Source organism: Triticum urartu, chromosome 4, assembly GCF_003073215.2.
Source record: "Triticum urartu cultivar G1812 chromosome 4, Tu2.1, whole genome shotgun sequence".
Taxonomy (NCBI): Eukaryota; Viridiplantae; Streptophyta; class Magnoliopsida; order Poales; family Poaceae; genus Triticum; species Triticum urartu.
In genome coordinates this window covers 430,201,223-430,345,401 of record NC_053025.1, presented here as the reverse complement: position 1 = coordinate 430,345,401, position 144,179 = coordinate 430,201,223, and positions in this window count along the sequence as shown.

Below are 144,179 nucleotides of genomic sequence, written 5' to 3'. Positions count from 1 at the left end.
CATTTGTATGAGTAGTTTATATCTTGTAGGAGAAAAGGATGAACGAGGGAAGGCCTTATTTGCATATCTGGAGTGGGGTGTGGGTATCTTTCTGCAAAATTGCCATAGTTTCCATCCTATCCATCGGATATAAATCGGACGGCCTATATTGCAGGATGGCAGGCACACCATCATGAACAACTCTGTTTTTTAAAAGAAAAAAGAAAGGAGAAAAAAGAGTAGAGAGTAGAGAAGTAGAGATAAATATTATAAATATAAAATAAATATAATAGTAGAGAAGAGAGTAGAGATAAATACTAAATATAAAATAAATATAACAGTAGAGAAGAGAGTAGAGATAGCAGGGACGTTGGGAAAGGATTGCGCGCATGCGGGAAAAAGCGGTCGGGCGCGTGCTAGTTTTGGCGCGCGGCATCCGGCGCGCTTTATAAAATCCAACGCCCTCCCACCGCTCTATGCCTTGCCACCGCTCTCTCCCCGCTCTGTGCCTCGCCACAGTTCTCACCCCGCTCTGCGCCTTGCCACCACTCTCTCCCCGCTCTTTCTTGCCTGACCGCCGCCGCGCCACCATGTCGTCGCGTCGCCAGGAAACATGGGGACACCGCGGCGTCCGCGCGCGCCCCTCCGGCAGCTTCTCTGCCGTTATCCGGTTCTGTGGGATGCGCCTCGGCCTCGGCAATTTCGACACCGCCAACGAGGCCGCCCATGCATAAGACGCGGCGGCGCGGCGCCTCCGATGGCCTCATAGAACATTGAACTTGCCCAATGTGCCGACGCGAGAGCGGGCGCAGGAGCTCGCGCCTCTACCGTGGCTTATTACGGATGAGGATCATCGCGACAAATGGAGGCGGGAGCACTGTCTCAGCATCACCGAGATGGACGATGCAGCCATGGCTCTGTGGCTCCAATGCTTCCCGCAGGACATCATCAATGAGGCGAGTTCTACGCGCAAAGGAGGGCGGAGAGGGAGAAGAGAAGGGCGGAGCGAGCCGCCTATCGCGAGGACAAGCGTACGCGAAAAGCGGACGCTCAATTCAACATGAGGCTAGGAGCAACGTCGCCTTCGGAATCCGACGACGATCGGTACCTTCACGCCTACATTGAGACGTCGGAGGAGGACATCACCGAGGAGGAGTCGGACGACGAGGAGTAGTTGAACTTGTTGACGTATAATGTCCCGCCTAGTCTCTTCCATCAGATCGGTGTTTTGGTTGCATTGGCTAGAGCATGCACTTCTACATGGTATCAGAGCCAAGAGGTCTTGAGTTCAAGACCCGACTGGCGTAATTAAATTATAGCCTACTTTCGGTCCATGTTTAGGAATGAGGGAGCCACACGTGAGGGGGGGTGTTGACGTATAATGTGCTGCCTAGTCTCTTTCCATCAGAATGGTCTCTTAGTTGCATTGGCTAGAGCACGCACTTCTACAGAACTATCTATTCTTTTATCTATCTATACTATATCTATGCTGAGAACTATCTATGTCTCTACTCTCTAGTCTCTACTCTCTATCTCTACTTTCTCGATCTTAGCACTGTAAATGCTTTTTTAAAGCGCCGCACGTTGCGCTTCTATAGGAGATGCTCTAACATGGCAGACGAGTGCTTCAATGTTGCCCACAAGATGCGTGAGTATTACTAGTATATTTTTCTTGCCATGTTGATATTCTAAAACCACGAGTGCGAACATGCAGAGGAGCAATAAAGACCAAACACGGGATATTGGGGACATCTTCAAGGGGCGTGGAAAGTTAAAGAGGAGCTGCACCGAACCTGTAAACGAGCTTTGGTAAGTAACACACTTTCAATTACTTTCGCTTAGCCTCATGTTCTTCGATGTGTATATGTTGTAGTTTCTGTTTCTCTTAGCCTCGTGTTCTCCATGTGTAATAAGAAGAGTCATAATATTCCTAGTGCTTTCGCTTTTAGCTTGATGTAGGAATTGGGTGTTCTCACCTTGTAGTCTGTTTTTATATTTTTCCTTTTGAATTCACTCCTCCAAGTCATGTTTATCTGGCTTCTACTAAATGGATCTGGGTTGCTCTGAGCATTGATCTAAAAAAGAAGTAACTTCATGTCAGGATGCAGTTCCTGCGAGGAGGGAAGTATGGTCATCCTCGAGATCATGTTTCCAAAATGAGGCTGGATTACACACTAGGTGCCAGTTCCCTAATGATGCTAGATTAGACACAAGGTGCAAATTCCCAGATGATGCCGAATTACACACAAGCCAGTTGGAGTCGTCAACTTTTCGTGTCCTCGTGGCTCTAGTAAAGGCTGAAAGAAAGCGTGCAGCAGCGAATGTACTTGAGTTCCTGAAGAAGCGAAAAGAGTAATCAGATGCTCTCTTCACCCAAGCCAAAGAAGAGATGGAAGAAGCCAAAAAGCAGGTAGCAGAGGCAGAGCAGGCTAGGCGTCTCCTTCTATCTAAAACTGTTGTCAATACAAATTTTCCTTCATAATAGCTAGGTTCAAATGTTTGTCCAGTCAGCATGCCTGTTGTGATGTCCGTGCATCTACTGATGTGGCACAAAATATATTTTTTAGCCTCATGTAATAACAGCAATTACTTTCGAAACAATAATAGACGAAGCATTGGACATGGTATAGTTCACGCGCAAGCCCAACATTCCAAGTTCAACTTCCACATCAAACTCATGTTCACAGACATATGCACATTCATAGATAATGTCCACAACCATGATTCACTTCAAAGCCAAAAAAATGTGAGGATAGTTATAAATAAAGAAAAACCTCTAGTTCCTACTACCAGTGCGAGCACAACAAGTTAAAACCATGCGTAGTTAATTATAGTTTGATCATTTTTGTGTTCTAAAATGCCGGTTGGCTCGCGGAAGGACGTGTTGTCGGCACACGCACGGATTCAATGGAGGCAGGTGGGGCAGTTAGAAGCCGGTTGCATGCGGCGAGGAGGCGTGTTCAGCCAGGCCTGTTGCGAGTGGGGCCCTCTTGGCCGGTGCACCGGTTCAATGTCTGCGCTATGAGAGGCCGTGTCCGTCTTAGAGAAATCACTCCCTCCAGTCCTTTTTCGTTTGGGAATAACAAAATCTTGTTTTCCATTCACATTTTACAAGTAAAATTCGTGGACAAACTTTGACCCAAAATACGATGGGGACTAGTAAACCAGGACGGTGGTAGTAGTTCTTTTTTTTATCAAATAAGGGTTTCCCCCTTCCGATTTTCATTACTGGAAACCAACATCTAAACCATAGTATTTGCCCTAGAACTACCAGGTTCAACATCTCGCAATATAAACCCATACGACCATATGCCAAGGAGGTAGTAGTTATGAATTCAATTTTCGCTCCATACCAATCGTTCTAAAAACTACTTAAGTACTTATAGCGCGCCCTTGAAAATCGAAACTCTTACCTCGCTAAAAATGATATTTTAAACGTGGCTACTCGATTTGTGGCAACTGGCGAGCCACCGCCTCCAGGTCGTTCACCTGTGGTCCCGACCATCAACTCCTACGGATCAAATTATCACGCGAGCTGACTATTCCTACGAAGGTGCGCTCCACCACGTTCCTGCGCATGCAGCAATCGTGCACCTAGGGTTTTAGGGTTTATTTGTTAGCGGCACCTTTACGTAACTCTCATGTGTGCGAGACAGCGAGAGACCGACTGCGTGTCTGCGCCTCTTCTCTTCGTGTATGTACTCCACCGTTCGTCTGGTATCCAAAAAATTATACAGTAGTAATAACTACTAGCAATGTGCCAATGCATTGCCACACGATCAAAGTAGATTAATACATATTCACCGATTTTATAGAAAAAGAGTCTAGTTTTGAAATACGTGTATCACTAAAAATATCTTATGTTTCACTCAAAATATATTCCTTTGGCGGTTTTGATGAGGTAAGGGAGGAATGTTGTTTGTTTCAAGATTCGAGAAGTGGTATATCTCTAGTTTCTTTTCTTACTAGCAAGATGCCCATGCGTTGCAGGGAACATCAAGATCTTGTGGGAGAAAAGGATGAACGAGGGAAGGCCTTATCTACAAATGTGGAGAGGAGTGCGGGTAAATTCCCATAGTTTCCTTCCTATCCGTTAGATATAGATCGGACGGCCTATATTGCAAGATGGCAGGCACACCATCATCACCGACTATGCTTTTTATTAGAGTAGAGATAAAAAAACAGAGTTGGTGATGATGGTGCGCCTGCCATCCTGCAATATAGGCCATCCGATTTATATCTGACGGATAGGAAGGAAACTATGGCAATTTTGCAAAAAGATACCCACACCCCTCTCCACATTTGCAAGTAAGGCCTTCCCTCATTCATCCTTTTCTCCCACAAGATAAACTACTCATACAAATGGATCTTAATGTTCCGTGCAACGCATGGGCATCTTGCTAGTTGTTGCAAAAAGCCCATGTGTGTGTGTTGTGTGTGAGAGAGAGGGAGAGAGGAGGAGGATGGACTGCATGTATGACAAAGACACAAAGAGTGTGTGTGCGAGAGGTATCAGCTTAAAATGAGGCGATAGTGTGTGTGTGCACGATCGAGAGGGCGTGTCTCAAGAAGGGACAAAAAATCTACATAGATACAAGGAGCGCGAGAGAGACATGTACGCGATAGTGGAAGCACGAGTGTGTGGGTGTATAAACCTATCAGGAGGCTAGTCTATCAATGATGTGAGAGAAATACGAGTCGGGGGTGCGAAAGCGAGAGTTTTGTGGGTGTGAGAGAGAGACGATAGTCCGGGAAGGGGAGTGGAAGCAAGAGTTGTGAGAGAGAGAGCGCGCGGGGGGGGGGGGGGGGTTGTATGATTGGTAAACAAATGAATAATGTCAGTTTTATAACTGGGGTGTAGACAGAAAGGAGACCGGAAGAAATGTTGTGTCCGCAGGAAAGAGTAATTTTAGTGGTATGAGTCATATCTAGAGACATGTAGGGTGTGTGAGAGAACCCCATAGAGAGAAAGAAAAGTGAAAGACGAGTGAGACTGTGTGTGTGGCGGTGAAAAAGAAAGCTTAGGTACCTAGTGATACCAGAGAACGGTAGAGACGTGAGAGACAATGAAAACCATGTAATGTATAATGATAGGGAGAATGTGACACTTCTCAAGGGAGACGTTGAGAGACCATGTTTTGCGAACATAGGAGAAACATGAAGTGAGCGTGCGGGTGAGCTGGAGAAAAGAGAATGATAGCTACATGAAGGAGCATGCGAGAGAGATGGGCGTGAAAGGATTCAACATAAAAGGGATTCAAATATTTAAATTAGAGATGATGATACATGTAATTCATACTCGAACCAAAATTTATCTATCAAACATGCATACTCATATGAATTCACGCGCATCTATGTTATTTAATATGTCGATATTACTGATCCATACATTTTTAGTAGAACATAATTTGGTTTAAATTTTTTGAATTCAACCTTATGATTTTGAGATCATTGTATTTGTAAATCATATTATATACATAAAAGGAGCAGAATTCTTTGTTGTGCTTTTGAAAGTATATATAAAAAATTATGTATATAGAATTTTATTCCAATCGTAAATGGATCCTGCCTGAATAAAAATAGAATACAAACTGGATTCGAATTGAGTTGTCATGGTAAACGTGCACTCTTGCTCTGCAAAAATTTGAACAAAGCGGGGAAAGTCGCAGTAACCGCCCGAAACCAAAATCTGCGAGATGGAAATTACTGCCTATCCCTGACATGCAAAGCCTAATGGCTCGATTTCTATAGGTTTCGATAGGGGTAGGTTTGTAATTTCACTCAAACGTGACATAACCGCCTCTCACCCGGATTCAAACACGGTGGGCGCCAAAACACAATGTCTCCTCAGCCGAAATCGACTCCCTCCCCGATTCATACACGGTGGCGCCAAAAACAAACTCTCGTCGGCAAATATTCGGTGTATGCGAGATTACCATCATATCCCCAACCGATTAATATTGCTGAGATGTAGGAAATTTTAAACGGGGGCTAAGTTTGTAAATTTCCTGGCATTTGAGACAAGCGTGCCCTAAAGACATGGTTCCCCCTTCCTCTCTCCCTCCATTTCCCCATTCGTACTCCGTGGGCGCCAAAACACCCTCTCCACCCCAGCCTCCTCTATCCGCCACCCCATCCACCACCATCCTCCTCCACCATGCCGGAGCTGATACCCCGACGCCGTCGTACATTTGCAAGAGATCGACCTCTCTCATCCACGGCTTCGGACCGGGATCCTTGCATCCCGTCCTCTCGCTTCATCCTCGCCGTCGTCCAGCTTGCCGGCGCCGCTCCTACGACCGTCTCATCCACCGTGCCCTGCCGCCACTGTCTACCCTCCTAGATCTGCTTCCACGCCGCCGATAGCCATTGCTACCGCAGCACCGTCAAATTCTCGGTAGATGCATACACAGCGCCGCACCAGAGGCGGTACTCTTTCGTATCACCTCAACTTATTTATCGTAGCAAGAAAATAGATCGCCAGTGCTTTACTCTGATTTCTTGTCCATCACTTACTTGCTAGTTGAAAGCAAACATTGGTTGCGAAGTTGCCTTTGTCCGGTTTGCACCTTCAGATCCGCCATGGCATGCTCAACACTATACTCGCAATGCTTATGGTTTTCCCCTTTTATATTCCACACTAGTTAAATGAAAGTAAACTAAATTTAAAAATTGGGTCATTCAATTTTTTAGAGCTCGTCGTAGTTTGCCAGTGCAAAGGAAGGGGATCGGGTGGGGACAGTGGTTGTGGGGGGAGGTGGTGGGGCCTCGTCGAATGAAGAAAACTCGACACGGGTGGGGGTGGGGGTGGCGGAGGAACACATGCGGTGGGGGACGGCGGCCCGTGTGGTGTTCTGTATGGGAAGAATCAAAGACGAGGAAGAAGAAGGGTTAGGAGACGTAGGATCTTCATCCAACCGCCTGAAATGGTCGACTGACCCAAATGAAAAAAGTAACGTGACTTGCATGCAGACAACATGCCACTGAATGCATCAAGCCTGCTTAGCATTGCTCCTGAATGCATCAAGCTAAACAACGTGCCACTCATAATTCCAAACTTGTTGCTCAAATACGAATCTGATATGATGTCGATGTTACTAAAACAAATAACGTTTAATTGGTCAGCTGATGTTCCTACTTTACTTTCGAAAGGCACGTGCACCACATATAGAGAGACAGCAGGGAGTTGCATTCTTAATGTGCTCTGGTTCATCATGTGTGGGCACTACGCAACGACCATTTTATTATCCAAAATCTGCTTGCTCTTCTTTAGCATGTTCCTCTTCCATTCTTCTTTAATAAGTTCTCTCTCCGTTCCTAAATACAAGTCTTTGTATAGATTCCACCATGGACTACATATGGAGCAAAATGAGTGAATCTACACTCTAAAATGTATCCGTGTACATCTATATGCGATCCATAATGGGAATATCTACAAAGACTTATTTTGGAACGAAGGGAGTATGATAGTCGTACAGTATGTTCCTTGTAATGAAGATGAGCAGGGGCATTTGTAGTGTAGAGGTCTATACGGTCGGTTGTGATGGACACTTTGAACTCTTCGGGCCTCTTTGATTCGTAAGATTTTGTAAACATAGGAATAGGATTTGTAGTGGCTTGCCCACTTGAATCCTATAAGATTAGCAAGGAAATGCGGGGAGCTGTGTCGCCTTTGAGAGTTACACTGATATTAACAGTACCGCACCTTCAGTTGAAGAGAGATGGTATCCGAAGCCTTTCTAGCCATACCGGCAGTACTAGCACATATATATTCCAGCAAGTTCCACTTTGCTGATTTTACCCCTTATGCTTACAATTTTCCCGTTATATCTACACTATGATCTGTCTAGCTGCTATGTGTCAGCACTAGCAGCAGTCCACTCTTGAAGCTAAACAACACACCAATCATAAGTCCAAAGCTTACTTCTTCAAATACGAATTGTGATATGGTACTGATATTTGTTAACAGACACACATTTAGTTGGTCATGTAATGCTCCCACTTGATTTTCCAAATGCATGTGGCCACATATAGAGAGACAGCATGGAATTGCATTTCTTTGGGCGCTGTGATTCAGCATGAGTGGGCAACCAACATTGTATGCAATGAAGCGGAACCTCAAGAATATGCTTGCTCTTCTATTCTTTAACATGTTCCTCTTTTGTTATTCTGTATTTAGTATGTACAGTATGTTCCGTGTCCGGAAGGGGCGCAGGGACATATGCAGTCAATAGTTGATAGAGCTGGCCTGTACGTGATCGATAGGCTTTCAATTAGTAGCGGCAATACAACACCTTATTTTCCAGCCAATTCCACTTTCCCGATTTATATATCGTGGTTATGGTGTACCCCTTTTATGTACACTATGATCTGCCTAGTTGTTGTGTGCTCTTGTTATTATGGTTTGGCAATAAACTCTCTACACCGTATATTATGAACCTATCATCTGCCAACTATCCTTACTTCTGGAACCTATTTTTTGCGTACTTGTGCCAGATTATATTAATGCACGCACCATATTACAGCACACATGAGCTCTCTCATCAGAATCCAGTGATAGCACACAAGGGTTTACAGGGGCGCCCCTTGTCGGTGTCAAAACCGGCGGATCTCGGGTAGGGGGTCCCGAACTGTGCGTCTAAGGTTGATGGTAACAGGAGACAGGGGACACGAAGTTTTATGCAGGTTCAGGCCCTCTTGATGAAGGTAATACCCTATGTCCTGCTTGATTGATGTTGATAAGTATGAGGGTTACAAGAGTTGATCTACCATGAGATCGTAATGGCTAAACCCTAGAAGTCTAGCCTGTCAGATTATGATTGCCTCTACGGACTAAACCCTCTGGTTTATATAGATACTGGAGGGGCCTAGGATTGTGCAAAGTCGGTTACATAAAAGGAAATAATACATCCAGCCGCCTAGCTTGCCTTCCATGCAAAGGAGAGTCCTATTTGGACACGGGGGAAGTCTTCTATCTTGTATCTTTATGGCCCAATAGTCCGGCCCATGTCACACAGGCCGGACGCCCGAGGACCCCTTAATCCAGGACTCCTCAGTAGCCCCCGAACCAGGCTTCAATGACGAGGTGTCCGGCGCACAGATTGTCTTCGGCATTGCAAGGTGGGTTCCCCTCTGATCACTTCAAAGTACCCAACTTAAAGAGTTGTATTTGGCCTTCCATTTAATGTCGCACCCATCAGCTTCTGTGCCTTCACACCTTCTGCTTCCATGTGTCGAGCGAATACGAGAGGTCGGGGTATTTTTGCACAACCCCCCCCCCCCAGCCACATAATAGAGGCCTCTATTTAACACGATTGGATCTCAGATCCATCCCACACCTAGCGGAAAATCCTCAGAGTCTTGCCAGGGGAAACCATTCGACATGGCTAGCGTCCCTAGTTCCTCCTCCCGCCCTCACGGCTCCGAAAAAGGCGATTGGGAGAGATGTTATGTATCCCATGAGCAGTTGGTTAAGCTCCAAACACAATGATTCCTTCTGTCGGATTTCGGGTTCCGGCAAACCCTTAAGGTTCGAACTCTGGGGTGCACACGGAGATCTTTCCCCTACCGACTCGCGCTTCTATGGCTCGCAAGAAATCTAGGCCGGAAAGAAGAACACTCAAGGGACACGAGGTTTATACTGGTTCGGGCCACCGATGTGATGTAATACCCTACTCTAGTGTGTGGTGTGGTGGATTGCCTCGGGGGCTGATGATGAACAATACAGGGGGAAGAACGGCCTCGCGAGAGGTGTTCTTGAGTTAGTGCGGTGTGTTCTACTCGGTCTGGATCCCTCTCCCTCTTTCTCTTCTCTCTCCCTTTTTTCCTCCTCCCATCCCTATGGTGGTTAGTCCTATTTATAGAGGCCCTGGTCCTCTTCCCAAATAATGAGCGGGAAAGGCGCCAACAATTGACCATTTGGAAGGGGAAAATCTAGTACAAGTTATCCTGACCAAAGGTGGTCTTCGGCTACCAAAAGCACTAGTGATGACGCCATCTTGGGCTCCACGGTGACCTCTGTCCTGCCGCTCTGCTGGTCTTGGTCTCGTTGCAGCGGAATGGTAACCTTTGCCTGATGCCTTGGACTGTGCGTGTTCCCTTTGCACTGAAGGGGAAACAAGGACACTGCACAGGCCGGCGCCTGCCTGGCGCCCGCCTAATCTCAATCGTCATGGCTTGCGTCACGGGCTCCTCGTGAGGTGCCCCTGCCTTGATCTCTCCGCCTCCTCGCGAGCCTGCCTAATGAGGTTGTTCCTGAGGAAGCTTCCTGTCGTCCGCCCCGCAGGGCTTGGCCCCTCGCGAGGGTCTTGAGTTTGAGATGATGAAGCTGGGCCGCACTGGGCCCCCACTCGAGCCACGCCGTAGGCCGCAGGCAGGCAAGTCTGGGGACCCCCATTCCCAGAACGCCGACAGTAGACCCCGGGCCCGAGGTGCGCCCGGGCTGGGCCTAGCAGAGTAGCGAAGGGGCAAGCGCGAAGCGCCGCGGGCCCCAATAGCCTGCAGCCTTGGGCGCCGTGCGGCGACAGATTGGACATGGGCGTATGCGCTTCCCCATGATGCCTCGGCAACCGCACGACTTGACAAGTCCCTGCATGCAGAGAAATGGGTCATGATTACCTGCGATCGTGGTGGTCGGCGGTTGGCCTTCTCTAGCTATAAGTACGGGACTGTGCGAGCCTCGTTAGCTTATCCCTTCCTGCTACTCCTTTTCTTCTTCTTGGCTACTCGCCATTCCCATGGCTCGGCCGAAGAGATTCTCGGCCGCGGAGAAAGGAAAAGCTCGTTCGGCAAGGCCAGACTCCCCACCGACCAAGCGCGGCCGAGGCCGCCCTCGCAAGCACCCCGCGGTCCCCGTAGTGGCTTCCCGTGGCCATGGAGGCGGTTCCCAGCGCGGTGGTGAGCGCCCGATTGTCGATGGGAGGCACGTCGTGGCCGCAAGGCCCCCCTAGGCCGCGCTTTCGCTCGGCGGAGGTGCTGCCGGAGTTCGTTGTGTGGTCGGCGGACCCGACCAGCACCTGGCTCTAGCTCCCCCGTTTCTTCGTAGGTGAACTGTCGGCCGGCGCTCGGGGCGGCCTCTGGCTTTAGGCAGATGGTTGCTGCAGCAGGGCCTCCTGGGCTTCACTGGAGGTCTCTGCTTCTGGGAATGCGGTCCTGACCCACGGCTGGGAAACGTTTGCCCATGCACGCGGCCTGAGCCGGCGGTGCACCCTGCACTTCAAATTCGCCGGCGACGCCACCCTCTACGTGAGGGTGTTCGGGGAAGACGGTCGCCGCGCTGGGTGCTGCCCCGAAGACGATGACCGTGGCCGCCTGCCCAGCCCCGGTACTGACCAGGATGAAGACAGCGGCAGGCGTGTAGGCGGCGGCGCTCGGGGCTCGCCAAGCTTCGGTGACTCTCTCTCAGGCAACACCTCCTCCAGCGATGGCCACGACCAGCCCCCGCGCCGTCGGGCCCGCCTGGGTGAAGGTAGCGGGTCAGCCCACCGTCGCACCCCGGTGAAGCGAGAGGAGGGATCCGCCTGAGCCCCTAGAGCCAGCTCGAGCTTTCGCCGCAAGTTGGAGCCGAGCAAGTCGTGCCCATTTTGTTTTTCTTCTTTCCCTGCGCAGAAAATGAAGGTAGTATAGGGCCCCGTGGGGGCGTGTTAGAACTGTTGCTGTTAATCATCGTGCTGCTTCCGCTATTTCTGCGCTATGTTTCCCGCCGCGTACCCATGTGCGGGAATTATTTAGCTCAGTGGGGCTTGACGCGGTCCTCGGCTCCCGAGGCTAAGGCCTCGCCACACGCTTCATGTCCTGCAAGGATTAGTAGGAGGAGTAGCCTTCGGTCTGGTTGTGGGGGCAATCGGCCCAGGTCCTGCGCTGGTGTCGCGACGCCTGTGGGGCACGGACTGGGAGGGGTGCTCCCGCAGCGGACCTGGATAGGAAAGCTTCAAACGATCGGGGCAGAAAACACTCGCGAGGGCGCCCGTGAACCTCCCTCGCGAGATTTGCGAGAGAAAACGAGGCAAGTGAGTGAAAAAGATAAAGAGTCACAAGCCTGGGACGACAACAACTCCAGTAAAACTTCAAACAGGAACGAACAAGCCAACTGCAGAAAGCAAATGAAAAAGCCGCGTCCGGCACCTATTCTAGTCTTCGACGTCTTCTCACCAGCACAGAGCTAAGTGCTGCCATTGGGCGTGGGCGGGAGTCCCCGAGGCCCGAGGGCGGCACTCCGGAGACTCCGGGGCGTGTACATCCCCACTCATTATTACATGAGAGTGTCACGGGCGGGGAGCTTCACAGGCATTGGCCTTCTTCACAGGCACCGGGCCTTTCCCAAAACGCGGCAGCTTCACTGGCATTGGCCTTCTTCACAGGCACCGGGCCTTTCCCAAAATGCGGCACCTTCACAGGCATTGGCCTTCTTCACAGGCACCGGGCCTTTCCCAAATGCGGCACCTTCACAGGCATTAGCCTTCTTCACAGGCACCGGGCCTTTCCCAAAATGTGGCAGCTTCACAGGCATTAGCCTTCTTCACAGGCACCGGGCCTTTCCATAGGCGCTAGGCCTCGCTCAGTGATAGAACCTCCGGAGATGTTGAATGTTCACGCGTTCTGGACGGGTACCCCCTCCGGGGTCTCCAAGCGCGTGGAGCCAGGCCTGGAAACATGAACAACCTTGAATGGGCCCTCCCACATGGGAGAGAGCTTGTGCAACCCCTCCCTGGAGAGAACCCGTGTGAGCACAAGGTCCCCTACCTCAAGAGTTCTGGGGCGGATGTTGCGGCAGTGGTATCGCCGTAGCGCCTGTTGATACCTTGCCGCTCGTAGCGCGGCTTCTCGACGGCGTTCCTTCCCCAGCACGAGATCCGTCCCCCGCATGGCATCCTGCTGCGTCTCATCGAACACCAGGACCCGTGCGGAGCGATGCCTGACCTCGTGAGGGAGGACAGCCTTTGCTCTGTAGACAAGGAAGAACGGGGTCTCGCCAGTCGGCTTGGCTGCGGTTGTGCGGATAGACCACATCACGGACTGGAGCTCGTCGTACCAGCCCCTGCCGCAAGCCTCCAGCTTCTTCTTGAAGGTCCTGGCTTTGTGGCCCCTCAAGACCTCCGTGTTGGCTCGCTCGGCCTGGCCGTTGCTCCGGGGGTGTGCGTTTTGAAGAGATTACTGGTGAATTGCGAACCGTTGTTGGTGATGATACAGTTAGGCACCCCAAACCAGCTCACGAGACCCTTGATGAACTTGATTGCAGAGCCTGCTGGGATGGTGCAGACAGCTTCAACCTTAGCCCACTTGGTGAACTTGTCCACAACGACGTAGAGGTAGCGATAGCCCCCTGGCGCCCGAGGTAACGGGCCCAGAATGTCTAGCCCCCAAACTGTGAACGGCCATGAGAGGGGTATAGTCTGTAGACCCCCCCGCCGGCTGATGGATCTGCCTAGCATGGAACTGGCAGGCCTCGCAAGCCATCACCAGCTCAATGGCATCGCTGAGTGCTGTGGGCTAGTAGAATCCACTGCGGGACGCCTTGCTGACGAGGGTTCGTGACGATGAGTGGTGCCCACAGTCTCCACCGTGTATGTCCGCTAGCAGCTCCTTCCCTTGCTCTCTGGAGATGCAATGTAGGGACACATCATTCGGTCGCTTCCGGTAGAGCTCCCCATCCTTGATGCAGTAAGCCGTGGCCTGCCGCGCTACACGCTCTGCCTCCTCCTCGCTCTGCGGCAGGGTCCCTTGCATCAAGTAGTTCTTGAGCTCTGGGATCCAACACCCTTCCTGAGGCTCTAACACCAGGAGCAGGCGTGCCCCTGAGGCCGGGCCACAGGCTGGAGCTCCCGAGGTAGGCGGCTGAGGGAGCTCCCTCCTTGGTTGCGCCGTGCTCGATAGTGACAGTGCCGCCGAGGGTTTGAAGAGCCGCTCCTCGAAGACGCCAGGCTCCTAAGGTAGCCGCCTAGATGCCCTCTTGGAAATGTCATCAGCCTCTTTATTGGTGCCGCGAGGCACATGCTACAACTCCAGCCCCCAGAACTGTTTCTCCATCTTGCGAACCTCAGTGAGGTAGGCTTCCATGTGCTCATCCTTTGGCTCGTATATCTTGTTGGAGAAGTTGACGAGGAGCTGCAAATCTCCCTTGATGATGAGGCGCTTTACCCCTAAGGCGATTGCGCCTTTCAAGCCTGCTATCAGGCCTTCGTACTCTGCTATGTTGTTGGAGACCTTTTCTCTGTGCTGGAAACCGAGTTGCACGGCGTAGTAGAGTTTGTCCTGGGTAGGGGATACGAGCACTGCACCAGCTCCCGCGCCGTGTCGGGAGAATGCCCCATCGAAATACATGACCCAGCCGTCTGGTGCCTCACTTCCCGGGGAAAGTGATCGGTCCTCGCCTGCCTCAAGACCCGGTGCTTCTGCCCATTCTGCCACGAAATCCGCAAGTGCGGCTCCCTTGATGACTCTGGTCGTACTGAATTCTACCTGAAATGCATGTAGTTCGATGTTCCATTCAGCGACTCTTCCAGCTGAGTTGGGGCTCCTGAGTACCCTTTCCAAGGGGTATGGTGAGAGAACTTTGATGGGATGGCCTTGGAAATAGTGTCGCAGCTTGCGTCAGGCCACTAATAGCATGAGGAGGAGTTTTTGAGGCGTGGGGTACCGCGCCCTTGTGTCCCGTAGCACCGTGCTGACGAAGTACACGGGATGCTCGACGAGGTTGAGGGTGCTGGCACAGCTTGCATCCTCCAGAGGTCGAGGCGTCTCCTGCGATGGTGGAGCCCCCAGTGCTTGGTCGCTTGGAGAGGCCTCTCCTGCCCCGGGTGCGTTCTCCTACTGCGGCTGTTCCCCTCCGGCTGCAGTTGTGGTCCTTGCGAGGCCCTCTTCGCTTTGCTTTGCTTCAGCCCGGACGGTCGCTGCGGCCTTGGTCCGGCGCTCCTCCCTGACCGCCACCAGGGCTGCGCTAGCGGAGTAGGGGGTGGCCGCAAGGTAGAGCACCAGGGGCTCCCGTGGACGCGGAGCTACTATCCCTGGTGGGCTGCTAAGGTACCTCTTGAGATCTTGGAATGCCTTGTCGGCCTCTTCAGTCAATTCGAAGGGGCCCTTCTTCTTCATCGGCTTGAAGAAGGGCAGTGCTCGTTCCCCCAGCTTGGAGATGAAGCGCCCTAGCGCGGTTAAACGCCCGGTGAGCTTCTGCATCTCTCTGAGGGTCCTTGGCGGGCTCATGTCTTCGAATGCTTTGACCTTCTCCGGGTTGGCCTCGATGCCCCTGTGGGACACGAGGAAACCTAGGAGCTTGCCGAGGGGACCCCAAACACGCACTTCTCCGGGTTGAGCCGTAGGTCCACTTCATCAAGGCTCGCAAAGGTTTCTTCCAGGTCTTGTATCAGGGTTTTTGCCTCCCGGGACTTCACCACAATGTCGTCGGCGTAAGCTTCAGCGTTCCTCCCGAGCTGCCGGCCTAAGGCGATGTGCATCAGCCGCTGAAAGGTTGCGCCTGCGTTGCGCAACCCAAATGGCATGCACGTATAGCAGTACACTCCACATGGGGTCAGGAAAGCCGTTTTTTCCATGTCTTCTACCGCCATCTTGATCTGGTGATAGCCCGAGAAGGCATCCAGGAAGCACAATAGGTCACACTCTGCAGTAGAGTCGACTATCTGGTCAATGTGGGGGAGCGGAAATGGATCCTGTGGGCAGGCTTGGTTGAGGATGGTGAATTCGACACACATGCGTTCCTTTCCTCCCTTTTTCGGCACAACGATCGGATTAGCCAGCCAATCAGGGTAGCGGACCTCGCGGATAACTCCTGCCGCTTCTAGCTTCCGGGTCTCTTGAACGATGAAAGCTTGTTTCTCAGTGGACTGTCGCCTCGCCTTCTGCTTCACGGGGCGCACGTTGGGGCACACGTTGAGGTGATGCTCAATCACACCCCTCGGGACCCCTGCTAACTGATCAAGTTCCCATGCGAACACCTTCTTGTTCGCACGCAGGAACCTCACTAGGGCCTTCTCCTACTCGGGCTCGAGGTTGGCTCCTATGGTGAAGGTGGCGTCGGTGGACCCGTCCTCGTCGACCGGTACCTGCTTGGTTTCCGCCTTGTCTTGGGTGAACAGTTGCTTCTTTTTAGCCGGCGTAGCCCCCTTGGGCTCAAGGGCATCGGTGCCGGTGGGCTGCGCCACCGCGGCCGCCCTGAAAGCAAGCTTGAGCGCCTGCAGCGCATCCCTTGTGTCTCCTGACACGGTAAGGACGCCGCTGCTCCCAGGCATCTTCATGAGGTTGTACGCCGGCTGAGATGCTGCCATGAAACGCGCCAAGGCCGGATAGCCGAGGATGGCGTCGTAGGGGAGGCCGATGGGGGGATGTCGAAGTCGATTAGCTCTGTGCGGAAGTTGTCGTGGGTGACGAAGGTAACTGGGAGGCGGATCTGTCCCAAGGAGGCGGTGGAACCGACTCCGACACCCGAGAAAGGCCTACTAGGCAGAAGCCGGTCTAGCGGCACGTGGAGGAGGCTGAAGGCCTCCGCCGAGAGCACGTTGAGGCCGGCTCCGCCATCAATGAGGGTCCTGGTGACGGCCACCTGGCAGATGGTGGGGGTGCATAGCATCGGAAGCGTGCCCAAACCGATGGGGTTGAAGGGGTGATCATCCGAGTCGAAGGTTAGATCGGCCTCGGACGCCACCCAGCCCGGGGTGGGCTTGGAGGCGGTGCTGATCCGGCGGGTGAACGGCTTGACATGGTGGCTCAAGGGTGGTGCCTGTGAGCCACCGAGGAGAGCTGCGACGACGGGCGGCACTGGTGTGGCATAACGGGCGAGGAAGAGGTCGCGCAGCTCCTCCCAGGAGGTCATAGAAGCCGCCGGCAGGTGGAGTAGCCGCGCGCGCGGGTCACCGGCGAGGGCCATGGGAAACCAGTTGGCCATCACCCGGTCATCGCCCCCGGCTTTGAGGACGGCCTCCTCATACGCCGGCAGGAAAACCAGCGGATCCGTCGCGCCGTTGTAGCCCGGAGGCATCTCAGGCTTGAACTTGTGCGGCCACTGCACCTGTCGCAAGGTGGGGGCCAAGCCTCGGAGCCCCCCGGCCCCAGTGCCGACATCGGTTGCCGGAGCGGGCGGCGCGTTGTCTGCCATGAGGGCAAAACGCGATATTGGTGGAGAGCAGGTCATCGGGAGGGAGAACTCCGGCACACCCCTACCTGGCGCGCCAAATGTCGGATTTCGGGTTCCGACAGACCCTCAAGGTTCGAACTCTGGGGTGTGCACGGAGATCTTTCCCCTACCGACTCGCGCTTCTATGGCTCGCAAGAAATCTAGGCCGGAAAGAAGAACACTCAAGGGACACGAGGTTTATAATGGTTCGGGCCACCGATGTGGTGTAATACCCTACTCCAGTGTGTGGTGTGGTGGATTACCTCAGGGGCTCATGATGAACAATACAGGGGGAAGAACGGCCTCGCGAGAGGTGTTCTTGAGTTAGTGCGGTGTGTTCTACTCCATCTGGATCCCTCTCCCTCTTTCTCTTCTCTCTCCCTTTTTTTCTCCTCCCATCCCTATGGTGGTTAGTACTATTTATAGAGGCCCTGGTCCTCTTCCCAAATAATGAGCGGGAAGGGCGCCAATAATTGGCCATTTTGAAGGGGAACATCTAGTACAAGTTATCCTGACCAAAGGTGGTCTTCGGCTGCCAAAAGCACTGGTGATGACGCTGTCTTGGGCTCCACGGTGACCTCTGTCCTACCGCTCTGCTGGTCTTGGTCTCGTTGCACCAGAATGGCAACCTTTGCCCGATGCCTTGGACTGTGCTTGTTCCCTTTGCACCGAAGGGGAAACAAGGACACTGCACAGGCCGGCGCCCGCCTGGCGCCCGCCTGATCTCGATCATCATGGCTTGCGTCACGGGCTCCTCGCGAGGTGCCCCTGCCTTGATCTCTCCGCCTCCTCGCGAGCCTTCCTGATGAGGCTGTTCCTGAGGAAGCTTCATGTCGTCCGCCCCGCAGGGCTTGGCCCCTCGCGAGGGTCTTGAGTTTGAGATGATGAAGCTGGGCCGCACTGGGCCCCCACTCGAGCCACGCCGTAGGCCGCAGGCAGGCAAGTCTAGGGACCCCCGTTCCCAGAACGCCGACACCTTCCCCCTGCAGATCCGGTCCCTGTTCAATAAGGATTGACCTCCTTCACAGGCGAAATTCTGGCGGAAAATTTCCCCAATCAAACCAGGGGGAACGGGTGTGCTTCCTATCTTACTTGTTGAGAGGCGCCGGGTTTCCAATCCACCCTTTCCTCCGTGGACTCCCGGAGTATTACGGTCTCCAACTGCACAACCTCACGCCGGCCTCTATCCGGCACATTGCGGGTTTTGTTGCCCTGTGCGAGCTTTTCCTGGGCTGTGAAGCCCACTTTGATCTGTGGAGGAAGCTATTCTGCCTCGTCCCTTGCAACCGAGAAGGGTCGATATTCGAGGTGGGTGGCGCCGAAGTATGGCGCATAGCCGGGACCGGATACCTAACCGGCACGCCGAAGAAAGGGCCTGAAGAATGGCCCTCAGAATGGTTCTATATTGAGGATGTTGCTCTCCCCGACCCAGTTCAAATGGGTTTTCCCGAATTTTCAGGTGCTCCATTGAAGAAACGCCACAGTTGGCGCCCCCGGAGCCTCGAGGAGGAAGATAGCATGAAAGTCTGTCAATTGATGGGCAAGATAGGGACACTTCCCAGTCCAGATTATCAATAATCAAGGTGATTGTGACTTCCATAGTGCGGGGGGTCCAGCCACTCCAATACAGAGGGCTCCCCATGTGGCACTATAGTGGGGAGGATGACGCCTCACGCTGCGGTCGGAAGGGTTCGGACACCTCCGTCGCTTTGGTCAAAATATTGGTCGAACTGTACAAAGGGGAGAAAGAGGAGTTCACTCGTCTTAAACGTCGAGATGGATTTTCCATGTAGAATCCTCCAAGCTGGGTATGCTCTAATCCCACCACTTTACTTAATCCTCTCCCTGAATCACTTTTAATGGACATTAACCCATCTATTTGTAACAAGAATGGCAGAAGGTTACCGAAGGGATCCATAACCCCGCCCCACAGCCAGAGGATCACAACTGGGACCTTGTCCCCAGATTCAAAGAGGATCCGGACATATTTGATGAGCTCGAGGAGGGAGTATTCTACCAGGCGATCTATGATGGCACAGTAGTGCCAATTGTGGCCGACTATCCCGGCCTCCTTCCTGCCTCACATGTAAGTAATCAAGAGAGACCTTCTTCAAAAGATCCTCCTCATTACGCCTCACCCACCGCACTATTTCATGCTCCAAAGGGGAGGCGCTCGACGCCACGACGTGCACCAGAGGCATCTACTAGGAGAGCGGTGCTCGTGCCAAGCAAATCTTCGAAGATAAAGGTGAACGACGATACAGCAAAACCTTCATCAAAGAGGTATGGATTTCTTTTTAAATATGCCTCTTGGTCGTCACATCAAACTGTGACATTATCTGCTGCATTTTATCAGGAAGAGCGTCCACCGGACTATGTCCGGGGATCCTGCCTGTCGGTGACATAACCGACGGATCTCGGGTAGGGGGTCCCGAACTGTGCGTCTAGGCCGGATGGTAACAGGAGGCAAGGGACAGAAAGTTTTACCCAGGTTCGGGCCCTCTCGATGGAGGTAAAACCCTACGTCCTGCTTGATTAATATTGATGATATGGGTAGTACAAGAGTAGATCTACCACGAGATCGAAGAGGCTAAACCCTAGAAGGTAGCCTATGGTATGATTGTTGATGTGTACGTTGTCCTACAGACTAAAACCCTCCAGTTTATATAGACACCGGAGAGGGTTAGGGTTACACAAAGTCGGTTACAATGGTAGGAGATCTTCATATCCGTATCGCCAAGCTTGCCTTCCACGCCAAGGAAAGTCCCTCCCGGACACGGGACGGAGTCTTCAATCTTGTATCTTCATAGTCCAGGAGTCCGGCTGAAGGTATAGTCCGGCTATCCGAACACCCCCTAATCCAGGACTCCCTCAGTAGCCCCTGAACCAGGCTTCAATGACGACGAGTCCGGCGCGCAGATTGTCTTCGGCATTGCAAGGCGGGTTCCTCCTCCAAGTACTTCATAGAAGATTTTGAACACAAAGATAGTGTCCGGCTTTGCAAAATAAGTTTCCTCATATTGCCATAGAGAGAATAATATTTACACAAATCTAATCTGCTGACGTATTCTGTAGCGTGACACACCACGGCCAAGTCTTTATCCGAGTCATTTCATTATCCCACCTCAGCGCATCATGCGAGGCGGTTTCCTTGGCACGTCTTGTTAAAGCAAAGATCGTGTCCCCTTATCCCGGGATTCTCATCAATACGGGCGTGGGTAACCCAACCGCGCCATTGATTACGGTGCTTGGAGATAAGCGAGTTTTACCAGGCTGGTGGGGACATGTAGTTGCGTCCACCCATATAAGGGGATAAGGATCCACCTTTTCACCTACGCCTTCTTCCTCCTTTGCCTAGCCATTCTTGCGCACTCGAGCTCCAGCGCCCAAGTCCGCACTCCCCACCTCAACCTTCTCCGGCCATGTCCGGAGCGGGAGGCAAGTGAATGGTCTCCTCTGTCATGGAGGGACACATAAAAAAGCTGAGGAAGGCCGGATACCTGTCTAACGACATCGCGTACCGGCTTCCTGAAAAGGAGCAGCTCATCCCCACCCCTAGGCCCCATGAGAGGGTGGTGTTCCTCCCCCATTTCCTCCGCGGACTGGGATTCCCTCTCCACCCATTTGTCCGGGGGATCATGTTCTACTACGGCCTGGATTTCCACGATCTGGCCCCGAACTTCGTCCTCAACATCTCGGCGTTTATCTCGTGTGCGAGGCCTTCCTCCGCATCCGCCCCCATTTCAGCCTATGGCTCAAGACTTTCAACGTCAAGCCGAAGGTGGTGCGCGGCAACCAGGCGGAGTGCGGAGGCGCCATGGTGGGCATGATGGCCAACGTCCTATGGCTCGAGGGCTCCTTTGTGGAGACCCTGAAGGGGTGCAATCGGGGTGGTTTTACATCACCGAGCCGCGTGACGCTGAATGGGTCGCACCCCCTGAGTTTCGATCCGGACCCCCTACACGGCTCACCTCCCGAAAGGAGACGGGCCTGTCGTGGGGTAAGAAGGGAGAGCTGACTGGACTCCAAACATGCGTCCAAACCCCGGTGGACAAGAAGCTCAAACTTGTCAACGTAGTCCAGGTTATGCTCATCCGCTTGATCCTCCCGTGTCAGCAACGGGCTTTCAAACTGTGGGAGTTCGACCCGGCGCAGCACCAAACTCTAAGCAGGCTCTTCGACATGACGTACGAAGATGCCTGGAAGGTGCTTTTCAAGGGCGCCGAGGCTCCCGCATCCGGTACCGAGAATCGCGGATTCAGTGCGCAGCGTCACGCTCTCGCGGTAAGTTATTTTTTCCTTTCACAGGGTATCCGTTTTTCATAGTTTGACTCCATGCAGGATCTAAGCTCCCTTATCTTTGACAGGATTGGCAGGTGACATCCGGACAGATCAACTGTCCGGCTCCTCTGCCCGAAGGCCTAGCGGACGCTCGCTTGGCGAAGCTGCTGGTTCCGGCACCCTATGTGGTGCCGGAGAAGAAGGCCGCGAAAAAGGCCGCGGGGACTCGAAAGAGTGCACGGCACCAGGAGGTGTCGGATCCATCATCCGATGGTTCCGAGGCGCATTCCTCCCGTGAAGACGAGAAGGAAGAAGAAGAGACCTCTCCCCCTCCAGCGGGAGGAGAGAAGAAAAGGAAGGCCGCCCTCTCTGGGGAGGCTGGAGGGTCCAAGAAGGGGAAAACCCTTCCTCCGGACTACTCCACCGACGCCGACGACGGCGGAGAGCAGTGGCAGCCCAGGGCCAAGCCCCTGGCAAAATTGTAAGTATCCGGATACCAGAGTAATTCATAGTATTCGTTTATTGCACAACTTTCCCTTACGTCGAATATGTTTATGCAGCCCACCCAAAGACTGGCTCGACGCGTCGTTGAGCAGCTCACTGGACTCGTCGGATGTGAACTCGCTTCCGACGGCTTCCTCCCCCCGCCCTATGGACGACACCGAAATGTTGTCCCAACAGGTTCCAAGCCGGGAGGAGGTGGTCCTGGAGGCGCCGCAAGACGACCTCCCGGACTCCAGGAGTAAAGGGGATGAAACCCCCAGGGCTCCAAGTCCAGCTCTAGGCCGGACACCGCTCCGGAACCTTCAAAGGTTCTAGACTCCGGTGGGGGACCTCCTTCCAAGAGGAGCAAGTCCACCGTGCCGGTGGCCCCCGTCCAACCGGAGGCGCCGGACAATATTGTGGAGGAGCTCCAAGGCGCCTCCGTCGACGAGGAGCACCGCACTATTATGAGTGCGGTGGTCCAGAAGGTTCAGTCCGCCAAGAGCGACTGACTGAAGCTTGTACTAGCCTTTTAACAGGCTTTGAGGTAAGTAAAGAATGTGTAAATAATATTACCGCATAGACAGTAGCCCCTGATGCTCTGTTTGGCGTTCGGGAAGAAAAGCCGAATAGAGGATCAAATAAAATTCGCAGGAGTCTAACAAAAAATGAGTCAACAAGCATATGCAGGCTTCTCTGCTTGCATCCGCCGCACTGACTGTGGAAGTGGACACGCTAAAGCAGAACCTCGAGCGGTCCGAGCAAGAGCTCGGGCATGCCAAGAAGCAGCTCAAGGACAATGAAGGTAAGAAATGCCTTGTTTTTAAATATGTATAAAAAGGTGCAATTGCAAAGAATGACAGGATTATCGTGGCTATTTTAGGGGCCACGTCTGAAGTGGCGACTCTTAAGCAAGCGCTGGTCGAGGCCGAGAAGAGGGCGGCCTCGGAGCGCACCGAGCGGGAGAAGTATGAGGCCGAGGTTGGCAAGGTGCGGCAAGAGCTCCAGGCTCTCATGGAAAAACATGAGAGTTTGGAGCTTGACTCAAAGACGCGAGCGTCCGAGCTCGCGGTGGCTATTGAAAATGCCATGTCTGCCAAGGCCGGATCCCAGAAGACCCTCCAGGAGTTGGATGAGGTGAAGAAGATAGCGGTGGGTAAGGCATTCTTTATGCAAAGCAAACACATAAACGTGAGTTACTTGTTACTTACCCGAATCCGGAGCTCTCCAGGAGCGTTCGCAGATCTTCCCCGGAGTGTGTCTGATGCCGCCGCATTCTATCGAGCCGAGGAGGGTAGCTCGACAGAGAAGGTGTTCTGGTCTCAGTATGCTGAGGCCGGACACCCCGTGGCCCTGAGCGACCAGCTGAAGCAACTGGTCGAGCTCCACAAGGCGGCCGAACAGGCCATGAAGGGCCTCATTGTTCGGCAGTGGCCTGGAGGGGCTCTGCCTGGGAGCTATTTCGGGCTGGTGCGGTTGCTGGTGGAGGCCTATCCAAGGCTCAAAGTCATCAAGCGCTCCGTCTGCATTGAAGGTGCCCGTAGGGCCCTTTCCCGTGCTAAGGTGCACTAGGGGAAGCTGGATCTGAGAAGCTTGTGAAGGACGGGCCGCCGCCGGGGAAAGAGCATCGCAAGCCCGAGAATTACTATAAGGATGTTCTGAAGGGTGCCTGCCTTGTTGCGGATGAATGTTCTAGGGATGTAATTTTTGAGTGAAACTTGCTTGTTTTGTCCTGTGCGCTGAAAACTTGTTTATATGCGCTAAGCAATGCTGTTGGAATTTAAAATATTACCTTATGTGTGGCTGTTTATCAATTCTGAGAGATGGCGAGTCGTCGGCTTCTGCCCCCGTGCCGCTAGTGCTGGGGTGTTCGGGGATAAACCTGAGCACTCTTTTCCCATGTTTGGGTCCTTCGAGGGAGGCGCTTAGCCCAACGAACAAGGCAATTGGACTATAATGCGTGAACACTCTCACTTGGCCATAGAATTCTATAATTTTAAATTTTGGCGAAGCCCCTGGTATTCGGAAGACCGAGTTCGGGGCGCTATCCACGCCTTGACCGGACAGAGCCAGCTCCTCGCCCTAAGCGGCATAAGTCTTTAGGGACTCGAAAAACCTCTCGAACAGCGACCACCTCTCGCTTCATCATGACAGTCAGTTTTAGCTTTCTCCACTGAGGTGCTCGACCCAGCTCAACTGGGGCACAATCGCAGTGGTTCTCCTAGTGCTACCTTAGCCGATATAGCGGAACGTAAGGCACCAAAACATAGGAGCCGGGCAAACCCAACTATTGACCCAAGACATGATTCGGAGCCAATGCATATAATGCTATAAGTTCGGGTGCCGCACTTGTTAAAGTGTTCGGACTTCTCACACCATATTGAGGGGTACTAAAGCCCCTGGCGTATTTTGGCCGTACCAACGTCTACGGGTGCAACATGTCGTTAAGGAACATATATAAAGAAAAAAGGTAATGCAAAAATAGACAAAAGCTATGCATTGTTTATTAAAAAGGGATGCGATCAAAGCAGAATGATACAAATAATGCGATAAGTGGAAGGTTGGACTAGTTAACATGTCCGGTCCAGGGGCAAGCTGCGGAACAGGTATACTGCTCGTGATAGAGACCACCTGGGAGTTCCGTAATGTGGCGTGGCTTGTATGCTTCCCTGGTTCTTGAATCGTTTGTGTGGCAATTGAACTGCCGAACAGGCCATCCGAAGGATGGAGTCCTGAAAGTAAGAGAAAATTAAAAAATTGGCAGCCCCTGGTACGGTTTAAGCCGTGTTTTGGGCGTGCCATGATGGTGCCCCTCCCCCTGTACCCATGGTATCTCTAGAGCGTAGTTATGTACGCGAAGTACTGGTGTCGCCTTTTTGCGAGGGTTGGGGTTGGGGCTGCATTGCTACGCCTGCTCGGATCGTGCCAGGCGGTCTTGTTGTAGGTTACTCCGGGCATGCTTGACGGTGTCCGGTCGGTTAGTGGCCGGACTGGAGAACTGCCTGGAGAGGCTGCTTTGTACTTCCGCTGCAAGGGCCGCCTTGTGCTCCTCCGTTCGGAGGGAGCGTTTGGTGTTTCCATTGACCGTAATTACTCCTCGAGGGCCTGGCATCTTGAGCTTAAGGTATACGTAGTGCGGTACCGCATTGAACTTAGCGAATGTGGTTCGCCCGAGCAGTGCGTGATAACCACTACGAAACGGGACTATGTCGAAGATTAACTCCTCGCTTCGGAAATTATCCGGAGATCCGAAGACCACTTCAAGTGTGACTGAGCCTGTATAGTTGGCCTCTACACTTGGTATTACGCCTTTAAAGGTCATTTTGGTGGGCTTAATCCTTGAGGGATCTATGCCCATTTTCCGCACTGTATCCTGGTAAAGCAGGTTCAGGATGCTGCTGCCGTCCATAAGGACTCTAGTGAGATGAAATCCGTCAATAATTGGGTCTAGAACCAATGCGGCGAATCCGCCATGACGGATGCTAGTGGGATGGTCCCTTCGATCAAAGGTGATCGGGCAGGAGGACCATGGGTTGAACTTTGGGGCGACTGGCTCCACCGCGTATATGTCCCTTAACGCGCGCTTCCGCTCCCTTTTGGGGACGTGGGTTGCGTATATCATGTTCACCATCCGCACTTGTGGGGGAAATCCCTTCTGTCCACTCTTGTTCGGCGGCCGGGGCTCCTCGTCGTCATCGCTATGCAGCCCCTTGTCTTCATTTTTGGCGATTAACTTGCGTGCCTGCTTGAACACCCAACAATCCCTGTTGGTGTGATTGGCTGGCTTTTCGGGGGTGCCATGTATCTGGCACAAGTGGTCGAGTATTTGGTCCAAACTGGACGGGCCCCTAGGATTCCTCTTGAATGGCTTTTTCCGCTGACCGGATTTAGAGCCTCAGAATCCGGCATTAACTGCCGTATCCTCAGCATTGTCGCCGTTAATGCGGCGCTTCTGCTTGTTGCGACGCGACCTGCCACTACTGTCCCTGGTGTCCGAATTACCAGGGTTCTTAGTCATATTGTTGCTACGAGCAAGCCAGTTGTCTTCTCCCGCGCAAAAGCGGGTCATGAGTGTCGTGAGTGCTGCCATAGATTTCGGCTTTTCCTGTCCAAGGTGCCGGGCCAGCCACTCGTCACGATATTGTGCTTGAAGGCTGCTAGGGCCTCAGCGTCCGGACAGTCGACTATTTGATTTTTCTTTGTTAGTAACCGTGTCCAGAATTGCCTGGCTGATTCCTCTGGCTGCTGAATTACGTGACTTAGGTCATCCGCGTCTGGGGGTCGCACATAAGTGCCCTGCAAATTGTCGAGGAATGCGGCTTCCAGGTCCTCCCAACAACTGATTGATTCTATTGGCAAGCTGTTAAGCCAATGCCAAGCTAGTCCTTTAAGCTTGAGTGGGAGGTATTTGATGGCGTGGAAATCATCGCCGCGGGCCATGTGGATATGAAGGAGATAATCCTCGATCCATACCGCAGGATCTGTTGTGCCATCATATGATTCGATGTTTACGGATTTGAAACCCTCGGGGATTTGATGATCCATTATTTCGTCTGTAAAGCGTAGTGGGTGTGCGGCGCCTCTGTACTGGGCTATATCATGATGTAGCTCCAATGAGCCTTGTCTACTATGTTCGGCCCTGCCGAATTTGTGGCCGGCGTGACGGTTACCGTCTCGAGCCATGGGGCGCCCATGCGATCCGTAGATCGATCTTGTTTGCCTTGCCTTGTCCTCCAACATGTCTTGTAAGTCCAGCGCATATTCCCGTGCCTTGGTACGGGGTGCGGCTTGAGTGGAGGGCCGAGAGGCCTCTCTGTCGCGGCCACGAGGTGGTTGGTCGGCCGCATCAAGTGCTTCCTCCTCTAATCGGGGTAGCAACCTACGCTTTGGGTAGCTCTTGGAGGGGCGTTCGAATTTATGCTCTTCGGCCGCAAGGACTTCAGTCCATCTGTTGACTAGCAAATCCTGATCATCTCTAAGTTGTTGCTGTTTTTTCTTGAGGCTTCTTTCCGTGGCCATAAGTCTGCGTTGAAAATGCTCTTGCTCGACGGGATCCTCTGGCACGATGAATTCGTCGTCGTCGAGGCTTGCCTCATCTTCGGAGGGAGGCATATAATTATCGTCCTCGACCTCTCTGTCTGCCGCTCTCTCATGAGGGCTGGTTTCTCCATCCTCCTGTGCTAAATATTGCTGGAGGGAGTTTTCTTCGGCGCTTTCCAGAGTATCATTATCTCCCGTGCTGGAATCACCGTATTTGTTTTGGCGGGATTTTGAGCGGCGCCGCTGACGCCGGCACTTAGGCTGTTTCTTGGAGGGGTCATCCTCCGCTGTTCCATCGCCATCTCCCTCTTTTGGGGTGTCCACCATGTATATGTCATATGACGAGGTGGCTTTCCAGGGCCTAGTAGGCGCTGGTTCTTCATCATCTCCTTCATCGGCGTCCATACCGTCGATGTCTTCGGAGTCGAAGTCGAGCATGTCGGTTAAGTCGTCGACAGTGGCTACAAAGTGGGTGGTGGGTGGGCTTTGAATTTCTTCATCGTCCGTACCCCAACCTTGCTGACCGTCGTCCGGCCAGGGCTCTCCTGATAAAGAGAGAGACTTCAGTGACTTCAGGATATCGCCGAAAGGCGAGTGCTGAAAGATGTCTGCGGCAGTGAACTCCATGATCGGCGCCCAATCGGATTTGATCGGCAGGGGCGCGGAGGGTTCGGAGTCTGAAGAGGAGTCCGGCTCCTGGGAGTCACGAGTCTCGCAGAGTACGGGGCTAGTGTTCGGCTCAATCGCCGTTGGGGTCGCAGCCCCCGAGGTGGCGTCCAACCGCCCATCCTCGATCGGCGCAGTTGGCTCCGAATTAAGGGTCGGAGCCGATGCGGGTGCGGCCTCCAGGGCACTATTCGGCGGCAGAGCTAGATCATGCTCGCCGTGATAGTGCGGCGCGCTCGGCAGTGGCTCGAATCCGTCGAAGATCAAGTCCCCGCGGATGTTAGCCGTGTAGTTTAAACTTCCAAATCTGACCTGATGGCCAGGGGCGTAGCTTTCGATCTACTCCAGACGGCCAAGCAAATTGGCCCGCAGTGCGAAGCCGCCGAAGACGAAGATTTGTCCGGGGAGGAAGGTCTCACCCTGGACTGCATCGCTATTGATGATCGTAGGAGCCATCGAGCCTGACGGCGACGACACAGAGGAACCCTCAATGAAAGCACCAGGAGGCAAGGACCGGATGGTAACAGGATCTCGGGTAGGGGGTCCCGAACTGTGCGTCTAGGCCGGATGGTAACAGGAGGCAAGGGACACGAAGTTTTACCCAGGTTCGGGCCCTCTCGATGGAGGTAAAACCCTATGTCATGCTTGATTAATATTGATGATATGGGTAGTACAAGAGTAGATCTACCACGAGATCGAAGAGGCTAAACCCTAGAAGCTAGCCTATGGTATGATTGTTGATGTGTACGTTGTCCTACGGACTAAAACCCTCCGGTTTATATAGACACCGGAGAGGGTTAGGGTTACACAAAGTCGGTTACAATGGTAGGAGATCTTCATATCCGTATCGCCAAGCTTGCCTTCCACGCCAAGGAAAGTCCCTTCCGGACACGGGACGGAGTCTTCAATCTTGTATCTTCATAGTCCAGGAGTCCGGCTGAAGGTATAGTCCAGCTATCCGAACACCCCCTAATCCAGGACTCCCTCACTGCCAGTCGCGCCTCCACTAGTCAGATTCCAGACCCTGCCCTAAGGACGGGGGCTGACACGGGAGTGGCGCTGGACTGTCCTTCCGCAGAGGATTCGGATGATATGTCCGTCACAAACTCTGAAGTGTAGAGCGCCATTAATCATCAATGTCGGAGGGCCGCTCTCCGCGACCCCAGCTTTTCAAAAGAGGCATTCAATGCCTTCAGCTCGGTCGATGCCTATATCCGAGCTGCTCAGGATGGATTTGCCAGAGCCATGGACCAGCTTTTAAAAGATATGCGGGTAAGTGTAGATTTGATACTCATATACCAGTAGCCCCCGAGACTTGAAGTAGTTGATACAACTGATTTAAGGATCATTGTATAATCAGGTACTCACGGAGAAGAATAGCCTGCTGTCTCAAGAGCTGGAAAAGTGTCAGACCCGGCTAGTTGCGGCTACCGCTTAATTGGAGAAATCCAAGGGGGACCGCCTGGTAATGTTTCCCCTCATCAGAAAAAAGTATAATCATATACCAGTAATATTAATACTATTGTGTTTCCGCTGACAGGCTGAGTAGATCAACTGGGGGAAAATTGAAAATCGCCCAGGCTGGTGAACAGGAGGCCAAAAGGCAACATGAAGTAGGCGAACGTGTGCTGACACGAGTCAGGGATGAAAAGAACAAGCTGCAGGATTCCAACACTCTGTTGGGCGAAGAACTAGAAGATGTGCGAGCCTAGCTAGCCGACGCCGTCAAAGAGAATAGGAGGCTAAAAAAGGCGGCATATTCAGCATGTTTTTGACGTCATCTTTATGCATTTCAGCGAAGAAATGATCCGATAGATTTATGTCTGCAGGTATGCTGACTGGCAGTCCCGAAGAGGAAATGTCCGGCTCTCAAGGCGACCTTTGGCAAGAGTTGTCCCGATTGCACGAGCGAGCTCGGCAAGAAATGCAGAGCATTGCCAAAGCTTTGTGGTCGTCCGCCTCTCCTCCAGGAAGTATGGAGGAGCTTGTGAAGCTATTCCAGGGAGCTCAGCGGCGCTTCTGATTATGGAAGATATCGACCTGCCGAGAAGGTGCGCGAGAGGCCTGGGCCATGGTAAAAACACGGTACACCAAGCTCGATCCGAATCATATGGCCCAGGTTGGACCTAAGGGGTCAGATAGAAAAGAAATTCCAGTTAGTTTGGTATACAACCAAGTAAAGGTAGCCGCCAAATATTCCCAACAGGATTGTAAGCTAGACAGCCTATTAGACGACATACAGGAAGAAGTTTTTGAGTCCAAATGACTATGTACATCAATTGACAAATTTGTCCCTAACTGGATTGTAAAACGATTGTCATGGCAGACCTTTTCGCTTCGACCTCTAGACCTGAAGGCTCAGAGTGTTTCCGAATACCAGCTCAATAATATAAATCGGGGCATGCGTGGAAACCAGGCGTAGTGGTCATAGTTGCTTGAACAGACAAGTTGTATCTGGCTAGCTATGTTATATTACATTGTAATTGTAAGAAACATCTTCCAAGAAGAATGGTTCCGTTAAGGGTTCCTTTCCCTGGGCGGATATGCGTTAGTATGCATGTCTGAACTCTGATTGAAAAAATCGAAGTGTGAGTGACATCTGGTGGTTCATAGTGTAATGAGTGTAACACGTCTTTAGTCTGCCTTCCGAATATTCCCTTAAGAATGCTAGCTTTCGGCTTCACCCAGTCTAAGGTACACGTCCGGATGACCCGGCAGTAACAATCATAGAGGTGCTCCCTTTATGCCCTAGGCGAACAAACGGGGATTTAGGGCATAAGCACAGGAGCCAGGAAACCCAGCTTGGCCAAAACTTAAGTCATAATGATGCATATAATGGCAAAGAAATGGTACATATGCGGAAGAGGACACATATGTGTTGAGCTTGATGCTCGGAAAATAATAATAAGCTTCTGTAAAAGAAGCCCCCAGGTATTATGAGTGTATACATTTAAGTATGTGCACATCATAGGTGTGCGGTGTGGCCGCACAAGAGCTAAAGAGCTAAATGAAAAGTTAAAGAGAGGAAAAGAAAATAACGGAAACAAAGGGAGAAGAAGACGAACAAAGAGTTTGGCTCTAGGCGTAGAATCTTCGGAGTCTGACGGCATTCCACGGGTTCGGCTTTAAGCGGTTGTCCGATGCATAACGCAGGCGGTACGCTCCTCCAGTGAGAACTTCATCTATGATGAAGGGACCCTCCCACTTGGGTTGATTTTGTCCTTTTTCTTCTCTGGTAAACGTAGAACGAGTTCGCAAATGTTATAAGTCTTGGCCCGCACTTCTCTGCTTTGATATCTGCGAGCCTGCTATTGATAAAATGCAGAACGGGCTTTTGCGACGCCGCGCTCCTCCTCCAGGGCATCTAAGCCATCGTGCCGATCCAGCTCGGCCTCTCTCTCTTCATACATGCGCACTCGAGGTGAGTCACGAATAATGTCGCAGGGCAACATAGCCTCTGTGTCGTACACCATGAAGAAGGCTGTATATCCGATAGTGCGATTGGGCATGGTCTGTAGCCCCCAGAGTACAGAGTCGAGCTCCTCAATCCAGTGCTTGTCTGATTCTTTCAAAGACCGCACTAGTCTAGGCTTAATGCCACTCATAATAAGACCATTAGCTCGTTTGACTTGACCGTTTGTTTGTGGATGATAGACCAAGGCGTAATCGAGTTTAATGCCCAATTTAGCACACCGGGATTTCACTTCATCAGCTGTGAAATTGGAGACGTTATCAGTGATGATGTTGTGTGGGACACCATAACGGTGCACGACACTGGATATAAAGTCTATCACTAGTCCAGCTTCGGCCGTTTTCACTGGTTTGGCCTCTATCCACTTGGTGAATTTATCTACCATGACTAGCAGATAATTTTTCTTATGGCTTCCTCCTTTAAGGGGTCCCACCATATCAAGCCCCCATACCGCAAAAGGCCAAGTAATGGGGATTGTTTATAGTGCAGTAGGCGGCATATGGCTTTGATTGGCGAAGAGCTAGCATCCGACACAACGTTGGACCAAGTCTTGTGCGTCTACTCGGGCCGTCGGCTAGAAGAAACCTGTATGGAAGGCCTTACATACAAGGGCCCGAGCCGCGGCATGGTGATCGCCGAGGCCAGCATGAATTTCAGCCAGGAGTTATCGTCCTTCTTCTTTAGAGATACATCTTTGAAGGACTCCGGTAGCACTTTTCTTATAGAGCTCTTCGTCATGGACCTTGTACTCTTTCGTGCGCCGAACAATGCAGTGAGCCTCATTCTGGTCCTCAGGGAGCTCTCGCCTATTAAGGTAGGCCAAGAACGGTTCGATCCATGGGGAAATTAATGCCATTATTAGATGGGCCGATGGTGTTATTTCGGTGCTGAACCCCTGATGATATCGGTATTTTGTTCGAAATCTATGGGTATAGTCGGATCCGGGCTAGTGTTGCCATTCTCATCCTGGCACACCATGGATGGCTTGAAGAGCCTTTCCAAAAAGATGGTAGGCGGGACAGGGTCGCGCTTGGCACCCATGCGAGCAAGGACGTCCGCCGCTTGATTACTTTCTTGAGCCACATGATGAAACTCGAGTCCCTCGAACCGAGCTGATATATTGAGTATGGCATTACGCTAGGCCACCATCTTCGGATCCTTGGCATCGAAGTCTCCATTTATTTGGGATATTGCGAGATTTGAATCCCCGCGCACCTCCAGGTGTTGTATGCCCATGGAGTTGGCCATCTGAAGACCGTGTAATAAGGCCTCGTATTCGGCTACATTGTTGGAGTCTGTGTATAATATTTGGAGTACATACTGGACTGTGTCTCCAGTGGGGGACGTTAAAACGACGCATGCTCCTAAACCAGCCAGCATTTTAGAACCATCAAAGTACATGACCCAGTTGGAATAGTGTCGTACTCTCTAGGGAGTTCGGCCTCTCTCCATTTGGTGACGAAGTCGGCCAATACCTGGGATTTAATGGCCCGGCGTGGTTTCTATGTTATGTCAAATGGTAGGAGCAAAATAGCCCACTTGGCAATCCGACCCATAGCGTCGCGATTAATTATTATATCATTGAGTGGTACTTCGGAAGCTATCATAATCGAACACTCTTGGAAGTAGTATCATAGCTTCTGGGATGCCATGAATACCGCATATGCTATCTTTTGGTAATGAGGGTACCGGGATATGCATGGTGTGAGGATAGTGGATACGTAGTATACCAGTTTCTGGAGTGGGAACTTGTTTTTGTCCTCCTCTCACTCAACGACGAGCACTGCGCTCACCACGTGGTGTGTTGCAGAGATGTATAATAACATCGGTTCGCCGATGTTTTGTGCGGCCAGGATTGGGTTGCTCACTAAAAGAGCCTTTATTTCCTCCAGTCCGGCTGTTGCTGCTTTCGTCCACTCAAAGTGGTTGGATGTCGAACAAGGCGATAAAGTGGCAATGCTTTTTTTCCTAGTCTGGAGATAAAACGGTTTAAAGCTGCAACGCATCCTGCTAGTTTTTGGAACTGTTTAAGGTCGGTTGGCGTAGCCAATTGTGACAACGCTCGGATTTTGGCTGTCTTTGCCTCAATTCCTCTATTGGAAACGATGAAGCCCAGCAGCTTTCCCGCGGGAATGCCGAAAACACACTTTTCCGGATTGAGCTTAATGTCATATGTACGGAGTTTGTCAAATGTCAGACGCAAGTCATCTATTAATGAGTCGACGTGTTTAGTCTTGATGACGACATCATCCACATATGCTTCCACTGTCTTGCCGATTTGCTTCTCCAGGCATGTTTGAATCATGCATTGGTAGGTGGCGCCGGTGTTTCTAAGCCCAAAGAGCATAGTGTTGAAGCAGAAAGGCCCGTATGGGGTGATGAATGCCGTTGCGGCTTGATCGGATTCCTTCATTTTAATTTGATGGTATCCGGAGTATGCGTCGAGGAAACACAGTGAGTCATGTCCTGCAGTAGCATCAATGATCTGGTCGATGCGGGGGAGGGGGAAGGGATCCTTAGGGCAAGCCTTATTGAGGTCTTTGAAGTCGATGCACAGGCGCCAAGATTTGTCCTTCTTTGGTACCATCACCAGGTTTGCTAGCCAGTCCGGGTGTTCTATTTCTCTGACGAATCTGGCCTCGATTAACTTGGCTAGCTCCTCCCCCATGGCTTGTCGTTTAGGTTCGGAAATGTGCCGCAGTGTTTTCTTGACCGGCTTATATCTCTTCAATATATTGAGGCTGTGTTCGGCCAGCCTGCGTTGGATTCCTAGCATATTAGAAGGGTGCCATGCGAATATATCCCAGTTCTCTCGCAGGAACGTTCGTAGTGCAGCGTCAACCGTTGGGTCCAGCTGCGCCCCGATGGAAGCTGTCTTCTTGGGGTCCGTCGGGTGGACTTGAAATTTGACTATTTCCTCTGCTGGTTTGAAGGAGGTGGATTTGGGACGCTTATCATGGATTACATCGTCCCTATCCACCGTAGAGCATAGTGCAGTTAACTCTTCGGCCGCGAGGGCCTCAAATAGTGCCTCGAGGGCTAGGGATGTTGTTTTGTTTTCGGTGCAGAGGGCTATGTCCAGATCACTAGCAAGAGTGATAATACCGTTGGGCCCGGGCATCTTGAGCTTCATATACCCGTAATGATATCCACTGTTGAAAGGGGCCACTTGGAAGGTTATCTCTTCGGACCGATAGTTCTCCCGCATCTCGAATACCACATCGAGTGTAATTTTCCCCACGCATCGCGCCTACCGGCTGGGAATGATCCCTCGGAAGGTTGTATTACAATGCTCAATGCGGCTCCTGTCTATTTCCATTTTATTCAGTGTGTCCTCGTAGATGAGGTTTAGTCCGCTGCAACCATCCATGAGCACTTCAGTGAGCCGAAAGACATCCACAATTGGGTTGAGGACCAAGGCGGCTGGTGCGCGGACTGACCGGATTTTTGGTTCGTCACTGGCATTGAAAGTAATGGCCGTGTCGTTCCAAGGATTTATTGTTGGGACTAGGAAGACTTCGGCGAGGTCACGGAGTACCCTCTTGCGCCGATTGTTTGAAGCGAAAGTCTTGAAGACTGTCGATACTCTATGGACGTCGTGTTCCGGAGGGAGTTGCTCCACGGTGTTTTTGGTGAGGATATACTCGCCGATCTTGGCCACTTGCCGGAGTATCCAACATGCTCTAACGCCGTGGGTTGGTATGTTATCCGGTGTTGTGTGTATTTTGCTAGGCCTATCGAGCCATCCCTCCAGAATGGTTCCGCGCCCCGTGACGGGCTTGGATTTCTTTACTATTGGGTTGGGCGCCCCGCGAGGGTGCATCCTTTTTTCCCGGACGAGGGGTTGAGTGGAAACAGGTGGTTCCTAGCGAGCTACCTGAGCTTTCCAGGCGCTTTCCATTATGCAGTACTTCTGTGCTATGGTTGCCAAGTCAGTGAAGTGAAATACTGACGGCGGTTGATGGCGTTGAGGATTCCTTCATCCGTGCAATTATTGCAGAATACTAAGATCACATCTTCGTTGCGGCAATCTTTAATCTTGTCTTTGACAAGCAAGAATCGGGCCCAAAAGTGATGGACTGTTTCCTAAGACTACTGTCGTATGCACGCGAGATCACGCATATCTGGGTGGGTGGGTGGCTTTAGATCCGAACCCTGACCCAATTTGGGATCCGGAATTTGAGAAACTTCCGAGCTTAATAGTTCGGGCTCCGGGATATCAACCGAGTTTTCAGGTCCGCCGTCCGACTCTAGGTTCGGAGAATGGGGCGTGTTGTTCCGCGGATGGGTATCTGGCTCTTCGAGCTCAGAAATCCGAACATAGTTCGTCCTCAATATAGAGGAAGTGTTGTTGATTTGCTCCTCTACTACCGCTATCTGATGGGTGATCAGTGGAGATTTGATTTCTCTCTGATCGGGTTTAAGCCCAATCCGATCATAGTCTGTAGTGACCCCCAAGGCGGCGAGGCGATCTAGGAGGTCGTTTAAAGATGACAACTCTATAGGATCCATCTGTTTGGAGTATTCGGGGTCAACACGAAAGCGATTTTCAATGACCCGAGAAGTCATCATCGGCTTAATGGCCGGACGGGCGGTCATGGTGAAGCCGCCCAACCGGAGGGTTTGGCCTGAGGCCAGGGCTCCTTCGGAGGTGATACTGTCCTTGATAACAAGGTGAGCCATCAATCCTGTCTTTGACGTCATAGAGGAACTCTCAATGAAAGCACCAATGTCAGTGTCAAAACCGGTGGATCTCGGGTAGGGGCTCCCGAACTATGCGTCTAAGGTTGATGGTAACAGGAGACAGGGGACACAAAGTTTTACCCAGGTTCGGGCCCTCTTGATGGAGGTAATACCCTACGTCCTGCTTGATTGATATTGATAAGTATGAGGGTTACAAGAGTTGATCTACCACGAGATCGTAATGGCTAAACCCTAGAAGTCTAGCATGTCATATTATGATTGCCTCTATGGACTAAACCCTCCAGTTTATATAGACACCGGAGAGTCCTAGGGTTGTACAAAGTTGGTTACATTGAAAGGAAATAATACATCCGGCTGCCTAGCTTGCCTTCCACACAAAGGAGAGTCCTATCCGTACATGGGAGGAAGTCTTCTATCTTGTATCTTCATGGCCCAATAGTCCGGCCCACGTCACACAGGCCGGACGCCCAAGGACCCCTTAATCCAGGACTCCCTCACCCCTATATTAGAATATCATCTGCATTAAAAAGATAATCTCACTACTATTTATGTTTTCATGGTTCTTAGATATTATACGTAATTATAGTGAATATCAGAATCCGCGCATCAAAAGAATATTGTGGAACACTGCAACGACTTACAAAATTGGCACCAAGGTATTGAGTGTCATCCTGGATGCAATGAGACTCATACGCTCCCCACCTATAGATTCTTGTTCAGAATATGATCCTAATGATTATTCTAACCTCGAGGAGTCAAAGGCAGATGGCCTGTCCTGTTCACCCATCAAGGTGCCTGTTCTAATTTGGCAAGGTTTTATTGATTGTGCGTATCTTGCATATGTTGTCTTGCATTTCTTCTACTTTGTTGCACCACCATCTACTTAGTTTACTCTCATATATGTCAAGATGTCATGCCCATCCATTATCAATACATATTCCATCTGTCATCATACCATGTTTTTCCACTCAAATGTTGTTCTTGTGCATCAGACATCAAAAAGGAAGAGGGTGATTGCCGAACCTGAAGGAGCACCAGCAAAGTCCTTCAAAAACGTGCTGGTGCCGGAGAAATCAGACAGCACACCACTTATATTGGTTGTACAACCAGTGACACAAAACGTAGGACCGGCTCCAGCAGACTGTACCCATACTTCACTGGCCACACCACTAGCCCCACCACATGTGACCTGCACTCCAGTAAAAGGTATGCCGATTTCAGTTGCCATAGCACCGGTCGTACCACAGAAAAATCCCACTCCAGCAAAAAGTACAGCAAGTCCATGGCTGAAGACCAATCCCAACTACAGAGACGGCCAATTCCTGCATATTAGAACCCCATTCCAGTTATTCCTAGTTTTAAAGACAATGCTTTCAATTTTGTTAGGGACTACGTGCATATATTCCCATCATGGGAAGATTATAGTGAAGACAAACACCATTTTCACATCTTCTTGTCCCACTTACATGTAAGTGCTATTATTCATGGTGATTATTTTCCTGTTTTCTGCTGATTGAACACATCAATGATTTACATTACATTGTTGTAAGTAGGTGAGGGTCAATCTGGATAGTCATGACGAGCAAAGCTTGCTTGCGCTTTTCAAGGAAGCATTGCAGCAGTATCGATGTTACCTGAGGAAATCACACTTTGATGGCAAGTCTATAAACGAATTTCTGGTGAAGTCTCCTATGCTAAATTTAGAAGACATTGAATGGAAAAACCTTGTTATGCATTGGTCTCGTTCCCAGGATGAGGTATTGTCTATGATATCACATGACAATTTGAACTTCTACTTTTTCGCATGTGCCTTACGGATCTTTTTTCCTGGAAATCAGCTCAAAGAAGAATTCTGGTTTGAAAAGAATGACAGGATATCGCAAATATGTTGTCCGCTGCTTTGCTCTTGTTAGTACCTATTGTCCTATATCACTGTACTTGCATTCATACCTGGTTCATTATCTAACAGCAGTATGCATGATAGGTTGCTTATCAATAGTCCGCGACAAATTATCTGATCTGTATGAATGGTTACATTAGTGTAGAATTTATCCAATGCCAATGAAATTTTTTAGCTCTGCATTGTTCTTGTAAGTACTTGATGTCCTTTATCAGTGTACTTATATTGACAGGTAGTTGTTCATGTACCATCACTTTGCAGCTTATTTTCCTTTGCCCTCCATTTTCTATGCATTAGATCTATATTTACTCTTACCACAAGGTTAGAAAACACCAATGGTCCTGAAGAAGTTTAGCTCTGCATTGCTCTTTGCTGTACCTTTCGCCTGTATCGCTATACTTACATTTATAGCTACTTGGTTATGTAGCATCACTCTTCATCTTATCTGAAATATTCTCCATTTTTTCTTATATTATCTGTCAGGACCCCGATTCCAAGTCACATCGATCTAGCAGTTAACACCTCATATCACTTTACGGCCTCACGCATGGTATTCCCACGGGTGTCGCCTTACCATGGCCCGGGACCGTTTGCGCCTTTTGGCTCACGTATATGATAGTGTCGCTAGCATCCATATCACAGAGAACCCGGGCCGACAGGACTAGTCGTGAACCCAAAGTGGCACTAACTTACGGGGACAGGCATACATGAATCAACATCAAGCATGTCGGTCAGCAGCGTGCGAATCTGGGCTGTAGCACTGGGCTAACAGGACTCCGGTGAACCAGGCTATAGCAGGCTAGGCAGCACTCCGGATGTCACCGCATGACATTTACCCAAAGGGACAGACACAGGAACGAAGTGAATCACATGCCAGCTAGTCAAGTGTTCCGGAGCAGTAGTGCTGGGCTAGCAGAACTCCGATGAACTGGGCTGTAGCAGACTACTATGGCTCATGGAAGCACAAGACTACATTTCCCCATAAGAGAGGCTACCAAGGATAAACAACTAGGTTGTCGGATCCCACACATACCAAGCATTTCGATCATACACACAATATGCTCGATATGTGTAAATACAACATGGCATCACAACAAAACTCTACGACTCAAAGTATTTATTCATTAGGCTTCGAGGAGCAAGATATTATAAACATGGGCCTCATGACCCAACATTCAGAGCATACAATTCAAAGCACATGCGGAAGCTTAACATGTCTGAGTACATACATCTACAAATGAAAAAGGCTGAGAAGCCTGACTATCTACAAAATCCTGCCGAGGGCACAAGATCGTAGCTGAGGTAACAAGCTAAACGTCGAAGTCCACGCGGAACTACTAGCGAGACTGAAGTCTCCCTGTAAAACATAAAATAGGCAAACGTGAGTACAAATGTACCCATCAAGACTTACATCAGAACTATCTACATATGCATCGGTATCAACAAAGGGGGTGGTGGAGTTTGACTGCAGCAAGCCAGCTTTGACTCGGTGGCTATCCTGAACTACGAGTGCAAGTAACTCTTTTGAGGTGGCGCACACGAGTCCACATATTCACCATAACAATACACCACTATGGATCCACTCCCATCTACCTATGAGAACGCCATCCATAGCACTCACGCTTATCTTGCGCATTTTAGAGTATCCACTTTCACTTGTCTATGAACTGTACAGGTAACCCAGAAGTCCTTTACCGCGGACATGGCTATTCGAATAGATCATTTATAACCCTGCAGGGGTGTACTTCTTCACACACGCTCTCGCCACTTACCACCATGTACACGTCGTGTATCTCGGCAACCTTCAAGCGGAAGCCTGGCGAGGGAGTCGGCCACGACCTGACTAACCACACAAGTCTCTAGTCCAGGTTTATCGCCTATTCGGGTTCCATCCGCGAGGAGATCCGGCCGGAGTTTCACTCACAGCCCCAAACTATGTGTGCACGGTTCCCGAGACACCAAATGAGCGCCCGGTACACTGTGCCACGGTGTATCTACCGCATCATAGCCCACCCCTAGGGTCAGCGCTACGCACGGCCTCCAACACATATCCTACAAACACCAGAAACTAGTTGCAACTCCTGGACAGAAATCAAGGAGATTAATAAGTCGAGAGAGTCAATTAAGGATCCCAATGTGTGGTAGAAACTGTTCACGGATCACAAACACAGAACTCAGTTCCTGAGGACGGTTTCAATGAGACAACCCAACATATACTCCTACATGGCCTCTCACCGCTACCTTTACCAAATCGTGTTCACACACTTAGCTCACACACAGTAGGACATGTTCATCACCGTTCCAATTCATCCCCGATGAATCAGACCTGACTCAACTCTAAGCAGTAGCAGGCATGACAAACAAGCATGAATGAGTAGGCACATCAGGGCTCAAACAAATCCTACTCATGCTTGAGGGTTTCATCTATTTATTGTGGCAATGACAGGTCATGCAGAGGAAAAGGGGTTCAACTACCGCAACATGTAACAGTTGAATCGTTGTTGTCCTAATGCAGTAAAAGAGACCAGGAGCGAGAGAGTGGGATTGTATCGGAATGAACAAGGGGGTTTTGCTTGCCTGGCACTTCTGAAGATAGTATAGCTATTCATCGGTGTCATCGAACTCATTGCCGGAACAACGTCCACTAAGAGGGGACAGATACTGGAAAACAGAGAAATAACACAATCAATGCAATGCAACAATATTATGCATGATCATGACATGGCAATATGCTATGGTCTGAGCTAATGCAACAAGCAACAATTTAAACGAAGTTGGTTTGAATCCAAGATTCAAATTCAAACTCCATATGTGAAATTCAAATGCCATTTGTTTGATTTGTCCAATTCAGCAACTATAAGTTGTTCCAACATGCATGAAAATGGTACAGATGGATATATTGAATTTTTCTTATAATTTTTCATATATAAATTATTTCATTTGGAGTTACGGTTTAATTTCTATGATTTTTAGAAGTTTCAAACATTTTCTGAAATAACTAAATCATTTCTGATTTATTTAAAACTCCAGAAAACACTTACTTCGTCAGCATTACATCTCTATGACATCAGCGGTCAACTGGGCGGCCAGGGTCAAACCTGACACGTGGGACACATCAGTCAGTGACTCAGGGGTTAATTAAGGTTAGAACTAAGCTTAACCAAAATTAATAATGGCTTGGGGCCCACTGGTCAGTGACCCAGGGGTGATTAGTTGGGTCATTAGCAGGTAATGGTGGGGCCACATCAGTTGCACCGGCGGTTAGACGACGGCGACGAACCAGAGCGGCAGTGGCTCACCGGGGTTGCGCTTGGGGCTGCCGCTTGCTGCGATGAGGGCATCAGAAAGGAGCCCTTGCTCGCCCGCCTCCAGGGAAGCATGCGGCTGGGCATGGGGTGGCCTGGTTCACCGGCGGCGAGCTCATCCGCGGCGGCCGGAGTAGGGGGATGAGGCAGCCGAGGCTGCAAACCACGGGGACGCCGGATGAGGTGCTCTACGGGCTCCTGGGAACTCCTGGAGTTCGTCTATGCACCCAGATGCGACTGGAATGAGCCTGGCCGCGTTGGCGACATCGCCGGTGGCAAGGTGCTTATGGGTGCGACGGGGAGATAAGCTAGGGGTTGAGCGCGAGGAGGGAAATAGGGGGAAAACGACGAGAGGCTCACGGAGAGGAGGATTGTGCAGACGGCGGGGCCGGGGACGCGTTGGTTGTCGCGAATCGACGGTGAGGTAGCCGGCGGTCGGAGTTTGAGGATGAGCTCGTGGACGACGCTCCAGGACTCAATAACGAAACTAGGGCCCTTGCTTTCCCAACTGGAGCAGGAAACTTCCAACCAAATAGGAGGGACCCGGAAGAAGAGATAAATGACAACTATCTCTAGAGAATTGAAAAGAGGTGTGCGAACTATGTTATTGAATCGGCCATGAAAACCTAAAATGAAGGAATAGGGGGTCTGGGATAAGCATGTATTGGAGGCGGGTCTCCCGCGGTCGAATGGGTTGGTGAAGACGACGCAGAAGGCGATGGCGGTCCTCTGGACACGTTGGCAAGGCGATGGGGCAGCAGTGGAAGTGGTGGTGGCGAGCGGCGGCGACGGGCGTGTTCGGCTGGACGCGCACGAGAGAGATAGAGGAGGGAGGGCTCTCGAGGGAGAGAGAGGGAGAGGTGCAGGGGGTCGTGGTGTCCACAGCGGTGTCGGGAAGGGGACAGGCAGGCAAGGAGAAAGGAGGTGGCCACAACGTGTGGCCGCAGGCGCTGGGCACGCGCGTCTCGTCCTCCTGGCGAGAGGAGGGAGATGACTGGCAAGAGCCCAGTGGAGTGGGCTGCCAAAGTGTGGTCCAGGTAAGAACCAGGTAAGGGTTTTCCCTTTTTTGTTTTCTATTTCTGCTTCTGTTTTGAATTTGGTTTGCTGACCAAATTATTTTTACAGCTTCTGGAAATATTTGTGGATGCAAATTGGTTTATCCCAGAGCTCCACAAAAAGTCTCAGAATTATTGGAGCAATAAAATATTTATAGGATTTATTTGCTCCAACTCAAATACATTAGTAAATTAAATCAAAGCCCAAATAATTCCCTAAAAATGTTCAGTATTTTTGGTTTGGATCAAAACCCTTGCCAAAATTATCAAACATTAATGAAGGCATTTTTGGGTTCACTGAAAATATTTTTAGGTGGAACCTGTTTGATTTCACTTGGTGCTAGGGTTTGAATCATCCCCATTTTCAAAGTTTCATGAAATTTAAACATGATGCAACACAACAACGGCTAGCCTAGGTCGTAACAGACTAGGGATGTGAGAACTCGCCCCCACTAAACAAGAATCTCGTCCCGAGATTCAAGCGTAGGGTAAAAGGAAGAGGGAACTCGAACTATCACAATCTTCATGATCTAACTGTCCTTATCGAAGATGTTGATTCATTGCTTCAAATTGATCTTGACATGTTTGCTTTCGAGATCTTCATCCAATACAACGACAAAATGAAGGAAAACTCTACAAGAATAGATCTTCACGAAGATTGAGCAACTCACGACCAACTCACAAAGTGAGACATAGCAATATCTCTCGAGCTGAGACAAGAAGCACACATCCAAAGAGATGGAGTGGAACAGATGATGAACGTTCACTAGGTAGGCAACAATTTCGCGCTTAAGAAGGTGGTGAACGGTTGTCAACGTAGCGAGGAGTTGCGTTTCCATGATACCATAACGAGACATCTTAAGGAAGGTGACTCGTAGAAATATTCCCTTAAGTGGAAAAAAGAATTACTTTTGATTCATAGATCATTGAGACTCTTAATACCAACCTAAGGCAATCACAATCGATCATTTGAAGGAGTTCAAAAGAATGACATACTTGGACTAGAATGGATGATGTGGACTACCTTGTTGAAGACAACGCAATGGATGATTTTGCCTATCATCGGAAATGGATGGGACCCATGGTAAGTCCACTTTTGAAGATGATCTTGGACAGCAATTGCTGAGAAGGGCAGCCCATGGGAAATTGGCACAATGGCGGTGCAAGCTGGGGACAAAATGCAACTGTTGGGAATGTTCCAACCATCATATTTGCCTGAGATTCAGATCTGATTGGTGATAGGATACTTCAGACTCAGCATGCCTGAAAAGAAAGTTTGCAACAGAATCGACGAGATGATGTTGCGAGATTCTCGGGAAATGAACTACGGTAGTAAGCTCCAAAACATGAGTTGGTTCTGCTACACACATATGAACACGTTGTCCCAGACAAGCAGGATCACATGATAGTCTTTCAATAAAACACTACCGAGTTCTGATTGGGAACCATCATTGAGATAACGAAGTCTTGTGCATATCCATCCGGGCCCTTCAGGATTAGCGCATGAACTTCTTTTCTTTGGACAAATCAATCAGTGGCTTGGTGTGCTAGGAAATACCGATGGGATGGAGGTAGCTAATCTCTCAAGCCATAGTATACTTCGCACGTGCATGACTGACTTGGGATGATTCCAGAGGAAGCAAAACTAACTTTCTCAAATTCACGATGGCAACTTGCAATAAATGCACGTGAACTTGGAGAAAGCCACTTCTTGCACCAAACATATACCTCATGAACAAAACACGAAGAAAATGCTTACACAAGTTTCCAACACTAGCTTGATGTCCGACAAAATCATGGAGAAGATAAGGATGTTGTCGATGGGCTCAACAACAATTTATCGAGATTTCCATATCACTGGACTCCCACCATTATGTGAACAATGTGATAGCATTGGTCAGACCAAAAGATGTAGTGGTGTATGCTCGAGGGATCAACCATGAGTAAGACAACATTACGAACATCGTTGGTTCTGACTAGACTTGATGGTAGCCAATACTAAAGTCAAAGTTTTTACAAGACAATAGATCCAACAACTGATCACGAGGACCAATTGGTGAAGATATCATCTTCCTTCAACACACACACAAACACAAAGATACCCCTTCAGAAAGAACCAAATTCGACAAAGCTTTTTATCTTCCAACTCTCCAAGTCGTTGTTTAGCTTAACCAACTAGCTCAGGGGTAACCATCATAGATTCTTGGAGAAGGGGTGGTTTATAAGAAACCAACTTGATCACGAACTCAACATAGCGGTCAGGTGACAACCTGGTTATACTTCCGAGAAGATATACGGAAAATCACGAACCACCGATATGTCACTAAGCTCGGGAACAATCTTGCTTTTCAGGCAAGACCATATGGTCAAATAAGAAAGGACTAACACTATCCTAACTCATTGATCGAAAAGTGCACCGGAAATAAGGACTAGGTAGCACGATCAATCTTAGGATGATGATTTAATAACCAACACGCTGAGAATGAGAATATTGTACATTAACTACCAAGCAACGGAGTTGCTAGGAGTATTGATTTCACACATCATGACTCACGTGTCGGCATTCTGGTTACAATAACACGGGACCGAGGAATGAAAAATGATGGCAAGAAGTATCACTACGTCAAGAATTCATGAGAAATGGTGCAGTTCTCATGACAATCCTGGCATAAAGGGGGTAATACTCCGAGGTAGAACATAACAAAAGTTGGATTGGCATTTTGATCTGTGAAATACAACTACTTTGACCACTCCAAGAAATGGATGAGGTGCTGGATTTTGTTTCTCCTAGTCATTCTGAAATAGAATGGCTTGAAAGACCACAAGAATATGAGGTGTCAATGAGCATGAATGCATGACATGCTCTTGACTATCAAATGATAGACAGAGATCAGGATACAACTAAAGAGAGACAACTCAAATGAACATATGTTTTTCTGAGTTGTGGATGCATAGATTAGTATGTCGAGCGAAGCTCAACATTTCTTCCGAATAACCCATGCGGAAAGGGTAGTACTGGAAGATTCACAATATAGAATGGAGAACTCATCAAGAGCACTCTGGCTGTGATATTTTGGTTCAAAGGAACTCCTGCCAAGATTGGTTCATGGTAATTGGAAGAAGGATGTACCACGAACCTCAAGGACTATCGCAAAGCTTACTAATATCCTAAAGGAACGAGCAAACACTATCAACATGAAGTAAGTAGGGTGAATCTCGGGTTCAAGAACCCAGAAATAGAATGCCTACTAACTAAGTGGCATCACGGGATGCTTTCAAGAATGATGGCCAGAATCATCACACTGGGAACACAAAGCATGGCTAGATTACTAGGTGACTCCCTAAACACCTAGGGTCATAATACTAGCTCCAACATATATGTCGAGGCAACAGAGTACCTCAACTCACCGATTAGTGTGGTTAAACTAGCCCAAAGAAACATCAGGAACGGAAATAAGGGATTTGCAAATGCATCAGATTATTTGGAAACCTGGGATGACTCGGACAGCATAACGGCTGTAAATGCTCAAAAATATTTGAGACATCCTGCAAAATAGTGGCGTAACCACTTAACATCATCATATCAAGGTTCCGGTTCAACTGACAACATACTAAAAGTAGTAGAAACTGAATTGAGGCCTGGAACCAACAACCTTATAAGTCTCTATCATAGTAACTCGTCATCCTAATAGATAGATGAGAAGGCCTAGTTCTTAATCCCCGTAGAAAAGAAGAGGTTGACTCAGATCAGAAGGGCATAAGGTAAAGGAGTAAAAAGAGCCTTACGTTCCCTTCCACAATCAATTCCCTTACATAACTAAAGAATTTCTAGACTCAACTTCGACCAGTTTGGCTTGGTAATCCTACAGGCGGTCAGGCTCTGATACCAAAGCTGTCAGGACCCCGATTCCAAGTCACATCGATCTAGCCGTTAACACCTCATATCACTTTGCGGCCTCACGCACGGTATTCCCACGGGTGTTGCCCTACCATGGCCCGGGACCGTTTGCGCCTTTTGGCTCACGTATATGATAGTGTCGCTAGCATCCATATGACAGAGAACCCGGGCCGATAGGACTAGTCATGAACCCAAAGTGGCACTAACTTATGTGGACAGGCATACATGAATCAACATCGAGCATGTCGGTCAGCAGCGTGCGAATCCGGGCTGTAGCACTGGGCTAACAGGACTCCGGTGAACCGGGCTGTAGCAGGCTAGGAAGGACTCCGGATGTCACCGCGTGACATTTCCCCGAAGGGACAGACACAGGAACGAAGTGAATCACATGCCGGCCAGTCAAGTGTTCCGGACCAGTAGTGCTGGGCTAGCAGGCCTCCGGTGAACCGGGCTGTAGCGGACTACTATGGCTCATGGAAGCACAAGACTACATTTCCCCATAAGAGAGGCTACCAAGGATAAACAACTAGGTTGTTGGATCCCACACATACCAAGCATTTCAATCATACACACAATATGCTCGATATGTGTAAATACAACATGGCATCACAACAAAACTCTACGACTCAAAGTATTTATTCATTAGGCTCCGAGGAGCGAGATATTATAAACATGGGTCTCATGACCCAACATTCAGAGCATACAATTCAAAGCACATGCGGAAGATTAACATGTCTGAGTACAGACATCTACAAATGAAAAAGGCTGAGAAGCCTAACTATCTACAAAATCCTGCCGAGGGCACAAGATCGTAGCTGAGGTAACAAGCTAAACGTCGAAGTCCAGCGGAACTACTAGCGAGACTGAAGTCTCTCTGCAAAACATAAAATAGGAAAACGTGAGTACAAATGTACCCAGCAAGACTTACATCAGAACTATCTACATATGCATCGGTATCAACAAAGGGGGTGGTGGAGTTTGACTACAGCAAGCCAGCTTTGACTCGGTGGCTATCCTGAACTACGAGTGCAAGTAACTCTTTTGAGGTGGCGCACACGAGTCCACATATTCACCATAACAATACACCACTATGGATCCGCTCCCGTCTACCTACGAGAACGCCATCCATAGCACTCGCGCTTATCTTGCGCATTTTAGAGTATCCACTTTCACTTGTCTATGAACTGTACAGGCAACCCAGAAGTTCTTTACTTTGGACACGGCTATTCGAATAGATCATTTATAACCCTGTAGGGGTGTACTTCTTCACACATGCTCTCGCCACTTACCACCATGTACACATCGTGTATCTCAGCAACCTTCAAGCGGAAGCCTGGCGAGGGAGTCGGCCACGACCTGACTAACCACACAAGTCTCTAGTCCAGGTTTATCGCCTATTCGGGTTCCATGCGCGAGGAGATCCGGCCGGGGTTTCGCTCACAGCCCCAAATGATGTGTGCAGGGTTCCCGAGACACCAAACGAGCGCCCGGTACACCGTGCCACGGTGTATCTACCGCATCATAGCCCACCCCTAGGTTCAGCGCTACGCACGACCTCCAACACATATCCTACAAACACCAGAAACTAGTTGCAACTCCTGGACAAAGATCAAGGCGATTAATAAGTTGAGAGATTCAATTAAGGTTCCCAATGTGTGGTAGTAACTGTTCATGGATCACAAACACAGAACTCAGTTCCCGAGGACGGTTTCAATGAGACAACCCACCATGTACTCCTACATGGCCTCTCACCGCTACCTTTACCAAATCGTGTTCACACACTTAGCTCACACACAGTAGGACATGTTCATCACCATTCCAATTCATCCCCGATGAATCAGACCTGACTCAACTCTAAGCAGTAGCAGGCATGACAAACAAGCATGAATGAGTAGGCACATCAGGGCTCAAACAACTCCTACTCATGCTAGTGGGTTTCATCTATTTACTGTGGCAATGACAGGTCATGCAGAGGAAAAGGGGTTCAACTACCGCAGCATGTAACAGTTGAATCATTGTTGTCCTAATGCAGTAAAAGAGAGCAGGAGCGAGAGAGTGGGATTGTATCGGAATGAACAAGGGGGTTTTGCTTGCCTAGCACTTCTGAAGATAGTATAGCTCTTCATCGGTGTCATCGAACTCATCATCGGAACTACGTCCACTAAGAGGGGACAGATACCGGCAAACAGAGAAAGAACACAATCAATGCAATGCAACAATATGATGCATGATCATGACATGGCAATATGCTGTGGTTTGAGCTAATGCAACTAGCAACAATTTAAATGAAGTTGGTTTGAATCCAAGATTCAAATTCAAACTCCATATGTGAAATTCAAATGCCATTTATTTGATTTGTCCAATTCAGCAACTATAAGTTGTTCCAACATGCATTAAAATGGTATAGATGGATAGATTGAATTTTTCTGATAATTTTTCATCTATGAATTATTTCATTTGGAGTTACGGTTTAATTTCTATGATTTTTAGAAGTTTCAAACATTTTCTGAAATAACTAAATCATTTCTGATTTATTTAAAACTCCAGAAAACACTTACTGCGTCAGCATTGCGCCTCTGTGACGTCAGCGGTCAACTGGGAGCCCAGGGTCAAACCTGACACGTGGGACACATCAGTCAGTGACTCAGGGGTTAATTAAGGTTATAACTAATCTTAACCAAAATTAATAATGGCTTGGGGCCCACTGGTCAGTGACCCAGGGGTGATTAGTTGGGTCATTAGCAGGTAATGGTGGGGCCACATCAGTTGCACCGGCGGTTAGACGACGGCGACGAACCAGAGCGGAAGTGGCTCACCGGGGTTGCGCTTGGGGCTGCCGCTTGCTGCGATGAGGGCATCAGAAAGGAGCCCTTGCTCGCCCGCATCCAGGGAAGCATGCGGCTGGGCATGGGGTGGCCTGGTTCACCGGCGGCGAGCTCATCCGCGGCGGCCGGAGTAGGGGGATGAGGCAGGCGAGGCTGCAAGCCACGGGGACGCCGGATGAGGTGCTCTACGGGCTCCTGGGAACTCCTGGAGTTCGTCTATGCACCCAGATGCGACTGGAACAAGCCTTGGCCACGTCGGCGACATTGCCGGTGACAAGGAGCTTACGGGTGCGACGGGGAGATAAGCTAGGGGTTGAGCGTGAGGAGGGGAACAGGGGGAAACGGAGAGAGGCTCATGGAGAGGAGGATGGTGCAGACGGCGGGTCCGGGGACGCGTTGGTTGCCGTGAATCGACGGTGAGGTAGCCGGCGGTCGGAGGTTGAGGATGAGCTCGGGGACGACGCTCCAGGCTCCCGCGGTCGAATGGGTTGGTGAAGACGACGCAGAAGGCGATGGCGGTCCTCTGGACGCGTCGGCAAGGCGATGGGGAGGCAGTGGCTGCGGTGGTGGCGAGTGGCGGTGACGGGCACGTTCGGCTGGACGCGCACGAGAGAGACAGAGGAGGGAGAGCGCTCGAGGGACAGGGAGGGAGAGGTGCAGGGGGTCGTGGCATCCACAGCGGCGTCGGGAAGGGGACTGGCAGGCAGGGAGAGAGGAGGTGGCCACGGCGTGTGGCCGCAGGCGCTGGGCACGCGCCTCTTGTCCTCCTGGCGAGAGGAGGGAGATGACTGGCACGAGCCCGGTGGAGTGGGCTGCTACAGTGTGGGCCAGGTAAGAACAAGGTAAGGGTTTTTCCCTTTTTTGTTTTCTATTTCTGCTTCTGTTTTGAATTTGGTTTGCTGACCAAATTATTTTTGCAGCTTCCGGAAATATTTGTGGCTGCAAATTGGTTTATCCCAGAGCTCCACAAATAGTCTCAGAATTATTGGAGCAATAAAATATTTATAGGATTTATTTGCTCCAACTCAAATACATTAGTAAATTAAATCAAAGCCCAAATAATTATCTAAAAATGTTCAATATTTTTGGTTTGGATCAAAACCCTTGCCAAAATTATCAAACATTAATGAAGGCATTTTTGGGTTCATTGAATATATGTTTAGGTGGAACCTGTTTGATTTGACTTGGTTCTAGGGTTTGAATCATCCCCATTTTCAAAGTTTCACGAAATTTAAACATGATGCAACACAACAACGGCTATCCTAGGTCGTAACAGACTAGGGATGTGACATTATCACATACATATTTACTCTTAACAAAATGTAGAATAAAGTCAGTGCTTATGAAGAAGATTCTGTGGTAAACTTCTTGAATTGCCCCCCCCCCAATCAGCATGGACAAGGGCTTTATAGAGCCTATCTTCACCAATAATGTAAGTTTGTCCTTCTCAAGCCTTCAAACTTTTTTGTGTATATTTGGTTAGGCATGACTGCAATAGCTGTTTATTTTTGGTGTTTCCATCAAATTGCATGTTTAAAGTTTATTTTCTAGTTAATAAACAAAAGTTTGTCCTTCTCGATTTAAGTTTTTAGTTGTACAACCAAGTTCCTTCTTCATACCATGTAAATTAAACTATACAGAGCAAGTGGTCTTCTTTTGCGTTGCATGTATGCATCTTTTCTTGATCCGTAATCCAGTGGTGTGGTGAACCTACCCACTACAGCATAATGTCATATTCTGCAATGTATTAACTATGAACAGTGTCGTATCATTCTATTATTATTTAAACCATCTCTTTATTTGCCATCTGAAATGGGATAAATTGACAGCACACTAACCATTGATACTTATGAGTTCTTGATCTATAATCCAGTGGTGTCGTGAAGCTGCCAACTCCTTCACAGTGTCATTTCCTGCCATGTCTTAACCTGAACAATACCATATTGTATTAATGCTATTTTAAACGGTGTCACTTTATTCGTCAGTAAGAAATGTGGTGAATTGTCAGCACTGATACTTATATGTGCAAAACCTTTCATTTATCTGCTTGTTTATCTTTCAGAGTGAGGAGGATATAAGTGTCAAACAAGCGCAACCTCATCAGCTTTCTCAACTGCTTGCGCTGCAGCTCCCGAGCAGGGCTAACCTTTCTTGAACTCTATTGAAGTGATGTCGGTTTTGTATATTATTTTGTCGGCGTGTTTATTTGCATTGGTGGTGATCTTTGATGCCCGGTGTATGTAATCTGATGTCTGCTTGTGCTTTATTATCATAGTGGCGAACTTTGATGCCCAGTGGATGTAATATGTTGTAATTTAATTATTGTATACTCTAGGTTTTTTCTTATTCACGATGCTGCATTTATTTTACTGTATATATATCCTGTCTTCGCAGTAAACCGGCCAAACCATAAAATTATGGTACATAATCAGGTCGTCATGCAAATCACTATATAATCGGTCCGTTAACAGGCCTAAATGTAAACTAGCCCACTAGTAGATTTGGGCCTCTAATAGGCTGAGTAAACCGCCGGCCCTATTTTTGCAAGAAAACTCAATGGGCTTTTAGGAGACTGAAAACTAGGTTGGGCCTGAAATGTGCCAAACAGCTCATGGGCCGGCAGCAGGACGAAATAGACCCCGGCCCTTGATTGTGCCAATCACATCACGGGTCGTTAACAGGCCAAAATTATCTCGGTCCTTGTTTGGCCCAATCAGATTATCGGCTGTGAGCAGGCCGGATGCAAACCGGGTCGTAGTTAGACCCAACTATATGACGGGCTTTTAACAGGCCGAAATGTTAAACAAGCCTTTAACCGACCGAAACTAATATCAGGCCGGATTACTAAATGGGCCTTTAGCAAGTGGGCCCAAAAGCATAGCGCCCAGTTGACGGGCCGAATCTGATATGGGCCATAATTTAGCCCAAAGCCTCTTAAAGGGTCGGATCTGATCTGGGTCGTAATTTGGCCCAGAATGTGGTAGGCTTTTAACGGGTCAGATCTCATATGGGCCTTTATTGGGCCCGGAACGTGGCATACTATTAATGGATCGGATCAAATATGGGTCGGCATTTGGCCCAAAACATGGCAGCCTGTTAACGGGCCAGCCCATTAGTGTCCTCAAAATCTTTTGGGCCTTTAGCTGGGCCGGCCCATTATGGTCGGCGAAATCTCGTGGGCCTTTAGTTGGGCCGGCCCATTATGGTCGGTGAAATCTCATGGGCCTTTAGTTGGGCTGGCCCATTTAATCTTTATGGGCCACTTTTGGGACGGTCCACGTGTCAACATATCATATGTGCATCTCGCCCATTGGATGAGTGACACCTGTGCCGACGCGGAGCTGACACATGGTTCCGTCGGCCAATGAGAATTTTACACGTGGAAAATCGTCATTGGTCGTGGCTGTTAGCGGGTTATCGGATCCAAAATCAGACCCGATAGCTTAACGGCGACCCGTTACGGTGGATGCCACGTGTCGGTCACCCTTGACGAAAGCACTTTCATGACGCGGCATTTATTGTCATGGAAGTGAACACTTCCGTGATGATAATTTTGGTAATGTCATGGAACACTTCTATGGCAGCACAGGTATGACTATCTTGATTCTGTCATAAAATCGTCATGGATGTACATGTATGAGAGAAACCGTGACCTACTATGACAAACGCGTATCATCACGGAAGTGTCTTTTTTTGTAGTGTTTACACCTAGGTCGTTGGGTCTGTCCCTGCGATATGAATCGTTCTTGCATCTTCTAGTCGTTCAGTTGGGGGGGGGGCTCGGGTTGCATCATCCCCAGACCGCATGGGTCTATCCCTGTGGCATTGATACGTCCATTTTGCATCATGTTTTCTTACTGTTATTTATGATGTTTTTATCCATGATAATGCTTTTTGGAGTAATTCTAATGCCTTTTCTCTCTCATAATATGCAAGGTACACACAAAGAGGGAGAATTTAGGCAACTGGAAATCTGGACTTGGAAAAGCTACGTCCGGCCACCTATTATGCACAACTCCAAACAAGTTGAAACTTCACGGAGATATTTATCAAATATATGAGGAATATTGGAGCAAATAACTACCAGAGAGGGCCCACCAGGTGGGCACAACCCACCTGGGCGCGCCAGGGATCCCAGGTGCGCCCTGGTGGGTTGTGCTCACCTAGGCCCACCTCGGTGCCCATCTTCTGGTATATAATTCATTTTGACCAAGAAAAAATAAGGAGAGGACTTTCGGGATGGAGCGCCGCCATCTCGAGGCGGAACTTGGGTAGGAGCACTTTTGCCCTCCGGCGGAGCGATTCCGCCGGGGGAACTTCCCTCCCGGAGGGGGAAATGATCGTCACCATCATCACCAACAACTCTCCCATATTGGGGAGGGAAATCTCCATCAACATCTTCAACAACACCATCTCTCTTAAACCCTAGTTCAGCTCTTGTGTTCAATCTTGTTACCGAAACTATAGATTGGTGCTTGTAGGTGACTAGTAGTGTTGATTACATCTTATAGTTGATTACTATATGGTTTATTTGGTGGAAGATTATATGTTCATATCCAATATACTATTTAATGCCCCTCTGACCCTGAGCATGATTATTGTGTGTGAGTAGTTACCTTTGTTCTTGAGGTCACGGGAGAAATCATGTTGCAAGTAATCATGTGAACTTGATATGTGTTCGATATTTTGATAGTATGTATGTTGTGATTCCCTTAGTGGTGTCATGTGAACGTCGACTACATGACACTTCACCATCTTTGGGCCTAATGGAATGCATTGTGGAGTAGCAATTAGATGATGGGTTGGGAGAGTGACAGAAGCTTAAACCCCAGTTTATGCGATATTCCATAAGGGCCTGATTGGATCCAAAAGTTTAATGCTATGGTTAGAATTTATTCTTAATACTTTTCTCATAGTTGCGGATGCTTGCGGGAGTGTTAATCATAAGTAGGATGATTTTCAAGTAAGAACAACACCTAAGCACCGGTCCACCCACATCTTAAATTATCAAAGTAGCGAACACCAATCGAACCAACATGGTGAAAGTGACTAGATGAAATTCTCATGTACCCTCAAGAACGGTTTGCTTATCATAAGAGACCATTGTGGTCTGTCCTTTGCCTCAAAAGGATTGTTCTACCTTGCTGCACTTTTATTGCTACTATTGTTACATTCTTGTTACAAATTACCTTGCTATCAAACTACTCTGTTACTTACAATTTCAGCACTTGCAGACATTACCTTACTGAAAACCACTTTTCATTTCCTTCTGCTCCTCGTTGGGTTCGACACTCTTACTTATTGAAAAGAGCTACAATTGATCCCCTATACTTGTGGGTCATCAAGGCTATTTTCTGGCGCCGTTGCCGGCGAGTGTAGCGCCTTTGGTAAGTGGAATTAGTAAGGAAACATTTATATAGTGTGCTGAAATTTATTGTCACTTGTTACTATGGAAAACAATCCTTTGAGGGGTTTGTTCGGGGTATCTTCACCTCGACCGGAACCACAATAAGCTACCCCTCAAGCTACTGCACCTACTAAATATGAAATTCCTTCGGGTATGATAGAACAACTACTAGCTAATCCTTATGCGGGAGACGGAACCATTGTTGATCACCAACGTCGGTTAAATCCAAAGATGAAAGAAGTGGTAAGAACGGAAATCTTAAAACTTCTAGAAGCAGGTATAATCTATCCTATAGCTAATAGTAGATGGGTAAGTCATGTTCATTGTGTTCCTAAGAAAGGAAGTATAACTGTTGTTCATAATGATAAGAATGAACTTATTCCACAAAGAATTGTTACATGCTATAGAATGGTAATTTATTTTAGAAAATTAAACAAAGCAACTAGAAAATATCATTACCCTCTGCCTTTTATTGATCAAATGCTTGAAATATTATCTAAGCACACACATTTTTTCTTCCTTGATGGATACTCTGGTTTTTCACAAATACCTGTTTCTCAACCTGATCAAGAAAAGACCACTTTTAATTGTCCCTTTGGAACCTATGCTTATAGACGTATGCCTTTCGGTTTATGTAATGCACATGCTACTTTTCAAAGATGTATGACTTCTATATTCTCTGACTTTTGTGAAAATATTGTTGAGGTTTTCATGGATGACTTCTCTGTTTATGGGAAGTCTTTTGATGATTGTTTAAGCAATCTTGATCGAGTTTTGCAGAGATGTGAACAAACAAATCTTGTCTTGAATTGGGAGAAGTGCCACTTTAAGGTTAATGAAGGCATTGTCTTGGGTCATAAAATTTCTGAAAGAGGTATTGAAGTGGACAAAGCTAAGGTTGATGCGATTGAGAAAATTCCATGTCCTAAAGATAGAAAAGGTATTCGTAGTTTCTTAGGTCATGATGGTTTCTATAGGAGATTGATCAAAGACTTTTCTAAAATTTCTAGGCCTCTTACGAATCTTTTGCAAAAGGATATTCCTTTTGTTTTTATGATGATTGCTTAGAAGCCTTTGAAACACTCAAGAAAGCCTTAATTTCTGCACCTATTGTTCAACCACCTGATTGGAACTTGCCTTTTGAAATTATGTGTGATGCTAGTGATTATGTTGTTGGTGTTCTTCTAGGACAAAGAGTTGATAAGAAACTGAATGTTATTCATTGTGCTAGTAAAACTCTAGACAGTGCTCAATGAAACTATGCTACTACTGAAAAAGAATTCTTAGCAATGGTGTTTTCTTGTGATAAATCTAGACCTTATATTGTTGATTCCAAAGTAATTGTTCACACTGATCATGCTGCTATTAAATATCTTATGGAAAATAAAGAGGCTAAACTTAGACTTATTCGATGGGTTCTCCTGTTACAAGAATTTGATTTACATATCATTGATAGAAAAGGAGCTGAGAACCCCATAGCTGATAACCTATCTAGGCTTGAAAATGTGCCTGATGACCCACTGCATATTGATGATAGTTTTCCTGATGAGCAGTTAGATGCAATAAATGTGCCTACTCTCTTCAAGGATGCCCGTAAGTTCGTCTTATCTTGTGATGAATGATGACCCACAATTATAGGGGGTCTATTGTAGTCCTTTCGATAAGTAAGAGTGTCGAACCCAACGAGGAGCAGAAGGAAATGATAAGCGGTTTCCAGCAAGGTATTCTCTGCAAGTACTGAAATAAGTGGTAACAGATAGTTTTGTGATAAGATAATTTGTAACGAGCAACAAGTAACAAAAGTAAATAAGGTGCAGCAAGGTGGCCCAATCCTTTTTTTAGCAAAGGACAAACCTGGACAAACTCTTATATGATGTAAAGCGCTCCCGAGGACACATGGGAATATCGTCAAGCTAGTTTTCATCACGTTCATATGACTCGCGTTCGGTACTTTGATAATTTGGTATGTGGGTGGACCGGTGCTTGGGTGCTGCCCTTACTTGGACAAGAATCCCACTTATGATTAACCTCTATTGCAAGCATCCGCAACTACAACAAAAGTATTAAGGTAAACCTAACCATAGCATGAAACATATGGATCCAAATCAGCCCCTTACAAAGCAACGCATAAACTAGGGTTTAAGCTTCTGTCACTCTAGCAACCCATCATCTACTTATTACTTCCCAATGCCTTCCTCTAGGCCCAAACAATGGTGAAGTGTCATGTAGTCGACGTTCACATAACACCACTAGAGGAGAGACAACATACATCTCATCAAAATATCGAACAAATACCAAATTGACATAACTACTAATAGCAAGACTTCTCCCATGTCCTCAAGAACAAAAGTAACTACTCACAAAGCATAAACATGTTCATAATCAGAGGGGTATTAATATGCATATAGGATCTGAACATATGATCTTCCACCAATTGAACACACTAGCATCAACTACAAGGAGTAATTAACACTACTAGCAACCTACTAGCACCAATCCCGGACTTGGAGACAAGAATTGGATACAAGAGATGAACTAGGGTTTTGAGATGAGATGGTGCTGATGAAGATGTTGATGGAGATTGCCCTCTCCCGATGAGAGGAGCATTGGTGATGACGATGGCGATGATTTCCCCCTCCGAGAGGGAAGTTTCCCTGGCAGAACAGCTCCGCCAGAGCCCTAGATTGGTTCTGCCAAGGTTCTGCCTCGTGGCGGTGGAGTTTCGCCCGAGAATATGGCTTATGATTTTTTTTCCCATCGAAAGACTCCATATAGCAGAAGATGGCCACCGGAGGGCCACCAGGGGCCCACGAGGTAGGGGGCGCGCCCCCCACCCTCGTGGGCAGGGTGTGGCCCCCTTGGTGAAGTTCTTGCTCTCAGTATTTTTATATATTTGGAAAACATCTTCCGTGAAGTTTTAGGACTTTTGGAGTTGTGCAGAATAGGTCTCTAATATTTGCTCCTTTTCCAGCCCAGAATCCCAGCTGCCCGCATTCTCCCTCTTTATGTAAACCTTGTAAAATAAGAGAGAATAGGCATAAGTGTTATGACATAATGTGTAATAACAGCCCGTAATGCAATAAATATTGATATAAAAGCATGATGCAAAATGGACGTATCAATGAATGTCAAAGAATAGGTAATATCGGTAAGCGTCAAGAAATGCCTATGAATTATTCACTTGTTGTTTAACCATTTAATGTTTGGGGATTTGATTACATGGGACCTTTTCCTTCCTTTAATGGGTATACATATATTTTGGTTGCTGTTGATTATGTTACTAAATGGGTAGAAGCTAACCAGTAGTGCTGATCACAACACCTCTATTAAAATGCTTAAGGAAGTTATTTTCTCAAGGTTCGGAGTCCCTAGATATTTAATGATTGATGGTGGTTCACACTTTATTCATGGTGCTTTCCGTACTTGCCAAGTATGATGTTAACCATAGAATTGCATCACCTTATCATCCTCAGTCTAGTGGTCATTGAACTTAGCAATAGAGAAATAAAATTAATTTTGCAAAAGACTGTTAATAGGTCCAGGAAGAATTGGTCTAAGAAATTAGATGATGAACTTTGGGCTTATAGAACAGCGTATAAAAATCCTATGGGTATGTCTCCTTATAAAGTGGTTTATGCAAAATCTTGTCATTTGCCTCTTGAGTTAGAACATAAGGCATATTGGGCCATCAAAGAGCTCAACTAGGATTTCAAACTTGCTGGTGAAAAGAGGTTATTTGATATTAGCTCATTAGATGAATGGAGAACCCAAGCTTATGAAAATGCAAATTATTCAAAGAAAAAGCTAAAAGATGGCATGACAAAAGAATCCAAAAACGTGAGTTTAAAGTCGGAGAATATGTTCTTTTGTACAACTCTCGTTTCAGATTCTTTGCAAGAAAACTCCTCTCAAAATGGTAAGGCCCCTATGTTATCGAGGAGGTTTATCGGTCTGTAGCCATCAAAATAAATAATGCCGAAGGTACTAACCCGAAAGTTGTTAATGGGCAATGAATAAAACATTATATCTCAGGTACGCCCATTAACGTTGAAAGTAATATTATCCAAACTTTGACACCGGAAGAACACATAAAAGAGTCCTTCTGGAACACTCCAGAATCATGAAAATAAGGAGGTACCTGATACGGTAAGTAAACGGACTCCGAAAAATATGCACAAATATTTTTTGTCAGTTTTGGAATATTTAGAAAAAATGGGAAAATAAGAAACTACCGAGAAGCGTACCTTGGTGGGCACAAGACACCAGGGCACGCCTGGCCCACCTTGGACACCTTCCGGACTCCGCTTTTCTTCCGTTTGCTTGTCCCCCAGGATAAAAATTCTATATATTCTTCCTGAACCTGTTGATCACCGTATCGCGGAGAAATCCTCTATTCTCTTTTCTTGTTGTTTTTCTACCAATTCCCATCTACCATGGCCACCTCAAGCTCCTCCAAGGAAAAGTTCTTCAAGAACGTCATCAACCCATATCTGCGGGAGGTGGTGCAGCACCCTCACACCATCCAAATGCATGAGGGAGTGCTTCAACTTCGCGATGTGCCATGTCCCAAGGGGACGGGAACCATGGAGGCCAGACTTGAAGCTATGGAGTAAGATGTCTTCCGGTGCAAGGGGATGGTGGAGCATGGACTCAACGCCAATCACCTGATGATCACGGACCTCTCCCGTGATCTCAAGGTGGATGGCAAGCCCATGAAGGACATTGTCTTAACCCTCAACGAGCAAATCAACTTCCTCCAAAGCCAGATCTAAGATCTCCAAAACCAAGTCTTTGAATATGAGGCGAGGTTTAAAGGTATGAGTCTGGCTGCTAGTTGCAGGACCCGTGAGACTCACTCCTCTTCTTATGATGGTGGACCACTGCCATGGAAATCCGAGGACAAGATCTCTTCACTACCACCTTCTTCTTCATCACCGAAGGAGAATTGAGTATTGGGTATGGGCACTCCCCATGGATTCCGCCAAGCTTGGGGGAGGTTCCCCGGTATCGTATCATCCCACTATCTTTTTGCCTTTATTTATTTTAGTTTGATATTCTGCATTAGATGAATAAAAATTTAGTTCGATCCTTTCTTTTCGAGAGTTTTCTTAGTGATTTATCCTTGTAATCGTGTGCGAGATATATAATACAGTTTAGTTTGAGTTTTTGCTTTCTTTACTTTCATGTTGCAAATAAAAGTAAAAGAAAAAGGAAATAAATAGAAGGAAGGAAATAAATCAAAAAGATCATATACTAATCTTATGGTAGGTGATGACACCACATAAGGAAAAGTATAAGTAGAAAATTTTATTAGAGACTGACAAACATCGCATTAGTCAATGATGCAACTCATGAAAGAATTAATAAGGGAAGAGAAGATTCACATATAAATATACTATCCTAGAAATCCTTTGTGATTGTGAGCCCTCATCAAAATATTATATGCCAAAATTGTTGATGTTGGACAAGGAAGACAACTTAATGGTTTATGTTTGTTTATATTCACACAAAAGTCATATTGTCATGGATCCTTCAACATGTGGTGCTTGCCCCCTATCTTTTCTAGCCAAAAATTCCACACTAAGTAGAGATACTACTTGTGCATCCGAAAACCCTTAAACCCAAAACTTATTTTCAAGTGTCCATCATACCTACCTAGGGATTGAGCAAGATCCCTCAAGTAAGTTGTCATCGGTGCAAAAAGGCAATAAAAATTGCTTCTAAAAGTGTGAGAATATTTAGTGTAAGAGAAAATTAAGCGTTGCACGAACTTGTGATGGTGAAGAATAAAAGCGACATACTGCATAATAAAGGTTGCTATCACAAGGGGCAATGCAACATGGCATTCTTTTGCACTAAGGGGTTGAGCATACAAACAAATAAGTGCATGGCAACCTCTGCTTCCCTCTGCGAAGGGCCTATCTATTACTTGTATGTATTTACTTTTACTCAAAGAGCCAAAGTTCCCTTCTATTCCTTTTTTGTTTTTCTCCTTTGGCAAGCATCATGTGGTGAGGAAAGATCTAGGCACATATGTCCAGTTGAATATAGATAGCATGAGTTATCATTGTTGACATCACCCTTGAGGTGAATACGTTGGGAGGCGAAACTATAAGCCCCTATCTTTCTATGTGTCTGGTTGAAACGCTTTGCTCATGTGTACGCGGTGAGTGTTAGCAATCATAGAAGACTATATGATGGTTGTGTATGTGGACTTGCCTAAAGGCTCCGATACGTGGCCCTTCCTAAAAAGATGATGAAATGTAGTTGCAAAGTTGACTGAGAACATAGTTTGTTGGTTTCTAATAGAATTTTAGCTTTATACTTCAATAGTGTGATGAATTGTCACTTATTCATGAGAAGTCTATGGTAAAAGTTCTTTGATAAAAGTTTTATGTTTAAATTTGTTGTTATTATAATAATGAACATGATGCTTCTATGTCCGTATTTTCTTTTTATCGACACCTCTCTCTCTCTAAGCATGTGGACATGTTTTTCGATTTTGGTTTTTGCTTGAGGACAAGTGAGGTCTAAGCTTGGGGGAGTTGATACGTCTATTTTGCATCATGTTTTCTTACTATTATTCATGTTGCTTTTATCCATAACAATGCTTTTTTGGAGTAATTCAAATGTCTTTTCTCTCATAATATGCAAGGTATACACAAAGAGGGAGAATTCCGGCGGCTGGAAATCTGGAACTAGAGAAGCTACGTTAGGCCACCTATTCTGCACAACTCCAAACAAGTTGAAACTTTACGGAGATTTTTTATCAAATATATGAGGAATATTGGAGCAAATAACTACCAAAGGGGGCCCACCAGGTGGGCACAACCCACCTGGGTGCGCCCTGGTGGGTTGTGCTCACCCAGGCCCACCTCCGGTGCCCCTCTTCTGGTATGTAAGTCATTTTGACCTAGAAAAAAAATAAGGAGAGGACTTTCGGGATGGAGCGCCGCTGTCTCGAGGCGGAACTTGGGCAGGAGCACTTTTCCCTCCGGCGGAGCGATTCCGCCGGGGAAACTTCCCTCCCGAAGGGGGAAATCATCGTCACCATCATCACCAACAAATCTCCCATCTTGGGGAGGGCAATCTCCATCAACATCTTCAACAGCACCATCTCCTCTCAAACCCTAGTTCATCTCTTGTGTTCAATCTTGTTACCGGAACTATAGATTGGTGCTTGTGGGTGACTAGTAGTGTTGATTACATCTTGTAGTTGATTGCTATATGGTTTATTTGGTGGAAGATTATATGTTCAAATCCAATATGCTATTTAATACCCCTCTGGTCTTGAGCATGATTATCGTTTGTGAGCAGTTACTTTTGTTCTTGAGGTCACGGGAGAAATCATGTTGCAAGTAATCATGTGAACTTGATATGTGTTCGGTATTTTGATAGTATGTATGTTATGATTCCCTTAGTGGTGTCATGTGAATGTAGACTACATGACACTTCACCATCTTTGGGCCTAAGGGAATGCATTGTGGAGTAGCAATTAGATGATGGGTTGCGAGAGTGACAGAAGCTTAAACCCTAGTTTATGCGTGAAACGCCCTCGATGCGGCTATATCTCCCACGTGTCGAAGCACGACTTAGAGGCATAACCGCATTGAAAGCAATGTCGCAAGTGAGGTAATCTTCAATAACCCATGTAATACATAAGGGAAAGAGATACATAGTTGGCTTACAATCGCCACTTCACACAATACATGAATAAAGCATTACATCATCCAGATGCAATCAAGGTCCGACTACGGAACCAAAATAAAAGAAGACTACCCCAAATGCTACACAGATCCCTGATCGACCCCAACTGGCTCCGCTACTGATCAACTGGAAACGGAACAACATAAAGGACAAAATCTTCATCGAGCTCCTCCTTCGGCTGGGTTGCGTCATCTGCACGGTTCAACGGCACCTGCAAGCTGGTTTTGGAAGTATCTGTGAGTCACGGGGACTCAGCAATCTCACACCCTCGCGATCAAGACTATTTAAGCTTATAGGAAGGGTAAAGGTATGATGTGGAGCTGCAGCAAGCGACTAGCATATATGGTGGCTAACAACGCAAATGAGAGCGAGTAGAGAAGGCAAAAGCACGGTCGAGAATCTATGATCAAGAAGTGATCCTAGAGCAACCTACGTCAAGCATAACTCCAACACCGTGTTCACTTCCCGGACCCCGCCGAGAAGAGACCATCATGGTTACACACGCAGTTGATGTGTTTTAATTAAGATCAACTTCAGGTTTTCTACAACCAGACATTAACAAATTCCCATCTGCCCCTAACCGCGGGCATCGCTTTCGAAAGTTCAAATCCCTGCATTGGTGTCCCAACTTAGCCCATCACAAGCTCTCACGGTCAATGAAGGATATTCCTTCTCCCAAGACAATTCGATCAGGCTCGGCATCCAGGTTACAAGACATTTCAACAATGGTAAAACAAGTCCAGCAACACCGCCCGAATGTGCCGACAAATCCCGATAGGAGCTGCACATATCTCGTTCTCAGGGCACACTCAGATGAGCTCTCCATACAACTAAAACCAAACCTCGAGTTTCCCCAAGGGGGCACTGCACAGGGCTCTAGTTTGGACCAACACTCAGAGGAGCACTGGCCCGGGGGGGTTTAAATAAAGATGACCCTTGGGCTCCGGAAACCCAAGGGAAAAAGAGGCTAGTTGGAAAATGGTAAAACCAAGGTTGGGCATTGTTGGAGGAGTTTTATTCAAGGCGAACTGTCAAGGGGTTCCCATTATAACCCAACCGCGTAAGGAACGCAAAATCCGGGAACATAACACTGATATGACGGAAACTAGGGCGGCAAGAGTGGAACAAAACACCAGGCATAAGGCCGAGCCTTCCACCCTTTACCAAGTATATAGATGCATTAATTAAATAAGAGATATTGTGATATCCCAACAAAATATCCATGTTCCAACATGGAACAAGCTCCAATCTTCACCTGCAACTAACAACGCTATAAGAGGGGTTGAGCAAAGCGGTAACATAGCCAAACAACGGTTTGCTAGGACAAGGTGGGTTAGAGGCTTGGCATGGCAATATGGGAGGCATGATAAGCAAGTGGTAGGTATCGCAGCATAGGCATAGCAAAAGAGCGAGCAACTAGCAAGCAAAGATAGAAGTGATTTCGAGGGTATGGTCATCTAGCCTGAGATCCCGCAAGGAAGAAGAACGAGTCCATGAAGAAGACAAACGGACGTAGCTAGCGGATCCTCACAAACGCATCGTTACCGAATTACCGAGAAGAAGTACACCGGAAAGAAAGCAAACAACATAGTAAACAATCATCACATAAGCATGGCACGATGCACAAAAAAGTATGATGCATGTCCGGTTTAATGGGGCATGGCATGGCAAAATGTACAAACAACCCTACAAATTAAGTGGAGCTCAACATGCAACCCTGTTGCATATTGACGAAACACGACGTTCAAGTTATTTAGTTTGATCTCGTTTATGTACCCAACAATATTAAATGTTGTTAACCATGGCAAGAGGGTGAAGCAAAAGTAAACTAAACCTTTAGGCATGTTTAAATGAGGCCGGAAATAACAAAAAACAATTCCGGTAAAACCCCATATGCATATTATAAGGTTTGGTACTGTTCTGCCCTAAACACAATTTTAGAGTTATTGATCATGCTAGATGAGTGCATCATGTCAAACTAGGCATTTTTCCACCCCATTTACATATAAAGTTTATTAAATTCCGAGTTACGGTTATTTAGTTATGAAATAAATCATTTTAGCATGGCATAGGAGCAAATTTAACCAAACAACATTTTAAACATTTTAAACATGGATGAAAGTTGCAAATAATTAACCTACACATAATTCTAAGCATTTTTCATTTATAATTCATTTTAATCCGATGCACCAATTGAGAGTTATTATATGCATGTTGTCTAGAGGGTTTCCTGCAAAACTGCTGTCTCTGGAAAATTAGCTAAAACGTTCTGCAAAAGAAACACCTCTCGGGCCGAATCTGGTGCACTGCTGGGCTGAACAGAGAGGAGGGACTGGAGCTATGATCACATTGGGCCACTGGGCCAGAAGCGGCAAAGCGGTGACGGGCCAAGGGGAGGCACCGCTGGGCCTTGGCGGCGGAGGGAGCTGGGCCGCCGCGTTGGACCTCGTAGGCAGAGCGAAGCGGAGGCAGCGCGATCGGGCACGGCGTCTCTGACCGACAAGAAGCATGTTCAGTGCAGGGGCGAGGCAGGGGAATTGGCCGGCGACGCAGGTGGGCAACGACGAGGTCGCCGGTGGCCGGGGACGAGGCCTAGCTGCCGGGATCCGGCTGGAACGAGCAAGTGTGGTGGAGTGCCAGTCGGATCTGGTGGTGGAAGCCGACAGTGGCTGGCGCGGCCGCATGCGAGGAGGCCAACACGAGGCCGGCGGTGACGAGGGACTTGGCGCGGGGCGACGGCTTGGCGCGCAGAGGAGGCCAGCGGGAGGAAGAGCAGCTCGGGCGCGCTTGGGGTCGAGCTCGTGCGCGAAGTCCTCGGCCACGGGAAGCTGGGTACGTCACAGGCTCGGGGAGGCATCGGGCGAGTTCCATCTCGTTGCAGGGGATGCAGGGGAGAGGTGGAGGCATGGATTCGGTGAGGTGGCGGAGTTCCTTCGGCGGCCATGGCGCCTGGGTGCTCCCTGTTGCAGTAGTACGAGAGAAAGAGAGAGATGAGAGAGTGGAAAACGGGAGGAGCAAGGGAAGAAGGAAGCAGAGAGGAAGGGAGGCGCTCATCTCTTCCATGGAGCTCGGCTCAGGGATGAGGCCCTCGGCTGGCTCGGGCGATGGATTATGCGGAGGCATTCATCTACAGGGTGGATCTGGTGGGTGGAGGTTTGGATCGAGAGAGATGCAGGGGTTGTTTTGGCGTGGAATCTGAGGAAGTGAGTGGCGGTGGTGGGATGGATCCCTAGGAATTAGGGATTTGGTCTAGGTTAGGCTAATATATATAGCAAGTGGGTTTGGTTAGGGGCTATATCGTCCCTCCGATCGCAATCGGACGATGGCGAATAAAATAGCTAGGGGTTCCAAATAAGAAAACGGTGACGTTTTGTAGATGTTTGGGGATGATCCAGACACAACGATAACGACTGTCCGGTTCGGGTCCGGGACAACTTTCGGGCGCGCGCGCGAGGAGGGCCGCGGGCTGACGAGAGAGGTTAGGTTGGGCCTGGCGGTAGGAAGTGGGCTATGTAGATGGTCTCGAGCTAAGAGAAGAGAAGAGAGGGAGGCCCGGCGACTGTTTTCGGAGAACGAAAACGTCCGACGTTAGACCGGCTATACTGCCGCTATAGTTATCCGTTGGGGCGTCAAACGGACTCCGAACGCGATGAAACTTGGTAGGCGGTCTACCTACACTATAACAAGACCACACGTCAACTCTCATCCCATTCCGAGAACATTTTCCGTCCACTTATAAAATAATATCTCGGACGTGCCGCGGGCGCGTGCATGTGTGTCTGGGCTCAGAACGGACAACGGACGGAACTGGGGGAACCCGGACGGATGCAAGTTTGAAAACAGATGATGCAATGCACATGATGACATGATGAAATGCAACACTCAAGAACATGACATGGCAACGTCGGCGAATAACAGGAAGACACCTGGCACATCGGTCTCCGGGCGTCACAATGCGCTATTCCGTAAGGGACCGATCGGATCCAAAAGTTTAATGCTATGGTTAGAATTTATTCTTAATACTTTTCTCATAGTTGCTGATGCTTGCGAGAGGGTTAATCATAAGTAGGAAGTTTGTTCAAGTAAGAACAACAACTAAGCACCGGTCCACACACATATTAAATTATCAAAGTAGCGAACAGAAATCAAACCAACATGGTGAAAGTGACTAGATGAAATTCCCGTGTACCCTTAAGAACGCATTGCTTATCATAAGAGACCGTTTTGGCATGTCCTTTGCCTCAAAAGGATTGGGTACCATGTTGCACTTTTATTGCTACTATCGTTACTTGCTCGTTACAAATTACTTTGCTATCAAATTACTCTGCTACTTACAATTTCAGCACTTGCAGACATTACCTTGCTGAAAACCACTTGTCATTTCCTTCTGCTCCTTGTTGGGTTCGACACTCTTACTTATCAAAAAGAGCTACAATTGATCCCCTATACTTGTGGGTCATCAGGCATGTACCATTCTTCGCACCTATTAGAGCTGGTTTACCTCTTTTCATGAGATTATTTATGTTATCACCCGCTAGCCTGTTATTTATCACCCTTAACGGCCTCCCGCGTCCCTGGCCGGCCTCTTGCTCATTCCGCAACGGGGGCTACACATGCTATCACGGCGCTCATGCTCGGGTCCGTCCCAGCAACACTGACAAACATGAGAGATCGAGCTTTGGCTCGCGGCTAGTCCTGCGCATGCCACCTGACCAGATCCTCAGTGCCTTCACCTTCTCGCGGACAGATCAGCAGCAGGACAGTAGGCGTGAGTAGCACTCTCTTCTTGGATTAACCCGTAGGATTCCCTGGAGCTTGGCTACAGGCGACCTGTCAGTCGTCCCATTTTCACGCGATTCGCTTGCATGTTAAAGGGGGGCTCCTGAGCACCGCTCCTCAAGAGCTCCTACTGACTCTCCAGCCCTCACCCCTGGCCTTGACCACGGCATCGCAACCTGGCATACCAGCGGCGGTTGAACCTCACTCGAGAGTCGGGACCCGAGGACGTAGAGCACTCAGATGAGCGAGGGAAGGGGAGGCCGGCATGAGCCCTACCTGAAAGCATCACCACTAAGGCCCAACCAGGCGCTGCGCAAGGGAATCACCGCAGGCCCGTAAAGATAAGTGACCGATACATATAAGCATGAACCCGCTATCCGGAATTTCGATTCTCACAGTCTCGCTCCGACAATGCCACTTTCCTTTTCGGCCTCCAAGAAGTTGCTTGCACGCCAAAGGGGACCTCTTGAGCATCGCGCCTGAGGAGCTCTCACCAGACCTCGGGCCGCTCACCTCCTGGCATTGATCACGGCATCGCGACCTGTCATACCAGCGACGGCTGAGGCCTGCCTAGGGACTCGGACTTGTCGGCGTAGAGCGCAAGGCTACTACGGAAACGAAAAGGGGGGACGATGTTGTAGCAAGAATGCACAGCCGCAAGCTCAAACTAGGAATTATAAACTTCAAAGCAAAAGCATTACAAGTTTTTTACATATCCCCACGGGGTTTGTCTCGATTCGTCACAGGGAACGAAAGAACAAAAACTTCAAGGAGCCTTGGCTACGGGCATCGTCGACGGCGTCGAGCGAATGCCGCTACCGCGCTCCGGGCACGGCGAGAGCTCGGTGGCACGTAGCTGTCGTCGCTGGACTCCGGGGACTCGCTGGTCTCGGGAGAGTCGTTGGATTCCAAGGAGTTGTCGCTGCTGCTAGAGGACCTGTCGGCAAGGCCGGGGGCAGGATCAACGCCCGCGGCCGCGCCACGCGGGCTGCTTCCTCCGGGGCAGCACTCTAGGCGTCGGCCTTCCTCGTCGAAGACCTTGAAGAACAGTGTGGAGGCGCCATCGTACTCAAAGTGGATGGCGAGGGCCCCATTCGCACGGCCGGCGCGGGCAACCTCGCCCCATCCTCAGGTCATGAAGATGCTGCCCGGAGGGACGGCCTCGACCTCCGTCCTCGTGACCAGGCTAGAACACCTGGCATGCTGCAGCCACAACTCGAGCGGCCCCCTTGGCGACATCTCCTCAGTGAAGAACCACAGGAATCGGATCCAAGTGCGCGGCGGCATTGCCGCCCATATCACGAACTCACACGAGGAGCCCTCGGCGTGGGTTCGCGGGCCGGCCGACCGCACAGCCCCAGCCTGGCCACCGTGGCCTTGGCCCGCGCGGCGCTGGGCGCTGCCACCCTCTTTTGAGCCCTGCGTGTGGGCGTACAGAGGGGGCGGGAAGCCAGGCAGTGGCTGCTCGTACCAGGGCCGCGTCACCTCCTGCCTCTCCCCGGCATCGTGAGGGTGACTGAACCTCTTCTTCGGAGGAAGCGGTTCAGGCTCCTCCCAAGGGTCCTTTCCCTTTTCCGCCGTAGAGAACCTCCTGATCGGCGCCATGGGAGCTATAGCAAGACAGAGAGGCAAGAAAGAAGAAGAAGAAGAAGCGGGCGGCTAGAATACGGAGATGAGCAAGGGGGGCTCCGCCCCTCTCCTTATTTATAGCTTGAGGAAGGCCAACCGCTGGCCTTCATGATCCCACGCAATGATGGTTTTTCTCTGCATGTAGTGGAGTCTCGTCAATTAGAACGGTTGCCAAGGCAGCATGAGAAAGCGGAGGCACCCACGTCCCATCAATCGTCACGCATCCTTCAAGGCCGCGGGTGGTTAGGGCCCGCGACGCTCCAAACTTGCCCTTTGGCTTCGCCTCGAAGCCAAGTTCGAGAGCGCCTTGGGCCTGGGGGCTACTGTCGGCATTCTGGGAACAGGGCTACCCAGACTTGCCTGCCTGCGGCCCATGGTGTGGCTCTATTGGTGGCCCGGTACGGCCCAGCTTCAACACCAACAACTCAAGACCCTCGCGAGGGGCCAAGGCTCGGGAGGCGGACGACACCAAGACCTTCCTGGGGGCGGCCTCCCTAGGTTGGCTCCTGAGGAGCGGAGATATCTATGCAAGGTACACCTCATGAGGTTCGGATGACGTGAGCCATGACGACCAAGGCCAGGTGGGCGCCAGCCGGTGCAGTGTACCATTTTCCTCTTTGGTGCTAAGGAGGCAAGCACGAGTGTGGAGTCCCAAGGAATCAAGCAAAGGTTTCCATTTCGGTGCAACAAGACCAAGACAGCCAGGACGGCAGGACGGAGGTCATCACAGAGCCCACCGCGGCGTCACGACCCGGAGCTTTTGCAAGCGAAGACTACTTTTGTCAGGATAGCATGTACTAGTTGTCTCCCTTCAAATTTGGCCATTGTGGGATCCCTTCCCGCCTTACATTTGGGAAGTGGACCAAGGCCACTATAAATAGGACATGGCCACCACCATAGGGGGTGATCGGATCCATTCCACCCTGACCAGCTCACCAGCCCATCGAGCACAAGAACACCTCACCTCCTCAGGCTGTTTGGCCATTGTACTAGTTCATCCACAGCCCCTCGAGGCCAATCCACCACAAAGCAGGAGTAGGGTTTTACACCGCAAGGTGGCCCGAACCTGGGTAAACTACTATGTCCCTAGTCCGTTAGGTTTGTCAAGCTAGGCCATGGAATCGGTGAGCAGGCAGACTGGGCAGGACAAGTCCTTCGCACACACCCCAGATTTCGAACCTCTTAAGGGTTTGCGGAACCCTCAGTCCGACAACTAGTTGTCCCCCTTCGAATTTGGCCGTTGTGATATCCCTTCCCGCCTTCATTTTGGGGGAAGAGGACCAAGGCCACTATAAATATAGCCTAGCCACCACCTTAGAGGAGGACGGATCATTTAGGCCATCCTCACCCTCACCAACTCACTCGAGCACAAGAACACACCTCCTGAGGTTGTTCCTCCTTTGTACCAGTTCATCCTCAGCCCACCTCGAGGCTAATCCACCACAAAGCAGGAGTAGGGTTTTACACCGCAAGGTGGCCCGAACCTGGGTAAAGTTCCTTGTTCCATTTCCTTCCAGTTCATCAAGCTAGGTCGTGAGATCGGCGGGTAGGCAGACTGGGTAGGTTGAGTTCTTCGCACGCACCCCTGGAGTTTGAATCTATCTTGGGTTTACGGAGCCCTGAATCCGACAATTAATGCTTGTCCCAAGCTTGGGGATGCCATGTTTAATGAAGATGATCTTTCTAGTCCCCCTACTTTGAACGATCAAATTTGCTATGATGATTGCATGCCTCCTATCTAAGATGAGACGAAGGTTGCTACTTATGATGATTATTGTGATGATACTTATGTTATAAAAAGTAGTGATGATTATATTTATAAAACTTGTCATAGTTATGATTACCCTTTTTCTGAACATTACTCTTTTAATGTGGAAACAATGTATAGTATTCGAGTTTCATATGATACTCCCACCATTGTGAATGAGAAGAAATTTTCTTATGTGGAGAGTAATAAAATTTCTATGCATGTAGATCTTGAAAAGAATGTTTTATGTGGTGGTTATATTGATGAATCTATTCATGATGCTACTGAAAATTATTATGAGAGAGGAACTTATGATTCATGATGCTCTTGTTATGTTTCAATCCTTATATTTTATGCGAGCATCATTGAACTCATCATGCCTAGCTAAAAGCCATTAAAGAAAAGCACCTGTTGGGAGACAACTCACACTTCTACCTACTTTTTGTGTGTGTTCACATGATTAAGCTACTGTAGTAATCATGTTTTATAGCTTTCGTTTCAATACAGTGCCAAGTAAGAGCTTTTGGGATGGTCTATGGTGATAGTTGATTTGATCTTGCTGAAAAACAGAAACTTTTGCGCTCAGGAAAACAATTCTCATTTTTAACGGAAGAATGATAAAATACTGATACGTTTTGCATAAGATTAATAGACAAATTTCCCAGGTTGTCCTAATTTTTCAGAATTTTTGGAGAAGCAGAAATATGGTTGGAGTACAGATTACTACAAACTGTTCTGCTTTTGACAGATTCTGTTTTCAATGCGTAGTTTGCTTGTTTTCTAGTTTCTATGGCTTATATTGCTCAATATAAATTGTAGAAATGATAGGGTAAATTAGGCTTTGTGTGGGAACAATTATGAATCTTGTCTTTGACAGTACCAAAGTGAAATGGTTTGCTCTTTATCATACTAACCTATCTCACGAAGTTTCGTTAAGTTTTGTGTGATTGAAGTTTTCAAGTTTTGGGTGAGATATCGATATGAGGAGAATAAGGAGTGACAAGACCATAAGCTTGGGTATTCTCAAGGCACCCAAGGTAATATTCAAGGAAGATCCAAGCAACTAAGCTTGGGGATGCCCCGGAAGGCATCCCCTCTTTCGTCTCCAACTTTATCGGTAACCTCACTTAGAGCTATATTTTTCATTCATCACATGATATGAGTTTTGCTTGGAACGTTATTTTGTTTTGTTAGGATTTGCTTGCTGTTATTTAGAATAATATTTTTCATCTTTATTTTCAATAAAAATGCCAAGGGTAGCCTTTACCATGCTTATTTTGCAAGTATACATGTTGCTGTTTCAAAATAGAAAGTTTATTGTTGTTGCAAAAATACCCTAGAAAAGTCAGAATGCGATAAAATGCTGAAACTTTTTTCAAAATAAGCTATGATAAATTTTCTACAGTGTGGTAAATTTTCATAATTTTTGGAGTTAAAAAAGTATTGATACTCTTGCATTCTTTACAGACTGTACTGTTTTGGCAGATTGCTGTTCTGTTTGCATATGTTTGCTTGTTTAATGATTCTATTTGAGGATAGGAGTATTAAATATGCAGAGTAATTTAGTATTCAATGTTAAACAATAATTTTAGTGATTTGCTAAAGTAGAGAATGATAAGTTTTTGCATTGATTTATACTAACGTATCTCACAAGTTCTTGTTGAGTTTTGTGTGGATGAAGTTTTTGAGATTTAGGAAAACTGTGATATGAGAGGAATTAAGGAGACACAAAAGCTCAAGCTTGGGGATTCCCAAGGCACCCAAAGATAATATTTCAATAAGTCTCAAGCATCTAAGCTTGGCGATGCCCCGGTAGGCATCCCACCTTTCTTCATCAACGATTATCGGTTACTATCGGTTGAGCCTAAATTTTTGCTTCTTCACATGAATTGTGCTATTCTTGGAATGCCATTTTATTTTGTTTTTCTTGTTGCTTTAATAAAATACTTATATATGAAAGTTTTTAAATAATAGAGAGTCCTCAAATAGCTATCCATTTACTTAACTACTCGTTTGATCTTCACTTATATCTTTTTGGAGTAGCTTGTCATTTACTCTTGTGCTTCACTTAAATCCTATGAGTAAATTGTTCAATAAATTGAATATAATGAAGCTGAAATTATATGTTCATATCATGCCTATTGGTAGCTTCATATTGGCTTTAGAAAGTGAAATCTTTTGAAGCTTGACAATCACAATATTGGTCATACAAGCAATTCATGAATGATTAGTAGAAGGAAGAGAACTTTCACATGCAAATACACTATCTTGGAAATCTTTTGTGATTGTGAGCCCCCATCAAAATATTATATGCCAAAATTGTTGACGTTGGACAAGGAACACAACGTAATGGTTTATGTTTCTTCATATTCACATAGAAGTTCTATTGTCATAGATCCTTCAACATGTGGTGCTTTCCCCCCATCTTTGCTAGCCAAAAATTCCGCACCAAGTAGAGATACTACTTGTGTATATAAAAACCCTTAAACCCAAATCTTATTTTCAAGATTCCACCATACCTACCTAAGGATTGAGTAAGATCCTTCAAGTATGTTGTCATTGGTGCAATAAGGAAATGAAAATTGCTTCTAAAAGTGTTAGATCATTTAGTGTAAGAGAAAATTGAGTGTTGTACGAACTTGTGATGGCAAAGAATAAATGCGACAGACTGCATAATAAAGGTTGCTATCACAAGGGGCAATATAACATGACGTTCTATTGCACTAAGGGATTGAGCATACAAACAAAAAGCGCATGGCAACCTATGCTTCCCTCTGCAAAGGGCCTACCTTTTATTTTTATGTATTTACTTTCATGGAAGAGTAAAAGTTTTTCTCTCTATTCCTTTTTATTTTTCTCTTTTGGCAAGCATCATGTGGTGAGGAAAGATCTAGGCACATATATCCAGTTGGATATGGGTAGCATGAGTTATTATTGTTGACATCACCCTTGAGGTGAATACGTTGGGAGGTGAAATTTTAAGCCCCTATCTTTCTATGTGTGCGGTTGAAACGTTTTGCTCATGTGTATGCGGTGAGTGTTAGAGACCATAGAAGACTATATGATGGTTCACTATGTGGAGCTCTTACTCAGACTCTATTGAATAAGTTGAATTGCAATTGTTTGGTGACTAAGAACATAGGTTGTTGAGTTTCAAGAGAATTCATTGTTTGAACCTTAACATGTGAATTGGTTACTACTTTGTCATGATAAGTTTATGAGAAAGAGTTGTTGTTATGATGCTAGGGAAAATGATTGAAATTATCATTGATCAAACTTATGCACTTTGCTAGCATTCGCACTTCATAAATTATTTCTTTTATCATTTACCTACTCGAGGACGAGTAGGAATTAAGCTTGGGGATGCTGATACATCTCCAACGTATCTATAATTTATGAAGTATTCATGTTGTTATATTATCATTCTTGGATGTTTTACAATCATTTTATAGCAGCTTTATATCATATTTGGGGACTAACCAATTGACCCAGCGCCCAATGCCAGTTGTTGTTTTTTGCTTGTTTTTTACATCACAGGAAATCAATATCAAACAGAGTCCAAACACCACGAAACTTTTTGTGGATTTTTTATGGACTAGAAGACATCCAATGGGCCATAGCAACACCTGGGGGTGCCCCGAGGGGGCACAACCCACCAGGGCGCGCCTGGGGGCCCAGGCACGCACATGTGGGTTGTGCCCACCTCGGTGGCCTCCCCCACCCCTCTTCTCCCTATAAATTCCCAAATATTCCAAAAACCCTCGGGGTTACCCTAGATCGGAAGTTCCGCCGCCGCAAGGCTCTATAGCCACGAAAAAACAATCTAGACCCCATTTCAGCACTCCGCCAAAGGGGTAAATCATCACCGATGGCCATCTTCATCATCCCGGTGGCCACCACGATGAGGAGGGAGTAGTCCACCCTCAGGGCTGAGGGTTTGTACCAGTAGCTATGTGTTTAATATCTCTCTCTCTCTCTCGTGTTCTTGATGGCATGATCTTGATGTATCGGGGGCTTTGTTAATATAGTTGGATCATATGGTGTTTCTCCCTCTCTATCTTGTTATGAATTGAGTTTTCCCTTTGAGATTTCGTTTTATCGGACTGAATACTTTTATGGATTTGAGAGCACTTGATATATGTCTTGCATATGAATACCCGTGGTGACGATGGGGTATCATATTGATTCACTTGATATGTGTTTTGGCACTCAACTTGTGGATTCCCGAGGTGACATTGGGGTAATCTATGCATAGGGGTTGATGCACATTCTCATCTTTGTTTATCTGGTAGAAATCTTGGGGCACTCTTTGAGGTTCTTTTTATTGGATTGAGTATTATGAATCTGAATTTGCTTTGGCGTTATTTTAGTATGAACTCTTGATAGATCGATCGGAAAGAATAACTTAGTGTTATTTTAGTACGAACTCTTGATAGATCGATCAGAAAGAATAACTTGGTGTTATTTTAGTACAAACTCTTGGATAGATCAATCGAAAAGAATAGCTACAAACAATTTCTTCTTATGTTCTCCGCTAGATAAGAACTTTGGAGTGATTTTTCATCGCACGTTTAGGGACGGTTATATGATCCAATTAGATTAGCATTGTTGAGAGATTGCACTAGCGAAAGTACGGACCCTAGGCCTTGTTTCCAAGCATTGCAATACCGTTTGTGCTCTCTCTTGTTACTTCGTACCTTGTGATACATCTCCGTCGTATCTATAATTTTTTATTGTTCCATGCCAATATTCTACAACTTTTACATACTTTTGGCAACTTTTTATACTGTTTTTTGGGACTAACATATTGATCCAGTGCCCAATGCCAGTTCTTGGTTGTTGCATGTTTTTTGTTTCACAGAAAATCCATATCAAACGGAGTCCAAACAGGATAAAAACTTACGGATTTTTTTGGAATATATGTGAATTTTGGGAAGTGGAATCAACGCGAGACGATGATCGAGGGGCCCACGAGGGTGAGGAGTGCGCCCAGGGGGTAGGGCGCGCCCTGGGCCCTCGTGGCCACTCCGTATGGCGGTTGGTTCCCTTCTTTCGCCGCAAGGAAGCCAATATCCGGATAAAAATTGTGTCAAAATTTCAGCCCAATCGGAGTTACGGATCTCCGAGAATTTAAGAAACGGTGAAAGGGCAGAATCGGAGAGCGCAGAAACAGAAGGAAACAGACAGAGAGATCCAATCTCGGTGTGGCTCTTGCCCCTCTCCCACCATGGAGGCCATGGACCAGAGGGGGAACCCTTCTCCCATCTAGGGGGAAGGTAAAGGAAGAAGAAGAAGGGGGCTCTCTCCCCCTCTCTCCCGGTGGCGCCGGAACACCGCCGGGGCCATTATCGCGACACCGAACTACACCAACAACTTCACCACCGTCATGACCAACTCTTCCCCCCTCTATGCAGCAGTGTAACCCCTCTTTTACCCGCTGTAATCTCTACTTAAACATGGTGCTCAACGCTATATATTATTTTCCGATGATGTATGGCTATCCTATGATGTTTGAGTAGATCCGTTTTGTCCTATGGGTTAATTGATGATCGTGATTGGTTTGAGTTGCATGTTTTATTACTGATGCTGTCCTATGGTGCTCTTCGTGTCGCGCAAGCGTGAGGGATCCCCGTTGTAGGGTTTGCAATATGTTCATGATTTGCTTATGGTGGGTGAATGAGTGACAGAAGCACAGACCCGAGTAAGTAGGTTGTTTGTGTATGGGAGTAAAGAGGACTTGATGCCTTATAATGCTATGGTTGGGTTTTACCTTAACGATCTTTAGTAGTTGCGGATGCTTGCTAGAGTTCCAATCATAAGTGCATCTGATCCAAGAAGAGAAAGTATGTTAGCTTATGCCTCTCCCTCAAATAAAATTGCAATAATGATTACCGGTCTAGTTATCGATTGTCTAGGGACAAATAATGTTCTCGTGGCAAAAATCTCTCTACTGAAACTAACTTAGTTGTGTCTTTATCTAAACAGCCCCTACCTTTTATTTTACGTGCTCTTTATTATCTTGCAAACCTATCCAACAACACCTACAAAGTACTTCTAGTTTCATACTTGTTCTAGGTAAGGCGAACGTAAAGCGTGCATAGAGTTGTATCAGTGGTCGATAGAACTTGAGGGAATATTTGTTCTACCTTTAGCTCCCCGTTGGGTTTGACACTCTTGCTTATCGAAAGAGGCTACAATTGATCCCATATACTTGTGGGTTATCACATTGATGTTTTTATTGTTCTAGTTATCTATTATCATGGGTGGCCTTTTGCCATTGCACATGATAATTTTGATTAATATAATATGCATGTGCTTGATGCTCCTACTTGCAATTATTATGAGAGAGGAACTATATCTCCACCTCTGTATGTTTCCAACACGATAAAATTGCAAGAAACTTCTTATGCTATACATTGGCCTTTACTTGATGTGCATGAATTGTTCTTGTATGACATGCCGATGCATAGGAAGAGAGTTAGACTTCGTCATTGCTTGATATATGTTGCTTTGTGCTCACTACTAAATTCCAAATCATTGCTAATTCAAATTGGCTTTGATATACCTTGGGATCCAGGTGGATTCATTACTTGAGCACCTTATGCCTAGCTTAATGGCTTTAAAGAAAGCGCTACCAGGGAGACAACCCGGAAGTTTTAGAGAGTCATTTATTTCTGTTGAGTGCTTTTATAGAGTTTAAAAACAAAAAAATAAAGAGGGGAACCCAAAACTTTTCTAAAAGGAAAGTGAAAGTGAGAGAGACAAGCATTGTTGAAGTGAGGGAGCTCCTTGAACTTTGTTCATGCTCACGAAAACTTTCTGAATCCTGATTACAGAAAATTTTTAACAAAAATAATTATCCCCTGGTACAATTCCATTGTATTATAAAAATAATGTGCCAATATTTGCCTTTAGGATGTTTACATTGCTTGTTGGTTTGTGCGGTGCAAAACAGAAACTTTGGCTGTAGTGCGTGATTTTACATTTTTTACTGGAACATCAAACTGTTCTAAAACATTTTGCACTGTCTTTCTATAAAAATTGTTTATTTTTCCTAATTTTTTCAAAATTGTTAGAGTACAAGAAGTATGGTAAATGTTCAGATTACTATAGACTGTCCTGTTTAAGACATATTCTGTTTTTGATGCATTGTTTGCTTGTTTTGATGAAACTATCGATTTATATTAGTGGATGAAGCCATGGAAAAGTTATATTACAGTAGCTACAATGCAAAGACAAAATATGAATTGGTTTGCAACAGTACTTAGAGTAGTGATTTGCTTTATTATACTAACGATCTTACCGAACTTTCTGTTGAGTTTTGTGTGGATGAAGTGATCAAGGATCGAGGAGGTCTCGATATGAGGAGAAGGAGGAGAGGCAAGAGCTCAAGCTTGGGGATGACCAAGGCACCCCAAGTAAATATTCAAGGAGACTCGAGTGTCTAAGCTTGGGGATGCCCCGGAAGGCATCCCATCTTTCTTCAACATGTATCGGTATGTTTTCGGTTTCGTTTCGTTCACGTGATATGTGCAAATCTTGGAGCGTCTTTACCATTTAGTTTTCACTTTTCTTTGGTGCACCATGCTGGTATGAGATAGTCCATGGTTGATTTATAGAATTCTCATTGCACTTCACTTATATCTTTTGAGTATGACTTTATAGAATGCTTCATATGCATCACATATATCATTTGAAGTTTGGATTGTCTATTTCCCACTAGTAGAAAAAGGGTTAAACGTGAAGCACATTAGTGCCGGTTTGAATTTGAGTCGGCACTAATGTGTGCATTAGTGCCGGTTCCAACGGCTAGCCGGCTGCTCTCATTAGTACCGGTTCATGGCGAACCTTCAGCATCGGTTCGTGCCACGAACCGGTACTTAAGTGAGTGGTGGCAGGATGTTGTCAATCCAGGGCCCCTCCGGCACCTTTAGTACCGGGTCGTATCATGAACCGTTACTAAAGGTCATCCTACATAGACCCTTCGCCCACCTGAGCTCGCTCTGTTCTTCCCCTTTCCCCTCTCCTCTCTGTTCTTTTCCCTCTTCCTCTCAAGCTCATCACACATTTTGCCCAAAATTTGTCAAGATTTGAAGGCCCCCATCCATTCAAATGATCACAAAGTTTAGCAACTTTGTCCTTTCATCTCTCATTGCTGGATTAGCTCGTGCAATGCTTTATATAGTGATTGATTTTTGAGTTTAGTAATTTGGGAGGAATTATATATATGTGCTAGTATTTGATTTATATGCAATTTGAGGTCAAACATAACACTTAGTTTGCATATGTAGGTGTGGTTTACTTAGTACCTTCTAAATCTCCGTCGTAACCACCGTCGATCGCTCGCAACGTCCCGTCGCCGGCACCACCTTGTGGTGAGCCTCTTGTTCATGAAGTTTTATATAAAAAATTGATGTCTGTGTGATTTGGATATATAGTTACTCGTATAATTATCTTACCCATACGTTCTTTGTCATACATAGTGCCATGGTTTTGATATCCGCCCCCGTCTGCCCTCGTCCGGGTTATGATTTGGATGTCGTATATTCTCTTTTAAAACTATTCATTGCATTTCGTGTTTATGACAAATTATGCCCATCAAGTTGACATAGATATTTGTATGTAGGAGGTAGTTGAACCGGAAATTCCAGCCGACCCTATTGTCGAGAGGTTAAATTTAGTTGAAAGAGAAAACGAGGATTTGAAGGAAAAATTGAAAAGAATGAGGGGGAGAAGATGGAATTGGAGTTGCATGTTGCCGATGTCATCGATGATCACAAGATTAAGATGGAGAAAATGCGCTTGAAGATTAGAAAGATTAGAAAATATGCCATTCATAGTGAGGCTTGGTATCATTATGTTGTTGGATCAATTGTTACCTTAGTTGCGATCTTGATCGCATTTGTTGTTGCATTTAAATTCTTTAGCTAGAGAGTTATTTGTTTGTTGCATTTAAGTGTTGTATGATCTTTATGTATGAACTTTATGTATTGTATTAATTTGGTGTTTTTGGTGTTGTGTATTGAAGATGAGCCGGCAATGGATGTACGATGACCGATGTTGTCCCGAGTTCATTAATGGCGTGCGTACTTTTCTGCTTGCGACTGAGGCAAACAAGTGGGCGGATGGTTTTATGCCTTGTCCATGTGCTGGCTGTAAGAATGGTCACAATTACTCTACGTCAAGAACCATTCACGTCCACCTATTTGAGTCCGGTTTCATGCCCCACTATAATGTTTGGACCAAGCATGGAGAAAGAGGGGTTATGATGGAAGACAATGAAGAAGAAGAGGACGACGACAGCTATCCTGGCCATGGGTTCCCTGAATACGATGATACAATAATGAGGGAAGAGGCTGAGCCGGTAATGCGGGAAGAAGCTGAGCCGGCAATGCGGGAAGAAGCTGAAGAAGAGGCATCGGATGAGCCCGTTGATGATCTAGGTCGGGCCATTGCCGATGCAAAGAGAAACTGCGCAAGTGATTTGGAGAAGAAGAAGTTGCAGCGCATGTTAGAGGATCACAAAAAGTTGTTGTACCCGAATTGCGTAGGTGACAAGAAAAAGCTGGGCACCACACTGGAATTGCTACAATGGAAGGCAGAGAATGGTGTATCTGACAAGGGATTTGGAAAGTTGCTGGTAATGATAAAGAATATGCTTCCAAAGGACAACGAATTGCCCAAGAGTACGTACAAAGCAAAGAAGGCTGTCTGCCCTCTAGGGTTAGAGGTGCAGAAGATACATGCATGCCCTAATGATTGCATCCTCTACCGCGGTGAGTACGAGGATTTGAACGCTTGCCTAGTATGCGGTGCATTGCGCTATAAGATCAGCCGCGATGACCCTGGTGATGTCGAGGGCGAGCGCCCCAGGAAGAAGATTCCTACCAAGGTGGTGTGGTATGCTCCTATAATACCACGGTTGAAACGTTTGTTCCAAAACAAAGAGCATGCCAAGGCGATGCGATGGCACAGAGAAGACCGTAAGAAAGACAGAAAGTTGAGAGTACCCGCTGACGGGTCGTAGTGGAGAAAAATCGAAAGAAAGTACGGGAAGGAGTTTGCAGATGACGCAAGGAACGTATGGTTTGGTCTAAGCACAGATGGCATTAATCCTTTTGGGGAGCAGAGCAGCAACCATAGCACCTGGCCTGTGACTCTATGTTTGTATAACCTTCCTCCTTGGTTGTGCATGAAGCGGAAGTTCATTATGATGCCAGTGCTCATACAAGGCCCTAAGCAACCCGGCAACGACATTGATGTGTACCTAAGGCCATTAGTTGAAGAACTCTTACAACTGTGGAATGGAACAGGTGTACGTGTGTGGGATGAGCACATGGGGGAAGAATTTGACCTAATGGCGTTGCTGTTCGTGACCATCAATGATTGGCCTGCTCTCAATAACCTTTCAGGACAGACAAACAAGGGATACCGCGCATGCACGCACTGTTTGGACGATACCGACAGTATATATTTGGCTAATTGTAAGAAGAATGTGTACCTGGGACATCGTCAATTTCTTCCGAGCAGGAATCCCGTAAGAAAGAAAGGCAAGCATTTCAAAGGTGAGGCGGATCACCGGACGAAGCCTCGCCACCATACTGGTGGTGATGTACATGATATGGTCAAGGATTTGAAGGTGGTCTTTGGAAAGGGTCCTGGTGGACAACCTGTTCCGAATGACGCTGACGGACGCGCACCCATGTGGAAGAAGAAATCTATATTTTGGGACCTGCCCTATTGGAAAGACCTAGAGGTCCGCTCCACAATCTACGTGATGCACGTGACGAAGAATCTTTGTGTGACCCTGCTTGGCTTCTTGGGCGTGTATGGGAAGACAAAAGATACACCTGAGGCACGGGAGGACCAGCAACGTATGCACGGAAAAGACGGCATACATCAGGGTCATGCAAGCTATGCTCTTACCAAAGAAGAGAAGGAAATCTACTTTGAATGCCTGCTCAGTATTAAGGTACCGTCTAGCTTCTCGTCGAATATAAAGGGAATAATAAACATGGCAGAGAAAAAGTTCCAGAACCTAAAGTCTCATGACTGCCACGTGACTATGACGCAACTGCTTTCGGTTGCATTGAGGGGGCTTCTATCGGAAAACGTTCGATTAGCCATTGTGAAGCTATGTGCATTCCTCAATGCAATCTCTCAAAAGGTAATCAATCCAGAAATCATACCAAGGTTAGAGAATGATTTGGTGCAATGTCTTGTCAGTTTCGAGTTGGTGTTCCCACCATCCTTCTTCAACATCATGACCCACGTCCTAGTTCACCTATGTGAAGAGATTAATGTTTTGGGTCCTGTATTTCTACACAATATGTTCCCCTTTGAGAGGTTCATGGGAGTCTTAAGGAAATATGTTCATAACTGTGCTAGGACAGAAGGAAGCATCTCCAAGGGCCATGAAAATGAGGAGGTCATTGAGTTTTTTATTGACTTTATTCCTGACCTTAAGCCGATTGGTGTTCCTGAATCGCGGCATAAGGGCAGACTGGATGGAAAAGGCACGCTAGGAGGGGAACAAATAATATGTATGGACGGACATTCTCTCACTGAAGCACACTGCACAGTTCTACAGAATTTCTCCTTGGTGGCTCCGTATATGGATGAACACAATAATTTGCTACGTTCCAAACACCCGGAGCGGTCTGATGACTGGATTACACGTGAACAAACCAGGAGTTTCGCCAGCTGGTTGTAGACACGTACCATGCATGACGCCTCTATTTAAGATGACCTGTACTTGTTGTCCCAATTACCATCTTCGAATATAATGACATTCAAAGGGTACGAGATAAATGGTAATACATATTACACGATCGCCCAAGATAAGAAGATCACCAACCAAAACAGTGGTGTCTGCTTTGATGCAGAAACCAAGACGGGAAAGGAAACATATTATGGTTATATACAGGACATATGGGAACTTGACTATCGACGTGGTTTGAAGGTCCCTTTGTTTCGGTGCAAACGGGTCAATATGACATGAGGCGAGGTAACGGAAGACCCGCAATACGGAATAACAACAGTGGATCTCAACAATCTTGCGTATGCAGACGAACCATTCGTCCTAGCCAATGATGTGGCACAGGTTTTCTATGTGAAGGACATGTCTACCAAGCCAAGAAAAAGAAAAGATAAGGAAGCGAATGCATCGTACGATGAGCCAAAGCGGCACATAGTTCTTTCTGGGAAGAGAAACGTCGTGGGAGTGGATGACAAGACAGACATGTCAGGAGATTATGAAAAGTTTGATGAAATTGCTCCATTCACAGTGAATATTGACCCGAGCATCCAGTTAAATGATGAAGATTTTCCATGGCTACGGCGCAAAGGGACACACGCGAAGAAAAAGTTTCACACCCAAAGATTTGGGATGTGATCGGCTTCACTATCATCACTTTCTTCTGTGTTTCACACCCAGGAGGGAATCTCTGTAATAGTTAGGGTAGCTAGTTATGTGTTTTGGCATTTGAAACGCGAAGAAATTTTACATGCAAGCAAATTCTTTCATGCATTTACTGATTTTTTCAGCTAAATGACCCTGAAATTGAAAAGATTTTCAAATGAACTCAGAAAAGGTTGAAAGTTGGCATGGTATCATAATTTCACCCACATAGCATGTGCAAAAAAGTAGAGAGGGTTACCACAAAAACTGGATGCACTTCGTGTACAAAATGGACAATCTCTTTTGAAGCATCAGGGTTTCGGACGAAAACTCATCCGTTACAAAGGCATTTCATTTTTTAAATAACCTAAGCATTACCAAATTGAATATAATGATAAAACACACTAATATTAAACATAAGAAAAAAGAATCACTGAAAAATCTATTTTCAAAGTTATGTTATTCACAAACTAGTGATTCACACAAATTTCAAATAATTCAAAATTTAAACTATTCAAATTTGTAAACTACCGGTACTAACAGAAAGTTTGTAATTTTTTGTACCTAAAGCAAAAATATTCACAAACAAACTCTAAATACAGCAAAAAACAACTCTAAAATAAATAAAACAAAAATAAATAAAGAAAAAAATAAGAAAAAAAAGCCCACCTACTGGGCCACAGCGGCCTGCATACGACTAGAAACCCAAATTCTAGTTGGGCCAGGATGCACGCCCGCTAGCCCAGTAGGCCCAACAGGGCATCGCAGAAGAGGTAGGCCCAGAAGGCCTGCTTAAGAGAGGAGCTCGAGACAGCAGCGATGGCGGGGCTTATAAGCAGGTGCGAGTGCCCCTCGGCTAGCGAGGTGGGACTAAACTTTTGCGTCCCTCTCCTGGCAGCGCACACCCTTTAGTACCGGGTCGTGGCTCCAACCGGTACTAAAGGGGGGGTCTTTAGTACCGGTTGGAGCCACCACCCGGACTAAAGGGGTGTCGTTCCCGCCGCTTGGCCTGGCCAAAACAGACCTTTAGTACCGGTTGGTGGCTCCAACCGGTACTAAAGGTTGTTCTATATAAGAAAACACTTCAAAAAAATTGCCAGTTTCTCATCTCTCCTGCTTCTTTCTCCTCTGCCCCGTCGCCGCCGCCCCTCATCGCCGCCCCCATCGCCGTCCTCGTCGCCGTCCATCGCCGTCGCCGTCCCCATCCCCGTCGTCCCCGTCGCCGCGCCGTGCCCCGTCCTCCCGTCGTCCCCGCCCAGCCCGTCCTCCCGTACGTCGTCCCCGCCCGACCCGTCCCCGTCCCCGTCGTCACCGCCCCGTCCCCGTCGTCGCCGCCCCGTCTCCGTCTCCATCCCCGTCCCCGTCACCACCCACCATCATCGCGCCTCGCCGGTGAGTTGTGCCCCGGCCGCCAACCACACACACACACATTTTTATAGAATTGTTAGCAATCTTTCTATTTTTTAGTTATAGAATTATTAGAAATGTTAGTTTTAGTTATAGAAATGTTAGTTATATAGAAATGTTAGTTATATAGAAATATTAGAAATGTTAGTTATATAGAAATGTTTTTTAGTTATAGAAATATTAGAAATGTTAGTTTTAGTTATAGAAATATTAGAAATGTTAGTTTTAGTTATAAAATTTAGAATTTGCATATATGAAATCACAATCCATCATTTAAAAATGTTACTTTACTTTTGCGGCATATAGTATTTGTTGTCGACGATGCCCGGCCCGCATCCTCGCCGTCGACCCGTTCGCGACGACGTCCTGCTTCAGAGGACCCATGTCCGGGACTGGGCTCCGCCGGGCTGGCACTGGGAGGTGCTACCTTCAGGGGCACGACGCTTGGTGAGGAACCCGGCCCCGGGTCCCGTCGTCGACCCTCATCTCCTTTGGTGGCGTTCGCGTGGGCCACTTTCGGTGCGGAGGGAGACGGCCCCGCCGGAGGTGGTACATCGCCGTGTCACGGAGGAGGACGAGCACGTCCATCGCTACATGGCTGCTATGGACGTGAGGTTCTCCAATACCTGGCAGGTTCTTTTGGGAGATCACCCGAGCTATGATCCAGTGATGGTTCCTTCTCTTTGGGTGTCCACCGCCCGCACCTCAGGAACCGCGAGTGGCCTAGATTACTCTGTAGTATTCGATCTTTATTAGCTTGCTAGCTAGCTAGATAATGATGTATTCGATATTATATCTATTATTCGAGATGATGTACTCGAGATTATATCTATTATTTGAGACAATGTATTCGATATTATATCTATTATTCAAGACGACGTATTCGAGATTATATTCGATGATGCTTATTATGTACTATGATTGATTCAGTTTTTCCTTATTAATTGATTGCATCCATGCATTATATTTTGAATATATTTCTTTTGGATTAGTTAAACAAAACTATGGCGGACAATACCGGCAGAGAGGGAGAAGAGGCCTTGTTCAATATCATACGCAATCCTCGCGGGCCAGATGATGATCAGAATGAAGAAGATTATGACGGCTCCGAATATCTAAACAACACCAGGGAGGGTGATATGATATTCGATGGCGACGACCGAATTGATGAAGTCATGAACTATGAACATGATGAAGAAAATGTTGATCTTGAAACAACAAAGACCGGCGAGGTATATATATTTATATAAGGAGGCATCTGGTGATCATCACATGTTTTAAATGACTTGAAGATATATTAACGAATCGATCTTTCTTCTTTCAGCCATCCGGATCGAGCAAATCTTCAGGCAACAGGAAACGTGGCCCGAACAAAAAGTTGAAGGAGGGCGTAAAGTACAATATCGAGGCCATCAGACCTAAAGGCGAACCATTAGCGCCTAAGAAGATTGCGGACAAGTTCATTCGTCAGTGCGGAGTTCTTGTGAAGGACCAACTCCCGATCTCCCTTCAAGAATGGAGAGATCCAGCAAAGCCACGTCCAGGAGTTACTTTTGTCGACGACAGACAAAAACTTCTGCTTTGGGAAATGCTCATGGAACATTTCACCCTACCAGATCATTTCACAGATGCAGATGTGGAGAAAGTCAAGGACGCTGCTCTTAGGAAGATGGCGGTTGCATTCAAGAACCACAAGATTTGTGAATGGGCCAAGTACGTCAACGGAGGAAGGAAGACTCCAGTATTCGAGGGAACACTAGAGAAGCAAAGTGCTCATTGGGACGATTTCGTGAAATTCAAGGATTCGGAATTATCTAAGGAACGGTCGAGAATAAACAAGGCCAATGCCGCAAAAAAGGATAAGTTCCATAAGCTGGGGCCAGGTGGCTATGCGGTGGGAATGCCTAAGTGGGATAAGTCTAAGAAAGAGATGCTGGATGCAGGTGTCACTCCAGAAACATTGAGCTGGCCCCCCAGGTGCAGGACTTGGTTCTATGCGCATGGGGGGGAGTTGGACCCGAAGACAGGCAAAGTTTTGAAGAAGGCATGTCTGGACGGAGCTGAAGATAAGCTACATGTTGCAATAGAAGAGGCTCGATCGGGGTTGTTTGAGCCCAACATAGAGAATGACGAGCTTACGCGTGCCCTGGGAAATCCTGAACACCCGGGAAGAACACGAGGCATGGGCGCTATTCCATGGTATGAGGGGTTTTCGGACTGGAACACCGACTACAGAACCCGTGCGAGAAAGAAGATTGCGGAGGAGAAGAAGAGGAATATGGAGGAGGAGCAGAGGAAGCTAGACTATGAGCGCCTTCAAGGCCTAGAATCAGCGCACGCGGACTTGGCAGTCAAATTCCAGCGGCAGCAGGAGCAGATCGACTCACTTAGCCAGCAAAGGGGGTCTCAGCAGCTAGTGGATGATCCACCATTGGATAGCACCGTCCCATCCATGTCGAGAAGCAGCATGGGTTCCGCCCCGGACGACGCATTGCTGGATAGCTACCCAGTGGATGACATCATGGAGAACACTAACTGCGAGCTACACTTCAAAATGAAGAACATATCCATGAAGGTGGCGGACGCCCTTGCTTTTACAAATCCCCCCGAGGCAACCTTCCATTGCAACCCGATTCCAACGGGCTATGCTCGTGTCTTGGTTGATGAGGTGGTGGACCAATATTCGGGGCTAGAGCTTGACATTCCTGGAGGTGACGATGAGCACACACTAGGAGAGGCCAACCATCGTATCATCCTATGGAGAAAGGATTGCATCATCTTTCGAAGGCCACCGACACTGCGTCATCCGACTCCTCGTCGCAGTCCGCCACCGAGTCAGCAGACTCCCGCTCCTCCAAGTCCACCAACACGTTAGGCCACTCCTCCTCCAAGTCCGGCACAGCTTTAGGCCACTCCTCCTCCTCCAAGTCCGGCAAAGCGTCAGGCCACTCCTCCTCCAAGTCCGGCACAGCTTCAGGCCACTCCTCCTCCAAGTCCGGCACAGCTTCAGGACACTCCTCCTCCTCCAACTCAGCCACGTCAGCCGTCTTCGCCACCTCAGCAATCATGGAAGAGAGCCGCCGCAGCTATGGTGCGTAGCGGTACAAGTCGAGGTAGTACTGGAGGTACAGGCGGAGGAAAGTGATTTCAATATGGTCCAAGCCTCGCGCCTCTTCCGCAGAGGCCTTATGACAAGTCTGAGGAGGAAAACGTAGCCATATCGAAGGCCGAGGTGGAAGCCCATTTTGCACCGAAACCACCACCACCGCCAAGGGAGAAAGTGCATATGGAAAAGATTGACCACTTCATTCGTATGGCTAGAGCACCAGCTCCCAAGCCTGTTGACACAGACTATGAGCGCCACATCAAGAAGTTAAATCGAGCATGTCTACAAAAAGAGGCGAGCTCGAGCTCGAGCAAATCAGCTGGCAAAAGGAGCGTTAAAACCGTTCCCCAGCTGGGAGAACAGGCGGCGCAATCAATCCCCCCGCTTGTTGTGCCAACAACACATGAGAGTAGGCGCGCCCAATATTATTGTGGGCAAACCGTTAACGTTCCCGGGGTGGGCGATGTGGTAATAACCGAGGAGCATATTGCGCAGGCTGAATTGATCGGGATCACTGTTGGACAACTCCTTGATATCGAGCCCATGTCTCCGACTAGAGAGGAGGAAATAAAACAGAAATATGCCCGGGGCCAACCTTTGGTCGAGCCAGAGGAGGTAAATAAGCTCCCAACGAGAATGTATGAATTGCATCAATGGTACATGGACATTACCAAGATTTCCAATCGAGAGTCCCTCATGGTGAATGTCAACAAGGATCATTACTACCATGAGAAAGTTGTGACCGTTGAGTATTCAGAACTATTTCAGCTATACAATCAAGACGCACTCGACAAATCTATCGTCAGTTGCTATTGTCTGTAAGTGATTTCTTTCTGTAATTTAAGTCTCAAGCTAGCTGTAGTGATCATTTTGATCAATCATTACCTGTAATTATCCTCACTATATTCTTTTGTGGTATTATGCAGGATGAAGATTTATGAAATGAAAAAAGGTGGACGCTATGGCATTGGGTTCGTTGACCCAAATACCATTAATGAATACACATGGAAAATAGATCCATATCACGAAAAAAGTGTAGAGGAAAGCATGCTACAGTTCTTCAAGGAACTCAAATACAATGAAGATATACTACTTCCTTACAACTTCCAGTGAGTCACACTGTCTTGTACTACAAATTCTGTTTTTCCCTACTAGCTAGCTACATGTTTTTGCTTACATATGCCCGCTTAATTAAGACATGCAAACGTGTGTGCATGCAGATTTCACTGGATCTTGTTAATCATTAAAGTTGATGAAGGAACAGTTGAAATACTAGACTCACTACTTAAGAAAGCAAGTGACTACACCATCGTGAAGGGGATAGTCAACAGGTATTTCAATCATTATTAACTATATCTCGGCCTATTTAATTAGTTCGTCATTTCCTGATAACAACTATTTAATAACCCATTTATTCATTTTCTTTGTCGGCGGGCAGGGCTTGGGCAAAGTTCATCAGGGCCACTCCAGGCACATGGAAACAAAATCTGAAATGGTATCGACCCAAGGTAAGTAATTAAGTAGTACTAGCTAGCTACCATCTCTTTAATTATCATGCTTGATTAATTATTATCTGATCAAATTCCATTCTCGTAAAGGCCCTGAAGTAGGCACCGGGGAATGATCTATGTGCATACTACGTTTGCGAGAACATTCGCATGATGGCGTCCGAAAGGAGCAAATCTCAAAGATAGGAGTGGGTATGATATCGATTTTCAGAACACTATTCACAATTTTTTACACCATTATCGATATCTAGTCACACAACTAATACACATGCATATTGATCTCCTTCTTAACAGTTCAAAGAGGTGTGGGACAAGCTCCTAGCACAGGACCGCATAGAAGCAATTCAAGAGGAAATTGCGGGATTTTTGCTCGACCAAGTCAAAGATCCCAAAGGAGAATACTATTACCCGCTACCGCCCCCATGAACCTCTTCCAATTGTTATCGTGCTCCGAAGGCACCAATTAGCTGGGCTAATGCCACTGGCTCCGAAGGCACCAATTAGGAGAAATTGTATATATATATATATATACATGTGTATATATGTGTGAATTAATTAATGGTGGTTTTGAGACATTCGATGATATATATATATATATTATGATCGGTTCTACTAGAAATTCTATTTATATATATGCATAATGTGTACAATATGTAGTATCGTAAAATACCAGCAAACGAAAAATAATTAAATGGAAAACACAAAATTAAATGAAAAAGAAATCATAAACCCAACCCCCCCAACGTTTTAATACCGGTTGGTGACACCAACCGGTACTAAAGGGCTCCCTGCCCCCGAAGCTGGCTCGTGCCACGTGGTTGCCCTTTAGCACTGGTTCGTGCTGAACTGGTACTAAAGGGGGGGCCTTTAGTGCCTACACTTTAGCACCAGTTACCAAACCGGCACTAAAGGGCCTTACGAACCGGTGCTATTGCCCGGTTCTGCACTAGTGTCCCTACACATAGAAATCTGAATGAACTATGCCCTAGAGGAAATAATAAAGTTGTTATTAATATGTCCTTATATCATGATAAATGTTTATTATTCATGGTAGAATTGTATTAACCGGAAACTTAGTACATGTGTGAATATATAGACAAATAGAGTGTCACTAGTTTGCCTCTACTTGACTAGCTCGTTGAATCAATGATGGTTATGTTTACTAACCATAGACATGAGTTGTCATTTGATTAACGGGATCACATCATTAGAGAATGATGTGATTGACTTGACCCATCCGTTAGCTTAGCACGATGATCATTTAGTTTGTTGCTATTGCTTTCTCCATAACTTATACATGTTCCTATGACTATGAGATCATGCAACTCCCGAATACCGGAGGAAAACTTTGCGTGCTACCAAACGTCACAACATAAATGGGTGATTATAAAGGTGCTCTACAGGTGTCTCCAATGGTGTTTGTTGAGTTGGCATAGATCGAGATTAGGATTTGTCACTCCGATTATTGGAGAGGTATCTCTGGGCCTTCTCGGTAATGCACATCAATATAAGCCTTGAAAGCAATGTGACTAATGAGTTAGTTGCAGGATGATGCATTACGGAATGAGTAAAGAGACTTGCCGGTAACGAGATTGAACTAGGTATTGAGATACTAATGATCGAACCTCGGGCAAGTAACAGACCGATGACAAAGGAAACAACGTATATCGTTATGCGGTTTGACCGATGAAGATCTTCGTAGAATATGTGGGAGCCAATATGAACATCCAGTTTCCGCTATTGGTTATTGACCGGAGACATGTCTTGATCATGTCTACATAGTTCTCGAACCCGTAGGGTCCACACGCTTAACGTTCGGTGACGATTGGTATTATGAGTTTATGTGTTTTGATGAACCGAAGGATGTTCGAAGTACTGGTTGTGATCACAGGCATGACGAGGAGTCTCGAAATGGTCGAGACATAAAGATCGATATATTGGAAGCCTATGTTTGGACATCGGAAAGGTTCCGAGTAAGTTCGGGCATATACCGGAGTACCGGGGGGTTACCAGAACCCCCCGGGAAGTATATGGGCCCTAATGGGCTTTAGTGGAGAGAGAGAGAGAGGCAGCTAGGGCAGGCCGCGCCCCCCTCCCCCTCTAGTCCGAATGAGCTAGGAAGGGGGGTGGCGCCCCCCTTTCCTTCCTCCCTCTCACCCCCTTCCTTCTCTCCTAGTCCAACTAGGGAAGGGGGGAATCCTACTCCCGGAGGGAGTAGGACTCCTCTAGGGCGCGCCATAGAGGGCCGACCCTCCCCCCTCCTCCACTCCTTTTATACGGGGGAGGGGGCACCGCATAGACACACAAGTTGATCATTGATCCCTTAGCCGTGTGCGGTGCCCCCCTCCACCATAATCCACCTCGGTCATATCGTAGCGGTGCTTAGGCGAAGCCCTGTTCCGGTAGCATCATCATCACCGTCATCACGCCGTTGTGCTGACGAAGCTCTCCCTCGACATTCTACTGGATCGTGAGTTTGTGGGACGTCACCGAGCCGAACGTGTGCAGATCGTGGAGGTGTCGTACTTTCGGTACTAGGACGGTCGATTGTGAAGACGTACGACTACATCAACCGCGTTGTTATAACGCTTCCTCTTACGGTCTACGAGGGTACGTGGACAACACTCTCCCCTCTCGTTGCTATGAATCACCATGATCTTGCGTGTGCATAGGATTTTTTTGAAATTACTGTGGTCCCCAACAGTGGCATCCGAGCCAGGTCTATGCGTAGATGTTATATGCACGAGTAGAACACAAAGGAGTTATGGGCGTGGGTATATACATATTTCTTGCCGTCACTAGTTGATTCTTGATTCAGCGACATTGTTGGATGAAGCGGCTCAGACCGATATTACGCGTACGCTTACGCGAGACTGGTTCTACCGACGTGCTTCGCACACAGGTGGCTAGTGGGTGTCAGTTTCTCCAACTTTAGTTGAATCAGATTCAATGAACAAGGTTCTTTTTGAAGATCAAAAAGCAATCACTATACCGCATTGTGATTTTTGATGCGTAGGTAAGAACAGTTCTTGCTCAGCCCGTAGCAGCCACGTAAAACTTGCAACAACAAAGTAGAGAACGTCCAACTTGTTTTTGCAGGGCATGTTGTGATGTGATATGGTCAAGATGTGATGAGATATAAATTGTTGTATAAGATGATCATGTTTTGTTAAAGTTATCGGCAACTGGCAGGAGCCTTATGGTTGTCTCTTTATTGCATAAGATGCAAGCGCCATATAATTGCTTTACTTTACTTTATCGCTATGCAATAGCAATAGTTGCAAAAGCAATAGTTGGCGAGAAAACCATGTGACGACACATTGATAAAGATCAAGATGATGGAGATCATGGTGTCATGCTGGTGACGATGGAGATCATGACGGTACTTTGGAGATGGAGATCAAAGGCACAAGAAGATGATGGCCATATCATGTCACATATTTTGATTGCATGTGATGTTTATGTTTTATGCATCCTATTTTTCTTAGTACGATGGTAGCATTATAAGATGAACCCTCACTAAATTTCAAGGTACAAGTGTTCTCCCTGAGTATGCACCATTGCGACAGTTCGTCGTGCCGAGACACCACATGATGATCGGGTGTGGTAAGCTCTACGTCCACATACAACGGGTGCAAGCCAGTTTTGCACACGCAGATGTAACATTCCAAATTTTCAATTTGGAATGTTATACATAGATCATTCATGCATATCATATTTTATTGCATTTTCGTTCCGTAATCCTCGAAAATCCTAAGAAACTCAAGGACCCTCAGAGAGAGTTGGGGATTTCCCTGTTTTCATATTTGGGTTTTAACAAATATTGAAACGAGGATTTGGGTTTTAATTATTTTTCTCTCCGAAAATATTTCATAATTAAAAATATATGAGAGGAGATAATATGACTTCTCCAAAATAATTGAAATATTGGAGGAAAAATATTAAAATCATTTATTTGATTTTATTTGGATTTTATTTGCATTAGAAAAATTGCATGTTTTTCAAAATTGCATTTTAGGGCCAAGAAAATGTTCCTCTTGTTCTGAATATTTTATTTAGACAGTGAAAATTTGTTTTGGCATTTTTAGAATTTTATTTTATTTCCTAGGATTTTTCTGAGTTTCGGTGGAATTGTTTTTTTAAAGGAGTGCGCCTAGGCCGACTGGGCCGAAGCCCAGCCGCCGGCCCACCTCGCCCCGCGCCGCCATCTCCTGGCAGGAGACTGCCGCGCCGCCGACGACAACAGGAGTCCGGCTTGGACTCCTCGTCCCCGCCGTGCCCCCTCCCCCAAGGCACCACCCCGCCCCTCCCCCCTTTAAAGCGGCCGCCACCCTGCCCCTTGGAGCCCCACCCCGCCGCAAGCCGCCGCGCCACCGCCACCTTACCGCGCTGCCGCGCCACCCTCGCCGCGAGCCACCACCCCATGCCACGCCGCCCCTCGCCGGAGCCCCGCCGTGCCGGACCTCGCCGGAGGTTAGCGCGTTCGGTTTTTTTTAGAAAATCGGTTCGGTTTTCGTTAGAAAACCCTTGTCGTTTTTTCGGTTCGCGAGTTTTTCTTTCCGGTTTTTCTTTTTTTAGCGGACGTTCGTCCGGACGTTCGTTTTAACGAATGGTTTTCGCCCATTAGTTACAGATAACGAACGCTCGTTCGTTAGCCTGTTCGTCAGTTTTCTTTAATCAGATTTAATCCGCGATTATTTCTGATCGCGATTTCTGATCCGATTTTCGTTTTAGTTTTTCTTTTCGCTCGTTAGTCGGAATCAGGCGATTCAAGCGCCTAGATCTTCGTCTCGAGACCCTCTTTCCGCTTAACCAACTTGCACAATTTTTTGCTACTGTAAAATTTGACCTAGGTCCAGATTAGTAAACGGATCTTGTTTCTTTCGCCGTTTGAGTTTCGTTGCTCCGTTCGATTTGATTCTTTTTGCAAACCGGAGTTCTTAAGTTGAACTTTCTGGTTAGATCTTCTTATTTGCGATTTACCCGTGTTCCTAGCTTGATTGCTTATGTATGTTGTTGTTTGTTTGCAATAGAATTCCCGGAGTGCGAAGCGTGTTATTTGGAGTCTCTAGGTTACGCAACATGTAGTGGGTTTTGTAGGTTTGGTATAGTCAGCAAGGCAAGTAACACTTTGATCATACCCCTTTATCACCCAGTTTTTATGCATTAGTTCCAATCCTCAAACATTGCATGATTAGGATGACATTAACTTGTGGGTTGGGAAGTAGTTGATGAGGTAGAACCTATTACCCTATTACGTTCAACCCTTGGGAGTTACTTCTACGCTTTGCTTATATTGCTATGCTATGCTCGTAGACGTGGTTTGGGTGAGTGAAATCCATGACAGATGTGAGATTGTTAATTAATGGTTCAACTTAAGGTGGCAACTTAAATTTACATCTGTGTGGATTGAGGCACCTGGAGTACCCAGTGTTGCCTGTATTTTTGGAAATCCCGGAGTACCCGTGTGATCTCCCTATGGACCGCCACCCAGGCTCAAAGGGAGTTGAGATTATTCATGGTAGAAACTTCCGTGTGCAGCCACAAGCTATTATGGGCTCTAGCATGGTTGAGTAAGTTACGTGAAGCTCTTGAAGAGGTAGATCAGCAGGTAGTGGGTTTTGTAGGTTTGGTATGGTCTACCTGGAGTAGAGAGTTAATGTTTCTGAAAGACTGTGGCTCGGTCATCCGTTTCTCAAACATCATGCAGTGCGAGAAATTTAACGGAGGTGATCGAGTCTTGTGGGGGAAAGTGCGCAAACCTCTACAGAGTGTATAAACTAATCATGGTTAGTCGTGTCCCCGGTTATGGACAATCTTGAGTATCTAGTACTTGAAGTATCTTAAGTATCTCATCACTCTTAATTAATATTGATGGGTTATTAATCACTTTAATTGGGGTTGAGTTGGAGGAACCTTCTCAATGATATTTCAACTACCATGATAGTTAAATTAAAATCTATTCCTTTGTTGTAGGGAAAAATTGGCTTTTCGCAAAACTGTAACCGTAGAGCTTTCCACCAGCCAAATTTGCAGGTAGTAATAGCATTATTCTGTTCTTGCTCTACTGTGTTACTTTGCCAGCATATTCCATGTGCTGACCCGTTTTCGGGCTGCAACGTATTATGTTGCAGACTTTTCAGACGAGGAGTAAGGTTCGTTAGGTCGTTGTCGTGCAGCTCAGCTATGCCGTTGGAGTTGATGGACTCACTTCATCTTCCAAGCCTTCCGTTGTTATCGTATTAGATGGCCTTAAGCCATATTATTGTAATAAGTTCTCTTTTGAGACATCCTCTGTAATAAGTGTGTGATTGCTACTCTGTTATAAATCCTTCGAGTACTGTGTGTGTCAGCATTACCGATCCAGGGATGACACGGAAGCACAGAGACTTGACCGTTTGAGGTCGGGTTGCTACAAAGATGGTATCAGAGCACACGCTGAGTGTAGGACACGACCACTAAACTAAAGCCCTAGATCACTATTCTCTTCTCATTTCTGACTCCTCTCCATTTTCTACTCTTTAGGATGGCGGAGATGAAGAACAAGTTTGCACAACCGGATGAAGAAGCACCTTTTGGACGACACTTGAAGGAAGTCTCTAGGTACCTGAACATAGGAATACCAAGCTTCACCGGGACATACAACGCCACTTTACCAAAAGAGGAGCGATGGATGATTCAAGTTCAAGTTCTAGGAAGGACCTTCACGCCAGTCACTAAACCTATAGAGTTTTCCTTCGACGCACCAACCTGGAGTTTAGGAAAGAGTATGGCAGCTCACATCACCACGGGACGCATTGGAGAAGTATATCACAAGGATCTTAAGGACACTATCTATCAGATATGTGGGCGCCGAGACGAGCAATGGGAGATGATCAGCACCAGGAAGGATAGTTCAATTGCAGCTTTCATCCAGGAGTTAAACCAACACATTCGATGCCAGGAGAATCAGATGTGCGCAGACATGATAGATTTGAAGAAGGTGATGACAAGGATCATCGAGCTGGAAGAAGAACTTAAGTCTACACGCGATGGATATGAGGAGGAAATTGCGACACTACTGGAGAAGAATGACGACCTGATTAAGAAGATCAGAATATTAATGGGAGACCCCACTCCAGTAGAAGAAGATGAAGAACCCAAGGAGATTCGTCCGGAGGACTACATCATCATCGACGACACCGACTCCGATCCGAGTGATGATGACTATGAAGACGAAGTTGGAGCAAATATCATGGAGTCTTCCACCGATCCAAATTTCTAGATGACCACCCAATGATTAGTAGTATTCCACCATGTAAATAGAGTAGTCCGAGCACCTTTGCGATAGTTAGATCGATTGTATGCCTTGCTTGATTGATTGAGTGAAATGATTGTGTTTGTCTCTTGTGCATATGGGCAGTACCTTCTCATTAGACCTCATTCTATTCTAATATCTTCCATCTAAACCCATCAGATGCCTTCGAGACATGACCCCGGATTTGCTTCCCGCCGGAGCTCACTCAGTTGATCCAGCAACAGAACACCCTGATGCAGTTGCTAGTTCAGAACCACAACAACAACAACAATCCACCACCACCAGTTGATAACTTAGCCTGATTTTTGAGGTTGCAGCCACCGGTGTTTTCCAGTAGCACCGAGCCTATAGTTGCAGATGATTGGCTCCGTAGGATTGGAAGCGAGTTAACCACTACAGGATGCACTGATGTTGAGAAGGTGTGTTTTGCCGCACATCAGTTGGATGGACCAGCAGCATCATGGTGGGAGAATTACACTGTCACCTACCCTATAGCCACAGTGACATGGGACCAGTTTCAGCAAGCTTTCCGCATAGCCCATGTCTCCACTGGAGCTATGAGTATGAAGAAGCGTGAGTTTCGCAACTTACGCCAGGGGAACCATACTGTGGCTCAGTACGTGGATGAGTTTAGCAAGCTATCCCTCTATGCCCCTGACGATGTGACTACAGATGCCGCAAAGCAGGAGAAGTTTATGGAAGGGCTGAATGATGAGATGAGCATGCAGTTGATGGTGGCAACATTCACCAACTACCAGGAGTTGGTAGATAAGGCTCTTATGATTGAAGGGAAGAAGCAGCCGATTGAGAGCCGTAAGAGGAAGTATGGACAAGGGAGGTATAACTCAGGATCTCAGCAGAAGCCTCGCCTAACCCCGAACTCGGGAGGACTTGTTCATAACCATGGAGGTCATAACCACACCGGAGGAGGATCGCATAATCACAATGGTACTAAGAATGGGAATTGGAACGGAGCCAATAACAATCAGAACCGCCCCAATCCAGCCACACCTGCCAAAAGAGATCTAAGTCACGTTACTTGTTTCAAGTGCGGGAAGACTGGACACTATGCCACGAAGTGCCCTGAAGGAAAGAATGAAACGGAAATGGGAGAGCTGGGAAGAAGCCCAATCCATTCAACAAAGGACAAGTGAACCATGTTAACGTGGAGGAGGTTGAAGAGCAGCCGGACGCGGTAATAGGTAAGTTTTTGGTTAAGTCATTTACCGCTCTTGTTCTATTTGATACTGGTGCATCTCATTCATACATATCAAGGGTATTTGTGGATAAGTTTAAACTACCAACCCAAACCCTTAGGACCCCTCTCTTAGTAAGTTCACCTAGAGCAGAGTTTATGGCTAGCCGATGGTGCGACCAGATACCCCTAACCATTGGCACCCATGTTTTTCCGTCCGACCTAATTATCTTGGAGTCACAAGGATTGGATGTGATATTAGGCATGGACTGGATGTCAAAGTATGGAGGAAGTATTGACTGTGCTAGTAAGTCGATTTATCTCACCACCCCGGAGGGAAAAAGGATTAATTATGTATCTAGGCACATGCCTAGGAGGAGCCAAGTGAATACCCTCACGGGAGTTGTTCAGGAGGAAGTGCCTGTAGTGAAGGATTACCCGGATGTTTTTCTAGAGGAGTTACCAGGCATGCCACCGGATCGAGACATTGAGTTTTTCATAGAGCTATTGCCAGGTACAGGGCCAACATCCAAGAGACCCTATCGGATGCCCGCGAATGATCTGGAAGAAATTAAGAAACAGATCAAGGAGTTGTTGGAGAAATGATACATTCGAAGGAGTTCATCACCTTGGGGAGCCCCAGTGCTTTTGGTTGAGAAGAAGGATAAATCCCTAAGAATGGTTGTTGATTATCGGGCCTTGAATGAAGTGACGATCAAGAACAAGTACCCACTGCCGATGATCAATGATTTGTTTGATCAGCTGCAAGGATCTAAAGTGTTTCCAAAGATCGATTTGCGACCGGGATAGCATCAGTTGAAGATTCGAGAGAAGGATATACCAAAGACAACGTTCACCACGCGGTACGGATTATACGAGTATACGGTCATGTCGTTTGGGCTGACCAATGCCCCTGCCTATTTCATGAGCATGATGAACAAGGTGTTCATGGAATATTTGGACAAGTTTGTTCTGGTATTCATTGATGATATTATGGTATACTCGAAGAATGAAGAGGAGCACAAGGAGCATTTGCGTTTAGTTCTCGAGAAACTCAGGGAACATCAGTTGTATGCCAAGTTCAGCAAATGCGAGTTTTGGTTGAAGGAAGTCGGGTTCCTTGGACATGTTATATCAGGAGAAGGTATAGCAGTAGACCCCACCAAGGTTCAATCAGTCACTGGATGGTTGGCACCCACTTCAGTTAGCGAGATCCGCAGTTTTCTTGGACTCAACGGATACTATCGAAGATTCGTTGAGAATTTTTCCAAAATTGCGAAGCCAATGACGGAGTTATTGAAGAAGGATACCAAGTTTAAATGGACAGAAGACTGTGAGGCAAGCTTTCAGGAGTTGAAGAAACGTTTGACTACAGCCCCCGTACTGACGCTGCCAGATATACATAAGGACTTCCAAGTTTATTGCGACGCCTCTCGCTTGGGACTTGGATGTGTACTTATGCAGGACGGAAGAGTTGTTTCATATGCCTCACGACAACTAAAACCTCACGAGTTGAATTATGCCACGCATGATATGGAGTTAGCAGCCGTGGTGCATGCATTGAAGACTTGGAGACGTTACCTTATTGGAAACCGTTGTGATGTGTACACGGATCATAAGAGTTTGAAGTACATCTTCACGCAGAAGGAACTGAACCTTAGGCAAAGGAGATGGTTGAGCTTATAAAGGATTATGACATGAAAATGCACTATCATCCAGGAAAGGCCAATGTCGTAGCCGACGCTTTGAGCCGGAAGAGTTATGCTAATATCCTTGCATGTAAGGGAGTGCCACAGGAGTTAGCAGAGGATGTCATGGAACCTCGATTAGATATTATTCCTTGAGGTTTTGTTGCAACAATGGAGGTACAGTCTACATTATTGGGAAAGATTCGAGAAGCTCGGAAGGATGACAAAGAGATTGCCGAGATAAAGGAGAAGATGAGCAAAGGAAAGGCCAAAGGTTTTCGTGAGGATGAGCACGATACCTTATGGTTTGAGGACCGGATATACGTGCCCAATAACACAGAGATCAGGAAGTTAATACTACAGGAGGCTCATGACTCACCCTACTCGATACACCCCGGAAACACCAAGATGTACTTGGATTTGAAGGAATGTTTCTGGTGGACTGGTATGAAGAAGGATATCGCCGAGTATGTAGCCGTATGTGATGTATGTCACAGAGTGAAGGCAGAGCATCAAAAGCCAGCAGGATTGTTACAACCTATGCCAATACCCGAATGGAAGTGTGATAAACTTGGCATGGACTTTATCACCGGATTGCCCAGGACCAAATCAGGATATAATTCCATATGGGTAGTAGTTGATCGTTTGACCAAAGTGGCTCACTTTATCCCAGTGAAAACTACTTATACAAGTGCAAAGTTGGCCAAGATATATATGTCCAGGATCGTATGTCTGCATGGAGTCCCGAGGACCATCGTATCGGACAAAGGAACGCAGTTTACCTCAAAGTTTTGGCATCAGTTACACCAGACTTTGGGTATGAGATTAGAGTTCACTACAGCATTTCATCCGCAGACGGATGGACAGACCGAGAGAGTCAATCAGATTCTGGAGGACATGTTGAGAGCCTGTGTGCTAGATTATGGATCTAGTTGGGATGACAATTTGCCTTATGCAGAGTTCTCATACAACAATAGCTACCAAGCCAGTTTGAAGATGGCACCGTTCGAAGCCCTATATGGACGAAGGTGCAGAACACCGTTGATGTGGGATGAAGTTGGAGACCGGCAATTGTTTGGACTAGACTTAATCAAGGAGTCTGAAGAGAAGGTTAAACTGATTCGGGATAGAATGAAGATAGCTCAGTCTAGACAGAAGAGTTATGCAGATTCGAAACGCAAGGAAGTAACCTATGAAATTGGAGTCAGAGCATATATGTGAGTATCACCCTTGCGAGGAGTGAAACGTTTTGGAGTTAAAGGAAAGTCAGCCCCGAGATTTGTAGGACCGTATCGTGTTTTGGAACAGATGGGAGAAGTTTCCTACAAGTTGGAGTTACCTGAAGGATTGTCAGGAGTTCATGACGTGTTCCACGTTTCGTAGTTAAAGAAGTGTCATGCTAAGATGGTCGATATACCGTTAAGAGATACAGTACCCTTGGAGGCGATTCAGTTGGACAGTGATTTGACTTATGAGGAGAAGCCAGTAAAGATTTTAGAGTTTGCCAGTTGAGTCACCCGCGGCAAGGTCATCAAGTTTTGCAAAGTTCAGTGGAGCCACCATACCGAGGATGAAGCCACCTGGGAACGAGAGGATGATCTCCGCAAGCACCACCCACACCTATTTTCTAGCCAACCCGAATCTCGGGGGCGAGATTCATCTTCAGGGGGGGTAGGTTTGTAACATCCCAAATTTTCAATTTGGAATGTTATACATAGATCATTCATGCATATCATATTTTATTGCATTTTCGTTCCGCAATCCTCGAAAATCCTAAGCAACTCAAGGACCCTCGGAGAGAGTTGGGGATTTCCCTTTTTTCATATTTGGGTTTTACCAAATATTGAAACGAGGATTTTGGTTTTAATTATTTTTCTCTCCGAAAATATTTCATAATTAAAAATATATGCGAGGAGATAATATGACTTCTCCAAAATAATTGAAATATTGGAGGAAAAATATTAAAATCATTTATTTGATTTTATTTGGATTTTATTTGCATTAGAAAAATTGCACGTTTTCCAAAATTGCATTTTATGGCCAAGAAAATGTTCATCTTGTTCTGAATATTTTATTTAGACGGTGAAAATTTGTTTTGGCATTTTTAGAATTTTATTTTATTTCCTAGGATTTTTCTGAGTTTCCGTGGAATTGTTTTTTTAAGGAGCGCGCCTAGGCCGACTGGGCCGAAGCCCAGCCGCCGCCCACCTCGCCCCGCGCCGCCATCTCCTGGCAGGAGACTGCCGCGCCGCCGCCGCCGCCGACAGGAGTCCGGCTCAGACTCCTCGTCCCCGCCGTGCCCCCTCCCCCAAGGCACCACCCCCCCCCTTTAAAGCCACCGCCACCCCGCCCCTTGGAGCCCCACCCCGCCGCAAGCCGCCCCACCGCCCGATGCCGTTGCCGAGCCGCCGCCTTGCCGCGCCGCCCTCGCCGCGAGACGCCGGCGCCGCCTGCTGCCCACGCCGCTGCCGCCCCGCGCCACGCCGCCCCTCGCCGGAGCCCCACCGTGCCGGACCTTGCCGGAGGTTAGTGCGTTCGTTTTTTTTACAAAACCGGTTCGGTTTTTGTTAGAAAACCCTAGTCATTTTTTTCGGTTCGCTGGTTTTTCTTTTTTTAGCGGACATTCATCCGGACGTTCGTTTTAACGAACGCGAACGGTTTTCGCCCGTTAGTTACAGATAACGAACGCTCGTTCGTTAGCCTGTTCGTCAGTTTTCTTTAATCAGATTTAATCCGCAATTATTTCTGATCGCGATTTCTGATCCGATTTTCGTTTTAGTTTTTCTTTTCGCTCGTTAGTCGGAATCAGGCGATTCAAGCGCCTAGATCTTCGTCTCGAGACCCTCTTTCTGCTTAACCAACTTGCACAAGTTTTTGCTACTGTAAAATTTGACCTAGGTCCAGATTAGTAAACAGATCTTGTTTCTTTCGCCGTTTGAGTTTCGTTGCTCCGTTCGATTTGATTCTTTTTGCAAATCGGAGTTCTTAAGTTGAACTTTCTAGTTAGATCTTCTGATTTGAGATTTACCCGTGTTCCTAGCTTGATTGCTTATGTATGCTATTGTTTGTTTGCGATAGAATTCCCGAAGTGCGAAGCGTGTTATTTGGAGTCTCTAGGTTACGCGGAGCGTCAGCAAGGCAAGTAACACTTTGATCATACCCCTTCATCACCCATTTTTTATGCATTAGTTCCAATCCTGAAACATTGCATGATTAGGATGACATTAACTTGTGGGTTGGGAAGTAGTTGATGAGGTAGAACCTATTACCCTGTTACATTCAACCCTTGGGAGTTACTTCTACGATTTTCTTATATTGCTATACTATGCTCGTAGACGTGGTTTGGGTGAGTGAAATCCATGACAGATGTGAGATTGTTAATTAATGGTTCAACTTAATGTTTCTCGGTTATGGAGGTGGCAAAGACTGCGTCGTAAAGAGTTACGTCGATGCAAGCTTTGACACCGATCTGGATGACTCTAAATCTCGATCTAGATACATATTGAAAGTGGGAGCAATTAGCTAGAGTAGCTCCGTGCAAAGCATTGTAGACATAGAAAATTTGCAAAATACATACGGCTCTGAATGTTGCTGACCCGTTGACTAAGCCTCTCTCACGAGCAAAACATGATCAGCACCAAGACTCCATGGGTGTTAGAATCATTACAATGTAATCTAGATTATTGACTCTAGTGCAAGTGGGAGACTGAAGGAAATATGCCCTAGAGGCAATAATAAAGTTGTTATTAATATTTCCTTATATCATGATAAATGGTTATTATTCATGCTACAATTGTATTAACCGGAAACTTAGTACATGTGTGAATATATAGACAAACAGAGTGTCACTAGTTTGCCTCTACTTGACTAGCTTGTTGAATCAATGATGGTTATGTTTCCTAACCATAGACATGAGTTGTCATTTGATTAACGGGATCACATCATTAGAGAATGATGTGATTGAATTGACCCATCCATTAGCTTAGCACGATGATCGTTTAGTTTGTTGCTATTGCTTTCTCCATAACTTATACATGTTCCTATGACTATGAGATCATGCAACTCCCGAATACCGGAGGAACACTTTGTGTGCTACCAAACGTCACAACGTAACTGGGTGATTATAAAGGTGATCTATAGGTGTCTCCGATGGTGTTTGTTGAGTTGGCATAGATCGAGATTAGGATTTGTCACTCCGATTGTCGGACAGGTATCTCTGGGCCCTCTCGGTAATGCACATCAATATAAGCCTTGCAAGCAATGTGACTAATGAGTTAGTTGCGGGACGATGCATTACGAAACGAGTAAATAGACTTGCCAGTAATGAGATTGAACTAGGTATTGAGATACCGACGATCAAATATCGGGCAAGTAACATGCCGATGACAAAGGGAACAACGTATATCGTTATGCGGTTTAACCGATAAAGATCTTCGTAGAATATGTGCGAGCCAATATGAACATCCAGGTTTCGCTATTGGTTATTGACCGGAGACATGTCTCGGTCATGTCTACATAGTTCTCAAACCCGTAGGGTCCGCACGCTTAACATTCGGTGACGATCAATATTATGAGTTTATGTGTTTTGTTGAACCGAAGGTTGTTCGGAGTCCCGGATGTGATCACGGGCATGACGAGGAGTCTCTAAATGGTCGAGACATAAAGATCGATATATTGGAAGCCTATGTTTGGACATCGGAAAGGTTCCGAGTGAGTTCGGGCATATACTAGAGTACCGGGGGGGTTACCAGAACCCCCGGGGAGTATGTGGGCCCTAATGGGCTTTAGTGGAGAGAGAGAGAGAGAGGTAGCCAGGGCAGGCCGCGCGCCCCCTCCCCCTCTGGTCCGAATTGGACTAGGAAGGGGGGGCGGCGCCCCCCTTTCCTTCCTCCCTCTCACCCCCTTCCTTGTCTCCTAGCCCAACTAGGGAAGGGGGGAATCCTACTCCCGGAGGGAGTAGGACTCCTCCAGGGCGCGCCATAGAGGGCTGGCCTTCCCCCTCCTCCACTCCTTTATATACGAGGGACGGGGCACCCCATAGACACACAAGTTGATCATTGATCCCTTAGCCATGTGAGGTGCCCCCTCCACCATAATCCACCTCGGTCATATCATAGCGGTGCTTAGGTGAAGCCCTGTTCTGGTAGCATCATCATCACCGTCATCACGCCGTCGTGCTGACGAAGCTCTCCCTAGACACTCTACTGGATCGTGAGTTCGTGGGACGTCACCGAGCCAAACGTGTGCAGATCACGGAGGTGCCGTACTTTTGGTACTAGGATCGGTCGATTGTGAAGACGTACGACTACATCAACCACGTTGTCATAACGCTTCCGCTTACGGTCTACGAGGGTATGTGGACAACACTCTCCCCTCTCGTTGCTATGCATCACCATGATCTTGCGTGTGCGTAGGATTTTTTTGAAATTACTGTGTTCCCCAACAAAAATCGCCATTTGTAAAATGCTATTTTGCTTCACTTATATCTGTTAGAGTGTGGGCATATATTTTGTAGAAAGAATTAAACTCTCTTGCTTCACTTATATCTATTTAGAGAGATGACATGAATTGGTCATTCACATGGATAGTCATTAAATCCTACATAAAACTTGTAGATCACTAAATATGATATGTTTGATTCCTTGCAATAGTTTTGCGATGTAAAGATGGTGATATTAGAGTCATGCTAGTGGGTAGTTGTGGATTGTAGAAATACTTGTGTTGAAGTTTGTGATTCCCGTAGCATGCACATATGGTGAACCGTTATATAACGAAGTTGGAGCATGAGGTATTTATTGATTGTCTTCCTTATGAGTGGCAGTCGGGGACGAGCGATGGTCTTTTCCTACCAATCTATCCCCCTAGGATCATGCGCGTAGTACTTTGTTTCAATGACTAATAGATTTTTTGCAATAAGTATGTGAGTTCTTTATGACTAATGTTGAGTCCATGGATTATACACACTCTCACCCTTCTATCATTGCTAGCCTCTTCGGTACCATGCATTGCCCTTTCTCACCTTGAGAGTCGGTTCAAACTTCACCGGTGCATCCAAACCCCGTGATATGATACGCTCTATCACACATAAGCCTCCTTATATCTTCCTCAAAACAGCCACCATACCTACCTATGATGGCATTTCCATAGCCATTCCGAGATATATTGCCATGCAACTTCCATCATCATCATATACATGACTTGATTATTTATTGTCATATTGCTTTGCATGATCGTAAGATAGCTAGCATGATGTTTTCATGGCTTGTCCATTTTTCTGATTTCATTGCCACGCTAGATCATTGCACATCTCGGTACACCACCGGAGGCATTCATATAGAGTCATATCTGTGTTCTAGTATCGTTGTAATATTGAGGTCTAAGTAAATAAAAGTATGATGATCATCATTATTAGAACATTGTCCCATGTGAGGTTATCAAAATAAAAGTGGCCAGAGAAGCCCCCCCCCCCCCCCCCCCAAAAAAAAAGAGAGAGAGACCAAAGAAGCCTACAAAAAAGGGGAAAAATAAAATAAAAAACTGAGAGAAAAGAGAGAAGGTACAATGTTACTATCCTTTTACCACACTTGTGCTTCAGAGTAGCACAGTGTTCTTCATATAGAGAGTCTCTTGAGTTATCACTTTCATATACTAGTGGGAATTTTCATTATAGAACTTGGCTTGTATATTCCAACGATGGGCTTCCTCAAGTGCCCTAGGTCTTCATGAGCAAGCAAGTTGGATGCACACCCACTTAGTTTCACTTTGAGCTTTCATACACTTATAGCTCTAGTGCATCTGTTGCATGGCAATCCCTACTCCTCGCATTGACATCAATTGATGGGAATCTCCATAGCCCGTTGATTAGCTGCATCGATGTGAGACTTTCTCCCTTTTTTGTCTTCTCCACACAACCTCCATCATCATATTCTATTCCACCTATAGTGCTATATCCATGGCTCACGCTCATGTATTGCGTGAAAGTTGAAAAGGTTTGAGAACATCAAAAGTATGAAACAATTGCTTGGCTTATCATCGGGGTTGTGCATGATTTGAATATTTTGTGTGATGAAGATGGAGCATAGCCAGACCATGTGATTTTCTAGGGATATATGTTATTTTGAAAAGACATGATTGCTTTATTAGTATGCTTGAAGTATTATTGTATTAATGTCAAATGATAGACTATTGCTTTGAATCACTCGTGTCTTAATATTCATGCCATGATTAGATTACATGATCAAGATTATGCTAGGTAGCATTCCACATCAAAAATTATCTTTTTATCATTTACCTACTCGAGGACGAGCAAGAATTAAGCTTGGGGATGCTGATACATCTCCGTCACATCTATAATTTTTTATTGTTCCATGCCAATATTCTACGACTTTTACATACTTTTGGCAACTTTTTATACTATTTTTGGGACTAACATATTGATCCAGTGCCCAGTGCCAGTTCCTATTTGTTGCATGTTTTTTGTTTCGCAGAAAATCCATATCAAATGGAGTCCAGACAGGATAAAAACTTACGGAGATTTTTTTGGAATATATGTGAATTTTGGGAAGTGGAATCAATGCGAGACGATGCCCGAGGGGCCCACGAGGGTGAGGGGCGTGCCCTGGGCCCTCGTGGCCACTCCGTAAGGCGGTTGGTTCCCTTCTTTCGCCTCAAGAAAGACAATATCCGGAAAAATTGTGTCAAAATTTCAGCCCAATCGGAGTTACGGATCTCCGGGAATTTAAGAAACGGTGAAAGGGCAGAATCGGAGAGCGCAGAAACAGAAGGAAACAGAGAGCGATCCAATCTTAGAGGGGCTCTCGCCCCTCCGACGCCATGGAGGCCATGGACCAGAGGGGAAACCCTTCTCCCATCTAGGGGGAAGGTCAAGGAAGAAGAAGAAGAAGGGAGACTCTCTCCCGGTGGTGCCAGAACGCCGCCGGGGCCATCATCGCAACAACGATCTACACCAACAACTACACCGCCATCATCACCAACTCTTCCCCCTCTATGCAGCGGTGTAACCCCTCTTTTATCGGCTATAATCTCTACTTAAACATGGTGCTCAATGCTATATATTATTTCCCAATGATGTATGGCTATCCTACGATGTTTGAGTAGATCCGTTTTGTCCTATGGGTTTATTGATGATCGTGATTGGTTTGAGTTGCATGTTTTATTATTGGTGCTGCCCTATGGTGCTCTCCATGTCGCACACGCGTGAGGGATCCCCGTTGTAGGGTTTGCAATATGTTCATGATTTTCTTATGGTGGGTGGTGTGAGTGACAGAAGCACAGACCCGAGTAAGTAGGTTGTTTGCGTATGGGAGTAAAGAGGACTTGATGCCTTATAATGCTATGGTTGGGTTTTACCTTAATGATCTTTAGTAGTTGCGGATGCTTGATAGAGTTCCAATCATAAGTGCATGTGATCCAAGAAGAGAAAGTATGTTAGCTTATGCCTCTCCCTCAAATAAAATTGCAATAATGATTACCGGTCTAGTTATCGATTGTCTAGGGACAAATAATGTTCTCGTGACAAAAATCTCTCTACTGAAACTAACTTAGTTGTGTCTTTATCTAAACAACCCCAAGCTTTTATTTTACATGGTCTTTATTATCTTGCAAACCTATCCAACAACACCTTCAAAGTATTTCTAGTTTCATACTTGTTTTAGGTAAGGCGAACGTTAAGCGTGCGTAGAGTTGTATCGGTGGTCAATAGAACTTGAGGGAATATTTGTTCTACCTTTAGCTCCTCGTTGGGTTCGACACTCTTACTTATCGAAAGAGGCTACAATTTATCCCCTATACTTGTGGGTTACCACCTTGCTGTTTTATTATTCTTATTACAAAAATCAATATCTACTATCCATATTACACTTGTATCACCATCTCTTTGCCGAACTAGTGCACCTATACAATTTACCATTGTATTTGGTGTGTTGGGGACACAAGAGACTTTTTATTATTTGGTTGCAGGGTTGTTTGAGAGAGACCATCTTCATCCTACGCCTCCCACAGATTGATAATCCATAGGTCATCCACTTGAGGGAAATTTGCTACTATCCTACAAAACTCTGCGCTTGGAGGCTCAACATGAGTCTACAAGAACAAGTTGTGTAGTAGACATCAAGATGATCTTAAGAAATTATTATGCAAACTGAAAGAAAAATCTTTGAATGCTAGAATGAAATGGGATCCTAAGTTCGCTACTTCACCTATCTTTGTTGATGATAAGGATTTTGAATTCTCTGTCGACCCAGAGTTAATTACTTTGGTTGAATCTGATCCTTTCCATGGTTATGAAACTGAAACTTTTGTGGCACACCTTACTAAGTTGAATGACATAGCCACTCTTTTTGCTCATGATGAGAAAATCCTCTACTATTACATTTTCAAATTATTTTCGTTCTCATTAAAGGGTGATGCTAAGACTTGGTATAATACTCTTGCTCTCGTTGTGTGCGTAGCCCCGGGATATGATTTATTACTTCTCTAGAAAAAAATTCCTGCTCATAAGAAACAAGCTGCCTTATAGCAAATATTTAACTTTGTGCAAATTGAAGAAGAGAGGTTCCCACAAGCTTGGCGGAGGCTTCTCCAATTGGTTAATGCTTTGCATGATCATCCTCTTAAGAAAAATGAAATACTTGATATCTTCTATAATGGATTTACCGATGCTTCTAAGGATTTCCTAGATAATTGTGCTAGTTGTGTTTTCAGGGAGCGGACTATTGGACAAGCTGAAGAATTATTGAAAAATTATGATGATTGGACTCTTCCCAAACCACCGCTTAAACCTACTCCAAAGTAGAGGGGTATCTTATATCTCAGTGCCAAAGATATGCAAGAGGCGAAGAAATCTATAAAGGAAAATGGTATTAAAGTAGAGGATGTTAAAAATTTACCACCTATCGAAGAAATACATGGGCTGGAAACACCACCACCACCTAAGTTGGTAGAGGTAAATTCTTTACTAAAGTTCGATGAAGGTGATATTCTTTATAATATGCATCCTAGCCAATGCATTTATGAGTTTGAAAATTACATTAGGAAGCAAGATCACTTCAATGCAAATGTTATGAAACAATTGAAATACAATTCTAATATGATTGCTCGCTTGAGTGACTTGTTATTTAGAATCTCAAATGATGTGATAGGTGTAGGAAAACATGCCTCTATGGTTCAAACTCAACTAGAACAAGTTGCTAAATCTCCAAGAGAATTGCTTGATGAAATGAACAATAATATAAGTGATTTTGTTGTTAGAGTAGCAACTAGTGGAGGTAAAATGACTCAGGAACCACTTTATCCTGAGGGACACCCAAAAAGAATTAAAAAGACTCTCAAAGAATTAACACTGATGCACCTAGTCCTTCTAAAAAGAAAAAAGAAGAAGAAAAATGATAGGACTTTGCATGCCTCTAGTGAACCTGAAGTAGAAAACATCCTGATAATGATAATGAAGTTTCTATCTCTGATGCTAAAACTCAATTTGGTAGTGAGCACTCACCTTCTAATAATGAAAAAGATAATGATGAGGTTCATGAAGACACTCAAACAAATAATAAAGAACCAGACAATGATGTTGAGATAGAGCCAACAGTTGATCTTGATAACCCACAAACCAAGAATAAAAGATATGATAAAAGGGACTTTGTTGCTAGAAAGCATGGGAAGGAAAGAGAACCATGGGTTCAAAAACCTATGCCCTTTCCACCTAAGTCAACTAAAAAGTAAGATGATGAAGAATTTGAACTCTTTGCTGAAATGATTCGGCCAGTCTTTTTGCGTACTCGCTTGACTGATATCCTGAAAATGCCTCCTTATGCAAAGTACATGAAAGACATCATCACCAACAAGAGAAAAATACCAGAAGCTAAAATATCCACCATGCTTGCTAATTATACTTTTAAAGATGGAGTACCTAAAAACCTGGAGATCCGGGAATCCCCATTATACCTTGCTCCATCAAAAGAAACTATGTGAAAACTGCTTTATGTGATTTAGGAGCTGGTGTTAGTGTTATGCTTTCTCTTTATATAAAAGACTTGATTTGAATAAACTCACACCTACTGAAATATCTTTGCAAATGGCTGATAAATCATCTGCCATACCTATCGGTATTTGTGAGGATGTGCCCGTTGTTGTTGCTAATGTTACTATCTTGACTGACTTTGTTATACTTGAGATGCCCGAGGATGACAACATGTAGATTATCCTTGGTAGACCCCTTTTGAATACTGCAGGGGTTGTTATTGATTGCAATAAAAGCAAGATCACTTTTCATATCAATGGTAATGAGCACACGGTGCACTTTCCGAAGAAACAATTCCAAGTGAACGGTATTAATGTTATTGAAAAATCTTCGACAATCACTATTGGAAGTTTTCAACTACCCCTACCTACTGCCAAAAAGAAATTTGAAATGCTTATTGTTGGGGACATTCATATCCCTGTTGAGAAAATTGTACATGAATATGATGAACCTCTTTGGAAGGAGTTCTTCGAGGAGGAGATCCTCGGAGGCATCTTCTAGTAGCAGCTCCGCTCGTCGGTCTTATGTTGGACCAAGTGAAAGTTCCATAGGAGATGCCGCAACCAAATCATTCTTATGACCATGCAACGATTGTATGGTGCATGTGGGCATTAAGGTAGAATTTGAGCAATATGTCCATAATGCCAAGCTCGGTCCCTACATTTCAGATAAGTGCAACCAACACCTCAACTTCAATGAATCATTTACCAAAGGATTTAAATTCCATCCTTGTGAGTCTAGGGTGTCATTTAAACTGTATGAAAATCCATTTACCATATCTATAGAGAGATTTGCCTACTGCTGCAAAATCCCATTCTGAGGGTCGCTTGACGAACCACCAAGATCTGAGTTTGAGATATTCTTGACTAGTCTTTGCTATGGTGAGACTAGGGAGTGACGCAAGGTAGAATAAAGAGCATTCATTTTCCCTCAATCCAGTACTTTGGATTATTTTATGAAAAATATATTGTAGGTAAACAAGATTGTAGTACACTTTTTGCTCCAGACTTGACCCTCATATGCACCGCTCTCACCGGTGACAAAAGTTATATCCTTGGAGCGATTGTTGCACGCAGGTTGCAACATAACGCTGGTAGTGGATATTTTTATGGTGGAATTTATGCCACACGCTTAGCAAGAGAGCTGGGTGTTTCACCTTGGCCTTATGACCCTATTTTACCTACGCAGTACTTGGACTTTGATGCTATGAAACGTCATAAGATCCTTAGTGGTGAACCCCATAATTTCACTTATAACCTGTTGTTTAATAAAATTTCTGTTGTGGACACATATTTGCCTGCACCTGCTCTCTTTGATGTTCACAATAGGGGAAGATATTATATTCTTGAGAGCGAGGCCCGGGCTCATAACGCGGTAGTTGTGGCTGCACGACGGGTTGAGGCATCCGCACCGACAACCTCCGTGAGCTATCACTCCGACCATTATGCAGGCTATTGACTGATTACCAACTTAGGCAAAAATACTAAGCTTGGGGGAGTACGTATTTCCACTGACATTACATCATGTTCACACATTTCATTCCAGTTGTCGGTGTCCACACTCTTTCATTGTATTATCCATGCTAAATTTATTTTCTCGCTTTTTTCTTGTGTGTTTGAAAAACTTTAAGAAAATCCAAAAATATATTTCCTGTTTTTTCGGGTTTTCTTCCTAGTTTAAATTGTTGTAGTAGTAAAGGAAAACCCAAAAAGATTTACTTGTTCTTCTTTTACTTGTTGGGAGCTTTCCCGTGTAAATAGTTTTTCTCATTTTTGTTTTTCCCTTTTACTTGCCTGTTCAAGAAAAAACCGAAAACTCCAAAAATATTTCAGTGTGTTTCTCTGAATTGCTTTTCCTTTTTCCTGAGTCATACCGAGGAGAAGACCATGATGAAAATGTTGAGTGGCTCTCTTATGCATTATCGTTGATCTAACAAAGAGCCCATATTACTTTGTCTTCTCCTTTCAAATAAAATGTTTGTAGAGTCCAGCTTAGTCCACGACACTCTTGCACTATTATTATTTTCAAATCGTTCGGTCATGCAAGTGAAAGGCAATAATGACGATATTTGATGAACTGGCTGTGGTAGAGAGAAACAGGTATGAACTCAACTTGTTATGTTTTTGTAAATATGTTTAACCTAGTATCCATGATTCAGCCTATTATGATTAAACATGTTTGCAATGACAATTAGAGATTATAGTTTCTCATGCCATGCTTAAGTAGCTAGGAGTGGATAATGATTTATCTTGGATGTCAACATTGCGTTAAAATGATTGTGATGTAGTATGATGACATGGTATCCTCCTCTGAATGTTCGAGTGGCTTGACTTGGCACATGTTCATGCATGTAGTTGAATCAAAACCAACATAGCCTCTATGATATTTATGTTCTTGGTGTTCATATCCTACTCATGCTAGTATCCAATGTTAATTATGCATAATGCATGTTCATAACCGTTTTCGCTCTCTAGCTGGCCGCTTCTCGACCTATTTGCTAGCCTTCATATATACTAAGAGGGAATTCTGCTTCTGCATCAAAAACCTAAAATCCAAGTTATTCCAGATGAGTCCACCATACCTACCTATATGCGGTATTACCCTACCATCATAAGTAAATTTGCATGTGCCACCTCTAAAAACTTCAAATAAATATTCCTTTTTGTGTGTCTGGATTGTTCATAGAGCGACATGAGGTAGTCAGTGTCTTCCATGCTAAGCGGGTTATTCTCATGATGAGTGTTTATTCACTCATCCTTGCACGAGAGGGGAGGTAATAGGGATTCCCAGTCCCGAACTCAAATTGCAAATAATTAAACAAAACTCCCCCAGGACTATTGTTGGTATGGATGGTACCCGTTGTTTCGGACAAGCCATGTAGTGTGATTGTTGGTGGAGGGGAGTAAATCTTTACTTGTATCGCTTGGGAACCGCCACTAATGTGTTTAGAATGGAAGATACTGATAACTAATGGTCACAAAGTAAACAAGAAGGGTGCATTTCTCAAAATTTCATTTACCTTTGTTTTAAAAAACTTGAGTTCTGGCACCGCTGCAAATCACTGCTTCCCTCTGCGAATGGATTTTCTATTTACTTTTATGTTTTGTCATCACCTTCTCAAATAAGCGCCAGAACCTGAGAGCACTATTGTCATCCTCATGCATTGTGTGTAGCTAATGTTGGGTGCATCATGGCTGGATCTTTTCTACCATGAATTACAATGTTTAGTCGCTGCTTAAACTTTCGAGGTGCTCTGCATTTATGTTTTGTGATCCCAGAAAGGGCTAGCGAGATACCACTATTTTCATATTATATGATGGTTGTTTTGATAATGTGTTGTTGTTTGAGATATCTTATTATTGCTTGCTAGCTGATTATGTCATTGATATGAGTTAATATAATTTTAAGAGTTATTGTCAACATGGTTAGTTATAATCTTGGCTAATAACTTGGGTGCTACTTAAGCTTATTTATGTAAACAAGAGCAAAAGAGTTCGCAAAAGTTTTTCTTTTTAACTTTCAATTTATCAACTGAATTGCTTGAGGACAAGCAAAAGTTTAAGCTTGGGGGAGTTGATACGTCTCCGCCGTATCTACTTTTCCTAACGCTTTTCCTCTTGTTTTGGACTCCAATTTGAATGAAACTAACCCGGACTGACGCTGTTTTCAGCAGAACTACCATGGTGTTGTTTTGTGCAGAAATAAAAGTTCTCGGATTAGAACGAAACTTTGCGAGGAACTTTTATACAAATAAAGATAATTTCTGGAGCCAAGAACCACCGGAGGGGGGCACCAGGGTGGGCACAACCCACTAGGGTGCGTCCCCTCCAGGCGCACCCAGGTGGGTTGTCCCCACCTGGTGGCCCCGCAGACTCCAACCCTGATACTATAAAATCACATATTTCCAGAAAAAAATGAGGGAGAAAGAATTATCGCGTTTCACGAGATGGAGCCGCCGCCACCTCTTGTTCTTCATCGGGAGGCCAGATCTGGAGTCCGTTTGGGCCTCCGGACAGGGGGGGTCTTTGATCTTCGTCATCACCAACCCTTCTCCATCGCCAATTCCATGATGCTCCCCACCGTGAGTGAGTAATTCCTTCATAGGCTCGCTGGTCGGTGAGGAGTTGGATGAGATTCATCATGTAATTGAGTTAGTTTTGTTAGGGCTTGATCCCTAGTATCCATTATGTTCTGAGATTGATGTTGCTATGACTTTGCCATGCTTAATGCTTGTCACTTCGGGCCCGGGTGCCATGATTTTAGATCTGAACCGTTTATGTTATCACCATTATATCTATGTTCTAGATCCGATCTTGCAAGTTATAGCCACCTACTACGTGTTATGATCCGGCAACCCCAGAGTGACAATAGTCGGGACACTTCCGGTGATGACCGTAGTTTGAGGAGTTCATGTATTCACTATGTGTTAATGCTTTGTTCTAGTTCTCTATTAAAAGGAGGCTTTAATATCCCTTAGTTTCCAATAGGCCCCCGCTGCCACAGGAGGGTAGGACAAAAGATGTCATGCAAGTTCTTTCCGTAAGCACATATGACTATTTACGAAATGCATGCCTATATTATATTTATGAACTGGAGCTAGTACCATATCGCCCTAGGTTATGACTATTATATGTCCAGCGAATTCACCGATCCAATGCCTACACATTCCTCTTATATTGTTTCTGCTAAGTTACTATTGTTGCTGTTACTATTACACTTGCTACAAAATCATTGCTATCACTGTTACCGTTACTTTTGTTGTTGCTACTACTATCAAAACTATCATACTACTTTGCTACTGATCACTTTGCTGCAGACAATTAATCTCCAACTGTGGTTGAATTGACAACTCAACTGCTAATACTTGCAAATATTCTTTGGCTCCCTTTGTGTCGAATCAATAAATTTGGTATGAATATTCTACCCTCAAAAACTGTTGTGATCCCCTATACTTGTGGGTTATCAGTGGTCTGCTATCTACAAATAAAATTCCTGAAGTAGTAATATCCACCTAGTCAACCGGGGTTTATCGTCCTTCTTGGCAAGTACGTAACGTAAAGCACGGTGATCGGTGTGGACTATCACTTTCGAAATGATAATATAAGGAAGAAATTTGTCACAAGCAAAAACAATAGCTAGCAATTCTTTTTCAGTAGTTGCCAAGTGTACTTGGTCTTCATCCAAACTCCTTCTAGCATAAAATATCATGTTAAGTTTTTTATCAACATGCTATCCTAGAAAAGCACCTACATCATAATGGCTTGTGTCACACATGATCTCGAAGAGCTCATCCCACTTTGGAGGTTGGATGATGGGGGTTGTGATCAAGGCATCTCTTAATTTCCCATAAGCATGCACATAGATCTTATCAAAAGAATAAGGCACATATTTGTGCAACAAGTCAAGCAGAGGTTTAGATATTTTGGAGAAACCTTTGATAAATCTTTTATAGAAACTATCATGTTTCATAAAAGTTTGCATACCTTTCGCATCTTGAGGGTAAGATAAATTTTCTATTGCCTCAATTCTATCTTGGTCTATCTCAATACTTTTTCCTGAGACTCTATGTCCCAGTACAACACCTTCAGTGACCATGAAATGAATGTTCTCCTAATTCAACACCAAACATGTTTCATCACATCTCTACAAAACCTTTGTTAGATTATACAGACAATTATCAAAGGATGTGCCTTGAACAACAAAACTATCCATGAACACTTCAACAATCTTTTCAATATAATCAGGAAAGACTTCATATATGCATTTTTGAAACGAGGGTGGTCCATTACAAAGACCAAATGGCATTCTACGATATGCATATGTACGGTACAGGCAAGTGAAGGTGGTCTTATCTTGATCTTCAGGTCGGATTGGTATTTGAGAGAACCCAAAATACCCATTGAGGAAACAAAAATAATAATTGTTGGCCAGTCTCTCCAATATCTCATTTATAAATGGCAACGGGTTGTGACCCTTCTTCATATATTTGTCTAATTTCCTGAAATGAACACACATCCATACCCAATAACTGCCCTAGTAGGGACTAGGTCATTGTTTTCATTAGTTACCAAGGAAACCCATCCTTTGTTTGGTATGCAATGGACCGGACTTACCCATTTACTATCGAATATGGGATAAATTACCCCTGCATCAAAGAGACATATTACTTCCTTTCTTACCATGTTCTTGGACGTCGGATGAAGTCTCCTTTGGCTCCCAATAATTGGCTTAGCCCCTTCTTCAATAGGTATTGCATGAGAATATACAGAAGGATGAATCCCTTTTACATCTTGAATCGAATAGCCCAAAGCCTTTCGATACTTACTCAATACTGCTAAGAGTTTTTCCTTCTCTTACCTGAAAGGTCAGCATTAACGGTAATAGGAAATCTCTTTGTATTTGAAGTACTTCTCTAGCAAGTTCAAGAACTTAGAAAAATCTTTCAAAACATGCAACGTGGGGTTACTTCCAATATTTAGCTCATGGCATAAATCTTTTACTTTCGAAGTTCTACGGAAATATTTAATGCTATCATAAACAGGATCAACTTTACTCTCTTCCTTCGAACAAAGGTACCAATTCTCAGCATTGCACATTGTTTAGTTGTAGCCTTTTCGAAGTAAGAGTATTAATCCCACGGTGAATGTAGAAATCAGGCTTTTGCCCCTTGTGAAGAATTATGTAGCTTTGTGTCTGTAGATAATTGTAGACTTGAAGTAGAGTGAGGGCGGATTTAAATAAGAATTGATTAAAATGGTGACTTGTAACTAAATAACATAAAATTAAATTAAAAACAAGGATGGTAAATAACAGTGAAACAACATAATTAAAAGGCGTTATCAGTGAGTCTGGAATCCCCATTGGTATGTTTCTAGTACTACTATGCATGAGCATAGCATGGGTCAGATACTTGAGCCACTGTTGATGATTATGCTAGGCACAGCTGGGGACAGAACACATTCTACTCATGGTAGACTTTGTGCCACGCACGCCACCATCATAATCTCCCCCTGAGGGTTACAACTCATGATAATTAAGGGTTTTCCCATGGACGCGGCCTCACTAAGCGTTCTCCATGATCCCCGGTCACTTGTAAAGGTTAGGAGCAGTAGGCTTTTACTGTCACCCGAATTACCTCCACATCCCAAACCTATGCAAAGATGGTGATATACTTCGTGGCCAATAAAGGCCCCTTCACAGCATTCATGAAGTTATTAAACTAAGCATTCAATGGGTTCTCTCATATCCGCAATAGAAGTTTCAGATCCTACACATACCAAGGTTCATCCGTATCCCCAAGAACTAGGGGTCAACTCACACATAAGAAAAACAATCATCATCGATATGGTAATGGAGTACATGGGAAATGATTCAACTGATACACCAAAGGATCCACTAGGGTTTTTGATGTTGCAGATGATAAGGATGTGGATGATGATGATGAAGGTGGTGATCATGTGGGTGTTGATGATGACGTCGTTCCTCACGCGGTGAGAGGAATCCCTCTCTTCTCTTGGATGATCCTCCCTCCGGATGGGCTCTAGAGGCTAGGGTTCTGCCTTCTGGATGAGTTTTTGGAGTCTCTGTTCGTCCCCTTCATGATTCGTTTCGATGGGGTGAAAATAGTTGGTCCCACGGAGGCGGTGGCGCGCCAAACGACCGCTGTTCGCTCTAGAAGCACGGCGACGGCTATTTCTTTCGCCTTCTTGCTTGATTCTTCTATGAAAAGTGTTTATCAACTTTAATTCGTGATTCCACTGCCATTTTTGGGTGGTTTCTCCATTAAATGAATATTGGTCCAAAAGACGTCACCTGAAGGGCTATCAACAAAAAGGAGTGCACGAATGCAGTAAAATTCCACAAAGCCCACCTCGTAGGCACAAAATATAAAGGAAAAACATCACGTAAATTGGACTCATCAGCTCTCCAAGGAGGAGGTAAGACGATATTCCCGCCTTGTACTCTTTGTTATCACGGTGACCGCTGGTGATCTAGAGGATCACCGCGGAGATCTTCCCTAGCAATTATAGCCCACCCTGCCATGCGGCGTCGAGTGGGGTTTTGGAAGGTAGATACATCCTAGTTTTTTACACCCCGGATGGGGCCCCCTGACCCGCCTTATATATTTGGATGAGTCCATGTTAGAAAGTGTGGTTTCGAATCCCCTAGAGGGAGAATCCCGAGGGGGGGCTCCCAGTACGTGGTTCCGAATCCATGGAGGTTGAAGATATTCTGGCAATCTTAGTCTCTAAATCCCTCTTGAGTAGACCCCGAGTGGCAAGTTGTTCTCCCACTGCTCAAGGTAGAATGACGTGGGACTTGTTAACTTCCCTTGCTCCTCCATGGTGCCATGTTGTGTTCTCATCCGCAAGCCTTGATTACAATATCAATGGATGTAGTCCCCCCATGACTCGTGACTCCTGGGAGGTTTCTCCTCGAGATACATCATGCTTTTAGTGGGGTCCTTTTGGATTCCTCACAAGGAAGAGGACATTGATGGCGTCAATAGAATAACGGGGCCGAAGGGTTGCGGATAGCTCTTTTTCCTGCATTTTTAGAGCTCATTTGTTGCATGTTCTCTTCATATATCATGTCCCATTGAACCAATATCTGTTCATTATGCAAGATTACCGGTTTTTACTCTGTTCACTGTGAGCATCACATAATTAGTGTGATATTTGGTTTTTATTTATTTTCTTGTGTCTACAAGTGTTTTGGATCAACCTATGACCAAACATGACGAAAGTGGCCAAAGATGGGTTCAGTACGTATGACTGTCGGCACCAGACTTAGGCATTTGGGAGATCAAAAATGATTTTTCTTAAGCGCTCAAAATTAGGATCTAATACTACCGATGCATCGGGGTCGTTCTGATGGTTCCAATGAGCTCAAGAACGTAAAAACGGAGTTTGTATGAGAAAGTTATGATAGTTTAACTGAAGGATTCCAGAGTCGTAGACGACGTATCGTACGAGCGTGGACAGTCGTACCGGCTCTCATACTGCGCCGAGACAGCTCCGAAATTTGCCTCTTTGGACCGGATTCTTCACTGTTTTCTTCCAATTTTGATCTCACGTGATCTTTGGCCGATAAGGAAGGATTTGGGAGATGATTTTTCTCATCTTAATCCCTTGGATCAACATCTGTGGAGGAGGCTTTGGGAAAGCATTATAAATTCTTCTCCAACTCCAGTCGCCGTCATAATCACGTCATTCCTCCAAGATCAATCTCCATTGCTGCTTCATCTCCACCTGCATAGAAGAATGGTAAGTCCAGGGAAAGAGGAGGAGGCTCTGCTACCACGCGCATCGGCCTTCGGGTCGGTGCCATCTCCATCACTCCGCCCTCGTCACCACCACCATTGGCGTCATCAGCATCGCACCACCATTGGCGATGTCTTGTCCATCATCATCATGCCTTCTCCTTTACTAGATCAATGCCAGCTTGTAACTTGACCCTAACTTTTATGTCGTACGTTTACTTGTTTGGGTAGTTGTATTAGGTCTTGGGGATATGGATGAACTCTATATATTTACTTGATACGATCATTTATTTGCGTGTTCATGTCTGAGTTAGTAGCCTTCATGAATGTTGAGACAAGCGCCCACTCGCATTGTAGCCATGATTGGTCGTGGAGCATATTACCGTCATTTGTAGAGGTGAGTATGTTGAAGTAATTCAAGGTGACTGTAAAATCCTCAAGTCTGTGTCTTTGCAATTGATAGGAGACTAACAGGAAAACCCACATCTGACTGCGTCCACGGGGAAACATTTAATTAACCGTATGTGCTTCAAGAAAAGAAGGTCCACCTTGTTCATTTCAGTAGTATATCATTCCTATTAAGCTGGGATATCACATACACCCCCACTCAAAGGGCTTGTTCCCTCTTGGCACGCATTTGTGCATCTAGTCTAGTACATGTGTCGTGTCCCATGTCACGAGGGCCACACATGCCATGTGCCACATGGTCGTGCACCTGACCGGAACACGCTCGTGTAACCGCGAGGATCCACTCTAATAACAATTATAACGCCCTAGCTAAACACACTAGTTCCTAGCCGTTGCGCCTGGCTATCACCTAGGATCTAGAATGCCCCGTAGACCAACACTAGTCTTTTTTGCATACTTTGTCCACACTCATGCGCACCCGGGATCTACTTTCCAGTCAGCCACACATCCTCAAATTGCTTCAACCAGGCACGTTTAGCTTTGAGATCCCTTTCGGATGGGCTCCTGGAAAAGAAGGTGCACCTTTGCTTATATGAGTAGTCTATAATTCCTATTAAGCTATGATGTCACAATTAAGTCCATATTTCAACTTTGAACTACCTTAAGAATCAACCCTATCAATATCGACCAAGTTCTAACCTTGCCCTCTCCTCAAACCGGTTTTTGGTGAGTTGAAGTGGTTTTGACCAGTTTACCGCCCAGTGAGCCACCTAGTTAGATGTCACATCACCTAGTGTTTGCTTGTATTTTTTTAAAAATGGCATAAAAGTTTGAAACTTTCATAGCCTGATCACCATGGTAGTCTTGATTTCACATAATTGTTTAGGAAAAGTTGGAAACTTTAATTTTTTTGGGTCAAATTTTCACAAAAGGGGTTGTATATGTATTTTTTTATCAGTTTGGCAAAAAGTTATGAAACTTTCCCATATTGATAACCATGGTAGTGTTAATTTTACAAAAAAATCATTTCTTCTGTGCATTTCTTTTTTTGGTCAAATTTTGATAAGAAAGGGGCTGAATATGTATTTTTCCCATGCTTTTTATCTATTTAGCAAAAAGGTTTTATAATTTCCTAGAATGATCAGTGTTGTAGTATTCATTTTACAGAAAATTCTTGTTTTCCCTGGACACTTTCTTTTTAGGTCAAATTTTAACATAAAAGGGGTCGAATATGTATTTTTCTTGTATTTTAAAATTTGTTTGACAAAATGGTTTGAAGCTTTCCCGGGTCGATAACCATGGTAGTGTTGATTTTATAGAAAATTTTCAATTTAACTAGGCACTTTCATTTTTTTCAATTACTTACACAAAACCGGGTTCAATATGTATTTTCTTGCATTTTTTAATATTTTTGGGAAATAAGTTTGAAACTTTCCTAGAATGATAATCATTGTAGTGTTGATATGATGTTTTCAAAAAAGATCTAGGCACTTTTGTTTTTGTGACATGGCAGCTGACTAGAAGGGTGACTCAACAGACTTTTTTGAAGGGAAACTAAACTGTACTTGTCAAAAAATGCTTTTATATTATGGGACGGAGGAAGTATTACTTAAGAGGAGGTAATACAATCGGACTGACACAATGTTTTGGTCTCATCACGCCCGATACGTAGCTAGACATCAGTTCTAGTACCGATCGGCCCAATTATGCTAAGCAATGGCTAACACGGTCAACATGTCAAAACCCCTTCGGCTCATCAAAAGCTTGTTTGAGGAGAGGGCAAAGTTGAAACTTGGCCGATTTTGATTGTTCAGATTGATAACCTTGACGGTTTCAAAGTTCAAGGTTGATTCTTAGACATTTGTGTTAGTTCAGGGTTGAAATATGAACTTCTTTAGCCTTACAATATCCCACGCTCTATAATACTGTACAACGTAAGGATGCTTATATCGCTACAGTATTACAGTTGGTTCCACTAAATATTTAGTTCAGGAGGGCTTTAGTGGGTGAACATTGGATATCTTGGCTACATCTAGTCCGTAGGCTGATGAATGTTCAACTCTCTGACCAGCCAGATACCATTCGATGGAAATTATCCAGTGGTCGTAGTTTCACAGTGAAATATATGTACCTGGACTTATCTCTGACCAGCCAGATACCATTCGATGGAAATTATCCAATGGTCGTAGTTTCACAGTGAAATCTATGTACTTGGACTTAACTAACTCTGGGCCAGTGACGAGATCACTTCACATATGGAAGGTTAAAATTCCGCTAAGAATCAAAATCTTCATGTGGTTTGTCCACAAGGAAGTGATTCTAACTAAGGATAACATGGTTAAGCGAAGATGGGTGGGTAGTTCATGATGTTGTTTTTGTGACCAGAATGAAACCATAAAACACCTCTTTCTCGATTGTCCTCTTGCCAAACTACTTTTGTGTACGATACATATAGCCTTTAACGTTTCTCCTTCAATTAATATCGACACGTTATTTGAGACGTGGCTAACTAGAATGGAATCAAATATCGCGGGACATATTCGGATAGGGATATGGGCACTATGGGCTATATAAAACTACAGAAATGATATAATCTTTAACAGGAAAATTCTCATCAACTTTTGCAGGTTATATACAGAGCCACTGCTTGAATTCGTACATGGTCGTTACTCACTCATGCGTACTCCAGGGAGCTTTTGGCTATTGGGTGTAACCGATGGGAGTTAGTAAAATGGGTTATCTACAATCGATTTGGATGGCATCCAATAATAAGATAGGTGTTTAGTCATCTAGACCTATTTTTCGCCGGTTGTGGCAGTTCTTTTAATCTTTGTTTGTTTTATGCTCCTTTTCTGAACTTGCAACTTTGTTTGGGAACTTCATTTCAATAAAATGGCTGCATGCATCGTTCTGATGCAGAGGCCGGGGGTTATTCTTCTTTAAAAAAACAGGATTTATGATTCTTGTGGCCCGTAGAACGTATATGCTATTTTATGGTTGTGATCCACTGTTTCTTCTGAAACTCATAAAACCCCCTTCAACTCATAAAAACTGGTTTGAGGAGAGGGCATAGTTGAAACTTGACGGATTTTGATTGTTCAGATTGATAACCTAGACGGTTTCAAAGTTCAAGGTTGATTCTTAGACATTTGTGTCAGTTCATGGTTGAAATATGGACTTCTTTCTAATTTCTCTAAGTAAGCAGGGTTTATGATTCTTATGGCCCGTTAAACGTATCTGCTATTTTATGATTCTGTTCCACTGTTTCTTCTAACCTTATTTGTTCCTCTTTTTCATGTTTGATTAATCTGTTCCGATGCTAAATTTCACTGAAACTTTAGTGAAACTATACACTATTTACGGTGAGTTGTCGGTCGAATTTAAATGCCAATTTTGCCCATTTGAAAGAACTGAAAAATCAAAATCATTTATTGTGGCAGTACCTTTTCCGAGACCCGAATTCAGTAGAATGCAATGTTATGATCAAATAGTTGGACCTAGTAATGGTGGTTAAGGAAAGAAGAGATGAGGAGCGCGTAATAGGCAGAAGAGCATTAGTTTCAAGTGAAATTTGTCAGACAGCAGCTAATATGTCATGGAACAACATTTCTTCAGAACCGTGGACATGAAGGAGAAGCTTGGCTGGTGTGCAACACAGTCGATCCTAATCTCTCCCTAATAATAAAGCACGGATTGAGTCTCCGGGTTCACCGTCGCGGAGTTTTTGTAGAAAAGCCCCTGCTGTTGTGGATATTGAACCCACGCTCCCTTTTTAAGTGGCTAAGATGAAAAAGTTTCAATCTTGCAAAAAGACCCTGTAGTTTTTTGGTATTCAACCCACGCTCCTTTTTGAAGTGGCAGCACACACGAGCATATGCGTGCTCTCCACGATGCATATAGGCGGCGGCGCCGCGGGCGCTCCTCGATCCATACGGGCGGCTGGTCTTCTTCTCCAGCCATCTGCCGCCCTTCTCCCCTTCCCATTCGCTGCCCTCCTCTACCCTCCCGCCCCTAATCTTCTCTGGCACTACCCCCAGCCTCCTGCTGCCGTGCGTCGATCCATACAGGCGCCACCGCACGAGGGGCGGTCTTCTTCTCCAGCCATCCGCCGTCCTCCTCCCCTCCCCCTCCCTCCTAATATTCTTCTTCTTCTCCGGCCATCCGTCGCCCTCCTCAAATCCCGTGGAGTTTGCCGGAGGAAGAACATCCGCCGTCCGAATGTGCTACACCAGAGGTATGTATCGGCTTTTCCCAAATTAGTTCAACGGTGTTGGATATTGCTTGGAGATTTTACTTGAATCAATATCAATTTGTGTAACCTGGGCGTGTACTAATGTTGCTACTTTTTTCTTCTTTAATCTGAGCGTTCAATTCAATCTCTGTAAGCTAGGTGCTGGGTGATGCCTGTACATTACATTAGTCCAATGTTTGCCAAACTATGACAAATTCATGTGCCATGTGTGTCGGTTTTAGATACTTCAAGTTTAATTTGAGATATCAATAGTTAATCCACTGTTTATTTCCCTTTCTGGATCAGGGACAAACTGCTCAATCATAATTGTTTGTTCTTCTTTCTGTTACAGGGAAGCACTGGAAAGAGGATGTTTCTATGCAGCATAACCCAAAAGTTTAATTTGAGGTATTCCATCAAGCGTATGTTCCATAGCCTCCATCCTGTAGTTTATTTCCTTTGCTTCAGGTTGTACAGACGATTTCCTTTGTTTCAGGTTGTACAGAGTGAAGGAAATATGCCCTAGAGGCAATAATAAAGTTATTATTTATTTCCTTATATCATGATAAATGTTTATTATTCATGCTATAATTGTATTATCCGGAAACATAATACTTGTGTGAATACATAGACAAACTAAACGTCACTAGTGTGCCTCTACTTGACTAGCTCGTTAATCAAAAGATGGTTATGTTTCGTAACCATAGACATGTGTTGTCATTTGATTAACGGGATCACATCATTAGGAGAATTATGTGATTGGCATGACCCATTCCATTAGCTTAGCACCCGATCGTTTAGTATGTTGCTATTGCTTTCTTCATGACTTATACATGTTCCTATGACTATGAGATTATGCAACTCCCGTTTGCCGGAGGAACACTTTGTGTGCTACCAAACGTCACAACGTAACAGGGTGATTATAAAGGAGCTCTACAGGTGTCTCCAAAGGTACATGTTGGGTTGGCGTATTTCGAGATTAGGATTTGTCACTCCGATTGTTGGAGAGGTATCTCTGGGCCCTCTCGGTAATGCACATCACATAAGCCTTGCAAGCATTGCAACTAATGAGTTAGTTGCGAGATGATGTATTACAAAATGATTAAAGAGACTTGCCGGTAACGAGATTGAACTAGGTATTGAGATATCGACGATCGAATCTCGGGCAAGTAACATACCGATGACAAAAGGAACAACATATGTTGTTATGCGGTCTGACCGATAAAGATCTTCGTAGAATATGTAGGAGCCAATATGAGCATCCAGGTTCCGCTATTGGTTATTAACCGGAGACATGTCTCGGTCATGTCTACATTGTTCTCGAACCCGTAGGGTCCGCACGCTTAACGTTATGATGACAGTTTCATTATGAGTTTATATATTTTGATGTACCGAAGTTTGTTCAGAGTCCCGGATGTGATCACGGACATGACGAGGAGTCTCGAAATGGTCGAGACATAAATATTGATATATTGGAAGCCTATGTTTGGACATTGGAAGTGTTCCGGGTGAAATCGGCATTTTACCGGAATACCGGGAGGTTACCGGAACCCCTCGGTAACCTAATGGGCCTTAATGGGCCTAGTGGAGGAAGAGGAGAGGAGGCCTAGGGGCTGCCGCGCGCCCCTCCCCCCCCCCAAGTCCGAATTGGACAAGGAGGGGGGCGGCGCCCCCCCCCCCCTTCCTTCCTTCCCTCTCCTCCTTCCCCCCAAGTCCTAATCCAACTAGGGAAAGGGGGGAGTCCTACTCCCGGTAGGAGTAGGACTCCTCTGGCGCGCCTCCTCCTAGGGCTGGCCGCACCCCCCCCCCCTTGCTCCTTTATATATGGGGGCAAGGGGCAGTCTCTAGACACACAAGTTGATCTTCAAGATCGTTCTCTTAGCCGTGTTGTAGGATCGAAGTATGTCTAGAGGGGGTGATTAGACTACTTGACCAAATAAAAACTTAACCTTTTCCCAATTTTAGTTCTTGGCAGATTTTAGCTATTTTAAGACAAGTCAAGCAATCATCACACAATTCAAGCAAGCATGCAAAGAGTATATTGGCAGCGGAAAGTAAAGCATGCAACTTGCAAGAATGTAAGGGAAGGGTTTGGAGAATTCAAACGCTATTGGAGACACGGATGTTTTTCCCGTGGTTCGGATAGGTGGTGCTATCCTACATCCACGTCGATGGAGACTTCAACCCACGAAGGGTAACGGTTGCGCGAGTCCGCACAGGGCTCCACCCAAGGGCAACGGTTGCGCGAGTCCATGAAGGGCTCCACCCACGAAGGGTCCACGAAGAAGCAACCACCCACAAAGGGTCCACGAAGAAGCAACCTTGTCTATCCCACCATGGCCATCGCCCATGAAGGACTTGCCTCACTAGCGGTAGATCTTCACGAAGTAGGCGATCTCCTTGCCCTTACAAACTCCTTGGTTCAACTCCGCAATCTTGTCGGAGGCTCCCAAGTGACACCTAGCCAATCTAGGAGACACCACTCTCCAAGAAGTAACAAATGGTGTGTAGGTAATGAACTCCTTGCTCTTGTGCTTCAAATGATAGTCTCCCCAACACTCAACTCTCTCTCATAGGATTTGGATTTGGTGGAAAGAAGATTTGAGTGGAAAGCAACTTGGGAAGGCTAGAGATCAAGATTCATATGGTAGGAATGGAATGTCTTGGTCTCAACACATGAGTAGGTGGTTCTCTCTCAGAACATATGAGTTGGAATGATGTGTGTGTTCTGATGGCTCTCTCACGGAATGAGAAAGAGGTGGAGGGGTATATATAGCCTCCACACAAAATCCAATCGTTACACAGTTTTCCAATCTCGGTGGGACCAAATCAGAAAACTCGGTCTGACCGAAATAGTAAACCTAGTGACCGTTAGGAATTTCGGTGGGACTGACATGCAACTCGGTAGGACCGATTCGGTTAGGGTTTGGGCATAACGTAATCTCGGTGAGACCGATTACACAAACTCGGTGAGACCGAATTTGGTAATTAGCTAACCAGAGAGTTGGTCAGGCAAACTCGGTGGGACCGATTTGCTCTTTCGGTGAGACCGAGTGGAACTCGGTGAGACCGAAAAGTTACAAAGGGGAAACACTGAGTTTACATTGCAATCTCGGTGGGACCGATTCGCTCTTTCGGTGGGACCGAAAAGTTACGAAAGGGAAACAGAGAGTTTGCAACCCCATCTTGATGGGACCGAGATCCTTATCGGTAGAACCAAATTGCTAGGGTTTGGCAGTGGCTAATGACAAGAGAAACTCGGTGGCGCCGGATAGGAAGAATCGGTAGGACCGAGTTTGGCTTAGAGTTTTGGTCATATGTGGATATGGGAAAGTAGTTGAGGGTTTTGGAGCATATCACTAAGCACATGAAGCAAGAGGCTCATTAAGCAACACCTCATCCCTCCTTAATAGTATTGGCTTTTCCTATGGACTCAATGTGATCTTGGATCACTAAAATATAAAATGAAGAGTCTTGAGCTTTTGAGCTTGAGCCAATCCATTGTCCTTAGCATTTTGAGGGTTCCACTTTCACATCCATGCCATGCCAATCATTGAGCTTTCCTGAAATAATCATCTTGGAATAGCATTAGCTCAATGAGCTACATGTTGTTATGAATTACCAAAACCACCTAGGGATAGTTGCACTTTCAATCTCCCCTTTTTGGTAATTGATGACAACATATAGATTAAAGCTTCGACAAATGATAATAAGCATGAAATATATCATCACTTTGAGAAGTATGTGATAAGTAAGAGCTCCCCCTAAATTTGTGCATATTTAAATTTTGCTTTGGACTGCAAATGCACAAAGAGTTAGAGTCATGGGTTACTCTTCCATGTCACATACATCTTGGTGGAGCGCTCAAAATGATAAGAATGAAATACATGCACTCATCACCAAGAATAGTGAATGATCACAAACGATAGATAGAATGATAATATTTAAGCAAGCATAAAGCAAACATTAAGTGTGGCTTATGATCAAACACATGATCATCAATGTCTCACAGGCATAAGGACGTAGTATCTCACACACAAGCAAACAAAGTTCGAAAAACCACCAAATAAAGCAAGAGAGAAAAGCAACACTCTCTCTCTCTCGAAGCCTATGATCTATACATCTTCTCCCCCTTTGGCAACAAGTTACCAAAAAGTTCCTAGAAAATGCATAGCACTAGATCGACGCTCAGGCTTGATCTTCAGGTGGTGGTGGAGTCCGGATCACTCCAAGGACGAAGCCTTCGGTAGACGTGGTCGGAGTCGAGGCTGAAGTGGATGTCGGAGCTGGTGGAACTGAGGCTGTGGCTGGTGCAGACGTTGTAGCTCTGGTGTCAGCAACTGGCAGTGCAGACGACCTCGGACCTCGTGGCACCCTCGCAAAAGCATGAGTCGTGGTCCTGCCTCTCCTCTCATTCATGTCCTCCTGGAGCTGCTCCACGGCAGTCTGTATCTCTGTCACCTTGATGTCCAAGTCATAGAATCTCTGTTCCATGATCCTCTCTAAGCTCGCCTGGTTCTGAGTCAGGGTGGCTATACTCTTCTCAATCCGCAGGGTGGACGCAATCAAGTAACTGAGCTGCTCTTGTTTGGTTTTCAGGAAGTAATCAGATGCCTCCGCTTGAGTAGGCATCCTGGCAGCTTTCTCCTTCTTCACCTTCTCCTTCTGAGCTTGTGCATGGGCAGATGATGGTTCATTCTCTGTCATCACAACTTCATTGTTCTCAAAATCTGGACGGATGGGTAGGTGTTCCTTATCCAACAAATATACACTCGTGCCCATCTTGGAGTTGATGAGCTCCTGAATCTGAGGGGCATATCCACAGCTCCTCTTCTGATCTGCCGCAGTCCTTTTGATCGTTTCCACTATGAGGCTCATGACTTTGAATTTCTAAGGCACGTCAAAGACATGAAGCAAGTTGATCGCGTGACCTCTGATCATCTTGTGATCTCCAGACTTGGGCAGAAGGGTGTGCCTAAGGATCCAGTTGATCGTAGGCAATCCTGATAGCAGATAATGCACTGAGCCAAACTTGAACGTGTCAAGTGCTTCATTCGGAATCTCCTTGTACATGTTGGACATGGAGTTGTGGTCCATCTTTTTCTTGGCATATATGTCCAAGTCATCTGCTTGCTCCTCTGGGGCATTGATCAGCTTCGCCCATTCCTCAACAGTAGAGTTGTACCTTGTACCTTCTGACATCCATGTAATCCTCCCATCTGGATAAAAGTGAGCTGTGGAGTAGAACTGCATGATGAGTTCCTCGTTCCACTTTGTGAGCCTCTGCCCAACAAAGTCCTCTACTCCACACGCCTTGAAGCTGTCCTGAACTCCTGGGTAGTACTCTTCATTTTCCTTGATATAGGTCCAGTCGACCCATCTCATGTCACATACAATTGGCTTCTTGTCAAGTAACACTGTCTCATAGAAATCTTGCTGCTCCTTGGTATGAAATCTGCAGTCCACTGCAGTCCTTCTCCTAGAAGCATATGGATCTGCTTCTCTCCACTTCCTGAGCCCTGAGTCTCTCTTGAGCTTCATATCCTCAGCCACAGGATGAGCATCGTTGTGGTCTGGGATCTTGGGCTTGAGCTTCCGAAGGACACTCTCTTCCTCTTCCTCTGCAACAGTCTCAGGCACTGGGGCCTTGTTCTTCTCAGTGGCTGGGATGCTTCTTGTGTTTCTCTTTGGTGCACTCTTAGGCTTAGATGCAGCCTTAGGTGCTTCCTTGGGCTTGGATGCAGCTCCCCCTGACCTTATGGCATCTCCCATAAGTTTGGCTGCCTTGGGCGCTGGTGCAGCTGCCTCTTCTTCCTCCTCCTCTTCTACCATGATGGAGGCCTTCCCAAGCACCCTAGCCACAGTCTTTTTCACCCTCTCCTTCCTTTTCTTGCCCTCAGCTGCAACGGGCTCAATGGGAGCAGGCTTCTCAGTTGAGGCTCTAGCCTTTGACATGGGCTGCCTGCTTGCTGGCCTTTTGATTTTCAGGCCTGGCTTTGAGCCTTGAGCTGGCTCAACTCTCTTGGAAGTGGCCTCTTCCTATGCCACATAGTCCTCATCTTCAGAATCTGAGGTTTTCTTCTTCCTTTGTCGCGTGGCAGCTTTAGGCAGGTTGCTGGGTGTGCTCCTGCTGCCATCATCTGAGGAACTTGACGGGCTAGTGCCCTCGCTCAACTGCACTTGCTGCTCTGACAAGTTTTGGCTGTCACTCTGGTCTGACATGATGCAAACTGACTGCTGACCCTGTGAATAGATTATAGAGGAGATAGAGTGGATGAGCATCACAAAATGCAGAGATTTTTGCAAAAAGAATGATCCAAAAACTTAGTTTTAGTTTCCCACTGAAATCATCTCGGATCTACCGATTTTCAAACTCGGTGATACCGAAGCAGTTTTGGAACCTAAACTAGTGAACTCGGTAGGACCGAGTCATAGTTCGGTGGCACCGAGACTGCTAGGGTTTCACTGAGTTCAAAAATCGGTCACACCGATAAGTAATTCTCGGTCAGACCGAGTCTCACTTGTGCAATGGCATAAGCCAAATCGGTGGGACCGAGTTTTTCAACTCGGTGGGTCCGAGATGGTTTCAGCGGAAACCTAAACCTAGAATTTTCGTATCAAACCTAATCTATGAGCGTTTTGACTGGATAGAAGTTTCGCAGTCGTGGCCAGAAACAATATGATCACAATGTGCTAGGAATCAGATTGAGGAATAGCACAAAGATCAAGTCCATACCCTAGTTCGGCGGGGACTTGCTACGGCGGCAACGGCGGGGCGGAAATCCCATTGACGGCGACGGAGACCAGCGACTGGAGGTTGCTGGCGGCGAGAAGACGATCCGGAGACCTCGGGGGCAGAGCAGGCTATCGCGCGGGCGAAGGGGTTCGGAGAAATTTCCAAATTTTGCCCGTGACTATATATAGCCCGACCCTGTCAGTGTGACCGAGTGGAACAACTCGGTGGCACCGAGATTCATAACTGCGTGCAGTTACTGAAACTCGGTGAGACCGAAAGGTTCAAATCGGTTGCACCGAGATCGAAAACATAGATCAACTTAATGATCTCGGTAGGACTGAAGTGGAGTATCGGTCAGACCGAGAATCATAAAGAGGTTTTGGAAATTTAAGTCTATGACGAATCGGGGACTCCGAGCGCTCCTCACACAAAGTGGTTCGAATCTGACTTGATCAAATTTTGTGATGCAGCATGAATAGAGTTTGAGACGAGAAAAGCATAGATAGCTAGAGGAGGTTCTTAGGCATTCTTGTCCATCCACTTGGCAAAAAGAAATAAAGCCGAACAATCAAAGCAACAAGTGGATGTCCTCGAATGAGTAAAATATGCAATCAGCATGCTCACACAATAAGATGGCAAATGAAATATGTGGCAAGGCATGCACAACCAATTCTAGCATCTATCAAGAAATTTGCGATGACTAGGTCATCTATATATGAGTATATTGACTTAGGAGTCAAGTGAGAACACTTGATCGTAGGTCATACTCATCGTTTAAGCTCAAGTGGGGTTACCACTTTTACATAAAGCATTGTTTTGTTCACATCTTTAGAGTTGCTTTAGCTCAAGTCTTAGAGTAAAGCTCCCGCTAGATGTGATATCCCCCCTAAGAGGGATGAACTAACCTTGGGTTTTGTCGATGATGACTTCATGTAGATATCGAAGATGTGGATGCTCAATGTTGATGTAGATCCCTTGGAGCTATCCATTAGAGTGAATTGCACTTTCAATACCTACATGGGTTAGTCCCACAGGGAACAAAGAAGGATATCCATAGACATAGAGTGATGCACACAAAAGATGATGTCCATGAAAACTTTTAGGTTACCTTGTCCCTTGTCTTACCAACAAGAGGGTTTGTGACTCCTTGAACTAGTGCAAGATGTGGAAGTTGATTGCACTTGTTCTTGCCAAAATGATAAGAGTGAAGTATGTTGGCGGAGTCACCCTCAAGAACTCTCTAGTTATTCTTCTTTTGGATCCACATCATCTTGATGGGAATCCTTGGAGTTGTAGTCGTACTTGATGAGGTGGAACTTGAAGTAGTCTTGGGAATCCACTTGACTAAGGTCTTAGGAGCTTCTTCAAATGCATCAATTTCCTCTTGAAGCTTGTCCTTGCCTTTTTGCTCGTAGTCTTGTGGTGGAAGATCAACTTGAGCTTGTGTCCCATTGAAAGAAGTATACTTCTCTTATTGAGGGACAAACTTTGTCTTGGGGTATTGATCTTCTTCCCACTCAACTCCATTGGCATTGAACTTTCGTTCAAAACCAACACCTTGATTCTTCCGGTGCATTCCTTGCTTGCGCACAATTTCCTCGAATTGCTTACTCCCGGCAAGGCTTTTGTACACTCCTTTCTCTATAATTCCCTTCAATAAGCTATTTTCTTGCTCAAGTGTAACTTGGCTAAGAGAATCATTAGTGGAATCAAGAGAAATACTAGAAGCAACAATATTGGATTTTGCATGATCATTGTTACTACTAGAGGAAGAATCTTTCTTGTTATACTTGACTTGAGGCATGTAAGTGGATAAGAGTAAATGCTTGGCAATGTAAGAAGAACTTTTCTTGCGGAGATAATCATTGATTGCCTTTAAGAACTCATGCTCTTGCTCAAGATTGAGCTTTTCAAAGCGTAGTTTCTCATGAGCTCTTAAAAGTTCTCGATGATCTTCGAAGATAGTGTCATGAGCTAACTTAAGAGTTTTTAGTTCTTTAGTTAGAACCTCAATCTTCTCCTTATCATTGTCATTCGTTTTATCTTGATTAGCATGATTAATTGGTCTTTCATCATAGTATTCATCACTAGAGTTGTCACCAAGCAAATCATCTCCTAACAAGTCATCTTCATCACTATTGAAATCAACATACTCGGGATGTGTTACCTTAGGACCTTTGGCCATGATTGATTGGTCGGGCCGTGAAGACCTACGACTACATCAACCGCGCTGTCATAACGCTTCCGCTGTCAGTCTACGAGGGTAAGTAGACAACACTCTCCCCACTCGTTGCTATGCATCACCATGATCTTGCGTGTGCGTAGGAATTTCTTTGAAATTTCTACGTTCCCCAACAGTGGCATCTGAGCATAGGTTTTATGTGTTGATGTTATATGCACGAGTAGAACACAAGTGAGTTGTGGGCGATATAAGTCATACTGCTTACCAGCATGTCATACTTTGGTTCGGCGGTATTGTTGGATGAAGCGGCCCGGACCGACATTACATGTACACTTACGCGAGACTGGTTCTACCGACGTGCTTTGCACACGGGTGGCTGGCGGGTGTCAGTTTCTCCAACTTTAGTTGAACCGAGTGTGGCTACGCCCGGTCCTTGCGAAGGTTAAAACAGCACCAACTTGACAAACTATCGTTGTGGTTTTGATGCGTAGGTAAGATTGGTTCTTGCTTAAGCCCGTAGCAGCCACGTAAAACTTGCAACAACAAAGTAGAGGACGTCTAACTTGTTTTTGCAGGGCATGTTGTGATGTGATATGGTCAAGACATGATGCTAAATTTTATTGTATGAGATGATCATGTTTTGTAACCGAGTTATTGGCAACTGGCAGGAGCCATATGGTTGTCGCTTTATTGTATGCAATGCAATTGCGCTGTAATGCTTTACTTTATCACTAAGCGGTAGCGATAGTCGTGGAAGCATAAGATTGGCGAGACGACAACGATGCTACGATGATGATCAAGGTGTCGCGCCGGTGACGATGGTGATCATGACGGTGCTTTGAAGATGGAGATCACAAGCACAAGATGATAATGGCCATATCATATCACTTATACTGATTGCATCTGATGTTTACCTTTTATGCATCTTATCTTGCTTTGGTTGACGGTAGCATTTTAAGATGATCTCTCACTAAATTATCAAGAAGTGTTCTCCCTGAGTATGCACCGTTGCGAAAGTTCTTCGTGCTGAGACACCACGTGATGATCGGGTGTGATAGGCTCTACGTTCAAATACAACGGGTGCAAAACAGTTGCACACGCGGAATACTCAGGTTATACTTGATGAGCCAAGCATATACAGATATGGCCTCGGAACACGGAGACCGAAAGGTCGAGCGTGAATCATATAGTAGATATGATCAACATAGTGATGTTCACCAATGAAACTACTCCATCTCACGTGATGATCGGACATGGTTTAGTTGATTTGGATCACGTGATCACTTAGAGGATTAGAGGGATGTCTATCTAAGTGGGAGTTCTTTAGTAATGTGATTAATTGAACTTAAATTTATCATGAACTTAGTACCTGATAGTATCTTGCTTGTTTATGTTTGATTGTAGATAGATGGCCCGTGCTGTTGTTCCGTTGAATTTTAATGCGTTCCTTGAGAAAGCAAAGTTGAAAGATGATGGTAGCAATTACACGGACTGGGTCCGTAACTTGAGGATTATCCTCATTGATGCACAGAAGAATTACGGCCTGGAAGCACCGCTGGGTGCCAGGCCTGCTGCTGGAGCAACACCAGATGTTATGAACGTCTGGTAGAGCAAAGCTGATGACTACTCGATAGTTCAGTGTGCCATGATTTACGGCTTAGAATCGGGACTTCAACGACGTTTTGAACGTCATGGAGCATATGAGATGTTCCAGGAGTTGAAGTTAATATTTCAAGAAAATGCCCGGATTGAGAGATATGAAGTCTCCAATAAGTTCTATAGCTGCAAGATGGAGGAGAACAGTTCTGTCAGTGAGCATATACTCAAAATGTCTGGGTATAATAATCACTTGATTCAATTGGGAGTTAATCTTCCAGATGATTGCGTCATTGACGGAATTCTCCAATCACTTCCACCTAGCTACAAGAGCTTCGTGATGAACTATAATATGCAAGGGATGAATAAGACAATTCCCGAGCTCTTCGCAATGCTGAAAGCTGCGGAGGTAGAAATCAAAAAGGAGCATCAAGTGTTGATGGTCAACAAGACCACTAGTTTCAAGAAAAAGGGCAAAGGGAAGAAGAAGGGGAACTTCAAAAAGAACAGCAAGCAAGTTGTTGCTCAGGAGAAGAAACCCAAATCTGGACCTAAGCCTGAAACTGAGTGCTTCTACTGCAAGCAGACTGGTCACTGGAAGCGGAACTGCCCAAGTATTTGGCAGATAAGAAGGATGGCAAGGTGAACAAAGCTATATGTGATATACATGTTATTGATGTGTACCTTACTAATGCTCGCAGTAGCACCTGGGTATTTGATACTGGTTCTGTTGCTAATATTTGCAACTCGAAACAGGGACTACGGATTAAGCGAAGATTGGCTAAGGACAAGGTGACGATGCGCGTGGGAAATGGTTCCAAAGTCGATGTGATCGCGGTCGGCACGCTACCTCTACATCTACCTTCGGGATTAGTGTTAGACCTAAATAATTGTTATTTGGTGCCAGCGTTAAGCATGAACATTATATCTGGATCTTGTTTGATGCGAGACGGTTATTCATTTAAATCAGAGAATAATGGTTGTTCTATTTATATGAGAAATATCTTTTATGGTCATGCACCCTTGAAGAGTGGTCTATTCTTATTAAATCTCGATAGTAGTGACACACATATTCATAATGTTGAAGCCAAAAGATGTAGAGTTGATAATGTTAGTGCAACTTATTTGTGGCACTGCCGTTTAGGTCATATCGGTGTAAAGCGCATGAAGAAACTCCATACTGATGGACTTTTGGAACCACTTGATTATGAATCACTTGGTACTTGGGAACCGTGTCTTATGGGCAAGATGACCAAAACACCGTTCTCCGGTACTATGGAGAGAGCAACAGATTTGTTAGAAATCATACATACAGATGTATGTGGTCCGATGAATGTTGAGGCTCGTGGAGGATATCGTTATTTTCTCACCTTCACAGATGACTTAAGCAGATATGGGTATATCTACTTAATGAAACATAAGTCTGAAACATTTGAAAAGTTCAAAGAATTTCAGAGTGAAGTTGAAAATCATCGTAACAAGAAAATAAAATTCCTACGATCTGATCATGGAGGAGAATATTTGAGTTACGAGTTTGGTGTACATTTGAAACAATGCGGAATAGTTTTGCAACTCACGCCACCCGGAACACCACAGCGTAATGGTGTGTCCGAACGTCGTAATCGTACTTTACTAGATATGGTGCGATCTATGATGTCTCTTACTAATTTACCGCTATCGTTTTGGGGTTATGCTTTAGAGACGGCCGCATTCACGTTAAATAGGGCACCATCAAAATCCGTTGAGACGACGCCTTATGAACTGTGGTTTGGCAAGAAACCAAAGTTGTCGTTTCTGAAAGTTTGGGGTTGCGATGCTTATGTGAAAAAGCTTCAACCTGATAAGCTCGAACCCAAATCAGAGAAATGTGTCTTCATCGGATATCCAAAGGAAACTATTGGATACACCTTCTATCACAGATCCGAAGGCAAGACTTTTGTTGCTAAATTCGGAAACTTTCTAGAGAAGGATTTTCTCTCGAAAGAAGTGAGTGGGAGTAAAGTAGAACTTGATGAGGTAACTATACCTGCTTCCTTATTGGAAAGTAGTACATCACAGAAACCGGTTTCTGTGACACCTACACCAATTAGTGAGGAAGCTAATGATGATGATCATGAAACTTTAGAACAAGATACTACTGAACCTCGTAGATCAACCAGAGTAAGATCCGCACCAGAGTGGTACGGTAATCCTGTTTTGGAAGTCATGCTACTAGATCATGATGAACCTACGAACTATGGAGAAGCGATGGTGAGCCCAGATTCCGCAAAATGGCTTGAAGCCATGAAATCTGAGATGGGATCCATGTATGAGAACAAAGTGTGGACTTTGGTTGACTTGCCCAATGGTCGGCAAGCAATTGAGAATAAATGGATCTTCAAGAAGAAGAATGACGCTGACAGTAATGTTACTGTCTACAAAGCTCGACTAGTCGCAAAAGGTTTTCGACAAGTTCAAGGGATTGACTACGATGAGACCTTCTTACCCGTAGCGATGCTTAAGTCTGTCTGAATCATGTTAGCAATTGCCGCATTTTATGATTATGAAATTTGGCAGATGGATGTCAAAACTGCATTCCTGAATGGATTTCTGGAAGAAGAGTTGTATATGATGCAACCAGAAGGTTTTGTCTATCCAAAGGGATCTAACAATGTGTGCAAGCTCCAGAAATCCATTTATGGACTGGTGCAAGCCTCTCGGAGTTGGAATAAAAGCTTTGATAATGTGATCAAAGCATTTGGTTTTGTACAGACTTTTGGAGAAGCCTGTATTTGCAAGAAAGTGAGTGGGAGCTCTGTAGCATTTCTGATATTATATGTAGATGACATATTACTAATCGGAAATGATATAGAATTTCTGGCTAGCATAAAGGGATACTTGAATAAGAGTTTTTCAATGGAAGACCTCGGTGAAGCTGCTTACATATTGGGCATTAAGATCTATAGAGATAGATCAAGACGCTTAATTGGACTTTCACAAAGCACATACCTTGACAAAGTTTTGAAGAAGTTCAAAATGGATCAAGCAAAGAAAGGATTCTTGCCTGTGTTACAAGGTGTGAAATTGAGTAAGACTCAATGCCCGACCACTGCAAAAGATAGAGAGAAAATGGAAGATGTTCCCTATGCTTCAGCCATAGGCTCTATCATGTATGCAATGCTGTGTACCAGACCTGATGTATGTCTTGCTATAAGTCTAGCAGGGAGGTACCAAAGTAATCCAGGAGTGGATCACTGGACAGCGGTCAAGAACATCCTGAAATACCTGAAAAGGACTAAGGATATGTTTCTCATATATGGAGGTGACAAAGAGCTCATCGTAAATGGTTACGTTGATGCAAGCTCTGACACTGATCCGGATGATTCTAAATCGCAAACCGGATACGTGTTTACATTAAACGGTGGAGCTGTCAGTTGGTGCAGTTCTAAACAAAGCGTTGTGGCGGGATCTACATGTGAAGCGGAGTACATAGCTGCTTCGGAAGCAGCGAACGAAGGAGTCTGGATGAAGGAGTTCATATCCGATCTATGTGTCATACCTAGTGCATCGGGTGCAATGAAAATCTTTTGTGACAATACTGGTGCAATTGCCTTGGCAAGGGAATCCAGATTTCACAAGAGAACCAAGCACATCAAGAGACGCTTCAATTCCATCCGGGATCTAGTCCAGGTGGGAGACATAGAGATTCGCAAGATACATACGGATCTGAATGTAGCAGACCCATTGACTAAGCCTCTTCCACGAGCAAAACATGATCAGCACCAAAGCTCCATGGGTGTTAGAATCATTACTGTGTAATCTAGATTATTGACTCTAGTGCAAGTGGGAGACTGAAGGAAATATGTCCTAGAGGCAATAATAAAGTTATTATTTATTTCCTTATATCATGATAAATGTTTATTATTCATGCTAGAATTGTATTATCCGGAAACATAATACTTGTGTGAATACATAGACAAACTAAACGTCACTAGTGTGCCTCTACTTGACTAGCTCGTTAATCAAAAGATGGTTATGTTTCCTAACCATAGACATGTGTTGTCATTTGATTAACGGGACCACATCATTAGGAGAATGATGTGATTGACATGACCCATTCCATTAGCTTAGCACCCGGTCGTTTAGTATGTTGCTATTGCTTTCTTCATGACTTATACATGTTCCTATGACTATGATATTATGCAACTCCCGTTTGCCGGAGGAACACTTTGTGTGCTACCAAACGTCACAACGTAACTGGGTGATTATAAAGGAGCTCTACATGTGTCTCCAAAGGTACATGTTGGGTTGGCGTATTTCGAGATTAGGATTTGTCACTCCGATTGTCGGAAAGGTATCTCTGGGCCCTCTCGGTAATGCACATCACATAAGCCTTGCAAGCATTGCAACTAATGATTTAGTTGCGAGATGATGTATTACGAAACGAGTAAATAGACTTGCCGGTAACGAGATTGAACTAGGTATTGAGATACCGACGATCGAATCTCGGGCAAGTAACATACCGATGACAAAGGGAACAACGTATGTTGTTATGCGGTCTGACCGTTAAAGATCTTCGTAGAATATGTAGGAGAAAATATGAGCATCCAGGTTCCTCTATTGGTTATTAACCGGAGACATGTCTCGGTCATGTCTACATTGTTCGCGAACCCGTAGGGTCCGCACGCTTAACGTTACGATGACAGTTTCATTATGAGTTTATATATTTTGATGTACCAAAGTTTGTTCGGAGTCCCGGATGTGATCACGGACATGACGAGGAGTCTCGAAATGGTCGAGACATAAATATTGATATATTGGAAGCCTATGTTTGGACATCGGAAGTGTTCCGCGTGAAATCGACATTTTACCGGAATACCGGGAGGTTACCGGAACCCCCCGGTAACCTAATGGGCCTTAATGGGCCTAGTGGAGGAAGAGGAGGGGAGGCCTAGGGGCTGCCGCGCGCCCCCCCCCCCCCCCAAGTCCGAATTGGACAAGGAGGGTGGCGGCGCCCCCCCCTTTCCTTTCTTCCCTCTCCTCCTCCCCCCCCCCAAGTCCTAATCCAACTAGGGAAAGGGGGGAGTCCTACCCCCGGTAGGAGTAGGACTCCTCCGACGCGCCTCCTCCTAGGGCCGGCCGCACCCCCCCCCCCCTTGCTTCTTTATATACGGGGGCAGGGGGGCACCTCTAGACACACAAGTTGATCTTCAAGATCGTTCTCTTAGCCGTGTGCGGTGCCCCCCTCCACCATAGTCCTCGATAATATTGTAGTGGTGCTTAGGCGAAGCCCTGTGACAGTAGAACATCAAGATCGTCACCACGCCGTCGTGCTGGCGGAACTCTTCCCCGACACTTTGCTGGATCGGAGTCCGGGGATCGTCATCGAGCTGAACATGCGTGTCGGTGTCAAAACCGGCGGATCTCGGGTAGGGGGTCCCGAACTGTGCGTCTAGGATCGATGGTAACAGGAGGCAGGGGATACGATGTTTACCCAGGTTTGGGCCCTCTTGATGGAGGTAATACCCTACGTCCTGCTTGATTGATATTGATGATATGAGTATTACAAGAGTTGATCTCCCACGAGATCGTAGAGGCTAAAACCCTAGAAGCTAGCCTATGGTATGATTGTTGTATCTCTCTATCGACTAGCCTGGCCTCGGTTTATATAATGCACTAGAGGCCTAGGATAACAAGAGTCCTAGCCGAATACGCCGGTGGGGTGGAGTCCTTGTCTTGATCGCCAAGTCTTGTGGAATCTTCCTTGTATGCGGCAGCTGTCCGAACAGGCCCATGAGTATGCAGCCATGGGGGTCCTCGGCCCAATCCAACTGATCGGGAGATGATGTGATGAGTACCCCCTAGTCTAGGACACCGTCAGTAGCCCCCTGAACCGGTCTTCAAGTTAGGGACGCTCCTCGATTCTTCTGAACTGTTCTTCATCTTCGGTTGACGGTCTTGAAAACTGGTTCAACAAATCTTCTCATCTTCGATCTTGAGGATCGCCGAAATGCATTCGGTGAGTTTACACGTCGGGTATCCGAGGAGCCCTTTTAAGTTTTCGGCCTTTATCAATGCCTTGTTATTTTTATGCCACACCTCGGGTTTGAAGTTGTTCCCGGGAGGCAATGTCCTCTTGCATCCGAGCTCTAACACCGGACTGCATTCGAGGTATCTTTTGCGGTCGAGCATCAATGCCGGACCGCTTCCGAGCTCCAACGCTGGAATGTATCCGAGCTCCAACACCGGACTTTGTCCAAGCTCCAACGCCGGACTGTATCCGAGCTCCAACGCCGAACTATATACGAGCTCCAACGCCGGACAGTGTCCCAGCTCCAACGCCGGACTATATCCAAGGTTTCATATCACCTTGGTTCAAAAAAGTTGGAGTTTAGCCGAGCTTAATGCCGGAAATGCCCTCTATGGAGCCAGCCACTAGCACCCGAGCTTTATGCCGGACTGCTTCCGAGGTGGTGCACCACCCCGACTGTGGGCCGATTTTTTGTCAATATTTTTTATTATTGCAATTTATTCTCTGCTGAGATATATGGCCAGTAGCCCTCAAGGTGTGTATCGGTCTAAAACCCGAGATGCACCTGAAGGATGACGTAAGACCGCTGATCCCAGTAGCCGCTGAGACTCAGGTTGATTTGCAAGATCGGCCTGAGGATCAAGTCCTAACTCGGCAGAATACTTCGGGACACAAAAAGCGGCGTGCTTAGTCCTCGAGACTCAGGTTGGGTGCGGCCGACCAACCAGAGGATCAAAATCTCCTCGGCAACTGTATTGCACTTAAAATCTTCTGCATTGAATAGGCAATGCAGTAGCCCCCGAGACACTGGTCGGGTGGCAACACCAGATCAGGGGATCGATGTGCCCCTTTAATATTTGTAAATAATAAGGCCGAAGCCCAGTAGCCCCCGAGCCTTAATGCAGGCACGGGTGGCCGAATTAAGGATCGATATCCATAGTAAAATCAAAAATTATGTGTAATGACTCTATGTATCCAAGTACTTTACGTCATTAATGCTTGGATCCGCATTGTATAAAACTTTGTTGACCGACCATCGGCTTCCACCTCCTCGGCTAGTAGCCGAGGAGTGTATGTCCTACTTTATAAAGCCTTTATGAGGGCAAAGATTTACGACAAACAAGGCAATTTGGCCATACGGTTTTATGAACAAAGGTACGCAGAGATATATGTTATATTACTGTTTAACATAAGAAATGTCTTCCAAAGAAAATAGTCCCGCTATCGGTTCCTTTCTTTGGGTTGTCATGCTAAGCATGATCATGCAGCCTCAGCTCTAATGTAAGAGCATAATATCGAGGATTTAGTTTGGGAGGCCAGTTAATAGCCCCCGGTAGTGTTCGGCGACAGTCGAGGTCAAGCCATAAACACTTCGGCCATTGTTATGAATGGTCCGTCATTTAACACTTGTCATCGGATTGCTGACAAGTTTACGCTTATTGTGACAGTCAGTTTTTGGCTTTCTCCACTGAGGTGCTTAACCATGTGAGCTGGAAGCACAATCGCAGTGGTTCTCCCTTTGCACACCTAGCCGAACAAAGCGGAACATAGGAGGCAAGCGCAGGAGCCGGGCAACCCAACTATTGACCGAAGACACAATTCGAAACCAATGCATATATAGTGAGATCCGAGAATGTTTTTGCCGAATCTATAAAGGTGTCCGGCATTGCACTGCGAGACTTGTGCTGAAAACACATAAATAGTTTAAAAGTGCCATAAACTTGGAAAACCAAAAAAACGTCAGTAAAAACTTGACGTCCGAACAAGATCAAGTGTTCGGTGCCAATCCAAAAATTGGACTTTAGAAAAAAAAGTGCTTCTGTCGTGTTTTAACATGACACATCCTATCTCAAGACTTCAAGCGGGTCAACCTACGGCTTCAACCTCCTATCCCGAAGGCGGAGTACTTCTCGTTAGACCAGTTTAGCGAACTAAACTCGAGCGGTCACTAGAGAGAAAATGGGTTATCTGGCTATTGACCACACACTCACGTCGAAAAAGGAGCAATAGAAAAAGACTTTGCAACGACCAAGAAGAAAACACATTTACTATAAAATAGCTCATATAAATTTTAAGAGCCCCCAAGTGACTTGGGTAAAAGATTTTATGTATAATGATTATATGTACCGAAGTACTTATATCATATCTTTGTTCAACCGAACTTTAAACGCGTCTTAACCGACCGTCGGCTTCTCCCTCATCGGTCAAGGACCGAAAAGTGTTATGTACTCCACCTGTCGAGAATATTGACAGTGTTTCCGATAACCAGGCAACCGGGCCATAAGGCTGTAACAGACAAAGCGCGCTCAGGGAACTTATACTATATTACAGACGAAGTGTAAGAAGCATCTTCGAAGAAAATAGTACCCCCACCGATACCTTTCTTCGGTGCTCATTATTACTATGAGACTTGTGCAATAGATTTTTTGTACTCATGAGTTCCGTTGTGTGCCGACCATGATTGAAAACAATAAGAGCGCTAGCTTTCGGCTTCACCCAGTCTGAGGTCAGAGCTCGGAGGACCCGGTCGTGACAATCGCAGAGGTTCTCCCTTTACTCCCTAGCCGAACAATCGGGAACGTAGGGGTAAGCACAGGAGCCAAGCAACCCAGCTTGCAAATCACTTAAGTCAATATGGTGCATATTGTGGCGTAATACACGAACAAGGAACGAAGCCGTACAAGTATAATCATATGCAAGAGGAAATGCTTCATAAAGGAAGCCCCCAAATAAACGGGGTATTTGAATATGTGTGTCATAAACAAAGTTTGGACAAGGAAATTTTTTACAAGCAACTTTTTCCCAAAAAAGTATAATGCTTGGTCGAACCGAACACAAGTTAAAAATTAAAACTTTGAGCATGAAAGCGACTTAGCTGGTTAATGCGTTCGGCATTGATGACGCGGTCCGAGCTTGATGTGGGACAAGGTTCCATCCTCCAACACGGTCCTGAGGTGGCGGAGCGGAGAGCTCGACACGCCGAAGTGGTGACATAGCACGGTCAATGCAGACCGGTAGAGTGATGCCAGAGTCCCCAGATCATTTTCATGTGCACAAAAAGTAGTGCAAACCGGAGATAATAGTAATAATAATAATTAAAAAAATCGTTGCATAATAAATAATTTATGCAAAGTGAGTAATAAAATAAATATGGCCTGGCGCCGAAGTCAATGTCGATGCAGGGCGTCGGCGTGATGCGGTAAAGGCGTGACAAAGCCTGAATTCACAGGTCGGTCCGAGTTCCGGATGCGGTGTTCGCCAGACTATGTACGGAAACTGACCGAACCACCACACGACCATCGTTAATGCGGCCATCATTTGATAGACCTGTGTACAGATGATGGACAAACCAGAGTAATAATTCCTTGGGAATAATAAACCCACTAGGATTAATAGCACCTGGTTTATTTGTTGTAGCAATCCGAAGAAATGTGATTCCCAAAATTGGGACTCGATCCGCACACCCATTGCCTGAATGGCGATAAAGCGACGGTATGGCGATGCTGGCAAAGGTTGGCTCACCGAGGCAAAGCCCTCGGTCCAGCTAACATGACGGAGCTGGTCGGCTAGTGACGCCGAAGTCTCCGGAGTAGGTTGATGAAGAGATGGCGAAGCCCCCGGTCCAGCCGAGATGTCGAAGCCTCGATGTCAGCCGATGAGTCGAAGTAGGTCGGCGTGATGGACACCAGCTTGAAGAAGCAATAGTGCGGCCCTGCCGATGCAGGTCGTGACGTGGTCTATGTCGGCTTGATGAAGTGACCGTGCGGCGATGCCGGTATGCCCGCTCCGTGTAATCCATGGGGCGGCGATGTTGGTGATGATTTATCCTTCGCGATGCCGAACTCTTGTTCGGCTTGTCGAGATGATGATCGAAGGAATTGAGCTCGGCTCAATAAAGCGGTGACGTGTGTAGCGCAGGTCGGCAGCCGTGGAGCAATACCGCCGGACTGGTTTGACACCAGCGTGATGGTGAAGATTACCTTGAAGGCGGCTTAAAATTTTATGGGTACGTGTTTAAAAACAACGCACAATACCATAGAAGAAAATTCCTTAAAAAAGGTTGTCCAATATCACGTTCATAAAGAAACATGAATTCGGGTCGGATCCGTATTCGCG